The sequence below is a fragment of the Trachypithecus francoisi genome, unplaced genomic scaffold (assembly GCF_009764315.1).
Source record: "Trachypithecus francoisi isolate TF-2019V2 unplaced genomic scaffold, Tfra_2.0 Lachesis_group2, whole genome shotgun sequence".
Classification (NCBI taxonomy): domain Eukaryota; kingdom Metazoa; phylum Chordata; class Mammalia; order Primates; family Cercopithecidae; genus Trachypithecus; species Trachypithecus francoisi.
The window spans coordinates 129,545,431-129,661,720 of NW_022681465.1; the positions used below are offsets into that span (position 1 = coordinate 129,545,431).

The following is a 116,290-nucleotide window of genomic DNA, read 5'->3' on the forward strand; positions in this document are numbered from 1 at the left end:
GCAGTATGTACATTCTTCTCATGAGCACATAGAACATTCTCCAAGGTATACTACATTATAGGCCACAAAACAAGTCTCAATAAATTAAAGAAAATTGAAATAAGATGAAGTATCTTCTTAGACCACAGTGGAATAAAACTGGAAATCAACACCAGAAGAAACCCTCAAAACTACGCAAATACATGAAAATTAAATAATCTGCTCTTGAATGATTTTGGGATTAACCATGAAATCAAGATGGGAATTTTTCACTAGCCATCAGAGAAATGCAAATCAAAACCACAATGAGATACCATCTCACACCAGTTAGAATGGAGATCATTAAAAAGTCAGGAAACAACAGGTGCTGGAGAGGATGTGGAGAAATAGGAACACTTTTACACTGTTAATGGGACTGTAAACTAGTTCAACTATTGTGGAAGACAGTGTGGCAATTCCTCAAGGATCTAGAACTAGAAGTACCATTTGACCCAGCCATCCCATTACTGGGGATATACCCAAAGGATTATAAGTCATGCTGCTATAAAGACACATGCACACATATGTTTATTGCGGCACTATTCACAATAGCAAAGACTTGGAAACAACTCAAATGTCCATCAGTGATAGACTGGATTAAGAATATGTGGTACATATACGCCATGGAATACTATGCAACCATAAAATGGATGAGTTCATGTCCTTTGCAGGGACATGAATGCAGCTGGAAACCATCATTCTCAGCAAACTATCACAAGAACAGAAAACCAAACACTGCATGCTCTCACTCATAGGTGGGAACTGAACAATGAGAACACTTGGACACAGGAAGGGGAACATCACACAGTGGGGCCTGTTGTAGGGTGGGGGGAGGGGGGAGGGATAGCATTAGGAGATATGCCTAATGTAAATGACGAGTTAATGGGTGCAGCACACCAACATGGCACATGCATATATATGTAACAAACCTGCACGTTGTGAACATGTACCCCAGAACATAAAGTGTAATAAAAAAATAAATAAAAATAAAAATAAAAAGATTTTTTTGAAATGAATGATAACAGTGACACAACTTATTAAAATCTCTGGGATACAGGAAAAGTGGTGCTAAGAGGAAAGTTCATAGCATTAAATGTCTACATCAAGAAGTCTGAAAGAACACAAATAGATACATAAACAGAATTAAAAACAGAAATCATATGATCATCTCAATAGATGCAGAAAAAGGATTTGATAAAATCCAGCATCCTTTTATGATGAAAACTCTCAACTAAACAGGCACAGAAGGGACATACCTCAATGTAATAAAAGTCATGGCCAGGCGCGGTGGCTCACACTTGTAATCCCAGCACTTTGGTAGGCCAAGGTGGTTGGATCACGAGGTCAGGAGTTCAAGACCAGCCTGGTCAAGATGGTGAAACACCATCTCTACTAAAAATACAAAAATTAGCCAGTCATGGTAGAGGGTTCTTGTAATCCCAGCTACTCAGGAGGCTGAGGCAAAGAATTGCTTGATCCCGGGAGGTGGAGGTTGCAGTGAGCCAAGATCGCACCATGGTACTCCAGTCTGGGTGACAGAATGAGAATCCATCTCAAAATAAAAACAGTAATAAATTAAAAAAATAAAAGTCATATATGACAAACATACAGCCAGCATCCTACTGAATGGAGAAAAGTTGAAAGCATTCCCCCTGAGAGCTGGTATGAGACAAGAAATGATCACTTTTACCACTTTGATTCAACATAGTACTGGAAGTCCTGGCCAGAGTAATCAGACAAGATAAAGAAATAAAGTGCATCCAAATTGGAAAAGAGGAAGTCAAATTGTCACTGTTCACAGATCATGTGATCATATAACTAGAAAACCCTAAAGACTCATCCAATTCTGATAAACAAATTCAGAAAACTCCCAGGATACAAAATCAGTGTGTACAAATCAGTAGCAGTGCTATACACCAATAACGACCAAGCTGATAATCAGATCAAGAACTCAATCCCTTTTATAACAGCTATGAAAAGAAAAAAGTGCTTAGGAATATAATTTACCAAGGAGGTAAAAAATATCTACACGGAAAATGACAAAACACGACTGTAAGATATTATAGACGACACAGACAAATGCAAACACATCCCATGCTCATGGATGGGTAGAATCAATATTGTGAGAATGACTGTACTGCCCAGAGCAATCCTCAGATTCAATGAAATTCCCATCACAATACCATCGATATTCTTCACAAAACTATTTTTAAAAATCCCCAAATTCATACGGAAGCAAAAAGGAACTTGCATAGCCAAAGCAATACTAAGCAAAAAGAACAAATCTGGAGGCATCAAATTACCCAACTTCAAATTATGCTACAAGACTGTAAGTTACCCAAACAGCATAGTGCTGGAATAAAAATAGGCATGTAGACAATTGGAGTAGAATAGAGAATCCAGAAATAAAGCCAAATACTTATAACCAACTGATCTTTGACAAAGCATACAAAAAGATAAAATGGGGAAAGGATATACTATTCAATAAATGGTGCTGGGATCCTTGGGAAGCCCCATGTAGAAAAATGAACCTGGATCCTCATTTCTCACCTTATACAAAAATCAACTCAAGGTGGATCAAAGACTTAAATCTAAGACCTGAAATCATAAAAATTCTAGAAGATAACTTTGGAAAAACTCTTTTAGACATTGGTTTAGGGAAATAATTCATGACTAAGACCTCAAAAGCAAATGCAAGAAAAACAAAAGTGAATATATGAGACCAAACTAAACTAAAGAGCTTCTACAAAGCAAAATAAATCATCAGAAGAGTAAACAGACAACCTACAAAGTGGGAGAAAATCTTTGCAAACTATGCCTCCAGCAGAGGAATAATATCCAGAATCTACAAGGAACTCAAACAATTCAGCAAGACAAAACAAAAATCCCATTAAAAAATGGGCTAAAGACGTGAATAAACATTTCTCAAAAGAAGATACACAAACAGCCAACAAACATATGAAAAATGCTCAGCATCACTAATTATCAAGGAAATGCAAATCAAAACCATAGTGAGATACCACCTTATTCCTGCAAGAATGGCCATGATTTAAAAGTAATGATAGATGTTGGCACAGATGTGGTGAAAGGGGAACACTTTTATACTGCTATTGGGAATGTAAACTAGTACAGTCACTATGGAAAACAGTATGGAGATTCGTAGAACTGCCATTCGAGCTGGCAATCTCACTACTGGGTATCTACCCAAAGAAAAATAAATAATTTATGAAAAAGACACATACACATGCTCGCCTATAGCAACACAATGTGCAATTGCAAAAGTATGGAACTAACCTAAATGCCCTTCAACCAACAAGTAGATAAAGAAAATGTGGTATATATACACCATGGAATATTACTCAGCCATGAAAAGGAATAAAAGAGTGTCTTTTGTAGCAACTTGGATGGAGCTGGAGGCCATTATTCTAAATGAAGTAACTCAGAAATGGAAAGTGCAAATATTGTATGTTCTCACTCAAAAGTGGGAGCCATGCTATGAGGATACAAAGGCATAAGAATGATGTAATGGAGGCAAAGGAGGGTAGACCAATTAAGCCCAGGATTTTGAGACCAGCCTGGCCAAAATAGTGAAATCCTGTCTCCACTAAAAATACAAAATATTAGCGGCACACGCCTGTAATCTCAGCTACTCAGGAAGTTGAGGCACGGGAATCACTTCAACCTGGGAGGTGGAGGTTGCAGTGGGCCGAGATCATGCCACTGCACTCCAGCCTGAGTGACAGAGCAAGACTCCGTCTCATAATAATAATAATAATAATAATAATAAACATTGCCAACTCAGAAGGTAAGAGTGGCTGAGTGAGGGATAAAAGACTACATATTAGGTATAGTGTATACTGCTCAAGTGACAGATGCTCCAAAATCTCAGAAATCACCACTAAGGAATGTATGCCTATAACCAAAAACGTCTGTACCCCCAAAACTATTGAAATTAAAGTAAAATTTTAAAAAGAAAATAGGCTACAGAATATATTTTACAACTTTCTGATTAACTATAATGGTAAATTTGAGTGAAAGTTATCCACATCTTAGTTAAATACTAAATGGACTTTCTTGATATGGGTGGTAGCATGAAATTTCCAAAAATGTTTAATTGACACTTTAGCAAGGTGATAAAGAGTGATATATGAGTTTTAAGATTATTTATGTTCCATAGAAAAGTAATAAAATGCTTATTTTTATACAGAGATAATTTAGATAGTATTTGGCCACATCTATTTTTTCAACTTGGTTTCCAAGCTACTCATAAAAATAACTTGCTGTTATACTTTTGCCTTTTTTTGTTTTTTTTTGTTTTTTTGTTTTTTTTTTTTTTTGAGACGGAGTCTTGCTCTGTCACCCAGGCTGGAGTGCAGTGGCCAGATCTCAGCTCACTGCAAGCTCCGCCTCCCGGGTTCACGCCATTCTCCTGCCTCAGCCTCCCGAGTAGCTGGGACCACAGGCGCCCGCCACCTCACCCGGCTAATTTTTTTTGTATTTTTAGTAGAGACGGGGTTTCACCGTGTTAGCCAGGATGGTCTCGATCTCCTGACCTCGTGATCCGCCCGTCTCGGCCTCCCAAAGTGCTGGGATTACAGGCTTGAGCCACCGCGCCCGGCCTATACTTTTGCCTTTTAAAGCAGGACAGCTTGGACTGCTGTTCAGGATGTCCTTATTAGTATATAGAGGAGAAAAGATAAATAAAGAAATTTACAGTCTGCTTGATACCTGTCTTTCGAATATCTTTAGAGTTACGTCACCTGGAATATCTTGCAGATTTTCATAGAGAACTCTCTAGATAGAGTATGAAATACTGGCCTGAGCTGAAATGAGCCCATTTGTTTTAAGACAAGATATATAAACTACAAGGAATTTAAAAGAATATTATCTCATGCCAAATCAAATTTTAGTTTTCTTTCTTCCTATTAATATTATATTTTTATTATTATTGTTAGTTTTATGTAAATATCTGTGTTTACCTGGAAAATGTATAGTAGTATCAGAAAAGAAGCAAGTAAAACATTACATAACATGTTTTTTAAATTTTAAAGTTATGAAAATATACAAAAGGTTTATAATTCCTGATAGTTTGATGACATTTGCTTATCTTGAGATATGAGATTGTTTTGTTTTTTGCCAATGCACTTTTGAAAAGAAAAACAATTGGTAAGAAACCCCTAAGGTGCCCCTCAGTGTTTGCTGCCTCTTGTTACACAATCTCCTTTTTCTCAGGATGGGTTGGATTTAGGAATGCTCTTATGCAGTAGCATATGATAAAAGTGGTGGATTTTTACATCCAAGTTTGGGCTACCAAGTACACTTGCAGCTTACACAAGTTTCATATTCGCTGGCTCACCTCCTTGGCATGGGCTACAATCAGCCTGCAGCTGCCTCTTCTGTTCATTCCCCCTTCACCATTTTCCTTCAGCTATTCCAACTATTGTGAAAAATGCATGTTTAACTCCATGATGCAGGGTCTTGGTTTGTCTTACAGGACATCCACATCTGTTAAGGTTAAAGGAGGTGAAAGGCAGAAAGATTGAAATATCTTAGTGCATCCTCATTGGGCCCACCTTCTACTTATGGGTTTCAGCTTATCCTCATTGTTCCTGGTCATACATCAATCTTTCCTTCCTGATTTCCTACTCTGCAATTTAAAGCTCTAGTGCAAGACACAAAGACAGCATCCTTACAGAAACTGTTTAATCAACTCACACAATTGCATAACATCAAATCCAATAATCACACACACACATATACACACACACAAAGCCAACAACTTAAAATAATAGATAATAAGCAAGTTATAGAAATCCTGGGAAGGCCAGGGTGGTGGACTAACATTAAACAAACACATATGTCTAATATGTCTAATGTTTATGCTTTTATGAGTGGACTCTGGCTAATAGAAATGAAAAAAATAATAAATAAATGAAAAATAATCAAAAATAAATTTCATATAGTGAAAAAGAGAAAAACGCTTAAGAAAAATAGAAGCTCAAATAGTTAATGACAAGAATTAAAACAAGACACATTAAAGAAATTGCAGGTTTTAAAAATATAAAATAACAGGACATAATTTATGCACATAAATTTGGAATTTAAAGAATATAGACAAAATATTTTAAAGTATTATTAGCAAACCTTATTCAGAAGAAATATAATAGAAAAAATGAATGAGATCTACTATTTGATAGCACAGCAGGGTGAATATAGTCAATAATAATTTAATCGTACATTTTTAAATACCAGAAGAGCATAATTAGATTGTTTTAACACAAAGAATAAATGCTCACTGGGATGGATGCTCCATTTTCCATGATGTGGTTATTACACATTGCATACTTGAATAAAACATCTCATGTACCTTATAAACATAAGTACCTACAAAAATAAAGCAAAAAAGTAAAAAAAGAAGAAATAGGTAAACCTAAATTATCACATAACCATTAATAAAATTGAGTAAGTAGTGAAATATCTTCCCACAAAGAAAACTCCTGGCTCAAGTGGCTTTACTGGTAGCTTCTATTGAATGTTTAAAAAAATTTTTAAAAATTTCCAGTTAAACAAAAACGCTTCTAGATAATATAAAAAGAAGAAAAAACCTTAGCTTATTTTATAAAGCTAGCATATCTGTGATTCAAACCTCAAAATTGAACAGCATGAAAAAGAAAAATATATATACACACACATATATATGTATGCGTAAGAATACAGATAGATAACTATATATATACTATGTACGTATATATATATATGTATGTGTATGTATTTCTTTCTTTTTCATGCTGCCCTATTTTGAATTTTTGTATCAAGCATATTCTAGTTTCATACATATATTCATTCCAAGTTCCTTTATGAATGTAGCTGTATCCTAAAAAAATCGTAGCAAACTAAAACTACTTTTAAATGGATAACAAGGAAGTTACAGGCATCACAGAAGGCAAGGGCTGTTGTTTAACACTACAAAAATTAATTCATGTAATCCACCAAATTAAGAGATTAAAATAGAAAAATTCCCTGCTGTAACAGATTCAGAACAACAATTTGACAAAATTCAGCATATTTTGTGATTATTTTTTAATAAAGTTGTAAATTAGGAAAGTCCCGATCCAATCTACTTACAAAATTTTCATCAAATTGTTGCTTCCGGGGAGAATGTAATTGCTATAGACCAGAGCTCTTGCTGTATCAGGAAGGTATAGCCAAATATTACACAATGTTTTTAAAGGCACCAGAGGGCAGATGCAATGAACTGAAGATGGGGATGTAATGAGAACAAGTAAAACAAATAAATACTAATTTTTTAAAAAGTAAAAATAAAACAAATAATGTAGGTTATAATAAAAATTAGAAATATAATCAATCTTAAGTCACTTACATAACAATTTCAGATAACTTATAGCTAACAGGAAATTATGTTAGGATTTATGTGAATTCTTAGAATTTTACAGATAAAAACTCGAATTTGTGGTTTTTCAATACTCTGACTTACATTTTCTCTTCCAAAATTACTTTCAAAGAATAACACAAACTGAGAACCATACTGTAATATCACTTAATTATATACTAGAAAAAATAAATATAAAATTAACATTCAGAAGAGGTCGTTTCTAATTGTTATCAGCCTAACTGTGCCTTTTCTAATTAGCCTAAGGTTACTTGGTATTAGCAAGTGTATTAGTCTGTTCAGGCTACCATAACCAAATACCACAGACTGGGTGGCTTAGGCAACAGAATTTTCTTTTCACAGTTATGGAAGCTGGAAGTCCCAGATCAAGATCTGGACACTGACTTTTGTTGAGAGCTCTCTTCTTGGCTGGCAGATGGCCAATCTCACCTCATATGGTAAGAGAGATAAGAGAGCTCTTTGGTGTCTTTTTTTTTTTTTTTTTTCAGATGAAGTCTTGCTCTGTCACCCAGGCTGGAGCGCAGTGGTGTGATTTCAGCTCACTGCAACTTCCACCTCTCAGGTTCAAGAGATTCTTCTGCCTCAGCTTCCTGAGCAGCTGGGATTACAGGTGCATGCCACCAAGCCTGGCTAATTTTTTTCTATTTTTAATAGAGCTAGAGTTTCACCATATTGGTCAGGCTGGTCTCGAACTCCTGACCTCGTGATCCACCGGCCTCAACCTTCCAAAGTGCTGGCATTACAGGCGTGAGCCACTACGCCTGGCCTGGTGTCTCTTTTTGCAGGGACACTAATTCTATCAGATCAAGGTCCCACCTTTATTACCTTATTTAACCTAAGTTAATTCTTAGAGGCCCCATCTGCAAATATTGCCACACTGGGGGTTAAGTCTTCAACCTATGATTTCTATAAGAGACACAACATTCAGTACATAATGGCAAGATATATGTTTTTTCTTTGAGAAAATTAGTACACAAATAAAAGATGAAAACAGTCCTTAAACCAAAGTATTGGTTTGTACTTTATGAATAACTAGATGCTTGTCTGTCTTGAGGGAAGATGAGTGATATTCTTTCTTTGGTTAGAAGTATGCCTGTCTTGTGCTTTTAATACATATATCTCCATAAATGTATTAGGGAGAACGTCCATGGGGATTTAATATACAGTAAAAAAGAAATTGTAATTGGATTTCATTATGGAGTCATAGTTCAAACAATGGGATTGCAGTGCAGTAGAGCGTGCCAGAGTCTCAGATAAGAGGCTTTGGCAATCTGTTCTTCCCATGCACAAATGTAGTGCACCTGTGAGGCTCTTAATCTTCCAGAAAATTGAAGCCGTCCACCTTCAAGTAGAGATTTAAAACCTAAAACAGTAATCAGTGGAAATAAAGTGGGCATTGCTATTGATAAGGCATAGAAGTCACGTAAAGCTTTTGTTCACTCTGTCATATGGAGTCCTAAAATTTCGGTCTCTCTGTGATTAAAATGAATGATCAATGTATGATCTAATTTAGAGCAAGGAGGACTCCTCATTGTTAAATGATCTCAATAGTAGCAGTGAATTCTGAATGTTTTCCTGGGATTTATGTTAATCTTTTATTTTTTAAATTTCCAAGCTTCTTTTTACTGTCCAAGATGAATGAAGAGGAACATTATAAATTTCGGGTAATACTAAAATGGTTTTATTTCATATCTTCTGTGTTTTTTCTTTTCCTGTGGGAGAAAGAGGGGTAGTAGATTGTGACTTTATGATGAAACAAACAGTCGACCCCCTTAGAAAAATCATTTTTCCCCTCCAAACTTTCAACTACTTTGGAATTTCCAATTCAATTTTTAAAATGTGAAATATGCTTTCGGTAATTTCGTTTGAGTCAACAAAACACTGGCTCGCTCTTTCTTTCTTTCTTTCTTTCTTTCTTTCTTTCTTTTCTTTCTTTCTCTCTCTCTCTTTCTTTTCTTTTCTTTCCTTTTGCTTTTCTGTTTTTTTGAGACAGAGTTTCACTCTCGTGGCCCAGGAGGGAGTGCAGTGGTATCATCTTGGCTCACTGCAGCCCTCGCCTCCCAGGTTCAAGAGATTCTCCTGCCTCAGCCTCCCAAGTAGCTGGGATTACAGGCACCCACTACCACGTCCAGCTAACTTTTGTATTTTTAGTACAGACAAGGTTTCACCATGTTTGCCAGGCTGGTCTCGAACTCCTGGCCTCAAGAGATCCACCCACCTTGGCATCCCAAAGTGCTGGGATTATAGGTGTGAGCCACTGCACTGGGCCAACACTGGCATTTTCAAATGATGTTCAGAAGCCTCGATACCTTGTTACTTTAAAAATGAACCATCAGTTTTAGTCTTGTTTTTTTCAGAGCTGCAGTTAAACATGCCATATGTTGACTAATCTGCAAATAATACATCTGTGATCTTTTGTGGAATTTCCCTCCTCCAGACTTCTATTCCAAGCTCCACATGAGTTCAGAAGTGTCTTGTGAGTTATAGTTACTGTGCTTTCCTTCTATGGGCTGAAGATTTTGAAGGCCTCTATGTAGCCACAAGTGATTCACATTTTACATAAAGGAATTAGGTTCAGCAACAGGCAAATATAGCCTTTGTCAAGTATCTACAATCTACTAAATTGCTCTCTTAGGAATAATAAGTAAATATAATACATAATTTTGCCCTCAAGAAATGTGTAATATAAGGGAAGAGACCATGTACATTCAGACACCACACGCAAACACAAGTTATAATAAATAATAGTTGTACAGGAGATAAGTAAGGGTTAGAAGAGTGAAGAGAAGCAAAAAGGCGAGTGTAGTGGCTCATACCTATAGTCTGTACTTTGGGAGGCCAAGGCAGCAGGATCGCTTGAGGCCAAGAGTTAGAGTCCAGATAGGGTAACATAGTGAGACTCCACCTCTACAGGAAAAATATAAATAAATACCACCCCGCTGTGGTAGTGTGGAGCTGTAGTCCCAGCTACTCAGAAGGGAGAGGTAGGAGGATCACTTGAGCCCAGAAGTTCAAGGCTGCAGTGAACTGTGATCATGCCACTGCACTCCAACCTGGGTGACAGAGTAAGATCCTGTCTCAGAGAGAGAGAGAGAGAGTGAGGGGGAGAGAGAGAGAGAGTGAGGGAGAGAGAGAGAGATTGAGAAGAGAGAAGTGCGAGATCACACTTTTGCAGCTCCTTTTTTCTCCTTCTGGCACATTTTTCATTTTCAAGACCCCACGTCCTCCATATATGCTTTCCTGGCCCACCCATTTCCCTCCTCCCGTTACACAGATGGAGAACTTCCTTACTGGTGTTCTCTCAGCACTCAGCACAGATTGCTAGTGCTTTTATGTGCTGAGCCTTTCCCTTCAACCTGGACTGAAAGAGGATGGCAATCTCGCTGAAGCTGTTTCTTTTTCTTCACAACATATAGGAAAATGTTGCCCCTTTTTGGAGGTAAGCCCTTTTGTTCTTAAAAATTCTATAAGAAAGAATGAGGGGAAAAGGACAAGAAGTTATTAAACCAAATTGAGGACAGGATATGTATCTCTCTCCAGGCTTGAAAATTAAAAGGATATATTAGAAAATTTGGTAGGCAGTTAATGATTTGGACCATCTGTAGTGGCCTCCATAACATATAAAAGAATACAATCTCCTTTTCATTAATTTCCCATTGTAAATCGTGCTGCAAAATAGCAACCATCCTTAGAGATTAAATCTTATGAGTCATGGCTTCATAATAATGTGACCCAGGTTTCACAGACATGTAACACTGAAATATTATATTTTTTCCAATACTTTTGAACTAATCTATTTAAATTTGTAGTGAGGGAATATTTTGATATACTAACTAGGGGGCATTTATTTCCCTATCAACTACTACCACTTATTTTACATTGCTATTCACATTAAAATAGATCAGAGTGATCAATTATATGCACAGAACAGAAGTAGAAATAAAAACAAACTTCTTTAAACTTTTTGGAGAGAATTTAAGCATAAAAGCATAAGATTTTGGCTTTTACAAACTTGTTAACTCAGAATTCAAATGGCTAAGCCCCAAAAGGAGAAGCTTATATTAGAAAGAATACATGTGAAAGAAAATAAAAACGGATAAATCTGACTCCGCTACTATAACCTAGAAACAGGTCCCAAACGATTAGAAAGTTTTGTGAGACCCTGGGAAAACACACATACACACAGACACACACACACACACACACACACACACTCACATATAGACTGTCTAGGACCATGATCAGCAATGACTGATTGCCTCAAAGAGTGAGTGGGAGCTATGGCACAATCACAGACGTATCAGTGAGTGCTAACTATGTGGAGGTTATAGTCCATCTTTGGCTGACATTAACAGGTTCAGCAGAAAGGATGTGCCATGTGCCAAGAACATCACTCAACCCTGTTCAAATTTTTGCTTCCAAATAAAATCCCTCTTTTTGCCCATAGTCCAGAACATTAAAACATTAAACAGGTACAATTTTGTCTGCTCCTCTTGGAAACATTTGATAACTTCTGGAGACAATTTTGATTGTCAGACCTTGGAGGGAGGGATGGTGTTGATATCTAGTGTGTAGATGCCAGCATTGCTGCTAAATATCCTACAACGCACCATGCAAATCTCCTACAACAAAATAATTAGCAAGTTTTCTGGCCTAAAATGTCAGTAGTGCTGAGGTTAAAAACTCTGACCTAAAGCATGGCCCATAGTGAAGCAACTTTTGTTATGCCTACTCTATATTAAGACCATGATGCACTAACATAAGGCTTATAAAAAAGATAAATAAGTCTTTTTCTTCATTTTTATCTAGAAATTAAAGTGGAAAGAGGAGTATGCTCTGCAAATAGGAGATAAAATTCCCAGAAATAATTTTCTGTAAATTATTTTTAATAAAAACATTTTTGTTTTTTTTTCTTTTTATATATGTATTTTTAAGAGGAAGGATCTCACTCTCTCATCCAGCCTGGAGTGCAATGATACAATTTTGGCTCACTGCAGCTTTGAATACCTGGGTTCAAGCTGTGTTATTAAAATAAATACCCATGAGGAGATACACCTCTATGTAATACAATTTTTGCTGAATAACAAATTGCTCCAAAGCTTAATGGCTGAAAACAACCGAGATTTATTTTCTCACACTTTCTGTGGTCAGAAATTTGGAAGTGGTTTGCCTGGATTTCTGTGACTCAGAGTCTTTAATGAAGTTTCACATAAGCTGTGAGTGAGAGCTGCAGACATATCAAGACTTAAGTGAGTCCAAAGGATCCACTAAAGTCACGCACGTGATTATTAGGCTTCAGTTTTTTTACTGGCTGCTGAACTGACAGCTTCAGATCTCAACCATGAAGTACGGGCTTCTCCACAGGGCTGCTCAGGATATAGCAGCTGGCTTCTTCATGGCAATGGAGCGAAGGAGAATGAGGGAGGGAGGGAAAGAGAGAAAGAGCGAGAGACAAAGAGTAAGCAAGTGCAAGATGGAAACGATGGTCTTTTGTAACCCAATATCAGAAGTTGAGCTTGTTTAGGTGATTGTTGCTGTAGTTGTTGCTTGTTGTATATTCCTAAACCAAGCTAAAGCTCATTTCTTAGGTTTTGGCTTCTCTGCATATACAAATGTAGATATAAATTAGAACAGAATAGAGACAATAATTTCAATCTATACTCAAGGGGAGGAATACACAAGAGAATGAAGACCAGGAGATAGAGATCAATGTGGGGCCTGCACACCCTATTATATTGAATAAGATACTGAGATTCAATAGATGCAGTAAATTCATACAGATGTGAAAGGTGGATTGCTATTGGAACCTAGGAACCCCAGGACTGAATAATTAGCTCTTTATTCTTACAAATAACTTATGTAAATCATTTGTGTGCTGATTTATGTGTTCATAAATGGTATTACTTTAAATTATTAACAACATTATGATTATTTATTTTTTACCTCCCTGCATTAGTTAGGTTTAGGTTTCTCTGTGTATACAACAAGTAATAACTACAGCAAAGATCACCTAAACAAAGTCAACTTTTTTTTCCATCTCTGGAAAAAGAGAAGTCTGGAGGTAGATAAGCCAAAGCAGGTAAGAAGGCTCCACGCTGTGATTCAGGGCCCCAGGTTCATATCGTTCCGCTCCATCACTCTCTTTAGTGCTTCTATTTTCGAGTTCACTTCATAATCCAAGATGGTTGTGGGAATTCTAAAATATCATTGCATGAAAAGAAAAGATGGAAGATAGAAGAAAAAGGTCCCGTTTTTTTCCAGTCAATTTTAGCTCCAAATGATCCAACTTTCTCAAAATTGTATATAATGTTTCCCTTTACATCTTATTGGCCATAACTAAGTCACATGGCCATATCTAACTGTAAAGCAGATGGGGAAACATGGTTATTTATTCTGTGCAGCAACATGTTCAAGTATTTTTAAAAATTCCAACACTACGATGGAAGAGAGTAGATAGCAAAGTAAGAAAATGGCTGTCTTTGCTTTTCTGTGTTATAAAAGAAATGCTTTCCCACTAAAAACTGTAAACAGTAAAGTAGAAAAATGAGATAAAGTGATACCTATACTCCCATTTTCCCCAAGATAAGCATTTTTTCTTTCTTTTTGTAAAAATTTCTATTTTCAGTTTTTATGGGTTCATAGGAGTTGTATGTATTTATGGAGTAAATGAGATATTTTGATACAGTTATGCAATGTGTAACAATCATATCAGGGTAAATGTGGCATTCATCACCTCAATATTTTGTGTTACAAATCATCCAATTATACTCTTTTCATTATTTTGAAATTCACAATTAAATTATTATTATTGACTATTGTGCTTGCAAATACTAGATCATATTAATTCTATATAACTACATTTTGTACCCATCAACCATCCCCACTTTCCCTCCAAATCTCCAACTAGCTTTCGCAGCCTCTGGTAACCATCGGCTTCTCTCTGTCTCCATGAGTTCAATTGTTTTAGTTTTTAGTTCCCGCAAATCAGTAAGAACACGTGAAGTTTGTCTTTTTGTGCCTGGCTTAAGTTAACATAATTGTCAGAAGTTCCATCCATGTTTTTGTAAATAACAGTATCTCATATATTTTATGGATGAATAGTGCACCATTGTGTACATGTGTCACATTTTCTTTACCCGTTCATTTGTTGATGGACACTTAGGTTGCGTCCAAATCTTGGCTGGTCCAAATCTTGGCTGAACAGAGCTGCAATGAATATGGGAGTGCTGATGTCTCTTCAATATACTGATTTCCTTTCTCTTGGGTCTATACCCAGCAGTGGGATTGCTGGATCGTATGGTTGCTCTTTTTAGTTTTTTGAGGAACCTCAAAACTGTTCTACGTAGTAGTTTTACTAACTTACATTTTCATCAACAGTGTACAAGGGTTCCCTTTTCTCCATATCCTCACCAGCATGTATTATTGTCAGTCTTTTGGATAAAAGCCATTTTAACTGTAGTGAGATGACACCACACTGTAATTCTGATTTGCATTTCCCAGATTATTATATCAATGAAGTTAAACACTTTCTCATATACCTCTTTGCCATTTGTATGTCTTATTTTGAGAAATGTCTATTCAGATATTGGAGAAAGGACAGTCTCTTCAATAAATGGTGCTGGGAAAATGATATCCACATGCAGAAGAATGAAACTAGATGCCTATGTCTTGCCATGTACAAAATAAACTTGAAATGGATTAAAGACTTAAATCTAAGACCTCAGACTGAAACTACAAAAAGGAAACATTTGGAAAGTTTCCCAGGACATTGCTCTGGGAAAAGATTTCTTGAGTAATACCCCACAAGCACAGGCAACCAAAGCAAAAATGGACAGATAGAATCATATCAAATTAAAAAAGCTCTGCTCAGCAAAAGAAGCAATCAACAAAGTGAAGAGACAACCCCCACAGAATGGGAGAAAATATCTGCAAACTGTCCATCTAACAAGGAATTGATAGCCAGAATATATAAAGAGCTCAAACAACTCTAGAGGAAAAAATTTAGCTTGTGAGTTAAAGACAGGTAAAATATCTGAATAGACATTTCTCAAAAGAAAACATACAAATGGCAAACAGGTATAGGAAAAGGTGCTTGACATCACTGATCATCAGATAAATGAAAATCAAAACTACAATAAGGTATCATTTCACTCCAGTTAAAACAACTTTTGTCCAAAACATGAGCAATAGCAAATGTTGGCAAGGATGTTTAGAAAAGGGAATCCTCATTCACTATTAGTGGGAATGTAAATTAGTACAACCACTATGGAAAATAGTTTAGAAGCTCCTCAATAAGCAAAAAATAAAGCTACCATATGAGTCAGCAATCCCATTGCTATGTGTACACCCCAAAAAAAGGCAATCAGTATATTGAAGAGGTATCTGCGCTCCCATGTTTATTGCAGCACTAATCTGAAGTTAAGAACTTTGTAACTTCCCTATGTATTTTCTTCCCACGGTCTCCTCAGTACAAAGCTTGAGGGTTATTTCTTTTTATATTTTGTAGGAGGGGATACTCTGGACTTACAAGAAATGGGAATAAAAAAGTGTGTGGAGCGAAGACAGGAAAGCTACACTCATTTTGAGGATTTATATGAGGACAAAGATGGCCAATTATGTCCTAAAATAAAGGATCTTGAAAGTAAATAGGATTGTTTATTGCAGTCAGCAGGGTGTTTTAGGATCTTTGTAACAATATATACATTATGATATATCCGGGAATTTCATTTGGATGAATAGAATATTCTACAAAAAGAGAAGACTAAAATAAAGTTTGATGACACACTAATGTTGACTATCCAGTCGTGAGATAATGACACCCTAGAGAATGGTGGGTAAAGTGAAATGGAAGGAAAGGATGAAACAAAGTAACTTTGCAAAAGTTGGAAATGATGGGATGTGTGTAAGCTGAATAAATAATTGACTATAAGATTTGTTTTCCTCATTTGAGGGTATGAATAAAATCAAATGATAAGTAGTAAAATAGGGATGAGAGAGATAAGCTCTACATAATATTTAAGGAGATTTGAGGTTCATATAGATGAGAGTCAGGATCCCCACTAGAGATGGGTATGCACTGGAGACATGTTTGTTTGCTTGAGTGGTTTTTGTTTTTGTTTTTGTTTTTGTTTTTGCTCTCAGCTTCAACTTTATTGTTGCTTCAGTACTTGTCTGTGAAAGGACTAGTTCCATGAAGAATATCACTTGAAAATCACTGCAGCAATTTTGGTAGTAAGACAATTGGTGTCAGTTGCTGGTAGGATCCAGGGTGAGAAACTGAGTTGGCAGGTATATTATTTCATCTATGCAGAATACTGGCTTTGTTGTTTGTAATGTTCTTCAGATTCCTAACATTTCTCAAGAGTTATGTGAATAAATTTTTCTTCTCTTGCCAAATGCCAAATGGTCAGTGTCTTATGTGGAATTAAAAATAATTGAGTAAATTACACTCAAATTGTTTTACCCTAGAACTCAGAAGTCATTCTAGGTGTTGTGTTTTTATTTCCCCCTCCGACAATGGATAAACAAATGCTAAAATTTTGTTTTTGTTTCTTGAAACAGAATTTCATCGTGTTGTCCAGGTTGGAGTGCAGGGGCCCAATCTCGGCTCACTTCGACCTGCACTTCTGGGGTTCAAGCCATTCTCACGCCTCAACCCCACGAGCTGGGATTACAGGCGTGTACCACCACCCCCAGCTGATATTTGTATTTTTAATAGAGACTGGATTTCACCATGTTGCCCATGTTAATCTTGAACTCCTGACCTCAGGTGATCTGCCCACCTCAGTCTCCCAAAATGTTGGGATTACAGGCATGAGCCATCATGCCCAACCACAAATGCTGGCGTTTTGCCTGTTCTTGTTAAAACTCCAGAACTCAAATTCATCCTGCAATCAGAATTTGCAAGTTTTCCAAAAGGTCACTAAACAGCTGCCATAGATCTGGTCTTCTTCAATGCTACAGGGGGCAGTGGATCAAGTATGATTATTTCACTATTAGAGATGTAACTCTTTTAAAGTTGTATATTCTAGAAGTCTGAAAAAACTGAGTTTGAGTCCCAATTCTCAAATAGAAAATTATACTGCTGTCTAACACATGGAGCTTTGGAAAGAATTAAAGAAAAACATGTATAAAACTTCTAGCTTGGATCACCAAACTAATAGTGTATAGGGTCAACCAGTAATTCCTAGTAACTATTAAGGGCCAAGTTAGGTATCTTATGCTCACAGTATGTGAATCATAGAACATCCTGAAAAACAGGCTATGCAACCTTCACTCTACAAATCAGAAACTAATGCCTAGTGTGGCAAAGTAAAATTCCATTAGTAACATAGTTAATGGTGGCAGGGAGGGGAAAACTGAGATGCAAATTCAGATTTGTAGAAATTCAAAGTCAGTACTCATTGCAATATGAAACTTATAGTCAACCTGGGTTCTAAACTTTCCTATTATTATCATTAACCTCTAATTTAGCTAAAACAATAAATGTGATTATATAATACTTTATTATTATCATGTCTATTTTTTGGCAAACTCACATATATGGCAGAGTTAATAAGTATTTATTAAGTACCTAGTAGACATATTAGGTTCTGCACTAGTTTAGAAACATAGTAATATGACAAAATTTCCACATTTCTAAGATTCCCCAAATTTAGAAGTATGCTGAATTCAAATATTGGCAGTACTGTAGCAAAAAATGGGTATTCTAATTTAAGATTTCTGGGATTATAAATTGGCAAATTAACCTTGGACAGTAATTAGGTGTTATCTACTATAATGAAAAACATTGAATATCTGATTCCTCTTTAGCTTCATAACCCAGATATCTTTTACATGTGGAAGAAGATATACATATTGATATTCATTGCAAGATTATTTACAATAGAAAAAATATGGTAAAATTCTAAAGTTCAGTGGAAAGGCAAAGGTTAATTATGTTTTCTTAATGCTCTGGAATAGTTTGGAGCAGTTACAAAGATAAGGAAGATTTATACAGAAAAAAATGCTAAGATATTGTTGAGACAAGAAAGTCTCAGAAAAAGTTTCGTGTCAACATTTGTTTGAAAAACAGAATATTATATTTTTAACTTCCCCCTGTTTGCAAAAGAGGAAACATCTGGATAGAGAGGTTAAATAACTTTCCAAGGGTCACACAGATACTTAAATTCAAACTTAGATCTATCTGATGGCTGTAGACCATGCTTCACTGAAAAGCATCAGAGTTATTAGAAATGCAAAGAATATCAGAGATTGTTTAGTTCGGTGGCTTGTTCCCTATACATCTAAGAGCCTGAGAAGGAGTTCCTTTGGTGTTTGCCCTTTCCCCCACCACATCTTTCTACTTTAACTAGAGAAGTTGCAAATGTTTATTGCTTTTTTATTTCAGAGTTTGATGAAATCAAGAGTTTCAAGTGTTCTATTGCTATCTGAAATCCAGTACTTCAGATTAAAAATAAGGGCCTTGAAGCCCAGAGAGTGAAACAAGGTTTCCCAGTTACAAAAAGAGCTAGAAATCAGAACTTTGTCCTCCAAAGCCAGGGTGACTTCTAGTGTACCCTTCTGATGCTATTCACTCTTAGATCTTAGCCTACGTACCTCCGTGAACAGTAAGAAGAAAGTTACGACTAGAAAAACAGTGATATACAGGGAATTATCTTAGGGAGGCATCAGGGACCAAACAAGGGAAAGTTGGGCCTAAAAAGGGAAAACTGAAATGCCAGATGGATAAGAAAGGGTGAGGAGACTTTCTTCAAAACATTTTTGCTTTCAACATCCATTTTCAGTGGTTCTGCTGTTCTCCTGGAGCAGGAATAAATTTTCAGAGGGGACTCATTGCACTCTCTTGGGGGAAAAAAGTAAGTGCTTTGCAGTTTAATAGAATGTGGATAGATTAGTTTCCGCCGATGGTTTATTTGTCTTCTTTTAGTAATGGAGACTCACTGAAAATGAGCAGCCAATGAGCGGAGGAAACCGACTCTTAGATCCTAAGTTGATGGGTGCTTGGAATGTAAACACTGGTCTCATGTCCTCTGTTGCAATTTCAGGACATATCTTTTTTCTTTCATTCATGCCTCATTATTAGTTCCTGTGGCCTTTGCTGACCACCCATATGTTTCAAATTCAGAAATACTTCATTGCAGTGTTGTATGAAAATACTGGACTAGAAAACAGGACACCTGCTTTAAATATGAGGGAAAATCGCTATTAAAGCCACGGCATCTCCACTTTGTCATTTATAATGAGTTCACGAAAAAGTTATTTAAATAATATTTATTTATTAATGTTCAGGAGCTATCACTGCTTTCTCTCTTGAGACACTTCATTCCAGGTGAAAGGAGGTCAGGTAATGTACCTATCGGCTTCTCTCTGCCTCTTGACATACTGACCTTCCAGGACAGCAGAGTGATCTTATCTGATACCAGAAGAATAAACTGGTCAGTCTCAGCGTAGCTCCTTCTTTTTTCATTGTAAGTCACGAATTCTCGTTTTATCCTCTGGCGGCATATTTTTCTGCATCAGGCCTGACCCAGCTGGTATTGACTAAGAGAGGAAGAGAGAGTCAGCCTAATTCTTGTGTTAGGTAGTTGACCTATTTGTTTCTCCTGCTATCCTACAGCCAGTAATGCAGACAATAATTTGACTTATGGGGAAGATGTAAAGATGTGGCTCCTCCAAGACCTTTGCATCACCAATGTATCAGTCATTCTTCTAGATTTGGGGATGCTATGGTGCCATTGACAGATAAGAGCTTTTCAAATAGAGCTTTCCATCTGTGGAAGAGACAAACAACAAAAGCAATAAACAAATCTATAGGATGATTGTTTTAAGATAATGTTAGGGACAGAATCTTTGACTGGACTTACTTCAGATTGAATAGTAATAGGCATTTGAGCTGGTGTCTGAAAAGGGAGAAATAGTCAGGCCTGTGAAAATTTGGGGAAAGAACATTTCAGGCAGTGAAAAGAGCAAGTGAAAAATAATTTGACATGTTCAAGGACCAAAATGAGCAAGGCTAATATGACTGTGACAAAAGTGAGAAAATGTAGGGAAATTGAAACCAAGTGGTAGGCAAAACCTTACTACTCAAATGAAAGAAATGAAAGATAAATTATTTGAGAAAATATTATAGGCATGTTCCTGTCTTTTAGGTGATCAAAGAAAGGGAGGGATGTAGAGACATAGAAAGATAGACTGATAGACAAGCATTCAGATCTTTCCTTAAAGTACTTTGGGAATGTTTAGAAGAACAATGAGTTTTATTACTGAAAGAATGATATCTATTCTTTTTGCTTTTGTTTTATTTATGTTTTATGCTCAACACCAATTTTCCTTTCCATATTTTAATATTTTCATATGATCAAGCACAAATATAAGCAGCATGTCTCTATCAGTTTGTCACCTCCTTGTGTAATACACACACACATATTCAGGGAGAGAGAGAAAGAGTGAGAGAGAGAGAGAGAGAGACTAAAAGAGAGAGAACCTGAGGATCTCTGGGGATTTGAAAGAGATAGACAACTGATAGCTGGAAATCACAACAATGTCTGGGTTGTTTTAGGTACAGCTCTATCATCAATCAGGGATTTGAACAAGCCTTCCTGACCTTAATATTTTTATGAAGTAAAAATCAGAGAAATCTCTGTGATATGGTTTGGCTGTGTCCCTACCCAAATCTCATATTGAATTCCCTGTGTTGTGACAGGGACCCAGTAAGAGATAATTGAATCATTAGGGCAGATCTTTCCCATGCTCTCCTCATGAGAGTGGGTAAGTCTCACAAATCTGATGGTTATTATAAGGGGGAGTTTTCCTGCACCAGCTCGCTTTGCCTGCCACCATCCACGTAAGCTGTGACTTGCTCCTTCTTGCCTTCCACCATGATTGTGAGGCTTCCCCAGCTATGTGGGACCATAAGACCAATTAAACCTTTTTGTCTTGTAAATTGCCCAGTCTCAGGTATGTCTTTATCAGCAGCATGAAAATGGACTAATACAGTAAATTGGTACCAGTAGAGTGGGGTGCTGCTGAAAAGATACTCAAAAATGTGGAAGTGACTTTGGAACTGGGTAACAGGCAGAGGTTGGAGCAGTTTGGAGGACTCAGAAAGACAGGATGGTATGGGAAAGTTTGGAACCTCCTAGATACTTATTGAATGGCTTTGCCCAAAATGCTGATAGCGATTTGGAAAATAAAGTCCAGGCTGAGATGGTCACAGATGGAAATGAGGACGTTGTCGGGAACTGGAGCAAGCATGACTCTTGTAATATTTTAGCAGAGACTGGTGACATTTCCCCTCTGCCCTAGAGATTTATGGAACTTTGAACTTGAGTGAGATGATTTAGGATATCCAGTGGAAGAACTTTCTAAGCAGCAAAGCATTCAAGAGGTGACTTAGGTGCTGTTAAATGCATTCAGTTTTGTAAGGGAATCAGAACATAAACATTCAGAAAATTTGCAGCCTGACAATGTGATAGAAAAGAAAATTCCATTTTCTGAGGAAAAAGTCAAGCTGGCTGCAGAAATTTACATAAATAATGAGGAGCAGAATGTTAATCTCCAAACCAATGGGGAAAATGTCCCCGGGGCATGTCAGAGGTCTTCACAGCAGGCCTCCCATCACAAGCCTGGAGGCCTAGGAGAAAATGGTTTCCCCGACCCAGCCCAGGGTCCCCATGCTGTGTGCATTCTAGGGACTTGGTGTCCTGCATCCCAATCATTCCAGCCATGACTAAAAGGGGCCAAGGTACAGCTTGGGCTGTTGCTTCAGAGGGCGGAAGCTTTAAACTTTGGCAGCTTCCATGTGTTTGTTGAGCCTGTGAGTGCACAGAAGTTAAGAAATGGGGTTTGGTAACCTACATCTGGATTTCACCTGAAAAAGACATACTCGAGACTGGGCAATATGGAAATGCATGGATGCCCAGGTAGAAGTTTGCTGCAGGGGCAGGGCCCTGTGGAGAACATCTGTGAGGGCAGTGTGGGAGGGAAATGTGGGGTGGGAGCCCCAACACAGAGCCCCTACTGGGGCACTGCCTAGTGCAACTGTGAGAAGAGGGCCACAGTCCTCCAGACACCAGAATGGTAGATCCACTGACAGCTTGCACTCTGCTCCTGGAAAAGCCACAGACCTCAATGCCAGCCATGAAAGCAGCCAGGAGAGGGGCCATACACTGCAAAGCCACAGGGAGCTGCCCATGACCATGGGAACCCACCTCTTGCATCACTGTGATGTGGATATGAGACATGGAGTCAAAGGAGATCATTTTGGATCTTTAAGATTTGACTGTCACACTGGATTTCAGACTTGCACAGGGCCTGTAGCCCCTTTGTTTTTGCCAATGTCTCCGGTTTGGAATGGCTGTGTTTATCCAATGCCTATACCTCCGTTGTACCTAGGAAGTAACTAACTTGCTTTTGATTTTGCAGGCTCATAGGCAGAAGGGATTTGCCTTGTCTCAGATGAGACTTTGGACTTGCGGACTTGAGAGTTAATGCTGAAATGAGTTAAGACTTTGGGGGACTGTTGGGAAGGCATGACTGATTTTTAAATGTGAGGACATGAGATTTCAGAGGGGCTGGGGCAGAATGATATGGTTTGGCTGTGTCCCTACTCTAATCTCATCTTGAATTCCCACATTTTGTGGCAGAGACCTGGTGGGAAGTAATTGAATCATATGGGCAAGTCTTTCTCATGTTGTTCTCATAATAGTGAGTAATCTCATGACATCTGATGGTTATTATAAGGGAAGATTTTCCTGCACAAGCTCTTTTTTCCTGCTGACATCCATGTAAGATGGAACTTGCTCCTCCTTGCCTTTCACCATGATTGTGAGGCCTCCTCAGCCATGTGGAACCACAAGTCCAATTAAACTTCTTCTTCTTTTTTTTTTTTTTGTAAATCACCCAGTCTCAGCTGTGTCTTTATCAGTAGTGTGAAAATAGACAAATACACCCTACTATTCCTTTACCTTAACTATCCAAAGGACTTAAATACTTTTGATTTTATCTCTGAAACTTTTTTTTTTCAAATTATTGCCCTCTTTTATCTCCATATTAACTAGATAGAATCTTTCTGATCATCTTTCTATTTTTTTCTATATTATCTGCCTTTTCATCCACTTTACTCCACAGTTTTTGGAGATATAATAACAATGCAGCATAGAAAGTGGAGGACAAAGAAAAATGATCAAGAACAATATTAATGTATGCAGCTCATTTAGCCAACAAACAGCACAATGCTCCTGTGAATTTATTCATTCTCAGAACAGTAGGTTGAGAAAGGTGGAGTAAACATACTTAATTCTGTAGTGTTGACATTGAGTGGGAGCCAAAGTCTTGAGCTATTTGAAATAGCAGGCCATATATGGGTGGTATGAGAAATGTTATTTTTGTGGCCCACAGAGTTGCATTTTGTTTTTTAATAAATTAGATTTTGAGTTTTAAATGTGAGGAAATTTCACACAACCATCAGACAGTCAGTCTCTTTTTTAAAAATGAGAAGATCAGGCATATATGGCCTGAATTTTTGCATGATAACAACTATTTGGCACTGAGTAGAAGCTGTCCTCTTTGGAGAAGATATGCAGACTCGTGACTTTGTTCATCACTACCCTGCTCACTCCATGAATTTATATTATCTTTCTTGCTCTTATAGGACATGGACTTTATGATTTATGACTTAAGAGAATGCTGAATGATTTCAATAAATTGATAAGGTAATTACATTAGGTAGACGTGGCTTTGTATACTTTCCTCTCATTCTATTTGCCCTACAGCCATTCACAAACCCCATATATGCTCCAGTTTCCTCATCTGCAATATGAAGATTATAATATTGACCTAAGTAGTTTAAAGTATTGAAAGCTCACTGGAAAGCAATTTAGAGTTTAATTACTAAGTAGCTATTGCTGAAGAAGATTTGACTGAAATTATTGGAATAGTGCTAGGATTTCTACAATAAGAACTGGTAATCTGGTGTTAAACCTGCTTTTGTCAGTATAATGGGCCTCTGTTTTGGAAGATTCCAGGCAACTATATGACCTTCTTTTGATACAATAGTAATTTTTTCATTGGAGAAGAAACCTTTCCTTCATAAGAAATCACTTGGTTTATTTGTGGTGGTGCTGAATTCACCTCTAGCATTAGGAGTATCAGACTTGAACAATTTAAGGCATTGTAACCCTCTCTCATTTCCCTCCCTCATACACACAGTGTGCTTACTTCGGACATGGTCATGTAGGTATACAAACCAGAACTAATGATGCAGATAACATACTCATGGGTTTTTTGTTGAGATGGTTAAAAAATCATTTGACTCTGATTCCTGTTTATACTTGAGGTAGTGAGGATGGAACTTTGGACTGCCAGGGGCCACCTCATAGAGAAAGCCTGAAAGAAAGTGCATCTAACATAAGTCAGGGAAAGCCAGCTGAATGATGGATGGGTATAAAGAAAAGAGGGATTAAACCCCACAATATTGTTTGAACATGGATTAAGCTGTTTCTGAATTTAGTGCTTACCCTGCACATTCCAGTATCAATCCTTCTCTCCCACTCCCCACTTTGCTTGATGAATATGTTTAAATTTGTTTCTGTGAATTGTAAAGTATAGATTGCAGATTAATCCTTATCTATGCTGATATCTATCTATCTATCTATCTATCTATGCATTTATCTATCCATCTATCTGCAGCATCCAAATTTAGTCATTTCAACATTATCATTTATTAAACTGGGTTACTTGAATAACCCACGTTTTATCTATTTCTGAATATGTTTTATTTCCCCAAAATAAGATGTAGGAATTTTCATGTAATTTTGGTATTCATCTGAACTATTGGAGGAAGGAAGAATTCATAGGTAATAAATAGTCTAGGTCATTCTAGGAACTTTCAATGCCTTTGATTCAGAGAATAACACAAAATGGCACAAATCTTTGAAGACATCTCAGTCTTCATCACCTCAACCTCAGTAAACTTCATCACAAATCAGCCCATTTTCTGAATACTTGAGAAAATTTCAATGAGTTCTGTATTAGATAATATGGAATTATTATTAATATGTTAGACTTGGTAACAGAATGTTGAGTAGAAAATGATTTTGATTCTTAGGCAATGCACACTGAAGCATTTAGAGAAGTATCATGATGTCTGCAAATTATTTTCAAGTTTGTTTGTTTTAAAATACATATATATGTCCTGATGTTAGTACAAAAATTTTGTTTTCGAAAATGACTCCTCCACCATGAAAAATGCTTATGTTCAATTCTTCAGTTCGAGAAGGGCATGGAAGAGACCTGATGATGTACCATTATCTCCTTGTCCACAGTGATTGTTTCAGGATTGGCATGAGACTTGAGATCAGTGAGATACATTTTGACTTTTACTTGCTATACTTTGAACTTGTGAGTCCAGAGGGGCAACAATTTTGCCAGTTTACAATAAGGACCTCCATGAAAATGAAGTTAGCAAAGAAGAAAATGGAATGGAGAAATAGAAAGAAACTGATAACTGATGAAATTGTTTGACTCCCAGGAACCAGCTGAGTCTAAAATTTCCCTGGAATCTTTAATTTATACAAGCGAATATTTTCATGTTTCTGTTTCATCTAGTTTGAGTTGATGTCCTTTGCAGTTGGAGGACTTCTTGCCAATACACTACAACATCAACACTTTTGGTATGGTATTTAGCCTTTGAGTTGACAGTCCATTATGTTGTGTATGAATGACCTGTAGGAATTAGTCTTCTTTCATTCAGTCAAAATACAAATTATTTAAGAACATAGACCATCCATGCCTTAAGTCCTAAAATGTTACCCACTGGCTCTTTATATATTATACAGTAGATATTATATAGATGACACTTGCTAATAAATATTTGTATATTAACAGGGAATAATTGTGGGTGGTTGCACTTTGTTGAATTGTATTTGATGAATGAACTAGTGACACAAGAGGAGAAAACTGGCCTCCACCGCCAACAGACACAAATACCTGCTGTCTGTACCAGTAGTGTTCAGAAGTCCAATTTGTTTATCTTTGTGGTAATCACTAATATTCATAATATTCAATAATAGCTAACAAAAGTTAATGAACACTTTCTATACACCAGGTACTGTGCTGGGTATTTTATGTGTATCATCTCATAACTACCTATGAGATAGTCAAATAACTACCCTTTAATGAAATAACTACCCTAACTAATGTATTATTTTCCTCATTTTGCAGATAAGAAAATGTGAGACTGATTGTGATTAAAGGATTTTCTCAGTAATTTTGAGTGGTGATATTGGGACTCAAATCCAGGTCAAACCCTATATTCCAAAGACTGTGTTTTGAAACAAGTCCATGAATAAGTTTACAATAAACATAAATTCAACCACCAAAGATTTCATACTTCATCAAATAAGATATGCATTTAAGTCAGCCCATTCCAATTGTTCTTCCAAGTTTGGCAAAAATATACCTAATATTTTATGCCTAATCTGGTAACAGAGAAATACTAAAATTTAGCTTTTATTTATGTAGATTTGGTTCTTTAAAAGTCTGAAAATTAAATCTCTCTGGTTTTGGATTCTGTTTTTGTAAGAATTAGAAAGACAGTGTTTATAAAACAGTGTCTTGGTTAAATTATTCGGAGTAACTGATCTTAATTTCTTCAGAGGTCCTCATTAGCTCTAAGTCTCTTATAGTTTATGAAATTATCTAACATGAGAGTTCTTTGTTTTGTAAATAAATTAGAAATATCCATGAGGGTGATAGAATGCTCATCTAGAAAGGACAAAATAAAACTACGTTGATTTTTTTATAAAGGAAAAAGAAGTATCAACAGTCCCAGAAAAACTGATGTATTTATTGATCTAAGAGATGACTTATGTTCACCAAATGCGTTGAATGCTATTTCTTATGTGATATTTAAATTATGGCTCTATGATTGACTTTTTAAACATAAAACAAATATTTTGTTTCATTTATTAACCACTAAATATACATTCTTTTTATGGGAGTTCTAGTTCATTTTCAACTATTAGGCAGTGTGTATCAGCTTTTTGACCTTAACGAATGAATATATATGATGATTACACCGAAACTAAAAATATTTTGAAATATCTGGAGGCAAAAAATATTAAAAGTAAAAATAAATAAAATTTTAAATCCAGGGAAGTTTATTCTGAAATATTTTAAGAGTTAAATCTTATTTTCCATTTTTTAAAGAACAGTTGGTTCCTGAAACAGAGATATAAAAAGATGCCATAAAACCCCTATGAATATTAAAAGGTCAAAATTGATTGTATGAAGTTATTTTTAACCATGGTTTGAAATATCTTTAGCAATCAAGACGACAGGAGATTTATGCTTCTACTTTTATCTCAGCTGATATAAAACCAAAAACTGGCATTAAATTTTTGTTATTAATTATAGTGTAATGTGTATTTATAAAGTTCTTCTGTAAGAATTATCCATAATGAAAAGAATTTCCAGAGACCCCAAAAAAGGAGAAAGTGAAAAATTACAGAAGAAATGGTTCTGTAATCTGTTTAGCTTGTTACCATAAATTGACTTTCCCATTTTAATACCAAAGCAGAGAATTTCTTAACAAAGTTTAGGCAGATTATGGATTCTTTATCTATGTAATTAAACCAATTTCAGAGTCTAAAGTTTGAATGACAAAGCTAGGCTCTAGTACAATGCAAAGTGGCCAACATTTATGTAAAGATAGCGGCCATAGAAAATCCGATTAAAGGAGGTTTTTAAACATTGATTTTAAAACTTTATGGGGCATGAAGCAAATGCCAAAAGAAAATGAGTCCTGTGAGTGTAAGCTTTGGACGAAAAGATTATGACTTACATGTCATCTGTATTTCTAATTGAGTAGGTGTTTACGAACATGATAGAACAATATTATTTCTCTATAGGAATACGGATTACAAAGAGAGCCATGCTCTTTCAAAAGGCCTTGTGAATATCTTCACGAGATGACTAGACCCCAGATTCATTATTTCCGTTGTAAATATAAGAAAACCTAATTCAAAGCAGGACCAAAAAAAGAGAAGGTGGCTGTCAGAGATCCATGCTGAGAATTTGTATTAGTGCAGGTGTAGAAATTGTCCAGAGGCAAACAAGAAAAATCAGTGATTCCGACCAGTGGATCATATGAATCCTGCAGGATTTAAATTACGAAAATTTTAGGTGTACATTTCTTTTATTTAAGATGGATATTTGAAACCTAATATATTTGAAACAAAGAGAGATAAAGTAATAGATGCAAAGCACTTGCTTTATAGAATTATTTGATAGTTAATTTTCCTAATATCACAATATAGACTGCAATTAACACATAAACGTGTATACCAATTTCAAAACCAAGTCTACTTTACTAGCTAATCAAACCTGCTAGTATGGAGCAATTCGTGTGCAAAATGCACTGTTAAGCATGCAACATACAATAAGTAATATAATCATTATCCTCAAGTGGTCGCTATTATTTCCCCAGTTTATAGGTTTAGACACTGGATGATTAACTGTACCACACATTCAGTTCATAAGTGGCAGGAATGAGCTTTGAACTCAAGCATGTTCCAGAGCCTGTGTTCTTTTATGTATTTTATTTTATTTTCATTTTTTGGAAATAGAGTCTCACTTTGTCACCCAGGATGGAGTGCAGTGGTGCGATCTTGGCTCACTGCAAGCTCTGCTTCCCAGGTTCATGCCATTCTCCTGCCTCAACCTCCCGAGTAGCTGGGACTACAGGTGCCCACCACCATGCCCAGCTAATTTTTTTTTTTTTTTTGTATTTTTTAGTAGAGACTGGGTTTCACCATGTTAGCCAGGATGGTCTCGATCTCCTGACCTCGTGATCCACCCACCTCGGCCTCCCAAAGTGCTGGGATTACAGGCATGAGCCACCACACTCGGCCCAGAGCCTGTGTTCTTAACCACGATACTGCACTGCTTTGCTCATAAATGGGAAACACTGTTTTAAAAATAATATCTCACAAGGTTGATTCTGCCTATCTGGTGTTTGCCAGGAACAAAAATGTCATAGTGACACTTGTAGAATTTATATACATTTAGCATCTTTTTAAGATGACTATGAAAAGATCGGCCATTAGAATATTCACTCTAAAACCAAAACTGAGGTGAGGAATTACAGAAAGAATGTAGGCATATAATAAAATTTTTCTGAATATATATATACACACACACGTATATATTCTATACATATATATGTTTTTAGGTGCACATTTCCTCTATTTAAAATGGATATCTGAAATCCTCATTTATTTGAAACAAAGATAAAGAAGTAGATGAAAAGCACTTGTTTTACAGAATTATTTAATAGTTACATCCCACATGTACATGTACGTTTATTGCGGCACTATTCACAATAACAAAGGCTTGGAACCAACCCAAATGCCCATCAATGATAGACTGGATAAAGAAAATGTGGCACATATACACTATGGAATACTATGCAGTCATATAAAAGAATGAATTAATGTCCTTTGCAGGGACATGGATGAAACTGGAAACCATCATTCTCAGCAAACTAACACAAGAATAGAAAACCAAACACTGTATGTTCTCACTCATAAGTAGATGTTGAACAATGATAACACATGGCCACAGGGAGGGGAACATCACACACTGAGGCCTGGCAGGGGATGGGGGGTAGGGTAGGGATAGCATTAGGAAAAATACCTAATGTAGATGACGGGTTGATGGGTGCAGCAAACCGCCATGGCACGTGTATACCTATATAACAAACCTGCATGTTCTGCACATGTATCCTAGAACTTAAAGTACAATTAAAATAAATAAATAAATAAATTGTAATGCTTTTCCTAGAGCTTCTGGGTACTACTTCAAGTTTGGAGCAATTTTGCAACCCTAATCTGACACTACACTTGTCTTGCCTATTCCGTCACTTCACATCAGTTTACCTCAAGGTCACTGCGGTATAATTAAGGCTTACAAAATCTTTTTCAAACGAAGGATTGAAAACAGCAAATTTAAGATAACTTTGAGCCAGGTTTGAATGTTAGTTAATAGTATTGCGTATTTAGGATATAGATCTCCTCATTCTTAGTCCAGGGAAGCTTTTATTATCTCCTATGTACTTTTAATTTTACTGAAACAAAAGTAAAGAAATATTATTAAAACTTTGTCAAGAAGACAGAAAGACCAATGTCTTCAGTAAAAATTATATATTTAGCTAACTAAAAGCTTATACTCACCATGCTTTGAATGCTTACTCTGACATTAATTTAATTTCTCTGTCAATGGCTTTTTGTTAATGCAATGGGCATTTCATTTATCAACAGCTAACAATTCGTATATTTACAGGGGTTTAGTTCATTTCTATTCTAATATATAACAGTTGGGTGGCCTGGAAAAGTAAAGGGTGCCCTAAACCTTAAAAGGTCAAACTTGATGGTAAGAAGTAATTTTTTATCAATGAAAACAAAACAAAACAAAATTAGAGAAAAATTACGTATCTTAAAATGAGATAAATTAATACTTAAAATTAAAAAGTAACATATAATGAACCTAATGGAAAAAAAGTATTGTGAGTAGTTTCAACAAGTGAAACCATGATTCCATTGACTATCAAATATTCAAGTAGTTTCATTAAAATGACCGATTAGAGCAGAATTAAAAGACTTAAATTTGTATAGTTATACATTATAGATAGGTGTTATATGTGTACATATCTTATTATACACATAATAAATGATATTATAAATAATATTTAGGATTTTGGGCCATTCAAATTAGAGGCTTTTAAATATCTACATCAATAAAATTGAATATTTTACTGATATTTTAAAGTTTTTAAAGAGATGCATTCATTCACCATAAAGTGTTAAAATGACACATGGAAGTCACTGAAATAGTTAAGTGTATCTGTCATTTTCATCACCATTGAAATAATATCTTGCTCATTAATTATTGAAGAAACTTTAAAAGATGTAAATACCATGGATTTTTCTAGTCATTTTCTCAGATTTTGTTCCTCCATTTTAAGATTATATCAATTTTAAGTTAGATAGATATATTTTCTTTTTTAAGAAATTGATATTTAATATAATTGAGTAAAAATAATTTGCCTTAATTGTAAAAGGTTAGCAGATTTTTATGAACAAGTACATATAGAAAATTCCATCCAGATGAAGACAAAGATTATTTCTAGCATGATGAAAGCCTTCCTTGTCCCCTATCAAAATCAATACGCCTCATCCACTGCCCCTAAAAGGCAGCACAACTCTGAATTTTTAAATTAAATGTTAATGTCACTGGATTAAAAATTTGCATTAATGATATCATATAAATCTTTTATATCTGCCTATTAATAGTCAATTTTTATCAATTTCCAAAAAGAAAATCTATTTGCCTAATGATTATGATTTTGTTGACTTATATATGAATGTGGTATGTCTCTCCAGTTATTTTGATTTCTTTACATTGTAAGAATAAAAATTCAATATTTTAGATTAAATTTATTTCTACACATTTACTGTTTTGATGTTACTACAACTAAAGCATTTTAATATTTGCTAATATATAGAAATATATACTATTATCCAGGTAAGTATTTGATATTTACTTAGTTCTAAAAGTTTTTCATTAGACTCCTATAGAACTTTCTCCAGCCCCAATATGATATGTGAATAAAAGACAATTTTATTTCTACTTTTCAAATCCTCTACATAGGTATTTTTTTCTTACATTATTGTTTTGGCTAGGACTTCATCATGTTGAATTCAGTAGAAACTGAATACTGAACTCAGTATAAATATTCTCAACAATGTGTCAATGTATACAATGTTTACAATAAGCATTTTATAAATATTCTTTATTAGATAATTTTTGTTTCCTATATTTCCAGTTTTCTGAGTTGTGAGATATTATTTTTTCTATATTTCTGGATTCAATTAGCAAATATTTAGTTTTGCACTCTTAGGTTTGTATTTATAAATGAGATTAACATGTAATTATCTTTTTTTATAATGTCCTGGCCTCACAAAATAACATATATACTTACTGTTTCCATTGTGTGAAAAAAACTTTTAAGATGGTTTCATTTTTCTCTAAAACATTTGAACAACTCACCAGTGAAACCATTTGTGCTTGGAGGTCCCTTTCAAAAAATGCTTTTGATCTTTTGTTAACACTATCGAACTGACAGAATTTTGTTTCTTCCAAGTTTGGTAAATTTTCTTTTTCAAGAAAGGTATGCATTTTAGTTAATAATCAAGTTTTGGGGCTTTAAGTTGTTTATCATATGCTTTTATTATTTTTCTATTTTTCTATTTTGTGTAAGATTTTCATTGTGTAACTCTTTTCATTCCTAATATTGGCATTTGTGCTTTCCCTCTTGATCTTCAGACTTTTAAATCTTTTTTTAATTTGACAGATATAAGGTTATACATTTTTATTAAATATTGCTTTGATTCTCTTCCAAGCGTTTTAATATATAGTATATACATTACGATTTAGATTAAAATATTTTCTAATTTCCCATGTGACTTCTTTAATGCTTGGCTTACATAATTTGGTATTGCATATTTCCCAATCATTTAAGGGAACTTTTTAGTTATCTTTCTGTTGCACATTTTTACCTACATTTCTCTATGGATAGAGAATATACTCTGCACAATTACTGATCATAATTATTTTGAGAATTTGAGAATTATTCATTGTCTAACATACGGTATATTTTATCAAGTATTTTATAGACACTAAAATTGTATTTATTCTGTATTGGGCAAGTACAGCCCTCTATATTTGTCATATAGATCAAGTTTTTAAATCATGTTATTTAGATAATCTATTCTTGCTGCTTTTTTATGCCTCCTTGATTTTTATTTGCTTGTCTCTTAGTTGCTGAGAGAAATGAGTTGACATCTCCAATTGTGACTGTGTATTGATCTATCTTTCATTGTAGTTCTAACGAATTTTACTTCATATATTTTGAAACTACATTGTCAAGTGCTTTGAAACTACATTGTCAGGTGCATAAACATTTTACTTTTTTATATTTCTCTGTTGAATTCAGTCCCATTTTAGTATGAAAAAATTCCTTATGCTTTTAATATTAACTTGTCTTAAATTCTATTTTTAATAATATAATAGTTAAGCAATTTTCCAATTTGCATACATTGAGAATGTTGTTGCACCATTCTCTCTCCTCTGCCTTCCATCTTTTCAGAGTGCCACCATGGTAGTCCCTTTGAAGGTTATATGTCCTTTCCTTTCCCTCTATCTACTTAAAACGTATCTTTCCTTTTAGATCTCAATAATTTTAACATAATATGACCCAGGTCCTTTTTTGTTATTCTTTCTTATATTGTTTTGTTTTTTCACTTAGGGTATTTAGAGATAAATTATGTGGGTTATATCTCACCAATTTTAGAAAATATTTAGCCAGTAGCTCTTCAAATTGTCTGGACTAATGCTGTCTTTTCTCACTTTATGGGATTCCAACATAAATCATGGAATCTTATGCAGTCATGAAAAAGAACAAGGTCATGTCCTTTACATGGACATGTATGGAGCTAGAGACCATAATCCTTAGCAACTAATGCAATAACAGAAAACCAAATGCCACATATTCTCCCTTAGAAGTGGGAGCTAATTGATGAGAACATAAGGATATACAGAGGGCAACAATACACACGGGGAATTTTCTGAGGGTAAAGGGTGGGAGGAGGGAGAGGATCAGGAAAAATAATAATGGGTACTAGGCTTAATACCTGGGTGATGAAATAATCTGTACAACAAACTCTGATACCACAAGTTTACCTATGTAACAAACCTGCACTTGTACTCCCAAACTTAAAATAAAATGTTTTAAAAGCATATGGAATCCATAATTATTTCAAAGTTTAAAAAGTACATGATATATTCTTACCACTTTACAAAACACATTTAATTTATTTCTTTTATTTTCCATTTTTATATTTTTATCTCAGCCTCAATCTGGATACTTTCTATATGCTTAACTTCCAATTTGTTCTTTTTCTGCCATGTCCAAATAACTATTTAATTTCATGATAACTATTCTTTATTGTAAGAATTTTCTTCTATTTTATAGTAGTGGATATTTACCTAGATATTTAACAGTTTGGGCTTCCAAAGCTGCTCATTCTCATAAAGGAAAGTAAAAAATGTTTTATTTTAAGCTATCAGTTCTAAAAACCCAATTATTGAGAAAACTGAATTAACATAAGTAGATTTATGACCATTTCATTATCAACAGAATACATTTCCTTTAAATTCTAGCTGGAATTTTACACAATTCTAGTGTATACATGGATAAAAGGTAAGCTTCTCTTACTGATGAATGTAAGCTCTGGGGTGTAGGGATATCTGTTTTGCTTTTTATGGCTGTATTTTCAGCACCAAGAACAGAGACTGGCACAGACTGTCTCCTTTATTAAATGAATTAAATAAATTAGTGAATCAAGGTGAATGTGAAGAAGCGACTCATTTTTTTTGTATCCTCTCACAACATAATTTTTTTTTTGTATCCTCTCCCAATATATTAATTTCTAGGGCCACTAATCTTATACAAATAGCAACATTTAAAAAATAGTATAATATATGAGTGGTCTTGATTATAAAGTAATATTAATAACGTAATGTTTTCAAGATACATTTTATAATAAAGAACATTACTGGAAATTAAAATGTCATTTCATAATGATAAAAAGAATCGGTTCATCTAAAAGACATAAGGTTGAATATATATACATACTAGAACAGATGAAAAATATATTATTTGAAAACTGAAAAAACTAAAGGAAAGAATAGGAAAATAGGGAATCATAGCTAGAGATTTTAATACAGTTTCTTAGTATTTGATAAAATAAACAATACAAAAATCCAAAAGAATTAAAGATTTGAAAACCACCATCAATGACTTTTTCTGATCCACATTTTAGAACATGACATCCAACAGCTGCTTGATAGGTGTTCTATTTAAAAGCATGGGGTAATATTTATGAATGTAGGCTATATAGTGGGCAATAAAAATGTCTTAATATATTTCAAAGGATTAAAATAGAGTGTATTCTCTTGCCAAAATAATGTTAAATTAGAAATCAATAGCAATTAGATATCTGTAAAAGTCTCCATATATTTAAACATCATGTTTCTGAATAATCTATGGTTATGTGAAGAAATCACAAAGACCATTGATAATTGTTATTTATTTATTGTTGCTCCAGATATTACTGAGCCCTAGTACTGAAGTGCTATCAATGTGGAACTATGTGTGTATGTTCCTTTCAAGTCTTTTACTATTAAGTAAATACAGCAACCTCCCCAGGTACATAATAAAAAAAAATACAGGAAGAAAGATGTGAAGAAAAAAAAAAAAGCATTGCACAGTTTTTTTGTTTTGTTTTGTTTTGTTTTGTTTATAAAGAACCAGGGTGTAACATGAGTAGGATGCAGCCCAAATGAGGAAAGTTGCTGTTTCACTGTCACACATCCTGGCAGAAAGGTGTCATGACTACTCAGTTCCAGCCAAAATACGTTTACCTTTTAGGAAACTTTATTATTATTATTACTTTGAGATGGCGTCTTGCTCTGTTGCCCAGGCTGGAGTGCAGTGGGGCGATCTTGGGATCACTGTTACTCCTCCATCTCCCAGGCTCATGCGATTCTCCTTCCTCAGCCTCCCAAGTAGCTGGGACTACAGGCGTTCACCGCCACACCTTGGTAATTTTTGTATTTTTAGTAGAGACGGGGTTTCATCATGTTGGCCAGGCTGGTCTCGAACTCCTGAGCTCAGGCAATCCGCCTGCCTTTCAAAGTGCTGGGATTACAGGCATGAGCCACAGCGCACGGCCCTTTTAGGAAACTTTGATGAAAACTTTCCAATTGCACTGCTAAGAGTACTGTGGAGAGTAAACCATACACACAGGGTGACTTTTCAGACTGTGATCTGTAATAAAAGCACATCATCACCATTCATCAACACAAAAATTTTCACAAAATGCATTGATAGTAAATAAATCCATTGATATTAAATACCTTTTTTTTTACTTTAATCTCTATTATTGGAAACTTACAAGAGTGCCTTACGGGCTAAAGATATTTTTAACTAAGGTTAATACATAATTATTTTCCAGATGATTAGTTGTTTTTTCCTTCAATTAAATCAGTGGATTTCACTTCTGTCCCACCTGCTTCATTAGCCTGGCCATTGTTTTCTGGTAGTACAAGGTTATTTAAAGTACCACCTTTTTACAAGCCCCTTTCTGATTTCACTGATAGTATTGGTGTTTACTTCTCATACGTTTAATAAATGTTTTTCTCTTATTTACTTCATTTCATTAAATACTAAATACAAATCTCTGTTAAAAACATTAGCTGAATTTTCACTTAATACTCCCAATAACCCACATGACAGGTAGCCTTATAGTATTAGCACTCTTACCTTCCCGAGAAGAAAACGTGAATCACATCAAGATTAGATTACCTCCGAATTTCCAATGAACAATAAGTACCACAGGGAGGATTTCAAACCAGACACCCTGAGTTCAGAGCTGAGGTTCTTGTTCACCCCACATGTACCATCTACTCATCTATAGTTAGAAAAAATATACAAATAGTTACACTAATTATAATATACAACAATTAAAAAGTATATACTTCCTCCTATCACACACACCCATCCAAACTATCTCCAAATTCTCTCTGTGTTTAACATCCAATCCTCTAAACCTCTAATCTTAATATGTATAGGCCAAAATACCATAAGTCTCACCAAGAGAACCTCTGGCAATATTCCCCTAAATGATGCCCTTGCTTTCAGTCTTGCTCACAGATAATCCACACAGTAGCAAGAAAGGATCTTCTGAAATGTAAATTATATCATGTCATCCCAAGTTAAAGAATTTCAATGAGCTTTCCACTGCATGGAGTTTAAGATCTGACCTGGTTTTCCCTTCCAACATCATTCTATGCCATTTTAATCCTCATTGACTATTGTCTTGGAATACCAGTCTCCTTTCTTCCCCTCAAAGTTTCCAAGATCCCCCCGTCCCTTAACTTACTGCTGCTTTTTCCACCTGAAACAGTCTCCCATTCCAACTGACGTACTCCTCTAACTCAGAATCATACCCAAACCCACACAGGATTTTCTTTCTCAGCTTTCAGATCTCAAATCAAATGTCTCTTCGAAGAAACCTTTATTGCTTTTCCCCATCACACTACTCTTCTCCTTTCCTCTCTACAATTTTCTTATTTTACAATTATAAATTTACATGTTTATGTCTGCCTTCTGCATTCATCCACACTTTTATTAAAACAAGTATCCATGTAGTAACATATTGGTAAATGTTTGTAAGTACTGGTAAATGTTTTTCAAAGGGGTGCAAAAATTTTTTTTTGATCTGTGGTGTGTATCAGTCCCATCTTGCATTTCTATAAAAACATACCAGAGACTGGGTAATTTATAAATAAAAGAGATTTAATTGGTTTAGGGTTCTGTAAGCTGTACAGGGAGCATGATGCTGACATATGCGTGGCTTCTGGAGAGGCCTTAGGAAATTTAGAATCATGATGGAAAGCCATGATTTAGAAGACAGCATGTCTTAACTGGCAGGAGCTGGAGCAAGAGAGAGGTGGGGGAGGTGCCACACATTTTTAAACAACCAGATCTCCTGATAACTCACTCACTAGAACAGCACCAAGGAGACCAAGGGGATAGTGTTAAAGTATTCATGAAGGCTCATCCCCAAGATCCAATCACCTCTCACCAGGCTGCATATCCAACACTGGGAATTACAACTGGACATGAGATTTGGGCAGGGACACAGATCCAAACCATATCATGGTGCTTGCCAATTTACATGCTATTAATACTATCATCTTGGCTAAAATGAAGCCACTAGCATGATGTCAGCTGCCTCACAAAATGTTTGAAAAGGTAGTAATGTGTTCTTATTAGCAGACATTAGCTGGCTTTCCACTTGGCCCATGTCTATTCCATTTACCACAGTGGTAGCAGTACTTAGCATGATAATGTATGTTACCTTATACTTAATGGTGAAAAACTGAATGCTTCTGCCCTCAGATTGGGAACATTTAGGGATGCCCACTTTCACCACTGCTATTTAACATAGTACTAGAAGTTCTAGTCCACGTATTCAGATCATAAAAATGAAAGAAAACAGTCCCTAATTCCCAATTGTCTGCATATAGTAACCCAAAAAATCTAAAAACAACAACAGAAAACCCTCTTACAATTAAAAACTCAGTTCAGCAAAGTGGCAGGATACACAATTACTATAGAAAAATCATGTGCTAACAACAAAAATGAGGACATATAGATTATAACTATAATACCATTTAAAGTTACTCAAAATGAAATAATTTGGTGTATATCTAACAGACATATAGAGGATTACATGTTAAAGACTACAAAATGCTGATCAAAAGAACCACAGAAGATATAAATAAAAAATATTCCATGCTCGTTGTTTCAAAGATTCAACATAGCTAAGAAGCAAATACTCCTTACATTGATATATAGATTTATCACAGTTCCTTTCAACATCTCAGGGAAATTTGTATAGATATAGACAAGATTCTTTTAAAATTTATTTGAAATTTAAAAATGACATCACTGAAACATTTCTAATATTAAAGAAAGTCAAATGAATCAGTCTATCCCATTTCCAGACTTCTTATAGAGCTGGAGTAATCAAGACTATATAATATTGCCAGAGATGAACACATTGAACAAAACAACAAAATAGAGAACTCAGAAATAGTTTTACACACATACAACCAACTGAATGTTTTACGAAGTTGCAAAAGCAATTCAATGAAACAATATATTTTCAACAAATGGCGCCTGGCTAATTGTGTATCAATAGGCAAGGAAAAAAAAAAAAATGACGGCGGGGCACAGTGTCTCACGCCTGTAATCCCAGCTCTTTGGGGGCTGAGGTGGGTGGATCACCTGAGGTCAGAAGTTTGAGACCAGCCTGACCAACATGGCGAAACTCCATCTCTACTGAAATTACAAAAATTAGGTAGCCCTTATGGTGTACACCCGTGATCCCAGCTACTCAGGGGCCTGAGGAAGGAGAATTGCTTGAACCCAGGAAGCGGGGGTTTCAGTGAGTCAAGATCAGTCCACTGCACTCCAGCCTGGGCGATAAGAGCGAGACTCCACCTCAAATAAATAAATAATAATAATGAAAATAAAAAACTATAAAACTTTAAAAGATTGCCCTGTAGAAAAACTTTGGGACATAGGGCTTACTTAGGCTTAACTTAGGGACATAGGGTGTAATCATGACACTGAAAACATGATTTCTAAAAAAAAGAAATCAATACATTGGAATTTATCAAAATTAAAACATTTTGCTGTGCAGAAAACAAATTCTAATCACAGGATAAAAACACAAATTACAGATTGAGATAAGATATTTGCAAACCAGATGCCTGGTAAAGGACTAGGAACAAAAGTATATAAAAGACTCTTAAGACTCAGTAATTAAAAAAAATCCAATTACAAAATGAACAAAAGACATGAAAAGGCATTTCACTGAAGAGGATATACAGATGTCAAAAATGCACATAAGTTGTTCAACATCACTAGCCATTAGGATAATGCAAATTAAGAATACAAGGTGGTGGTATTACTGAAAGATACAGAACATCAAAAAATAAAGCATAATGAAAATACCAAAAGTTGGATAAGTTACAAAGAAAATAGATACAACATACATTGCTGTGGGAATGTAAAATGGTACAGTCACTCTAAAAAATAATTTAGGAATTTCTTATAAAAATAAACATACTTACTATAAAACCCAGCAATGGCACTCTTGGGCATTTATCCTAGAAAAATAAAAACTAGGATAAATGCCCTAGAAGATACAAAGAAGATTAAAAAAAAAAAAATTTACATACACTCAAAATTCTGTGGAAGCCTATCATAGCAGCTTTATTTGTAATAGTAAAAATCTGAAAATAACCCAAATGCCTCTCAATGGGCGAATGTTTAAACAAACTTTGATGAATCTGTACTTTGAAAACTGTTGAGCAAGAAAAAAGAACAAACTTGATTCAAACAAGTTGATAGATCTCAGCATCATGCCGATGAAAAAACAAAAAAGGTCACTCTCAAAAAGTCAAATACTCTACAATTTCATTACATAACATTCTCAGAATAACAAAATCATATAGAGGGAAGTTGATTAGCAATTTCCATAATTCAGGGATGGGGTAGCGGGAGGGCTTGAGTGTCTACAAAATGGTAGTACCAGGGACATCTTTGCAGTGATGAAATAGCTTTGTGTCTTGATTGTAGTGATGGCTACACAAATTACAAATGATAAAATAATAAAGTACTGTATATACAAATTGTACTAATGTGAACTTCCTTATTTTTATATGATATAAGATGTATCCATTAGGTGAAACTGGGTGAAAGGTTTGTAAGAATTTTCTGTGCTTTATTTCAATTATTTATGAATCTATAGTTACTTAAATAAAATGTTTAAAAATAATTTGAGTACATATACTAGATGAAAAATGCTGAAACATTTAAAATACAAGTTGAAAATATTTGGGGGTACAGGGTCATGGTGTTATGACTAATGTGATTTTCATAACTAAGAAATACTATGGTGTCTTTTAGCAAAGACTTTCTACCAAAAGCAACCTACAGTTGCTTAAATTTTTCATATATTTCAATCAAACATTCCCTGGGAATGTGAAACATGGGATTCTTTGTAGTTGATATTCATTGATCAATGTTTACACTTTACTAATTTAAGACATCATTAATTTCTTCTAACAATATTTAGTGTTCCTAAAAAACAGCGACCTACAGTTGCTTTTTCCAAAATCGTAGTGGTTGTGTTATATTTACATGTACGAGTAGAAGTGTTGGGATTTGAACACCGTTCTCTTTGCAAATATACTTCAATTTAACAAATTCAAAAGGCCTACATTTTTTCTCCCACATGTTTGATTTTGTAATGAAACCTAGAGGTTCATGTCTATTGAAATTTTAAGTCAATGATACAGTAATCCCCCCCTTATCCATGGTTTCACCTTCCACAGTTTCAGGTTCCTACAGTCACCTGTGGTCCAAAAATAAGTGAGTATGGTTAAGAAGATCTTTTGAGAGAGAGAGAGAAAGACCACATTCACATAACTTTTATCACATTATGTTGTTATAATTGTTCTATTTTGTTGCTATTGTTGTTAATCTCTTGCTTTGCCTAATATATAAACTAAACTTCATCATAGGTACATACGTATCCGACAAAAAAAACAAAAAACAAAAAGCTATGACATTATCTGTCCTTTCAGGCACCCACTGGGGGCCTTGGACTGTATCCTCCATAAATAAGAGGACTACTGTACTTAAAGATCTTCAGTAACACAAACTTGTTAAATTTGAAGTTAACACCACAAGATGCATTTTAAGTTATTGTGTTGTAGTTAAAAGGTCTCATGAAATTTTGGCGAAAAAAAAAAATAAAAGGTGAGAGAAGAAGACAAATTAGGTTATTATCAGATGACGAAAACAAAACCCAATTTAAGTTAAAATCTATTGTACCAGAAAGTAGTTTAACTAATACTAACTTATCTACTGTGTTGTTTTTAGCTCCAAGTAAATTTCCAATGATATGGAACACATTTTTTAATGCACCGTTTTTCTAGTTCAGTAACTCTTCCATGTGTGCTTACATTTGTCACATACTTTGATCAAATCTTCTCTGGGAATTTGAAACATGGGATTCTTTGTACTTGATATTCATTGATGAATCTTTACACTTTACTAACTTAGGACATCATTAGTTTCTTCAAACAATATTTAGTGTGCCTACCAGGCACTGGGGCCAAAATCAGTAAATAAGAAAGATATGGCTCCTGCACTCAAGGGGCTTATAGCCTAATGGGGAAAGAGAGAAGAGTAAAAAGACAGTTGCAATGCAGGATGGCAAGAATGAGGATGGGAAAATATAAACTACAACAGGATCACATAGAAAGTCACATAAAATTTGGCAACAGAAGAAGAAAGGAAATTATACTCGGGCTAATATAAAAAGATAAGTAAAGTTTTCCATCTGAAAGCAATTGCAGAAAGTGTTTCAGGCTGATAGAACACACATGATAGTCCAGAGTGAAAACACTATCAATGGCAAATTGTTGTCGTGTTCTAAAGAAAGCAAAGGGTAATTCACTAAGTTCCCAATTTCAGAACCACGTTAATCAGCTATACACTGAAGTGTAGTATTTTTAACAGACAGTGTTTATTTTACTAGAGGATATTAGGTATGTTGTTTGATTTTCTGATTTTTTTTCTCTTTTGTTTTGTGAATAAAAATGAAACTTTAATTTCATTTTTTCGTTTTAATAGAGATGGGGTTGTGCCATGTTGCCCATGCTGATCTGGAACTCCTGGACTCAAGCAGTCCACCCGCCTCAGCCTCCCAAACCCTGTGATTACAATTGTTAGCCATTGTGCCCAGCCCTAGGGAACTTTAATTTCTACTAATTCCCTGTGCCTCCTAGTTTCCAAGGTATGCCTAGTCCTCCTTCAGAAGCAGTCCTCTCTCAAGACTGTCATTTCTTGTTCTGAACAATTTCAAATCTCTTTCTGTCAATTTCTCTGCAGCCAGTGTTCTGATCCCCCAGGTTTTGGACCAATTATTACATCTTCACTCATGTGAGACTTTTTCTTAGAGGGGTTGCTTTCACCTGTATTCCACCGTCACTGGGCTCCTATTTAGTGTGGGCTCCAGAATGGGTTGGGCCTGGCTTGGGCATTTAACTTTACACATAAATCAAGAGCAGTAGCACCGTGTGTCCTGTCCTGTAATTATCCTATATGCATGGATTTGTGATTTTTGTTTGGATGCCCTCCTTATGAAACTGTATGATTATTAGAAAACAGACTTTAAATGAAGTAGTTGCCATTATTCGATTAACCTGGAAATCAGCAATCAGAAATTTTGAAACTTCACTTAAGCAATCTAAAAATCTGCTCATGGCCAACCTGAGATATCAACAAATAAGACAATATCACTGGATAAAATAGAATTAGATACCTCTTAGTACCAAAAATGAAAGCAGTAGAAATTAGGAACTTTTCCCAATTTCTTTTTGTTTTCTTATTTTATTATTAGAGTAGGAAAGAATGACATGGTATGAGAGGTCTGAGAAAAATATCTTTGTAAACATTTTTGAATAGTAAATATTACTATTCGATAGAAGACAGATTTCTCCCTTTACTAGCTTTGTAACTTTGGAAAGTTAATTAACTTTCTGAGTTTTAGGTACATCATAAATTACATAGAAATAAGTAAATTATGGCAAATTCTTAGAACAATTTCAGTACATGATGAATTTAAAACATGGTATTAATTATTACATTATATGAAAATCGGAACTAAATTTGAAAATATATTTGCATACAATTATTGTAAGTTGTCCCCTGCTTAGCTTGCTTCTTAGATTTCTCCTGTTTCTTTTTAAGCTGTGATTTTCCAACACCATCTCTAACTGCTCTTGAAAAGTAGACTTAGTACTTTGTTGAGCTGAACGTGCTTGAAGGAACCCTCTTAGCATGTTTTCGGAACCAAAAAAGTGTGTAGACTCCGAGATAAACACTTTGCTGTTACATGGAGAGAGAACTGACAGAAAATGTGTGTGTTCTGGGTTTAAAAAATCAGTATGTTTTGCAGCACTGTGAAAATGAGTAGCTTCTAATGCTTGCCAAGTTAAACCCAGCTAGGCCAAATATTGTTAGAGCTCCTCCTAATGGAGGTAAATGATGAAGGAGGGACACATTTGCCAGCATATTCTCCTTCTCTGAGTAGTAAATAGTAGAAACTTACTCTGCCTATTTGCAGTTAGTGCAGTGGTTCAGAGCAAGATAAACATTTCTTTTGTAACATTAGAGAAAACAGTTCCAGTTCTGATGATGAGGAAAATTGCCCTGTTATTTCTCTGGATGTAGAAATACAAATGCTTTTTGTTGGAAGAGCTGACACAATTGAATGCCATGTTAAGATAATCATGGACATTTTTCTCAACTATCTAAATCATCCCATAGCAATTGATGCATAAACTATTCATTTGCAATGTCATAAAAGAAAAAAAAGTGCCTGTATTCAAAAAACATTCAAATCTCATTTACACCATGCATGACTGTCCTATTAAATTCAATATGGGGTTACAATAAAATTTTTGGATTTCCTGTCCTACTTCATCTGCAATGTAGCACATGTGTCTCTACTTGTCTCTATGAAGGGCAAACATAATTTTAAATTGATGAACAATTTCCTTTCCAGACAAATCACACAGACATAATTTACAGTGAATGAAATGGCATATCTAAATCTTCATTTTTGTAGATAATGATTATTTAGCCCTCTAATTCATTCAGATACTTTTGAGTTTCTCCTTTTGAAAAAAAAAAACCATCTTGAAATACTTTCTAAAATAAATTTCTTTACGGAAATGAAAAGAAAGGTTAATTACAATTCTCTAAAATATTCTTAAATGGCTACTACTGTCAGATGAGTTGCAAAAGGATATTTTAAAAAGGCGACACTTATAGATGATGACAACAGGAGTATTTTACCCAGCATATCATATTAACTGCTGTTTTCTTTTATATGCATAAGGAGAAAATGTTGGTTTTAGTGTAGAAACCAAAAGAACATTGTAATTTCGGAACAAGGACTTTATCTAGAAAATTCTATTGAGCAGTTTGTAATGCTAATGCATGCATTTAGCCATACTTCACCTTAGAAAGGACTTATCTGATAGCTTCTAATTGAGAATAAGGTTTTCTTCTAAAGGGAAAAACAACTAACCATACAAAAGAGGACACACGCAATTCATTTCCCCATTAGCCAAGAATTATATCTTTAACTGGTAATAACTCCTGATTTTGGACATAAGGAAGGTCTAACTACTGAGAGTACGTTTTTAAGCATCTATTTGTTAACCTGAAAGAGGGATAATTTTATTAAAAAGTCAATGGATTTAACTTTATATAATCTTTTTTTAAAGAATAATAAATATTATTTAAAGATTAACTGATATCAACCAATAAATACTTTGACTATTGTTAGTTGAATTAAGTATAATTAAGTATTAGGTAAAGTGATCATTTGAATTTTAGATTTACAAATAGTGGAAATAAAATTGTTACTTCAGGGCAGGTGCTTTTTTAAAATTATTATTCTGTGTATTGCTAGTGTTCAAGACACACCCGACACATAATCAATGTTACATAAAGACTTTTTGTTTTGGGTGGGTGGATATATAGATGAGCAGATTCAAGTTAGAGGTGCTCTATTTTTTTCTTTCCTTTTTTTTTTTTTTTTTTAATTCGAAGTCTCAATCTGTCTCCCCAGCTGGAGTGCAGTGGCACGATCTCCGCTTACTGCACCCTCTGCTTCCTGGGTTCCAGTGATTCTCCTGCCTCAGCCTCCCAAGTAGCTAGATCTACAGGTACGTGCCACCATGCCTGGCTAATTTTTGTATTTTTTCATAGAGATGGGATTTCACCGTATTGGACAGGCTGGTCTTGAACTCCTGATCTGTAAGAAAGGCTATCATTATATCCTTTCCTCATTATCAAAAACATGTTAACTGTTATTGTACTTCTTGAATTATTTTTATTTCTTCCCAGCAAACTGGGAATACATCTTCCCATTGTGTATGGCATTCACATCCACCGTCAGGCACTTGGTAAGCCAACATTGACAATTTTTCATAAAATTTAGTTACATTTGAAATGTACTAGGTTTGATACTTCTTAGGGTTTTAAGCAATACATAACATAATTTATCTAGCTTCTGTGATACTTAATATACCCCCAGGCTTTACCTGCCTTCTAAATTAAACTGTAGGAAAAAAAATAGAGAGGCAATAAATCCATAAATCTGTGGATATTGATATAACATGTGAAAGACAGGTTTATGAGGTTATAGGGTGGCTTAGAAACTAAATTATACCTGATAATGTTGATATAAAATTTAGTGAAGTTTAAGATTTTATTTGCATGGTAAGTAATTTACTGTATTTTTTCTCATCAAATTTCAGCTGACTTTTTTGTGGCATTGAATTCATTAAGGAGTCTTAAAATAAGGGAAAAAAGAAAAAGTGACAACAAAATCAGCTGAGAACATCTTATTGCTGAAATCGGCAAATGGTTCATTCATCTGACAGGACATATTGTTATAATTGGAGACTCCAGTTTCTTCTTGAAAAGTAAGCCACATCTCTGAAAGCTATAAGCAGCAGAGACAGGGCATCTCTTAAAATTCCCCTTTAGCTAAAACTAATATCTGAATATCTTAAATCTAAACAATGAAACACAGAAAGAAAAAAACAACAAAACACATACATTAATAATTTAATTTTAAAACTTAATATTCAAATCGATCTATAGCCAGTCAAATGATCAGTTTGCTCATTTAATGCATTCAGGAGTGGTTTTATATTTAAAAAATGGTTTCTTTGATCATACATCTGTGAAAGTGTACATAACCACGATGAATGATTGCAGAGCCTGCCATTCTTCAGGAAGCAGAGCGTAAAACAATATTATAATAGATACCCTTACTGGGCATTATCAATCATTCTAGGCATTCTTCTAAAATATTTTAAAAAGTAACTTATTTATGCATAAAACAACCCTACACAGCAAGTGTTTTACTATTTTTTTTTGTAGATGAAGAAACTGATTCACAGCAGGGCTGAGAAATTTTACAGGGTGGCACAGTTAATAAGCAGAAGAGTTGAGATGTGAACACTGCCAGTCTGGCTTCAGAATGTTCAGAGCTACTTTCTCACAGTTGTAGAACACAGAAGTTGAGGTCCATTATACTTAATGGACCTAGTTAGCATGGGCTTTTAACTGGACCTATTAATCTTGGACATTTAACTGAGTTCCTAAATTTTAGAACTTTCTGTACTTCGTAACGTTGGGCTTTTAATTGAGTTCCTAAATCTTAGAATGGAGATAGTATGTATTTCTTATGGCCTAATGTGATGTTTGAGAGCTGGGATTCTAGAACATGACTGGGTTTCAACCCAGGTTCTACCATTTGCCAGCTGTATCATTTGAATGAGTTAGTAGCATCTTTCTATCTTTGGGCCTTGGTTTTGCCATAATAACACACATACTTTATAGATATTCTGAAGATTAAATGAGTTTCTGTCTCTGTCTCACAAGATAGACTGCTGTTTTATAAGTTCTTAACTATAATAAAAGTGTAAGAATGAAATTAATTTAAATGAAGAATGGCTGTAGTGCCATGTAGAAACTAAATAGAAAGTATGCATTGTTATCTTCAGCAAATTTAGTCATATCTCTATTCTCAAATCTCATCAATCCTATTCGGGGATTCTGTGCTTTATAATAAACTAAGTTACTGTAAAATTCTAGTGTATTTATCAGTGCTTGGTCTTGCTACTTGTTACCAATAACTGAACAATCTTTTCTTCTCTGCATCTTTTCCCTCCTTCCTGATTACTACTATCATCATAATCATAGTCATTATTGTCATCATAACTTAGCTTTTAACTTGGCCCTCACTTTATCTGGGAACCCTTCTCTCAATGCTTTAATCAAAATGGTAGTCCTTACTCTCTGCTTATATAGCACCCTATGCTGACACTGACATAGACTTAACATTATTCTGTATTGCAATTTATTTTCAGTTTGTCTGTCTGTTATTTCTCCTCAGCTAAGCGTATCTTATCAAATTCTCCATCCCTCTAGCACCTATCACAATTCCTGACATAGCAGTTTTTCAGGATGTGTTTTTAGCAAATGGAATGTTTCTTTTTCAGTTGACTGACAACAAAGTCTAGATCAGTAATTTCCAAAAAAATGGTTTATGGAAATATTTTCTTGAGTCAATGAAAAATAAATAAATAGCTTGTCTATCTAAGTTCAAGGTGACAAATATTATAAATAAACAATGATGATGGAATACAATACCAAATGCAAAAAAAGTTTTTGAGTGGTTGAGATAATTTTCCATTTTAAGAAGATAAAATATCAGGTAATAATACAAAGTCTTATGCTGGTTTGCCAAAAGGAAGTAACAGGAACTATAAGTTAATTGTATATTAAAGTAAAGATAGGAAAGAAATAGGAATTTTAGTTCAACATGAGCTAACTGCAGAAAATGCCTAAAAAATTGTTGTGATCTCCTTTTGATTTAATGAATGAAAGGATAGAGTCAGCGCAAAGGAGAATAATGCTTTGCTTTTTGGTAGTATATACCACATTCCAAGAAGGTTTGACGAGCATAATGTACATATAAATGAGTTACTTTATCTGAAAGGAGAGAAGATTCAGATTTCTGTCTATATTTCAAATATTTATTTGATTTGACCATTTCATTCGAGTGAGTGTGTGTGTGTGTGTGCATGTGTTTGTGTACCTGTGTGTGTGTATATTGCCCAAACTTAGAGTTGCTAGAAAGATATCTATGAAAGAAATGTGTTTGTCTTTCTTTGTAAAAATGTTTCAGATTATGTAATGTCAAAGTACAGACTATAGAGACAGTCTATCACAAGCAAAGGAAAGTAGTAATGAAGTCATTTTTTTCTGCAGTTAGAGGTCAGAAGAAAGCAATATTTTATTTCCTCCCAAGGGACTGTTGAAAAATACAATTACTGTTCTAACTTATTTAAACATTGCAAGCTGCAAATTATATGTCTATAATAATAATCTTGCATTTGATTTTTGCATATAAGTAATGTCATAAGTGAAGGTGTGGACCATATTCAGAATACAAGAATTCAGACTTGAATACCTTTTATACATTTCTGCCTTTAAAATGCATTTTGTTCATGATAAGTAAATAAAGCAAATAATAGGGAGGTGAGAAAATGTCTTTATAATGCATGTTTGCATTTTGTTAATGTCAATCAGAAATTTAGTCTGGAGAGTGAAGTGGGGTAGAGTTGGAGTCTGAAATTCATTTGCCATTCTAGATGCTTTCCTTACACCAAATAGTCCTCTTACATCTTGTTCCCACTTATTGTATCAGGCTCATGGGAAGAAACAGGTATACTGGTAAATTTGGAGTTACTGGAAAAGTGGTATCCTCTTAATCTGAATAAGTGGATTTTTCTTTTTTTGTTTTCTTTTACTACTTCTCTTTTATTATGAATGCCAAACTACAATGGTCTAGCCTAAGGGTAATATGTCACCATGATGAATGCTACTCACTTCTCTCAGACAGTGTAGTCTAGTAAAATGAGGGCTCCATTGTGAGCCGTAGTTCTTTTCTGACTTTAACACAGACTGGCTGAATGACCTTGAATAAATTGGGTCATGTCAGCATATTGAAGCTTTTTGGCCACGTCCTTGTCTGTCTCATGTATAATGAATGTATTGCATATGGTAACTTTTCAATATGAATATTCAAAATTATCAATAAGACAGCTTCAATACTGCACTATAACTAGAGTCGCTAATTTCCCACCTTCATCTCAAGGGCTAGTTTCTTTAGCAAGATTATAGAAATGTTTTTCTTTCTGTCTGCATATTATTTACCTTTTCTGTTGTTTTGGTAGAAGTTTTTTGAGACGTTCATCTTAGGAAGTTCTTCTAAATATGATTTTCAGAAATAACTTTTGCTGTTCAGACAGTATAGTTCCCCAAAGGGCTTACATACAAATGTTTTTTAGCCAGATATTCTTTTTCTAAAAAGAATAGCACATTTACTCTGTGTAAAGATAAAAAATTAAAAGTTACAAAAGTACATAAAGTGAAAAAAAGTTTCCTGCACTCTGCCACCAACTCCTCTTCTTAGAGAAATTCTTTTACCATATAATAATATCCAATGTCTCTACAAATGCGTATGTATACTCCTTTATTAATTTCAATGGTATTTTGCTGTGCTGTGGATGTACAACTTGGTTACTATTACTTAATATATGTTTAGATCGTTTCACCTCACAATCATGTAGAGGTATTTTATTCTTTTAATGGCTACATAGTCTGTCATTGTAATTATGTATCACAATTTATTTATTCAATTCCATATTGGTGGACATTCAGATTTTTCCAATATTTTATGATTACAACCTTTGGTGCAAATAATATGCTTGTATATATATTATTTTAAGAAAAATTTCTAGAAGTGGGATTCCTCAATCAATATGTTCTCTGTCCATAGTAATAACCTAAAGCAATATTATATTGTGAAAACTATTGCAAATTATTTTCCAAAGAGATATATAAATTCATCTCTTATCAACAACTTTGAGAAATGCCTGTTTCTCTTACCCTTGCTAATAGATATTAAAGATGCAAATTCAAGACATATGATTTTATCAAAAAAATCTTACTGAGTAATTGTCTCTTCATTTTATTGTACAAAACAAATTTTATTTGAAAAATAAATAATACAGATAATATCAAGGACTGTAAAAATAGTTTAGAACTTTGTTTCAATTATGTTATCTAATATCAAAATTGTGAAGAGAGAATAAAGAATTGAAAATTATATTAGGGTCTTTAGCATTTGAAGGTGAATACATTCCATCAAAAGGGAAATTTAACAGCAGTAGTGGTTTTTTCAGTATTTTGCAAAGCAAAGTAACCACTGTTCTGATGTTGTGACTCTAAATGTAGCTACAAAATAATTAACTGAAATAATTCATTTTTAGATTTTTAAGACCCTCATTGCATTTAGAGAAAAATATGGCAGGAGAAAAGAGTGTTGTATCTGAGTCTAGCTACCCTACAGAATGACAATGAAAGACACTTCCGGGGTTTTTATGTAGTCAGGTGAGAATCCCTGGCCTCTGAGCAATTGGTAGCACTGCCATTATGCCCTGTTGAAGATTAGAAAAGGGGAAAGATATATCGCCTAGTTCATTTCATCATCAATCACCTGTTTACTTATTTATTTATTCATTCATTAACTTTGTCTGCTTGTTTGTTTGCTTCTTTCTCATTTCGTGTCAACATCCTGGACTAACGTCACCAAATATATTTTTGAAATCTCCCCTAAATATATTTTAGAAATATTGAATTAAAAACTTATTATATGTGCATACAAAAATGATTGAGAGTTAGACAATTTATAATTTAAATTTAATATGAGACTCTGACCTCTGGTGTAACTTTTGCCAAATCATTTAACCCTCAGAATCTCTACTTTCTCTTTTGTAAAAATTGACGGGGAGGAACAAATGAGATAATAAACATAAAGTAATTAACACAGTCCTACTACATAGCATCACTAACCCATTTTACAGATGAAGTGAAGGCCGAGGGATATAAAATCGAACTCATTGATAGTAGGGCAGATAGTTTACTAATGTTGACAGGGAAATCTTGTTATAAAATGGAAAAAAAAGAATAGAATTAGTAGCTGAAAGTAAAGTGAAAAATAATTTTAACATTGTGTTGAGCCGGGCACGGTGACTCACGCCTGTAATCCCAGCATTTTGGGAGGCCGAGGCGGGCGGATCACAAGGTCAGGAGATCGAGACCACGGTGAAACCTCGTCTCTACTAAAAATACAAAAAAAATTAGCCGGGCGTGGTGGCGGGCGCCTGTAGTCCCAGCTACTCAGGAGGCTAAGGAAGGAAAATGGCATGATCCTGGGAGGCAGAGCTTGCAGTGAGCCGAGATCGCGCCACTGCACTCTAGCCTGGGCGACAGAGCGAGACTCCGTCTCAAAAAAAAAAAAAACCAAAAAAACAAAAAAAAAGTGTTTATTTCTAAAACGTTTCTGTCTACTTTGTTTTAATTTTTTGGTACTTATTTTGTTGCATAACAGGGACTTAAATTCAGGTCTATTTTACTCTGGATTCCATGCATTTTGTCATTATCCTGTCTGCTATATATCCTGGAAAATAAATATTAAAATTTGGAATATTAGAGAGAAAATTATTTAATAAAACAATTGTCATTCTTCTTCAGAAGTCTAATTAAAATAAAAAGTTGTAAAAGTAAAAAATGGTTATTTTCACAGAATAAAACAAAACACTGTGAGCAATGTTAGAAATTTAAATAGAGCCTTAGAAATAGAATTGGAATTATTTACAAGGCAATAAGGCACAACAGCATGCTTTCAATGAAATAGGTGTACGACAGATTAGATATGACATACAAAAGGCACCAAGCACAATGCATGATAAATAGCATGCGGTAAATGGCAGTATCATTAGTCCTAGAAAAATACACTGGTGATCGAAAATTTTATAATAACCTCTGGAACAACCTGCAAAATGCTGGCTATTTAATTATGCAATAATTTCCTGTAAATTTCTGAAAATAAATGTTGTGTTACACAATAATATGCATACTAAATATTTACTATTTTTTGTTTGTTTGTTTACCATCAGCAGTCATTCTCTCTTCAGTTGGGGTGGTTTTCAGGTAGCTCTGATCCCACACCAATGTGTTAAATCTACTTTATGATTCTGTCCAGTGCAAGCAGGGCATAACGTTCTTTACCCATAGTTATTGGTCTCAAGACAAACACCTGGCCCAGTCAGAGGTAATTCTTGTCTATATTTGCAAGGTCTATTCAAGAAGGAGATATTCTCTTTTCTAAAGTATTTAACCTGTAAGTGTAGATACAATCCTGTAGGCAACTATCTCACTTCCATGGGGAGCCTGGGAATGAAGTCATTCTGTCTGAGCACCTGAATTCAATACGTGAAAAATAAGTCCTCCACTTTTTATTTGCTCAAGTCAATCTTCATTAGCTTTGCTAAATCTTATAGTTTATTTTATAGCTTTTCCTGCAATGTCTACTTCAGATTTTAACAAATCTCTTTACTCAGTTTTTTCTTTGAATTTCTAGGGCACATATATAGCTGAGATCACACACTTTTGGCACTTCCTCCTATTCTACATTAGATTGTTGCAGCTTAACCTTCCTTATGCCCACATCTCATTATTAATGCCAGTACATCCCACCAAAGACAAATACACAAACCACCTCTAATTGAAACTAAATCAATACACGGAATATATAAGTGGATTTCAAAAAGTTCATGGAAAATGTAATTAAAAGATAAAATATAAATATAAACTTTATTTCTCAACATAAGTTCTGTCAAGGTTAATAGCCATTAATCCACCCCTAAAGAACTGAGAGTTCTTTGTCAATGCAAATTTTTAAAAAATATTAACTGAAGAAGATTAGGAAACAAAAAGAAGTCAGAAGTATCCAAATTAGAACTGCAAGGTATATGCCCAATAATTTGCCATCAAAACTTTTGTAAAATTTCCCTTCACTGATGAAGAGAATGAGCAGAAGAATTTTTGTGGTAGAGAAGAATCTTCTGGTAAAGCTTTTCTGGGTATTTTTCTGCTAAATTTTTGGCTAAATTTATTAAAATACTCTCATAATAAGCAGATGTTATTGTTTATCTTTTTTGCCCCCCAGAAAGTCAACAAGGAAGGTGTCTTGAACATGCCTAAAACATGTCATGACCTTTGTCTTAACTGGTCTGCTTTTGCTTTGACTGGGACTATTTGCACCTCTTGGTAGCCATTGTTTTGGTTGTGTTTTGTCTTCAGTATGATACTAGTAAAGTCATGTTTCATATCCCATTACAATTCTTCAAAGAAATGCTTCAGAATCTTTATCCCACTTACTTAAAATTTCCACTGAGCACTCTGCTCTTGTCTACAGCTGTTCTGGGTGCAACAGTTTCGGCAACTGTATGATGGAAAGTTTGCTCAACATTAATTTTTCAGTCAGAATTGTGTAATTCAGAATTCAGACTCTGAATCAATCAAGATGTCTCCGGTGCTGGCTATTGGTTCTGTTGTTAATCCTAAATCCTCTTCAATTAGAGCACAGGAAAGATTAATTTTTTCTTCAAAAATTGATGTGGATAACCTGCACCAGTGGACTTCATCTTCAACATAATCTTATCCCATCTTAAAAAGAGTTATTCCTTTGGAAGCAGTTGATTTCTTTGGGTCATTCTCCTCATAAATTTTTGTAAAGCATTAATGATTTCACCATTCTTCCACCAAAGCTTCACTATAAATTTGATAGGGTTTTATTGGTTCCATTTTAGCAGAATCCACGTTGCTCTGATGAAGACTCTTTTCAAACTGATGTCTTATCCTTCTTAGTGCCTTAAAGTAGATCCTGTTCAGACATCTTATAACAAGTTACTACAAGCTTATTTTGGTGCAAAAACATTTTGAGATCTATGCATAGTGTTTCTCATAATATGTATTTTCCACAAACTTTTTGATTTCCCCTCATACTTGTACAACATTTTATCCCCCATAGGGTCTACACACATTACTTTCACCTACAAGATACCTAGGAAATATTGGTTGGCTAATATTCATTTCTCAAAATTTTTTAAATACAAAAATGGCCAGTGAGTTTGATTTCATTGTGACTTTTGATGTGCTCACAATCTTCATATTTTCATAAGAGAGGCTATGTTCTGACATTAAGTCTAATTTGATTAAAAGAAATGAGAAAGTGTCTTTAGATATGCCAAAAGTGATATCTATAGAGACAGAGAGAAAATCCTCTGAGCAAATGCATATGTTCACCTGAGAAATATCATAAGGAAATACTCTTTGAAATGTATCTGGAGGCAGGGAGAAAACTTAGGGACAGAAAGCCTCTTAGGAATAGTGCCACAATAGTAAATACAAAAGCAACTATAATACTTTCATATTTAATACTTTAAAATTTTGAATCATTAAGTGATTTTTAGACTGAGACTTTCAGAATCAATGAACCTGCAAAATGAAGAGGTAGAGAATGCTGTATTGACATTTGTGTCAAACAAAATACGTGTTGAGATTCTGTGAAAATCAAGTTAAGAATAAAAATGTCATCAGTTCTAAAGATATTTAGGCTTAAATGTACTATGACTACTAGCTATTTGCAAAGATAGTAGCTAGGAAAAAGTATTTTGCGACTGTTATTTTCCCACATCTTTTTTGACCTTCCATCAAATAAGAAATAAGCATTGTTTGGTAATGTTGATTATAGCTGTACCTTGATGTTAAAGATGTTTTTGACGAGATCTGTGCATATCATTGACATCTTCAGGAACTACTCAATTTCAGAGGTTGCATCTGAAGATAACCCTGAAATTTCATCATAATTTCTAAATGATACTCTGCTGCTTTTTATAAATGAACAATCTTAAAAACAAAGCAATTGAAAAGTAAACATCATTTTCTATTGTGTCAAACTTTTAAATAAAAAATACATATACTTTTACATAAATTGCAGATAAAATACATTTAACATTATATATTCCCAAGTCCAATTACTTCAGAAAACAATAGTATTCTTGATATATTTTTTGACACTATTTGTATTCTAAAAGTGCTTTTCACTTGATTTTGAGCATAGTTTATTTTAGATTATATAATAATAATTCCTGAATGGTTTACATATTGTGCATTTGGAAAACTTGAAAATGTAATTTTTCAATATTTCTAATTCAAGTTCAAAAAATGCAGTGATACTTTTTGGTATTAAGTTTATTATTTGATGTGAATCTGAGTAAACATAGCCATGGTTAAGTGTAATTAGACTTAAGTATCTTGGAAAATGTGTAAAAACAAGCAAAACACACACAGAGGAGTAAAGATATCACTTCAAATAGAACAGGTGTTCTGCACACACATCTCTGTAAGATGTCATCTGTTTTTGCACATTGGTCATACTAACACAGATAAAGAAATCATTTCTCATCAATTGTCTTGCACTGGTATAAAAACAGTGCTGAGAGTGGAGTTTATATTTCACTTCATTTGATAACCATTGTCTTCTAGAAGACTCTTTTTTTTCTTAACTGCTTTAAATTGAGTTAATTACCAAAGCCTTTGGAAAATTTTACAAAATATGTCCAAATGGTATTTTATCATTGTACAGATAATTTAGCATTTGCATGGCAATTTTATGTTTCTTTTATAAAGTGTGACTTTAGAATTGTTTTATATTTACCCCCAGTGCTTCAGTTGTTTGGTTGTTAAGCTCCTAGCTGAAACCCACCCCAAGAGAAAGGCCTTGTATGGACTTAAGCATTAATCCTAATTGTATTAAAAATAATGATAATAATAATAACTCAAAATTTCTTACACATGTAGCATGTATTGAATACTAAACTGGTGCTGAATGATTTTAAGAACTATCTCCTTAGCCCACACAGAACCGCAAAAGATATGGTAATATTACTCCCTAAATTTTACATTGAGGAAACCATGAGCTATAAGAATTAAATAACTTAAAAATATCCTGCCACTAAAAAATGGCAGAACCTGGCTTGAGTTGAGGTCTGTCTGGAGTCTTCAATGGCCACAAATGGAAGAAATGTATCAGAAGTATGTTGTATGTTAGGTTTATAACAAGTTATGAGAATGTGATCAGAAAAGGGAATGCAGAGTTTTGATTCCATTAGTTATGGTTTCTTCCTTAAGCTATAAGGGATTCTTATTTTTTAAGCTGTAAAATATGACAAAATTTTACCTAAAAACTTTCAGTCTAGAATAAGTACGATTAGAGGTACAATATATCAGCTTTGTAACTACATGTAACAATATTTAACTATTTATAACTGTTAAATAAAGAAAATTGGAGACCAAATGGATTACATGCATTTGTAACATATGGATTACCAATGGATTACAACATGTTACTTTCAAATTGATGTGAGGGAGAAACCGTTTCTATATGAAATTTTGACTCTATCACTTAGTTTCTGCTTTTTTGACCCAGAATATTTTAACTTCCACTTTATTGGTGAAGATTTTAACTGAATTATGCCAATATGGATGAATTTTTCTCAAAAGGTATTTCGTGATACTAATCCAATTAAGCACATGTAGTCCTTTGATCAATATTATAATTAGGACAGTTTAAGCATTATTGTTGGCAGGAAGAGTTATTTTCTGATACATTTAACAATAAAGATGTGCTTAATTGACCACATTTATTTATTTATTTTAGATTTTGCTTTCTTTCTATTTTGTACTTTCTGTGGTTTTGTTTCTTTCCACTCAATTGTGTCATCAATTCCAAAAGTAAAATTGAAGACAATAGTCTCATAGACCATAGAAAATAGTTTTTCAGATGTGTTTTCTCCATAAGAATAGATTTTTGTTTCAATTTTAGTTAATAACAATTTTACAAATTTTTCTAGTTTTAGATACTCTGTTGATTACTGCCATAGTCAATTTACTGTGTCAATTAGGGTAATGATTAAATGGTATTAGATTAGTTTTCTCATTTATGTCAAATTTTACTTCCTTCAGTGAGAGCTACTCTCTATTTTATTTTAATGTTCTAAATTAGCGATGTGTCCTATTAACTTTATAAAATATTTATGACTTGTAACTTACTTCCTAGATAATTTACAGCATTTTTAAGCAAATTACCTCACAGATTACAGCAGTGAATTGTGACTGAAGAAGGGTAGATGATTACACTAATCCAGTTTTCCTGCATATTTCTGACCACGAAGAATTCTATACTTGAAACTTACACGTTATTTGCAAAGCAAAAAGCAAATGAGTGATGACAGCAATATGTCTTCATGATACATAGGCCCTTTTGACCAAACCAGTGTAGGTAGCAGAAAAGCAAATTCAGAACATTGCTGGAAAAATGCATGCCAAACTGTTCAAAGTGCTTCACCTCCACCTGAGGGGTGCTAATATGGGTAATTTTATTTTCTTCTTTTTGGCAACCTGCTTTCTACATTTTTCTGTAACTAAAATGTATTACTTTTGAAATAAGGAAAATAAATGAAGCAAGAAAGCAAGAAAACAAGCAAAGATAAATGATAAATAGACTTAGAATGGCCTTCTGGGTGATTTGAAAATGGTAGTCAGTATCTCACAGTTGCAGATACAGATTCAGGTTGGTCTTGAATGAACCAATAGCTACAGTACACAAAGTCTTCACAAATGATAATTCTAGTGGCAGAAAGCCCAGATATGGAAGCTATCATAAAATTGTAAGCAAGGAATGACAACGGCTTGAACTAAGCAGGGTTTGGGGATGGGGAAAAGTTAGCAGGTCAACCAACCGCTATGCCAGGAGAAAGACTTTGACCAGTCGAAGAAAAGATAATGCATGTTCAAAAGGAAGGGGTTTCAGCCTGAGGCTTTCAGTCAGTTTTCAAGGTCAAGAAATAAACAAACAACACCAAAACCAACTCCCCCCATCCAAAAAAACAGAGAGATCAATATCCATGATTAAAGAATGCTATAAAAATAGTGTCTCTCGATTCTTCACTGGAGTCATTGAATTTCTCTAAAGAAAGTTTCCAACCCACTATCTGAAGTGGCCTGAAAGTAGGAGTTTAGGGTGCTACTCCATACTGGATGCCAGCCTGGTGGGAAATGAACCTCAGAAAGAGGCTGAGTGTGTCTTATGGTTCAGTACTTTTCCCTCTATGTTATCTGTCTTGTTGTGGGTGGATTTCCCTGGAAAGGAGCATTTTATGGCTTCTCTCCCCACTGCTACCAAATGAATAAGTATATCAAAGGGAACTGAGTATGCTTAGCACCACTCCTTCCTTCCATCCTTTGAGGAGCCAGCTCTAACAGATGCAACCTGAGGTTCTCTATGCCATGCTTTTCCAGTGGAGACGTCTATAGCGGAAGCCTAAAGTTTCACAGTTCTGACTCACGGAGTGGATAGGTCAATGCGATTCTTAGGAGAAATAGAGAGCCTATTTATGTTTGAAATATAAAGGCACATCTTACCAATTAAAATTGACCCTTAAGTTTGAACTTAGCAGATCCCTTTGTACATGGATATTTTATCAATAAATATATTAAAAGCTTTTAGAGATTTGAAAAAACTTTTATATGAACCCAGTGCCCTAGAAACATTGAAAGAATTAAGGGAAAATTAGTTATGTTACAAATGCATAAAATTTATATTGATACTATCTAGTTTATCATTTACTACCATAAAATATGTATACATCTTTATAAACAGTTAAAATTTATCAAAACTTACACAAATACAGACCATACATGGCGCCATTCACAGCCAAGAGAAATGTAAACAAACATAAGGATGCAGTGTTAAATCATAACTGCATAACGTTTACTGTAGTCTATACTGTAGTAGTGTAATAATTTCATAGTTACTTACTGTTGTTATTGCAGTGAACATAAGTGTTGCGAGTGTCCACTTAAAATGATGTAGATTGCTAATCATCTCTGTGTGAACATTTCACCTCTCCAGTATATTGCATAGAGAAGCATAAAGTGATCAGTTGCAGTGCATATTTTTCATCGTATTTTGGGCGATACCATAAGCCTTAAACAACACCGTGGCACCCATGTGAAGTGCCACTAGTGATACTGGTAGCGCTCCCAAGATGCAGAGAAAAGTCATGACATTACAAGAAAAAAGTTGAATTGTTTCATAAGTATCTTGGATTGAGAACTGCAGCTGTGATTGCTCACCATTTCAGACAGGATTCATCTTGTAAACAGGTGAAGTAAACTTATGGTATCAATCAATACGGTATAGTACAGTACTGTTAATGTGTTTTCTTTTCCTTACAATTTCCTTAATAACATTTCCTTTTCCTAGCTTACTTTATTATAACATAAATAATATACAAAACATACAAAATATGTTTTAATCAACTGTATGTTATTATTAAGGCCTCCAGACATCAATAGGTTATTAATAGTTAAGTTTTCAGGGAGTCAAAAGTTATACATGTATTTACAACTTTGTGGAAGGTCAGAACCCCCACCATTATGTTGTTCAAGGATCACCTTGAACATAAGTAGTCTATGCTCATCTGTGCTCATCTTAAAGCTTGTATTTTAATTTCCATCTATCTGTATCTCAGATGGTTCTAAGATCAGATAGGAAAGGCAGTTGGTTTTTATGAGGACTTCTCATATCCCCAAAAGACTGTTGTTAGAATGTCGCCACACCTCCTCTTTGTGCCCTAGCCTGTAGCTTACCAAGTTCAGTTTATCCAGAGAATAAAATTGCTATCTTCCATTTGTTTGGCAAGCTGACTTCCAACTGCACATGCATGAGGATATATTTTATTAAGTAGATTTTCATGAATTTCTAATTTTCATGCTTATTCCTCAAGTCCTACTGTCATAAGTGTATGTATCTCCAATTCATGGAACTTTTGTTCTTTGTGCATACTTGATTGCTTCTTGTAAAAAGTCATAGCATACAAACTCGGCTTTATCTGCTACGTTATGTTAGTTATTATCTGTTCTCTATCTTCCAAAATACTGTTGGCATGGGTAGTCAATAGTTGTCTTCTCTCCCATTCATTTGTCTTTATGAATATGTGCCAATATTATTTGTGGATTGACATTTTAATGAGGGTGTGGAGAGGTAGTAGTGTGGCTAACCCAATGTTGAATCTGCCATATTTTCTGGGCAGTCCCAAAGTGTCATCACCAAGTGGTTAGCTAACTAGAAATTCTTCTATAAATGAACATTAATTAATAATAAATGATGCCAATCAATTGAAGCATTTTATATTTGTAGACCAGTGCTCGTATGAATTACTGGTTATTTACTGCTCTAAAATACATTCTTAGAAGGGCGTTATGATCTGAGACACGTTAAAAAAGGAATCTAAAGATAAATAAGAGAAGTTTTGTGGAAAGAATGCTGACCCTGGGATAAGAATCTCAGATTCCATCCTGGCCTATTCACCGACTATTCGTGTAGCTGTGAAATGTTGGACCATAATTGTGTTGTAATTGTAAAATGAATGTAGCGAGGTGGTGAAAATAAACTGTTTCCACGTTTTCAGTGTTACATTTTTTAGTTTCCCTCCCTTTTAACATTTTAGTAAATGTGCTTAAATAAAACTTTTGAGTGCAAATTACATGCTTGTCAATGAAAAATATAAATAATATAAATGAATATTTACTTAGCAATTACTAACTTCATATTAGTTTACTATGCTTGTTACATTGGTTAATTTATTAGTTCTTATACCAAACCCATGAGGATAAGTAAAAACTTAAAAAATCTCCTATTTGAAGATGAAGAAATTGACACACAGAAAGGCATAGTAATTTGTTTTAGATTACTCCGCTAGGATAGTTGGTACCCAGAAATGCAAATTATAAAACCCATATTCTTAACCACTGTGTCGTACAATTGTGATTGAATATACATTGTAACTATTCAGCAAAATACATTAAATCTGTGTATTTCACATGGAAGTTATCCATGATATATTCTTTATAGACTATAAAAGAACTCTTACTATTTTATTCCCTCCAACAACTGGCAAGTTTTAGAAACTGGAAGGATCCTAGCTCTTGAGTATACCGTAAAAATGGAATCTAATTTTATTCTAAGCTTCATGTTCTTTTAAGATATTAGGTACATTTTAACAATAAAATTTTCCAAGAGTACTGTATGCTATTGTTAAATCTAAAGCTCAAAAATTATAAACCTCACCAATAATACTACCATCTAGAAAAAAATATACTATATATGTGGGTGAAAAGGTACTTTGAAGAAAATAACTTCCGGGTAGCTTAACAACATTCCACCTGAGTTTACAGTGTAGGAAATGTCAATAGATATATTTTCATTTTAAATCTATTAAACAACTATTTGTTCTTATTTCTTGCTGCCTCCATTCTCATTTCAGTGACAGATTTAAATGCTCTGAAGCTCAACTTCATTAAAGACTTTACACTAGAAAAATCTCTTTTTTTGGTAAACGAATATTTTATTAGTTCCAACCTGTTCTCTTTCTCTCTCTCTCAAAACTACTTTTAATTTTGAATTCCCCAGATCATTTAGTCTGACAACTCAATTTACCTTTAAGAAAAATGTTGAAATTACATGATTTTGTCCACTGATTTTTGGAAAATGTTTCAGAAATGATTTATGATATAATGATAACATGCTTTTTCAAAACATTATAACAAATAATGGAATCTGGGACACAAGAATAAGAAGGAAAATACATGGAAATTTGATGAGAATATAAATAATGAGCATAATCAATATTTAAACTCTTAAAAAAGAAGCAACTTATCTCCAGATTCTCGAGTCTAGGCTATTCATCCTTAAACCTGGCTAAAACACTGGGTAATTAAGCAAAACAAAAAAGTCTACAAAAAATAATGAAGGCAAAATTCTTGTAAAATAAATTGATGCTAAATACTATCAAAAAACTAAACATTTTATATTAATGTTTAAGTAATGTAAATTTGGTTTTAATACTCACAGTGGATAAAATAAAAATAAGATATACACATGTATGTAAACTTAGTCTGTTCTTGTGAAATATGCTTTAAACCTATGCTGAAATTGTTTTATTCTTGTAGAGGTGGGGCAATAAATACAAGTAGTTCCAGGGTCAGAAGAGAAAACAACTAAACAAATTAGGACTAGTACAGAAAAACCACACAGTTTATATACTAAATCATTCAAATAAAATGAACACTTTCATTTCATTTCATTCAAATAACATGAACACTTGCGATGCAACACGTGCTTGACAAAATTTAACATGATCCTATTTAATTCAGATATTGTTCAGAGAAAGAAAGCAAAAATAAAATGTTTTATAAAAAGTGGAATCTCCTGTGTAACCTTCCCTGATTAAACCAGGCATTGTATTAAGCACTTTACAGATACTACATATATTAGCTAACCTAGTGCCCATGAGATTGTTATGAAATAGCTTTAATGATTATCCTCAGTTTGCAAATAAAGAAATTAAGGCAAGAGCTTATATGAAGTATAATGAGTATATATGAAGTATACTCATATATACTTGTATGAAGTAAATGAGCAGGGTTTGAACCCAGCAGGTTGACTGCATGTGACCACGTGCATGTGGCTTGTCCAAATCCTATCAGCTATTGCCCACAGCTATTGAACCAATTAACTTCCCCATGAGCCAAGTATGTGAGTTTATGATCTCCACATTCATGTGCAAAATTGCTATTTTCAGACATTTTAATTTTTGCCAATTTGCTTATGGCACACTATTGTATTTTTCTAAATACTGATAATATACTTTGGATATTTGTTCTCTCCAAATCTCATGTTGAAATCTCTCCAACGTTGGAGGTGGAACCCAGTGGGAGGTGTTCAGGTCATGGGGGTGGATCCCTCATGAATGGCTTGGTGCCCTCCCGGCAGTAATGAGTTCACAGGAGATCTGATTGTTAAAAAGACTGGGACCTCCCTCCTCTCTCTGAGCTCTCTCTCTCACCATATGACTAGTTGGCTACTATTCCATTTCTCCATGACTAAAAGTTTCCTGAGGCCTTATCACAAACCGATGCTGGTGCCATGCTTCTTGTGTAGTCTGAAGAACCAAAAGACAAAACAAACCTCATTTCTTATGAATTACCCACTCTCTGGTATTTCTTTTTTTTTTTTTTTTTTTTTTGAGGCGGAGTCTCACTCTGTTACCCAGGCTGGAGTGCAGTGGCCGGATCTCAGCTCACTGCAAGCTCCGCCTCCCGGGTTCACACCATTCTCCTGCCTCAGCCTCCCGAGTAGCTGGGACTACAGGCGCCGCCATCTCGCCCGGCTAGCTTTTGTATTTTTAGTAGAGACGGGGTTTCACCGTGTTAGCCAGGATGGTCTCGATCTCCTGACCTTGTGATCCGCCCGTGTCGGCCTCCCAAAGTGCTGGGATTACAGGCTTGAGCCACCGCGCCCGGCCTGGTATTTCTTTATAACAATGCAAAAACGACTAACACGCTTAGTAAAGTGGAGTATCTTTTCGTATGCCTAATATCTATGTAATGTTTCTTTAGATTTTTCATTATCACATTTTATTTAGCTATATCGTGATATAATTTACAAATAACAAAATTCCCAAACTGTGAGTATATAGTTTCAATGAATTGTGGGAGATTACTGTCTTGTATAACCTCAATAAAGCCCCCCCCCTTTTTTTTTTATCAATCCTTACATTCACAAGCCCAGGCAAATATTGATCTGCTTTCTGGTACTACCAACTAGAATCTCATACAAATGAATCCATAAAGTATGTAGTCTATTCTGCCTGGCTTCTTTCACCCAGGATATTTTTAGTTTCATTTATAAGTTTATATATATGTATGTTTCATTTATAGTTATATATATAATTTTATATATAGAGAGAGAGTTTCTCTATATATAATATCAATAGTTTACTCTGTCTCTATATATAAAATCAATAATTAAACAATAGATTTATCTTACATTGAGGAAATAAAACTTAAAAGGCATTATCAGACAGCTAGCGTTGAAGTAAGATTCATCTAATTCAAACTCTATCTGTATTATCTCTGACATATGAGACCTTAATTAAATAATATAAACTCTGTATGACTTTTCTTCTCACCTGAAAATTAAGGATGCTGTTAACTTCTTTCAGAACTGTTGTGTGGTCTTAGTAAGGTGCTGAATGCAAAGTTCTTATTACAAAAGCAGGCACATAGAAACCAATTCATTAATATTCTTTAACTGTTATTTTTCATATTTATGTAATTGAACTTTATACCCTTAATTGGAGCTTGAGAAATGATGATGAAAGTCAATAAGGCTGTTAGCTAAGTCAGAATATTTCCCCTTTTATTAAAAGAAACTCTTTATTATGATGGAAATTATGGCATTTAATTTAAGCCATCAAAACCACTTGCTTTATTTAGATTTCCCTTTAAAAGAGTAATTATTGTCTGTCAAAATTTCTAGATTCTTGATTTTTGCAGGGCTTGGAAGTCATCACTCCCATGTTACCACCAGAAAAAAATCTAAACACACTGAAAAGGAACAACTATTCTTAGATTCATCAGAGAATTGGAGTGTCAGTGCAAACTGATGACCTGAAAAATTGAAAAAGAAGCAGAAATAGAGAATCACAGCTTGCCAGGAGCAGAAGCCCAATGCCAGAAACAATACAACCATGAATACCTACACCCTAACTGATGAGTTGCTGGAGGCTCACTATGAACTAACTTGAGAGTTTAACACTATGAAGGATATAGTCCTAGGTAGTTCTCACACATTCACAGGTTTTACTATCAGGACCCCCATCAGGTTCTCACTGTGAGTATCTGAGAAAAATCTGATCATACCATTTGTAAGAAGATGGGAAAAGGTAACCATTGTAGCATATGCAAAGAAGGAAAGTCGTCGTTTTGAAATACATCCATAGCATCGTTCTTTTTATTTTTTTATTTATTTTAAATAAAGGCCAACTCTCAAATAACTACCTTTAGAAGGCCATATTTAACCTGGAAAAGATCCATTAGTGAACTTTTATCTCTCCTGTTTTACACAAGGAGAGGAAAAAAAAAACTAAGAAACTATTATGAAAGTCACAGCACAAGAACTGTGTCTCACCAGTAATAAATAAATGGCATAGATTATAGAATGTTTTCCTTTCCTGGTATCTTATCACCACATCAACAGAGCTTCATATACTGAGTAACAGGAAATTACAACTTAGAGAGCTGCCAGACACACGTTCCATTTAAGAAGGAGTTTCTAGGGAAGCCCAAAGTCAACAGTAGAGACAAAACAAGGACACTAGAAGAAATGGAAGCCCTTGACACCTACAGCTGATGCACACATTGAACTAGGCCTAAATTCCATTCAAATACATAAATTTTAAAACCTCACAGTAAAGACCTATGGACTTCAATTTCCTCTTACCCAAAAGGTCATGTCCAGCATTCAAAAAAGTCATGCTAAGAGGCAAGAAAGAAACCACTATCTGAATAAACAAAGTAAATATAAAATTAGACTTGCATATGGCAAAAATATTGGAGTAATCAGATAGAAATTTAAAATAGCTATGATTGACTGGCCATGGGGCCTGAAGCCTGTAATCCCAGCACTTTGGGAGGCCAAGGTGAGCAGATCATTTGAGGCCAGGAGTTTGCGACCAGCCTGGCCAACATGGTTAAACCTGTTCTCTACTAAAAATACAAAAAAAACTGGCCGGGAGTGGTGGTGTGTGTCTGTAATCCCAGCTACTCAGGAGGCTGAGGCACGAGAATTGCTTGAACCCAGGAGAAGGAGGTAGCAGTGAGCCAAGATCACGCCACAGCACTCCAGCCTGGGAGACAGAGCGAGACTCTGTCTCGAAAAAATAAATAAATAAAATAAGATAACTATGATTAATATGCTTAGGTCTGTCATGGAAAAGGTAGACAACATGGGTAATCTAATAAGTGGAAGAAAAACACTAATAAAGAATCAAAGCAAATTGAAAACATAGAAATAATGTATCAAAAATGAAGAATGTTTTTGATCAGCTTACCAGTACATTGTACATGGACAAGGAAAGAATCAGTAAGCTTGCAGATATGTCAATAGAAACATCGCAAACTGAAATATAAAAAGGAAAATAACAAGAGTAAAAAATAACAACAACATAATATCCAAGAACTATGGAACACTTACAAAAGATATAACATGTATAATGGGACTACCAAAGAAGGAGAAAAACAGAAAGAAGTAATAAAGCAATATGAATGAAAATTTCTCTAAATTTATGATAGACTCTATGCCACAGATACAGCAAACTCAGAAAACACCAAGCAGGATAAATACCAAAAAATCCACACTTGAGTACATCATACTCAAAATGTAGAGAATTAAAAAGAAAATTTTGAAAGATTTTAAAGGAAATAACAGATTTTACCTATAGAACATAATAAGAAGAATTACATCAGAATTTTTCATAAAACATTCAAGCAAGGAAAAGGGTGGAATGAAATACTTGTAGTGCTAAAGGAAACAAACAACCAGCCTGCAATTCCATATCCAATAGTCATTCTTTAGACGTGAAAGAAAAGTAAGAATTTTCTCAGACAAATAAAAACTGAGAATTTGTTACCAATAGACCTGCTTTGCAAAAAAATGGTAAGAGAAATTCTTCAGAGAGAAGGAAAATAATATGTGTCATAAACTCAGATTTACATAAAAACAAAAATCATTAGATAAGGTATAAATAAAAGTAAAATAGAACATTTACTTTCTCTTACTCAACAAATTGAATACATAACTGTTCAAAATAGTAATAGCACGATATGTGGGGTAATTACAGCTTATGAGTACATAAAATAAATGGTAGTAATGTTATAAGGAAAACGGTAGAATTGAGGACAGTCTATGTTACTTGTATTATCTGTTAAGTGATATAATGCTATTTGAAAGTGAGCTTAAAACAGTCTTAAATGCATACTTCAAACCTAGGAGAGTCAATAAAGGAAAATAAAAAGGAAACACAATTAGCTGTTAAGAGACAAGTAGGCTGGACAATATAGTAAGACCCTATCTATAAATAATTTTTTGTAATAAAAAATTAGCTGGGTATGGTGGCCTGTAGTCCCAGCTACTTGGGAAGCTGAGGTGCAAGAATCACTTGAGGCTGAGAGTTCAAGACAAGCCTAGGAACATAGTGAGATTATATATATATATATATAAAATATTAATCTAAAATAAAAATAAACATAAAATTGAAACAATATAAATGATAGATAAAAATAAAATGATATAAATGATATATAAAGCTCAATTAAATCCAAAGAAGGCAGAAAGGAGGACAAGATTTAGAAAGTAAGCAAATATCAAGTGCAATCAATTGAAGAGTTACAAATATAGTCGATATTATTCAATTATGTATATATCAATAATCACATTACAAGTGAGTGTTCTAAATACATTAATCATAAGACAGACTGATAGAATGGATAAAAAAAAGAGGACCCAACTTTATATTTTCTGTAAGAAATCTATTTTAAATATAAAGATACAAATTAAAAGAACATTTATGGTGAAGGGTATACCATACTAACACAAAAGTAGAGAAAGCTGGATTAGCTTATTAATTTCAGATACATTGAGTGGCCTCTGTATCTGAAATTTACAGAGAGAAATAGAAAGAATTACAAAGATTTACAAAATACTACAAAGATAATTATCAGGATATAGAGGGGGATTGCGTTAAAGAGTTGATTTTCCAAGTTGACATACTAATCATTAATTTGCATTCATCTGAGATGGGGCATCAAAATACATGAAGGAAAAACTGTTATAATTCCAAAGAGAAGTAAATAAACTCATTTTTGTAGTTGGAGATTTCACTACCTATCAGTAATTGAAAGATTCAACAGGTAGTAAATGAATAAATACATAGTTTAAATAAATAGTATTATCAAACAATGATATCTAATTGATGTATATAAAATACTTGCAGCAACAGACAAAATATATGTTATGCTCAAGCTCAAAACTTCACCAAGACAGATCATATACTTGGCATAAAACTTACCTACAAATTTAAAAGAACAAAAATCATACAAAATATGTTCTGGAACTGCAATAAAATTAATCTAGAAATCAATACCAAAAGATAGTTAGGAATTTCCAAAATACGTAGAGATTAAACCACAAATTCTAATATCAAATGCATCACAACAAAGTCATAAGAGACATTTCTAAAAACTGTACTGAATGAAAATTTAAAAAAGCAATATTTGAAAATGTATGGATACAATGAGAACAGTACTTAGGGAAACATTTGTGGCATTGAATGCATATTATAGAAAATTTTTAAAAATCTGAAATCAATGCTTAAGCTTCTACCACAGGAAACTAGAGAAAGAAAGAATGACATAAACATGGATCAAGTGGGAAAATACATGTTTTAAAGTAGTAGAAATCAATGAAACTGATAACAGAAAAGCAAAAGAGATTTTTTCTTCTTTGAAAACTTTTTTTTGAAAAGATTGATAAAATTGATTAAATGCATACAAGGAGAAAAAGACCATCTAAATAGAACAATATTATTAAAAAATGAATCATTAACTCTTATCATTGCAGAATAGAAACTACTAGGCCCTGTTGTTTTTATTGATGAATTCCACAAACAAGACACAAGTCATATTTCTGCAATCATGTCAAAAAAATAGAAGCAGAGGAAACTTATAACTAACTCTTTCTTCCTAACTCACCTGATGAAGCCAACTTACCATAATACAATAGCAAAACCAGGTAAAAACATTCAAGAAACAAAACTGCAGACCAATATCCCTCATGAGCATAGATGCAACAATTCTCAATAAAACATTAATAAATCAAAAAAAGTATATAAAAAGAATTATACTCCACAACTAAGTGGGATTTATTTCATGGATGCAAGGCTTGTTCAACATTCAAAAATCAAGTAATATAATCCATAACATCAATGCACTAAAGAAGAAAGATTATATTATCATATCAATAGATGCAGAAAAAGCACTTGACAAAATACAGCACCTATTCACAATAAAAATTGTCAGCAATCTAGGAATAGAGAGAAAGTTACTCAACTTCATAAAGAACACTTACATAAAACCTGCCGCTGGCATCATACCTAAAGGTGAGAAACTGAATATTTTCCCTTAAGGTCAGGAACAGGACAAGGAAGTCACCTCTGACCACTCCTATTCACAACATACTGGAAATTGTAGCCAACACTAAGACAACATCAACAAAAAAAAGTAAAATAAAATGTTTAAAAGGGAAAGAAAGATAGATTGGGAAAGTAGAAATAAAACTGTCTTTGTTCACAAATGACATGATGATTGTCTATGTAGAATATCCCAAAGAATCAACAGAAGAAAACTCTTGGATTTAGTAAGTGACTATAGCACGGTCGAAGAATAAAGATTAATATATGAAAATTGGAAGTCCTATCCAGAGCAATCAGGCAAAAGAAAGAAATAAAATGTATCCAAATAGAAAAATAAGTCAAACTAACTTTCTTCACTGACAATATGATTCTACACCTAGAAAACCCTAAAGATTCTGCCGAAGGTTCCTGGAACTGATAAATGACTTCAGTAAAGTTTCAGAACACAAAAGTCAACATACAAAAATAAGTCCTATTTCTATACAATGATAACATTCAAGCTGAGAGCCAAATCAAAAATGCAATCCTATGTAGAGTAGCTAAAAAAAATAAAATACTTAGGAACGCATCTCACAAAGGAGGTGAAAGAGCCTTACAAGGAGAACTACAAAATCCTACTCAAAGATATCAGAGATTACACAAACAAATGAATAAACATTCCATGCTTATAAATTGGAAGAATCATTATCATTAAAATGGCCATACTGCCCAGAGCAATTTACAGATTCAAGGCTATTCTTATCATCTGCCAATGTCTTTTTTCTCAGAACTGAAATAAACCATTCTAAAACTCATATGGAACCAAAAAAAGAGCCAGAATGGCCCAAGCAATTCTAAGGAAAAAGAACAAGCTAGAGGCATCACATGATCTGACTTCAAACTATATTATAATACTACAGTAATGAAAACAGCATGGTACTAGTATGGAAACATAGCATTAACCAATGGAACAGAATAGAGAACCTAGAAATAAAGTCACATACCTATAGCCACTCGATCTTTTACAACATCCACAAATATAAACAATGAGGGAAAGACTCCCTAGTCAACAAATTGTGCTGGAATGGCTGACTAGCGATATGCAGAAGAATGAAACTAGACCACTACCGTTCACCATGAATAAGCATTAACTCAAGATGGAATTAAAGATATAAATGTAAGACTTAATGCTATAAGAATCCTAGAAGAAAACCTAGGAAACACCATTCTGGAGATCGTCCTTGGGAAATATTTTATGACTAAGTCCTCAGAAGAAAACATAAAAAGACAAGTGGGACATAATAAACAAAAGAGCTTACACAGCAAAAGAAACTACCAACAGAGTCAACGGAATATCCTACTTCGGAATGGGAGAAAATATTTGCAAACTATGCATCTGACAAAGGACTAATATCCAGAATCTGTAAGATACATAACAACTGAGCAAGTAAAAAACAAACAACTTCATTTTAATAAAGGGCAAAAGATACCAGAAAGACACATACATATGTTATGTTAATTGCAGCACTATTCACAATGGCAAAGACATGGAGTCAACATAAATGTCTATCAACAGTGGATTGGATAAAGAAACTTTGGTACGTATACACCATGGAATACTACGCCGCTATAAAAAAGAATGAGGTTGTGTCCTTTGCAGCAACATGGATGGAGCTGGAGGCCATTAGACTAAGTGAACTAATGCAGGAGCAGAAAACCAAATACCTTACGTTCTCACTTACAAGTGAGAGCCAAACACTGAGTACACATGGATGCAAAAAAGAGAACAATAGACACCAGGGCCTACTTGAAGAAGGCAGAGGGTGCAAGGAGGCTGAGGACTGAAAAACTACCTTTGAGATACTATGCTTATTACCTGGCAATGAAATAATCTGTACACTAAACCCATGTGTCATGAAATTTACCTATATTACAAACCTGCACAGTACCCCTGAAACTAAAAGTCTTTTTTTTTTTTTTTGAAGTAACATGAATCAGTACTTTATTCCTTTTTGTGGCCAGATAATATTCTATTGTGTGAATGTGCCATATTATTTTATCCATTTATCAGTTGATGGACATTCGGGTTGTTTCCCACTTTTGGTTCTTGTATATAATGCTGCTCTGAACAGCGATGTACAAATATTTGTTTGAGTCCCTCCTTTGAATTCCTTTGGGTATATTCCCAGAAGTAGAATTACTGGGTTATCTTGTAACTATATGTTTAACTGTTTAAGGAACTGCCAGTCTGCTTTCCACAGTGGCTGCACCATTTTACATTCTCACCAAAAATATATGGGGGTTTCAATTGCTCCACACCCTTGATAACACTTGTTATTGTCTAACATTGTGGTTATAGCTATCCTGATGGCAATGAGGTGGTATCTCACTGTGGTTTTGAATTTTTCTTTTCCCTGATGACTAATGATGTTGGGCATCATTTCATGTTCTCGTTAGCCATTTGTGTATCTTCCTTGGGAAAATGTCTATTCAAATTCTTTGTACATTTTTAAATTGTTCTGCTTGTTTTTTTCTTATTGAGTTAATAAGTGTTCTTATATATTCCAGATGCAGTTTCCTTATCAGATATGTGATTTGCAAATATTGATGAGCAAGTACCTTTCAATAAAGGAATTCTAAAGTTTCAAAAAAAAGAGCAAAAGACATGAACAGGTATTTCTCAAAAGAAGATATACAAGTGGCCAAAAAACATGAAAAAAATCTCCACATGACTAATCATCAGAGAAATGCAAATCAAAACGACAATGAGATACCATCTCAAACCAGTTAGAATGGCTATTATTAAATAGTTTTTTTAAAAAAGATGCTGGTGAGGCAGCAGAGAAAAGGGAACATTTATGCACTGTTGATGGGAACATAAATCAGTTCAGCCACAGTAGAAAGCAGTTTGGAGGTTTCTCAAAGAACTTAAAACAGAACAACCATTTGACCTGCAATCCCATTACTGAGTATATATACAAAAGAATATACATTGCTCTATACAGAAAAGACATATCAACTTGTATGTTCATCACAGCATTATTCATGATAGCAAAGACATGGAATCAACATAGGTGCCTATCAATGATATATTAAATAAAGAAAATGTATTTCATACATAGCATGGAATACTACACCACCCTAAAAAAGGATGAAATCATGTCTTTTGCAGCAGCGTGGTTGCAGTTGGAGACTATTATTCTAAGCAAATTAATGTAGGAACAAAAAACCACATACCACATACTCTCACTTATAAGTGGGAGCCAAACATTGGCACTCATGGACATAAAGATGACAACAATAGACACTGGAGACTACTAGACAGGAGAGGTAGGGAAAGGGTGATTCAAGGGTTAAAAACAAACTATTGGGTGCTATGCTTAGTACCTTGCGATCAGATCAATCATACCCTAAACTTCAGCATCATGCAAATATATCCATGTAATAAATCTGCCCATGTGTATCCTGAATCTAAAATAAAAGTTTAAATTATTAAAGAAAACAGCAAACAAACAAAATGTCAGCTGCTTTCCTATATGCTAGCAATGAGCAATTTACATTTGAAATTAAAACACACTACTATTAAATGAAGTCCACCCGGTGCCTTGGAAGGCCAAGGTAACAGGATTGCCTGAGTCCAGGATTTTGAGACCAGCCTGGAAACATAGGAAGACTTCATCTCTAGAAAAAAATTTAAAAAATTAGCCCGGCATGGTGGCACATGGCTGTAGTCCTAGCTAACTGAGGTGAGAGAATCACTTGAGCCCAAGATTTCCAGGTTGCAGTGAACTATAATCATGCCACTGTACTCCAGTCTGGGTGACCAAGCTTGACTTGCCTCTGTAATAGTAATAGTAGTAATAATAATAATAAAGTCCAAAATTGAAGGACTGAGGAAAAAATTTCAAACTGATTTATTTGAGAAAATGCAATATTTATTTGAGAAAATCTACAAAACACCAATGACAAAAATCAAAGAACTAAATAAATGGAGAGGCATTTTATGTTCATTGATAAAGGAAATCTCAATGCCAGATCTTTCCAACCTCATCTATAAATTCAATGCAGTCCTGACCAAATCACAGCAAGTTAATGTATGAATATAGACGAATTGATCCTGAAATTTTCATAGAAAGGCTAAAGTACCAGAAGAGGTGATATAATACTGAAGCAGAGTAAGAAAGTCAGCCCGACACTACCAAACTTCAAGAATCATTATTAACTTAAAATAATTATTATAGTGTGATATTAGATAAAGAATGGAAAAATAAATCATGCATCATGGAATAGAGAGCCTAAAAATAGATCCATACAAATAATAGTTAACTGATCTTTGACAAAGAAGAGGGATATTCAGTGGCAAAAAGATGTTATTTTTAATAAATTTCTTTTGAATAAACAACTAACCATCACATGCCTCCGCTCAAAAAAAAATGTACTCCCTTCAAAAGAAACATTCAGACATTGGCCTTACTCCTTTCTCAAAAATTAACTCAAAATGAATCTAAGACCTAAATTTGAGATATGAGACTCAAAAACTTCTGAAATATAGTATAGGAGAAATTCTAGATGACCTTGGCTTGCTGATGAATTTTAGATGCAAAACTAGAAGCACCACACATGAAAGAAAAAAATGATACTTTTGACCTCTTTAAAATTATTATTATTATTTACTTTGTGAAAGATACTGTTAAGAGATAGAAAAGACAAGCCACAAATTTGGAGAAAATAATATTCTAATGGTGGATACTGACATAATTCATTTTTCAAAACCCACAGACTGTACAAAACAAAAAGTGAATCTTAATGTAAAATATCAGCTTTAGATAATAACAGTGTATCAATATTTGGTCTCTCATCAATTGTTACAAATATACTACATACAATCACACAAGATGTTAATTATATGGGAAACTCTGAGGAAGGGGGAGGAAGTATAGAGGAACTCTGGACCTCAATTTTCAATATGCCTAAAAGTACTCTAAAAATAACATCTATTAATTAATTATTCCAGATAAAAATTTGAAGTTTTTTTTATATACATCAGCATTTTCAATTATATGTGATAGTAGAATCCTATCTAAACTAGTGACTTGGTCATTCATTAGAGGATTCTATTTTAATTCACTGCAGAACATGTTTTTTCAGTTATTTTCTTATTTTTATTTTAATTTATTTTATTTTTGAGACAGGGTCACCCAGGCTGGAGTGCAGTGGGGCAATCACAGCTCACTGCAGCTTTGACCTCCTGGGCTCATGCAATCCGCCCACCTCAGCCTCCCAGGTAGCTGAGACCACAGGTGCACACCACCATGCCTGCCTAATTTTTTCATTGTTTGTAGAGATGGGCTCTTACTATGTTTTACAGACTGGTCTCAAACTCCTGGGCTCAAGCAATCCTTCCACCTTGACCTCCCAAAGTGCTGAGATTACAGCTGTGAGCCACTGTGGTGGGCTTTTTTTTTTTTTTTTTTTTTTGCTTACGTGGGTTGTTTCTTTTTTTTATCCCCACAAGTATTTAAGATCTCTGTATTTACATAATATAAAATGGCAGCTATAGTAGAGTATACCAGGGATTGAAGGCATCTTTAGAGTCTGAGTAATTTTTTTCAGAGCACTCTTAAGAAAAAATGTGTGTGTGTGTGTGTGTTTGTGTGTGTATACATATACATAAGTAAAATAAAGGCATATCTTTGAGATATTGGGGTATGCTTCCAGACCACTGCAATAAAGTGAATATTCCAATAAAGCGAGTAATAATTTTTTGGTTTCCCAGTGCATATAAAATTATGTTTGTGCTATCCTGTAGTCTATTAAGTGTGTTGTACCATTATGTCTAAAACTACAATGTACATACCTTAATTAAAAATACTTTATTGCTAAACAATGTTAACAATCATCTGAGCCTTCAATGAGTCATAATATTGTTGTTGGTGGAAGGTAATGCCTCAATGTTTTTGGAAACTGATCAGGGTGGTGGTTGCTGAAGGCTGAGTTAGCTGTGGCAAATTCTTTAAATAAGACAGCAGTAAAATTTGCTGCATTAATTGACACTTCCACACCCACAAAATATCATTAGCAGGTGATACTGTTTGATAGCATTTTACCCACAGTTGAACATCTTTAAAATGGGAGTCTATTCTCTCAAACCCCTGCTGCTGCTTTATCAACTAAGTTTATGTAATTCTAATTTTTCTTCTTATTTCAACAATGCTCACAGCATCTTCAGCAGGAGTAGATTCCACCTCAAGAAATCACTTTCTATTTTAATCCATAAGAAGCAACTCCTCATTCCTTCAAGTGTTATCATGAGATTGCAGCAATTCAGTTATATCTTCATGGTCCACTTCTCCTTTTAGTTTTCTTGCTGTTTTCACCACATATGTAATGAGTTTCTCCACTGAAGTCTTGGACCCCTGTAAGTCACACATTAGGGTTGAAATGTACTTCTTACAACCTCCTGTTAACATTACTATTTTGACCTCCTCCTATGAATCACAAATGTTCTTAATGGCCTCTAGAATGGTGAATCCTTTCCAGAAGGTTTTCATTTTACTTTTCCTAGATCCATCAGACAATTTACTATCTATGGCAGCTGTAGCCTTGTGAAATGCATTTCTTGAATAATAAAACTTGAAAGTCAAGATCACTACTTGATCTATGGACTGTAGAATGGATGGCATATTAGCAAGCATGTAAACATTAATCTCCTTGTCCATCTCCATCAGAGTTCTTGGGTGACCAGGTGCATTGTCAATGAGCAGTAACATCTAAAAGGGCTTTTTTTGCTTTTCTGAACAGTAAGTCTCAACAGTGGACTGAACATACTCAGCATACTGTGCTGTAAACAGATATGATTTCATTCAAGCTTTGTCGCTGCATTTATACAACACAGGCAGAGTAGATTCAGCATAATTTTTAAGGGCTGTACGACTTTCAGAATAGTAAATAAGCGGGAGCAAGATGGCCGAATAGGAACAGCTCCAGTCTTCAACTCCCAGCGCGAGCGACACAGAAGACCGGTGATTTCTGCATTTTCAACTGAGGTACTGGGGTCATCTCTCTAGGGAGTGCCAGACAATCGGTGCTGGTCAGCTGCTGCAGCCTGACCAGCGTGAGCTGAAGCAGGGCGAGGCATCGCCTCACCTGGAAGCGCAAGGGGGAAGAAAATCCCTTTTCCTAGCGAGGGGAACTGAGACACACAACACCTGGAAAATCGGGTAACTCCCACCCCAATACTGCGCTTTAAGGAAACAGGCACACCAGGAGAATATATCCCACACCTGGCCGGGAGGGTCCCACGCCCACGGAGCCTCCCTCACTGCTAACACAGCCATCTGCGGCGATCTATCCGCAAGGCAGCAGCGAGGCTGGGGGAGGGGCGCCCGCCATTGCTGAGGCTTAAGTAGGTAAACAAAGCCGCTGGGAAGCCCGAACTGGGTGGAGCTCACAGCAGCTCAAGGAAGCCTGCCTGTTTCTGTAGACTCTACCTCTGCGGACAGCGCACAGCTGCAGTCCATTAGGGGAAAGAGCGGGGCCGTGGCAGACGCGAAGACTCTGTCTGACAGCTTTGGGGAGAGCCGTGGATCTCCTAACGCGGAGGTTGAGATCTGAGAACGGACAGACTGCCTGCTCAGGTGGGTCCCTGACCCCTGAGTAGCCTAGCTGGGAGACATCCCCCACTAGGGGCAGTCTGACACCCCACACCTCACAGGGTGGAGTCACCCCTGAGAGGAAACTTCCAAAGAAAGAATCAGACAGGTACAATCGCTGTTCAGCAATATTCTATCTTCGGCAACCTCTGCTGCTGATACCCAGGCAAACAGGGTCTGGAGTGGACCTCAAGCAATCTCCAACAGACCAACAGACAGTCCTTCTGACTGTCAGAAGGAAAACTATCAAACAGGAAGGACACCTATACCAAAACCCCATCAGTACGTCACCATCATCAAAGACCAGAGACAGATAAAACCACAAAGATGGGGAAGAAGCAGGGCAGAAAAGCTGGAAATTCAAAAAATAAGAGCGCATCTCCTCCTGCAAAGGAGCGCAGCCCATCGCCAGCAACGGATCAAAGCTGGTCAGAGAATGACTTTGACGAGATGAGAGAAGAAGGCTTCAGTCCATCAAACCTCTCAGAGCTAAAGGAGGAATTACGTACCCAGCGCAAAGAAACTAAAAATCTTGAAAAAAAAGTGGAAGAATTGACAGCTAGACTAATTAATGCAGAGAAGATCATAAACGAAATGACAGAGATGAAAACCATGACACGAGAAATACGTGACAAATGCACAAGCTTCAGTAACCGACTCGATCAACTGGAAGAAAGAGTATCAGCGATTGAGGATCAAATGAATGAAATGAAGCGAGAAGAGAAACCAAAAGAAAAAGAAGAAAAAGAAATGAACAAAGCCTGCAAGAAGTATGGGATTATGTAAAAAGACCAAATCTACGTCTGATTGGGGTGCCTGAAAATGAGGGGAAAATGGAACCAAGTTGGAAAACACTCTTCAGGATATCATCCAGGAGAACTTCCCCAACCTAGTAGGGCAGGCCAACATTCAAATTCAGGAAATACAGAGAACGCACAAAGATACTCCTCCAGAAGAGCAACTCCAAGACACATAATTGCCAGATTCACCAAAGTTGAAATGAAGGAAAAAATCTTAAGGGCAGCCAGAGAGAAAGGTCGGGTTACCCACAAAGGGAAGCCCATCAGAATAACAGCAGACCTCTCGGCAGAAACTCTACAAGCCAGAAGAGAGTGGGGGCCAATATTCAACGTTCTTAAAGAAAAGAATTTTCAACCCAGAATTTCATATCCAGCCAAACTAAGCTTCATCAGTGAAGGAGAAATAAAATCCTTTACAGATAAGCAAATGCTTAGAGATTTTGTCACCACCAGGCCTGCCTTACAAGAGACCCTGAAGGAAGCCCTAAACATGGAAAGGAACAACCGGTACCAGCCATTGCAAAAACATGCCAAAATGTAAAGACCATCGAGGCTAGGAAGAAATTGCATCAACTAACGAGCAAAATAACCAGTTAATATCATAATGACAGGATCAAGTTCACACATAACAATATTAACCTTAAATGTCAATGGACTAAATGCTCCAATTAAAAGACACAGACTGGCAAACTGGATCAAGAGTCAAGACCCATCAGTCTGCTGTATTCAGGAGACCCATCTCACATGCAGAGACATACATAGGCTCAAAATAAAGGGATGGAGGAAGATCTACCAAGCAAATGGAGAACAAAAAAAAGCAGGGGTTGCAATCCTAGTCTCTGATAAAACAGACTTTAAACCATCAAAGATCAAAAGAGACAAAGAAGGCCATTACATAATGGTAAAGGGATCAATTCAACAGGAAGAGCTAACTCTCCTAAATATCTATGCACCCAATACAGGAGCACCCAGATTCATAAAGCAAGTCCTTAGAGACCTACAAAGAGACTTAGACTCCCATACAATAATAATGGGAGACTTCAACACTCCACTGTCAATATTAGACAGATCAACGAGACAGAAAGTTAACAAGGATATCCAGGAATTGAACTCATCTCTGCACCAAGCGGACCTAATAGACATCTATAGAACTCTCCACCCCAAATCAACAGAATATACATTCTTCTCAGCACCACATCGCACTTATTCCAAAATTGACCACATAATTGGAAGTAAAGCACTCCTCAGCAAATGTACAAGAACAGAAATTATAACAAACTGTCTCTCAGACCACAGTGCAATCAAACTAGAACTCAGGACTAAGAAACTCAATCAAAACCGCTCAACTACATGGAAACTGAACAACCTGCTCCTGAATGACTACTGGGTACATAACGAAATGAAAGCAGAAATAAAGATGTTCTTTGAAACCAATGAGAACAAAGATACAACATACCAGAATCTCTGGGACACATTTAAAGCAGTGTGTAGAGGGAAATTTATAGCACTAAATGCCCACAAGAGAAAGCAGGAGAGATCTAAAATTGACACTCTAACATCACAATTAAAAGAACTAGAGAGGCAAGAGCAAACACATTCCAAAGCTAGCAGAAGGCAAGAAATAACTAAGATCAGAGCAGAACTGAAGGAGATAGAGACACAAAAAAACCTCCAAAAAATCAATGAATCCAGGAGTTGGTTTTTTGAAAAGATCAACAAAATTGACAGACCGCTAGCAAGACTAATAAAGAAGAAAAGAGAGAGGAATCAAATATTCGCAATAAAAAATGATAAAGGGGATATCACCACCGACCCCACAGAAATACAAACAACCATCAGAGAATACTATAAATGCCTCTACGCAAATCAACTAGAAAATCTAGAAGAAATGGATAATTTCCTGGACACTTACACTCTCCCAAGACTAAACCAGGAAGAAGTTGAATCCCTGAATAGACCAATAGCAGGCTCTGAAATTGAGGCAACAATTAATAGCCTACCCACCAAAAAAAGTCCAGGACCAGATGGATTCACAGCTGAATTCTACCAGAGGTACAAGGAGGAGCTGGTACCATTCCTTCTGAAACTATTTCAATCAATAGAAAAAGAGGGAATCCTCCCTAACTCTTTTTATGAGGCCAACATCATCCTGATACCAAAGCCTGGCAGAGACACAACAAAAAAAGAGAATTTTAGACCAATATCCCTGATGAACATCGATGCAAAAATCCTCAATAAAATACTGGCAAACCGGATTCAGCAGCACATCAAAAAGCTTATCCACCATGATCAAGTGGGCTTCATCCCTGGGATGCAAGGCTGGTTCAACATTCGCAAATCAATAAACGTAATCCAGCATATAAACAGAACCAAGACAAGAACCACATGATTATCTCAATAGATGCAGAAAAGGCTTTTGACAAAATTCAACAGCCCTTTATGCTAAAAACGCTCAATAAATTCGGTATTGATGGAACGTACCTCAAAATAATAAGAGCTATTTATGACAAACCACAGCTAATATCATACTGAATGGGCAAAAACTGGAAAAATTCCCTTTGAAAACTGGCACAAGACAGGGATGCCCTCTCTCACCACTCCTATTCAACATAGTGTTGGAAGTTCTGGCTAGGGCAATCAGGCAAGAGAAAGAAATCAAGGGTATCCAGTTAGGAAAAGAAGAAGTCAAATTGTCCCTGTTTGCAGATGACATGATTGTATATTTAGAAAACCCCATTGTCTCAGCCCAAAATCTCCTTAAGCTGATAAGCAACTTCAGCAAAGTCTCAGGATACAAAATTAATGTGCAAAAATCACAAGCATTCTTATACACCAGTAACAGACAAGCAGAGAGCCAATCAGGAATGAACTTCCATTCACAATTGCTTCAAAGAGAATAAAATACCTAGGAATCCAGCTTACAAGGGATGTAAAGGACCTCTTCAAGGAGAACTACAAACCACTGCTCAGTGAAATCAAAGAGGACACAAACAAATGGAAGAACATACCATGCTCATGGATAGGAAGAATCAATATCGTGAAAATGGCCATACTGCCCAAGGTTATTTATAGATTCAATGCCATCCCCATCAAGCTACCAATGAGTTTCTTCACAGAATTGGAAAAAACGGCTTTAAAGTTCATATGGAACCAAAAAAGAGCCCGCATTGCCAAGACAATCCTAAGTCAAAAGGACAAAGCTGGAGGCGTCACGCTACCTGACTTCAAACTATACTACAAGGCTACAGTAACCAAAACAGCATGGTACTGGTACCACAACAGAGATATAGACCAATGGAACAGAACAGAGTCCTCAGAAATAATACCACACATCTACAGCCATCTGATCTTTGACAAACCTGAGAGAAACAAGAAATGGGGAAAGGATTCCCTATTTAATAAATGGTGCTGGGAAAATTGGCTAGCCATAAGTAGAAAGCTGAAACTGGATCCTTTCCTTACCCCTTATACGAAATTAATTCAAGATGGATCAGAGACTTAAATGTTAGACCTAATACCATAAAAACCCTAGAAGAAAATCTAGGTAGTACCATTCAGGACATAGGCATGGGCAAGGACTTCATGTCTAAAACACCAAAAGCAACGGCAGCAAAAGCAAAAATTGACACATGGGATCTAATTAAACTAAAGAGCTTTTGCACAGCTAAAGAAACTACCATCAGAGTGAACAGGCAACCTACAGAATGGGAGAAAATTTTTGCAACCTACTCATCTGACAAAGGGCTAATATCCAGAATCTACAAAGAACTCAAACAAATATACAAGAAAAAAACAAACAACCCCATCAAAAAGTGGGGAAAGGATATGAACAGACATTTCTCAAAAGAAGACATCATACAGCCAACAGACACATGAAAAAATGCTCATCATCACTCGCCATCAGAGAAATGCAAATCAAAACCACAATGAGATACCATCTCACACCAGTTAGAATGGCAATCATTAAGAAGTCAGGAAACAACAGGTGTTGGAGAGGATGTGGAGAAATAGGAACACTTTTACACTGTTGGTGGGATTGTAAACTAGTTCAACCATTATGGAAAACAGTATGGCGATTCCTCAAGGATCTAGAACTAGATGTACCATATGACCCAGCCATCCCACTACTGGGTATATACCCAAAGGATTATAAATTACTCTACTACAAAGACACATGCACACGTATGTTTATTGCGGCACTATTCACAATAGCAAAGACTTGGAATCAACCCAAATGTCCATCTGTGACAGACTGGATTAAGAAAATGTGGCACATATACACCATGGAATACTATGCAGCCATCAAAAAGGATGAGTTTGCGTCCTTTGTAGGGACATGGATGCAGCTGGAAACCATCATTCTTAGCAAACTATCACAAGAAGAGAAAACCAAACACCGCATGTTCTCACTCATAGGTGGGAACTGAACAATGAGATCACTTGGACTCGGGAAGGGGAACATCACACACTGGGGCCTATCATGGGGAGGGGGGAGGAGGGAGGGATTGCATTGGGGAGTTATACATGATATAAACGTCATGCACATGTACCCTAGAACTTAAAGTATAATAAAAAAAAAAAAAAAAAAAAAAAAAAAAAAAAAAAAGAATAGTAAATAAGCATTGGTTTTAACTTAAAGTTACCAGGTGCACTAGCCCCTAATAAGATTGAGTCACTCTGTCCTTTGAAGGGTTGAAGCCAGGAATTAAAGCCTCTCTAGCTTCCGAAGTCCTCATTGCATCTTCTTCCAACAGAAGGCTCTTGTGTCTATTGAAACTCCATTGTGTATTGTAACCACCTACATCAATTAATTTACCTAGATCTTTAGATAACTTGTTGCAGCTTTTCCATCAACACTTGTTGCTTCACCTTGCACTTTTATGTTACGGAGTTGACTTCTTTCATTAAACCTCATGAACAAACTTCTGCTAGCATTACATTTTTCTTCTGCAACTTCCTCCCTCCTCTCAGCCTTCATAGAATTCAAGAGAGTTAGGGTCTTGCTCTGGACTAGGCTTTGGCTTAAGGGAATGTGGTGGCTGGTTTGATCTATCTAGACCATTGAAAGTTTCTCCATATCAGCAGTAAAGATGTTTCACTTTCTTATTATTTATGCTTTCACTGGTGTAGCACTTTTCATTTCTTCAAGATTTTTCCTTTCCATTCACAACCTAACTGGTGCATGAGGTCCAGCTTTTGGCCTGTCTTAGCTTTTGACATGTCTTCTTCACTAAGTGTAATCATTATTAGTTCTTATATAAAGTGAAAAATGTTCAACTGTCTTTCACTTGAACACTTAGAGGCCATTATAGAATTACACATTGGCTTAATTTCAGTATATTTGTGTCTCAGGGAATAGGGAGGCCCAAGGAGAAAAAGAGAGAGGCCAACTAGTGGAGCAATCAGAACGCACATGACATTTATCAATTAAGTTTGTTGTTTTATGTGAGTGTGGTTAGTGGTGTTTCAAAACAATTAAAATAGTAACATCAAAGATCATAGATCATTACAACAGATATAATAATAAAGAAAAACTCTAAAATATTCTGAGAATTACCCTAACGTGACACAGAGATATGACGTGAGTTCATGGTGTTGGATAAATGGTCCCGAAAGACTTGCTTGATATAGGGTTGCCAAAAACCTCCAATTTGTACAAAACACAGCATCTGCAGAGCACAATAAAGCAAAGTGCAAAAAAAACAAGGTACATCATATATTCATATACATGAATAAGATATATATGTGTATTTCATCTATTATGTAGATTCTCCCAAATCACTTAAATATTTGTGTACTAACACCAAGTGAACTTGGGCACTGAACAAGTTCTCAAATTTTGTAATCAGATTGGACATTCCTACTCTCATTTTCTGTTACACATAGATTTTGCATACTACCAACTTTTATCGCAATAACTACCGAAAACCAAGCTTTGCAAAGAAATGACGTCATTGAAGGGATGTAGCAATTTAATATTGACACTATATTCTTCATCAGGCTGATAGTTTGCACACTCACAATTGTGCAAAATTGTATAATAGCTGTGTCTACCTAAAAATTGTGTAATATCCCACAGCACCCATGTAAATTTTCTGTGACACCCGAATGTGTTTCAGTGCACTATTTGGGAACAGCAGGAGTAGAATTGTCATATATTAAATAATATGAAATATTATGGAAATTACATGTACCAAAAATTACATATTGTGCTATTGTTCAGTTCAAAGGATAAAAGTGAAATAAATTTCTGTGTGTGCTCACTACACAGCATAGTAATGGGAAATTACTGGTACGTTGAAGTCCTCTATATGGCTCTTTCTGAATATATTATCCTTTCTCTTTCTCACAGAAGAAACTTGTCAAGTATGCTGCTGGGACAAATATCACTAACACAGGCAGTGATGGTTTAAATTAGACACGTAGAAGCAGAGGACTATGCCGGGCACGGTGGCTCACGCCTATAATCCTAGCACTTTGGGAGGCAGAGGCAGATGTATCACTTGAGGTCAGGAGTTTGAGATCAGCCTGACTAACATGGAGAAAGCGCATCTCTAATATAAATGCAAAATTAGCTGGGCATGGTGGTGCATTCCTGTAATCCCAACTACTCTGGAGGGTGAGGCAGGAGAATTGCTTGAACCTGGGAGGCAGAGGTTGCAGTGAGCCAAGATCATGCCATTGCACTCCAGCCTGGGCAACAAGAGTGAAACCTCATCTCAAAAAAAAAAAAAAAAAGGAAGAAGAAGAAGAAGGAAAGGACTATTAGGATGCATAAGAGTCTCCAGACTTTCACAATCCCAAGGAAATGTAACTGAATGCATAGGTTTTGCTGGCAGAAAGGATTTTTCCTCTATATGTGGAACCCTCTCTGGGCAGGTACATGTGTGACAATACGATCAACTTGTTGCTAAATATTTGGATCTGTTCCCATAGTTAGTCAACACATATAGTCATTCCTTAAGCAATACATAGCTGGGTAGTCCAGGAGCCTGTACAATCATTTGGTCTTTTAACAATGAATCCAGCGTTTATATAAATGTAGGAGCAGCATCTTCTGTGGCCATCACATTGCTGTCAGTTCAGCCCATTTTGCTGAGTGGTCAATACAGCAGGCTGTCAGTCAGTATGATGATGGCACCAGTACCTCACTGGATTTTTCTATCTTAAATTCAGACAATTCCATGCCTTATTTCCAAGGCCATTAAAACAGGAGATGCATTATACAGCACCTGCAGAAGCTTTAAATCCCACATGTAAGAATGATTATTTATTTTTACCATTTTAGTGTGTGGTAATGCTTTAACTGCAGGCCATTGGCAGGCTTTAAGAATTTAGGTAGCTTGCAACAATGTGCTTGAACCCACCAATGTGGGAAACACTTCCAGGGATCAGAGTGAATGAGGTCAAACCAACCAGTAGGCATGCTGGTACTGGGGAAAAATAAACTAAAATATTTGCACTGATTAGGAGTCTGAATAATTACTAGCAATCACACTCCGGTCATAGAAGTCAAAACCTGAATGTATTGGCCATCGGTGACTATGCTGTATTAGAAGCCAAGTTACAGTTCCTAGGGAGATACTCTCAAGACAAATGAAGGTTTGTGTTCACTTACCTCTCCAGTGAACTCACTTCCAAGCTTTTCCTGATTACTCAGTTACACATGTAAAACAGAATTTCATATTTTTAGGTGACCTGTAAAAGGGCAGTTTCTCAAGACAATGAGGATGATATACTTCTGACAAAGAAGCATTTAAATGAATACTTTCTCTTTAAAATCATGTTCAAATGAATGAATGAGTGACCTATATACGTACAGTTGGAATGGAAATATTTTATATCACAGACATATCAAGAATGTGAGAAATATAACAAACTTGCTAAAAAGCCCAAGAATACTAGTAATCATATTTCTTTTTCCTTTATTTTAATAAAAAAATGAAAGAGCAATGCCTTCAGTGAAGGTGCTTTATCTCAGTAATGCAATATTGCACTTGTTTAAGTGTTGCTACTAATTAGTACATATCCTAATCTACCTGCCTAAATACTAGTGGAGTACTAGTAGAAAATGGTTACTGTATTTACCTGCCTAAATACTAGTGGAATACTAGTGGAATATTGTATCTGCCTGCCTAAATACCAGTGGAATACTAGTGGAAAATGGTTACTGTATTAGTCAGGGTTCTCTTAAAGGGACAGAACTAATAAGATATATACATAGTATATACATAGTGTGTGTATATATATATATATATATATATATATATATAGTAGTCCAGGAGCCTGTACACCCATCTGGTCTTTTAACAATGAATCCAACACTTATATAAATATAGGAACAGCATCACATATATATCATATATATACACATGGGAGCTTATGAATTATTAATTTATATGATTACAAAGTCTCACAATAGGCTGTCTGCAAACTGAGGAACAAGGACAGCCATTCTGAGTCCCAAAACTGAAGAACTTGGAGTTCAATGTTAGAGGGCAGGAAGCATCCTGCATGGGAGAGATGTAATCTGGGAAGCTAGGCCTGTCTCTCTCCTTTTTCAGGTTTTTCTGCCTGCTTTACATTTCCTGAAAGCTGATTAGATTGTGCATATCAGATTAAGGGCGGATCTGCCTTCTCCAGGCCACTGACCCAAATGTTAATCTCTTTTGGCAACACCCACACAGACACACCCAGGATTAACACTTTGTATCCCTCAACTCAATCAACTTGACACTCAGTATTAACCATCACATTTATATGTGAAAATATTTTTTTCACTTTTTTAAAGCATAGGGCTATTTTGATTTTTTTAGCTAGAATATTTCTGAAGTAGTTGTATGAGGTACACACAATTATTTACTGTATTATATATACATAAATTGATCTTTTATTATTGACTCATGTATTTTTGAATATATATATCATAATATTAAATTTAGTTCTCTTGTTGCACATTGCATCTTCAGATAGGTTCATCCTACATAATTACAGTTTGTACCTGTTGACCTACCCCTTCCCATTTTCTCCTCCTCACACTGATAACTACTTCTCTACTCTCTCTGTTTCTATGTATTTGTCATTTTTTAGATTCCACATATAAATAAAATCATGCAGTGTTTTTCTTTCTGTGTTTGGTTTATTTCACTTTGCATAATGTCCTCCATGTTCATCTATATTGTCACAAATGGAAGTATCCTCTTATCTTTTAAGTCTGAATAATATGCCTTTGCACCACAATTTCTTTTTTATTGTATGTATCTAGAATGTATGTGACTATATATATGCACATATATATATACACATATGTGTGTGTATTATATGTAATATATATGTTATATAATGTAATATATAAGTTTCAGGATCCTCAAACTTCCCTGGGAGGGTGGAAGAAATAATCATTCTCTAGTGCTTGATGCTCACCAGTTATAAACTCCATGTATACACAAGGCATGTGAGTTCATATTAAAATCCATTTAGGTGTTGTAATTGGAGAATGGTGATTTTTTTATTTATTTATTTTTTGCCTAAATAATTGCAAGTGTACTTTGGAGCATACAACATGATTACATACACTGTTCTTAAAATTATCACTGGAAAACTTATTTTCAATCAATTGTGAATCATTTCTGTTTTAATGTTTTATTCCTCCAAATTCAAATTTTTGATCTTATATTTCCAGTGTTCAAAAAGGCAAGGGGATAGGATAGGAAGGAAAATAAAAGATTGATCAATGATATTCTTTCAAACGAACAGTTCATTTGAATTGCAACACTGTGCCAACTGTGCCCTTAAAATCACATTTCTTTACTCAAGAGTATGTTTCAATTGTGAAAATAGATCATTTGATTTTCCCTTTTGAGGTCAGCTTGTTACAGATGGAACAGCCCGTTGCTGTGTTTATGCTGAAATGGGTTTTTGAGCTGTGCAGGTGCATAGGTGGTAATACACTGCATGATTACATTTAATTTGTATTTCAATTCTAACTCTCCCGAGCCCTGACTCTACTTTCTCATTTTCTTCTTTTGTAACAGTGGTGCATAGGGCGATGACTATAGATTTTCATCGGTAACTCCCAAAACCCTACTAAGGTTGGTATGTGAAAGCAAACTTTTTTTCTACAATGTTTTTCTTTTGGTTTTGTTTCACACATTTTGGTGATCTTTTTTTTTTTTTTCCTTGCTCATCTTACTTTGTTCCAGAAACAAGGAATTATCTAAAATTTGGGCTGCCATTACACAAGCTTAACAACTAAAATGATTTAATTCACACAAATTAGATTACATCAAATCTTATTAACTTCCATATCTTCCAATTAATTACTGTGAAATTCCATGTGCTAAGAAAATTGTTTTGTTTTCTCAAAATGGGTGAAAAATACTTCTGCATTTGTCACAGTTGTAGAAGAGAAAAAAGCTGAAATCTGAGCTTCATAAAGGCTATCATCATCAACAAATGTAAAATTTGGAAGATTTATTAGAGTTACTCTTACATGTCCACCTACCAAGGCTTTCTAGCTTCTTGCATTTTAAGCAACCTGTGCATGTTTGAAACTTTTTATTCTAAATGTTCAATTTAATTCTCACAAAAAGATTCTTCTTCAAATGAAACAATTACATTTTCCCTAAAAATGCAAACATCCTTACTTATAATTAGGCAATACAACTATGAAGATTGAGGGATTAAAGAAATTTGTATGAATTATTTAAAGAAAATAAGAGCAATTTTAAAAAATTCAGGTGTTGTAATACATAGAATGTCTAAAAGTGCCAAAATTTACTAAGCACCTTCTAAGGCATAGTGTTCTGTGTTTATGTCATATCAATAGATATTTGCTGAGTTATTGGTTTGTTCCTGAAAATATGCTAGCTGCTCTAATATATATGGCTTCTTCTTGCCCTTTTCCTTCTACAGGTTAATGTCTCTTGAACCAGTTTTCTTCTCTCTGTTCCTCCTACTACTATCTTGTTCAGATCTCCATCCACAATCTCTCACTTTTATAACTTTAGGCCTTCAGGATGATCCACCTATAATCCATACCTCATTGTGTTTATCTTCAGTGCAGACCTGCTCATGTCATTCTCCTGTATGAATTGCCCAGTGTCACTCTGTTGTCTTCAGTTTAGCATCCACATTTCTCATGATGATGCGGTATGCATGTCTGGAGTCTGTTGCTCTTTGTCCTTTGCAGCTCCTTTTGCCTACATAGTGCACCTATGCATATTTGTTTCAGAAAAAATTACCTCTCCCGTTTCATAATATTCTGTTAGGACTGTCAGCAACAGTGTTGCTCTAGAGAATGAGGACATGAACCAAACAAGATCAATCAATCTTTTCCAAGAATTGAATACATAGTAGAGTGCCAAAAAGGACTAAAGTTGGTCAGAACCAAGTCAATGCAATGCCATGACTGTGCCCTAATGAAGATGTCATGAATCTCTGCTACTGAGATCTCTGGCAACTCCTTTGTTTCTACATTTCTTATGATCTGACTACACAGCTTCTATTTCAATTATGTGGTTTAGCCAGTGTGTTAGTCCATTCCGACGCTGCTAAGAAAGACATACCCAAGACTGGGTAATTTATAAAGAAAGGAAATTTAATTGACTCACAGTTCCATGTGGCTGGGGAGGCCTCACAATCATGGCGGAGGTTGAAGGGGAAGCAAAAAAAGTCTTACATGGTGGCAGGCAAGAGGACATGTGCAGGGGAACTCCCCTTTATAAAACCATCAGATCACATGAGAGTTACTCACAATCACAAGAACAGCATGGGAAAGACCCGCCCCATGACTCAATTACCTCACACTGGCTCCCTCCCACAACACGAGAATTATGGGAGCTACAATTCAAGATGAGATATGGATGGAGACATTGCCAAACCATATCAATCCGCCTCTGGACCTTCTCAAATCTCATGATCTCACATTTAAAAACAAATTATGTCTTCCTAACAGTCCCCCAAAGTCTTGACTCATTTCAACATTAACTCAAGAGTCCACAGTCCAAAGTCTCATCTGAGACAAGGCAAGTCCCTTCCGCCTGTAAGCCTGTAAAATCAGAAGGAAGTTAGTCACTTCCTAGATACAATTAGTGTACAGACATTGGGTAAATATACCCATTCCGAATGGGAGAAACTGGTCAAAACAAAGGGGTACAGGCCCCATGAAAGTCCGAAATCCAGCAGGGCAGTCAAATCTTAGAGCTCCAAAATGATCTCATTTGACCCCATGTCTCACATCCAAGTCACGCTGACGCAAGAGGTGGGTTACCATAGTTTTGGGCAGCTCCACACACGTGGCTTTGCAGGATACAGCCTCCCTTCTGGCTCCTTTCACAGGCTGGTATTGAGTGTCTGCAGCTTTTCCAGGTTCATGGTGCAAGCTGTCAGTGGATCAGCCATTCTGGGATCTGGAGGATGGTGGCCTTCTCTCACAGTTTCACTAGGAGGTGCCCCAGTAGGGACTCTGTGTGGGGACTGCAACTTGACATTTCCCTTCCTCACTGCCCTAGCAGAGGTTTGCCATGAGGAGTGCCGCCCTGCAGCAAACTTCTACCTGGACATCCAGGCATTTCCATATCTCCTCTGAAATCCAGGTGAAGGTTCCCAGACTTCAATTCTTGACTTCTGTGCACCTGCAGGCTCAACACCCTGAAGAAGCTGCCAAGGATTGGGGCTTGCACCCTCTGGAGCCATGGCCTGAGCTGTACCTTGGCACCTTTAAATCACTGCTAGAGCAGCTATGATGCAGAGCACCAAGTCACTAGACTGCACATAGAAAGGGGGGCCTGGGCCCAGCCCACAGTCAAACCACATCAGTCAGTTTAAATTATTTTATTTCTAAAAAGTTATCCATAGTTGATTTTGTTTCCAACAACATTTATTAATAGATCCCTTTATTGTTCTTCAACTTTATCTCTTACCGTTTTTCACGTTGTACCTGAGACTTACTGAATTCTCCCTCCTTCACTAATTTATCATCCTTTCATTTGGCTCTAGACATTTGTTCCTCATGTCCCCTTATCATGGAACCATATTGCTTTCATCTGTATTTCTCAAATTAATACACATCCTCTAGAACTCAACTTCATGTTTTCCAGGAAGACTTCCTTCATGCCTCAGACATTCCTACTCTGTGTTCCTGTAACCTGCTAATTACATTTTACAGTTTTTGCCTATCTACTGTGAAAAAGGAACTTCAACTGTAGAATCTGTGTCTATCATCGTTATATTTTATTTATAGTGCCTAGATCACTGCCTCATTTATAAAAACAAATTAGCTAATATTTGTTGAATAACGAATGAATAAATGTAAGAAAAACTCATTTAACTCTATACATTATATAATCATGCTCCAAATTGAATATAATCAAGGTGCAGGAAGTCCGTCCTCTGGTTACTAAACAAAATGAGAGGTATTAATGTTAGGCTAGATAACTGGAAAGGCTGTAGGAATTACATGGTGCTTGATTTCACTGATGGCAGACAGCATTCAAGGAGTTGTAAAAAAAATAACGAGAGTATTTTGGCCCCAGCATAGCAAACTTTGTATTAAAAATGGTTCTTGTGAAATCTAGAGTTTTTTTTTTTTCTTGCTAACTTTTCATCGCTATGCAGATGTCTTGACAAATAAGTTTTACTTCATCTGTCATTTCTGATTTCACTGGGATAGTCAGTCCTCATCCAGTCTTGGCATGAATGAGTGTGGTGATTGATTTGTAATGCCTGCCTGGGAAAAGCAGTGAGGAAGTGCGAGTAAGAATGGTAGGAATTTTTCATTCTACGATGGGATCATGCATTAACTTCTAGCAGCTTTTTGAATTAAATTGTTTCAGAAATTTCCCAGGAAGATGTAGAAAAGTCCAGCTTGACTGATAAATCTATAGAAAGCTAATATAAAATTATAGAAACATAAAATTTTTAGCATGCCTCAAACATATCTATTCACTTTACAGATGTGGAAGTCAAGGGCTGGAGAGTGTAAAAGAGCTTGTCCAAGATTACCACTAATCAATCAACACTAAAGTTTACATTTTTTTCTGATTTTCTAGACAAGAGCTTTCAGCTTACATAATCCAATTCAAATTTTCCTTTTAAATCAAACACTGAATTAATAAATTACTGATTATTTATGATGACTTGCCTAATTTACTTAATTCTTCTCTTTTTAAATTTGTAAAGTATGGTTGATAATTGGATAACATAGTAACTATATACCTGACACATAGTGAGGAACTAATAAGTGTTATCTCATATTTCCATTGTGACATCTTAGTTCAAGCATAACGTTTAAGCCACTCAACTTTCAAATTACTTGAAAGAATTTTGTGTCAGTTTTGAAGCTTTGGTAAAACCAGCTATGTTTACAGGAGTAGGGCCACATGTTATAAAGGGCCACCCCTTTCATTGTGACTTCTCTAACAAAGCCTTTTCCATTAATAAAATAATCAGTGGTAAGTGGGGCTAGCAAATATAGAATCTGTGTTATAGGCCAGGCACTGAGCTAATTGTTTTGTTAACATTACCTTATTCAATCACCATTGTAATTCCATGAGGAAATGTCCCCATTTCACAAATAAGGAAGATGAGATTTGCACCAGTTAACTTACCTGAAACTATGAAAGTAACAACCGTGTTTAAAATGCAAAGTCTCCCTTTCTCCAAAGCCAATGCTTTTAATCATCATAACAGACTCTATGAAGTCACTTGCCTTCCTTCTTTTTTTCTTGTGATTTTCACGCAGAGAGTAACAACCTCCACCGTCACTACTTGAATCAGTCTTGAACGAATGTCAGGTCCTTGGGAAACTCTCCAACCCTATCTCTTGTCCTGGCCGGGTGTGCTCCAGGTGAACCATTTGGCTAAGTCAATTTGAACTATTTGGGAGACCTTGGTACCTATGATTCCTTCTTCTTGGAAGATCCTTTCTGTTTTGTCAGCTCCTACTTCCGTGTTGTGGAAAACCGATCTAACCTCCTAGTCCTGAATCAGGTATTGCTCCTCAGCACCGCAAACTCTTTGGCCTCAGGTGTTACTCACTCCACTGCATCAGGGTGAGGCCTTTTGTATTTACCTTCAATACATTACATATGATGTGGTATTAAAACTATTGGTTAACTTCTCTCTTTCTTCACAGATGATGAGATGATGAGTCTAGGAACTCAATGTTACTCATACTTCTAGTACTCGTGTCAAACACAGCAAATATAACCAAATAGATGATTCAGAAACATCAGATGATTGAATAATTAATGATATAATTATTGAATACTTCTATATGCAAGATATTTAATTTTTCCATGAATTACCTCATTCAATTTACCCAATCTGTCTAGAAACTAAATAATAAATTCCTATTCTAAAAAGTAGGAAAATAAGGCATAGACATGATATAGGATTTAACCTTGTTCACACAAATAGCTAATGTCAGTGGACGTTTCAAATTTGTCTCTTTAAAGTAGAATTCATACGCCTAAGCACTGCATTTTAGTAGATCTTTTTGTGAATGGGAATAATGCATATATTAAGACATGTGATTTTAGAACACGGTCTTAGCTTCCACAACTGCTCTCCTATTGGAAAAAAATGGCTTAAATGGACCATTTCCTCGTTGTTCTCACAATGTGCCCCAGTAGATTCTAAACTGGCACCTTTGTCTTTTGTTCTCCATCCCAGGATACTCACTACTTCTGGACTGCTTATTCAAGCTTTACCTGTCCATTTGGGGTAGATGGAGGAGCATTTTTTCCTGATTTTCAAGCTCATGAGGATGCATTCACCTCTGAACTCACCAGTGCATTCTGTCCCTTCCATTCACTCCCTTTCTTACGGTTTTAGTAAAATTTTGTTGCTATTAAGAGTATAGTCCTTGGAGTCGATCAGAGCTTGGTTTGTAAGTGACTCAAGGCCATATTAACATTTCCTCTAATGTGATGTTCATTTTATGTTTGATACATATCTCTCTGGTGAACCACTTGACCAGAGAGAGTCTTGAGAGCCAGTGACAGGTGTGGGAAGGGGCAGATAGGACCTAAGACTGTGGGTACCAGGAGAGGCAAATGAAGGCCTGGTTGCCAGTGAAGAAAGTAAGGGGGATAAGGAAAGATAAACCTTCAATTTAATGGAGGTACTAAGAATTAAAAATAAACCTGAAATGGGAATTCTAGAGTTTGCAAAAGACATTGGGGTGACTGACATGTACCCCTAAGGCAGACATTCGGAGGGAGCCGTGTATTAGTCCAGAGACTTGACCTAATTCATGCAGGGAACAATCATCTGAAGTACAGTAAGAGGTTAACATCATACATTCTGTTTGAAGTGCCTTTAGAAATCTTTAGCCTTGTGGCTATTTCTGCCCTTTTCTGTGTCTGATAAACAGATTCTTCTTGTGTTGTTGTTTTGTTTTGTTTTGCTTTTTCTTAGGTTTGTAATTACTTTGTATTCTTATAGATGAATAGAGGATAATTGACTCCTCCTTAAAAGCAAGTCTCCTTTGCCCCCAGATATTTTATATTGAGTGAAGAAGAGCCAAATGGAACAGTTGGGAAGGGAATATTCACTTATTTTTTCTGTATTGTTCTAAGGTGCCCAAACTTCATGCCACCTGGATCATTTAGCAGTCCTGATTAAAGAGCACAGGGCCTGGCAGTCTGTAGAAGTTTGCTCCCTGGTGCTGCCTGGACTGCCTTGGGCTGCTAGCAGCCTTATGGTCTCCAGACAATCTGTCATTTCTGCTGTGTCCCAATAACCTTTGGCAACAGCAAAAGCAAACAGGTACCAAAAGGCTGAGGGATTCTAAGGTAGAGAAACAGTCCTTTATTTTAAAAAATTGTGTCATCTGTACCATAAGAAGTTATTGAGAAGTTTCATTTAAAATCAAGATCACCTACGGGCTTGTAATTTTTCTGCACCAAAGGACGTGGTTGCTGTTTTTGTTATGCTTTTTACTCTGTCTTCACCAGGTTCTGAGTGTAGAAGGGAACATTTAAATATTTGAGGAGATAACTATATAAGTACGTGTGAGTGCATGTTTCTCTTTCTCTCTCTCTCCTGCTATAAGTATTGAGAGAGAGAGAGAGAGAGACAAATACACACACACACACACACACACACACATACATACATACATACTTACATATATGTGTAGTTGTTTCCTCAAGTATAAGAAAGATAAAGAGTCAAATATCCGGATATATGAAGAAGGCACTGCATAAGAAATCCTAGCTGTTTAGTTTCCACTGAGATCTGTCCAGCGTTATAGACTCAGGGGCTCCAAATGCCGGCAAGGTTCAGAAAGATTGTATCAATGAATGAAGCCAGACCTGGGTGCTGCGTGTTGGGGCCCAACAAGGGTGTTGGGAAAGAACCATACAGAACAAGACATTCATGCCCAATCTAGAAGGGGAAGTAGCCAATATTTTATTGCAGAATGTAAGTCTAATGTTGCCAGCTTTTCTTTTGATTCCAAGGAAGCCCACAAACCAGAGTGTATACAATTTCTCCTGAGTTAGAAATAGTTATTCTATTTTGTTTTTAACAAAAACACACCAGAAGGCTGAAGCTTGCCAATGGTTCTTAATAGAGCCTATGCCTTTATGGTCAAATTGTTCAAGTGACTCTAATTCTCTTCCATTTCTTTTCTACAGTAAGTATCTCTAAAATTTTAAAACAGCAATTATTTTTAATATGCCCTCAGTTATTACTTTAGTATAGAGATAGATTAAAACAAGCATAACATTAAAAGATATGAGTGTTTATACATTTTCCCTCAATTCAAGGGTCAATACATTTAGAAAATATATTTTGGAGTGATAATTACTCTCTGTGATGGAAGAATATTTTTTATTCATTGTCTCTTTAAAGTGTGTGTAATAGAGAGTTTACGTATTCATCAACTGCGAATCTGGGTTTTCTCTCTTATAATGCCAAAACCTATTTACTGAGATTTAACTATCTTCTTCATCTGTTATAAACAGAATTTTCCCCTTTTTGGGGGTTCAGCTAAAGCTCCTTGTTAGAAAAAATTGGTATGCCAACTCTCTGACATTCCCCTTACAAAGTTCATTTCATTTTTATGCAATCTCTGTTTTAGGTATTGGAATTTATAGTTTTCAGCCTATCTTGGGGAGTGGGAGAATACTGATACTATTTGTTTAAACTTAAAAAAATATATAGTTGTTTAATATTCCAGCCCAGCATCAGCTTTATCTATTTCCCATTCAATTGGCCCTTTCTAATATTTGGGTTGCAGTTTTTCTTTATATATCCATTACAAGTTTACAGCAAATTCCAAATTTTTACTTGCAATTTTCCACATTTTTTCCATTTCCCCCCAGGCATTAGTCAATCAATAGGAAATGAATAAAACTCACATGTGAATACATACCCAAAGAGAAGATATACTGTTTTGGTTCCCAAAAATGAAATTTCACTTGGTTGACTCACTAGGCTCATTGTTGGATTTTCCAACTTCTCCTACCCTTTAGAGAAATAGGTTTTACCTTCCCTCTTCTAAAAACCACCTAGGATGTACAAATATTTTTGTTCCTACAAAGCAATTCTTGTGTATTTTAAAATCAACTCTAGCTTTTTTCTTTTTTTTTTTTTTTTTTTCTGGCTCTCTTTTGAAACAGTTATGCTGTTACAGTTATTGGCAGAGTTGAAAGAACATGAATTTTTAATTCATGTTTAAAAAGCAGCAGAGCATCCTGGTCACTAGCATTTGATTAACTATAAGGGCTTCTAATAAAACTTAGCATTAAATCCAATCTTTCAGCTGTGGTCTAAAACACCCTCCAGCGTATAGCCCCTGCATATATATCCAGCATCTCCTGCAATTCTCTATCTCAGCCGCAACATTTCAGCTATGTGTACTTTATTTCCCTTCTAGAATTTTAACAAATGTATCTCAACCACAGGTCCTTTGCTCTTACTTTTCTCTCCGGCTCATGTATATTATCAGTTGTTGGCTTTCATATCTCAGAACTTGTGTTGATTTCCCACCGAAATCATCCTTGACCATCATAGGTGCTATTTTTACATAGGTTTATATTATTCGTTGTACTTATCTTAATGATTTAATTACATTTCTATCATTTGTCTAAACCACTGGAATGTAAAGTCTGTGACATCAGGAACCTGTATTGTCTTGTTCACTTTGACATTTCCAGTGCTTAAGACAGTGTCTGACACTTAGAGAAAAATATTATCTTTGTCTCTCTCTCTCATATAAGATACATGAAAACTGATAAAATAATTATACCTGAGTTTCTTTTTCAAAACATTCCTAACAAACCTAAATAATTCTAATTTCATGAAGCTGTAAGAGTTAGTGAGGTCATGCATGTGAAGTACTTACCAGAGTGTGTGGCAGTGCATTAGGTAAGTAAGTAATAGCTGCTGGAGTTATTTTCAACATGCTGCCAAAGATATGAATGAAAGACCTCCAGAAAATTTCTGGTCAATGTCTTTAAAACTTACATAAAACTTATAGGAACATGTAGCAAATTCTAAGGAAGAAAACAGAGTTTCTCATTCTTAGACTTTGGAGACAGTATTCAGCATTTTTCTTTTTCATCTTTTTTTTTTTTTTAGTCTTTTTAGAATTTTATTTTAGATTCAGCGATGTACATGTGCTTGTTTGTTACATGGGCATTAAATGCGTAACTGTGGGAGTTAGACTTCTAGTGTATCCATCACTCAAATACTAGATATTGTACCCAGTGGGTAACTTTTCAACTCTTACCCCCTTTCCATCCTTCCCCCTCTGGAGTCCCCATAGTCTATTTTTGTATTGGGCATGTCTGTAATGCAACATATAATCTAAGTAACTGCTATTTGTTACCTTATACCACTAGTTCTCAAATATTTTATTTTCATGGCCCTTTTGCAGTATAATAAATTATTGAGGACCCCAAAGACTTTTGTATATTTTTTGTACCTATCAGTATTTGCTGTTTTAAAAATTGAAAGATAATTTTGGGAGGCTGAGCTGGGTGATCACCTGAGGTCAGGGATTCAAGATCAGCTTGGCCAACATGGTGAAACCCCATCTCTACTAAAAATACAAAGTAGTCAGGCGTGGTGGCACGCACATGTAATCCCAGCTACTTGGGAGACTGAGGCAGGAGACTCGCTTGAACTCAGGCAGCAGAGGTTGCAGTAAGCTAAGATATCACAACACTGCGCTCCATCCAACCTAGGCAACAGAGTGAGACTCTGTCACTCACACACACACACACACACACACACACACACACTTAAAAGGTAAACATGCATTTTATTTAAACATAAACTGATTAAATACAAAAATAAATAATATTTTAATGAAAATTATTTTTACAAAAAAAAGTAAGAAGAACGATAATGATTTATATTTTTGCAAATTTCCTTAATGTCCAGCTTAATAGAAGAAAGCTAGATTCTTATATCTAATTCTTGTTCATTCTGCTGCAATACATTGTTTTGGTTTGAGTATATGAATAAAAGCTGGTCTCAAATAAATATGTAGTTGAAAGTAGAGAAATAGTTAAATATTATTTTAAGATAATCATGGATATTATCTGATATTATGTAAAAATTTGACAAATGATTGTTTCTTAAAGGATGGTGTTGATATAGAAGCTGAAATTCTATTTATAAAATTTTCTTACTGTGTTACAATAAAATCCAGTTGTCCATCTGAGACATGAATGGATATTTTACCCAAACACATTTAAAAAAATTATTCAGTAGTCATTTAGAAAATGTTGTTTCAGTCACTGAGTTATATAAATCTTTACTTGAAAGCTCAAATCCTATTACTGGCAAAAAATACTATTCATTGTTTTTTCAAAGTGATCAGATGACTTCATTCATTCTGAGAAAATGTCTGGCCAATACCCAAATTTGATAGTGCCAATGGTTTTTTAAGTAAAGATGGTATTCCGTGAAACAAGGCTCCAGATAAGAATTCATACAATTATTTAAGAACTTCTCCTTAAAATAACACAATTATTCAGCTTTCAGCAAAAGTGTTTTATCAATACTTTCCATTTCACCATACAGAACACCAAGGAGTTGTAGACTTAATGGTTGAGATTCAATAAAATCAATAGTTTTACTTTTTTATCGCATATACTGTTAAGTACAACTGACTTTTTTTTGTTTTTGTTTTTGTTTTCCTGTGATGGCTGGGTGGTAAACAACATAATGGTTACTGTAATTTTGGGTTTGAGTGTCTTGGTTTATTCTAACTTTCAAGATGTTTTACCCACAATGCCATTGTCCCATCCATGCAAATGTCAATTGAGTGAAACAAAACAAAAGGTCTTAGTATCATTAGAAAAAAATAGACTTGACCATATGGATCCCCTGTAAAGATCACAAGGATACAAGAGGTCTGTGTAGCACATTACATTATTGCTAAACATTTGAACACATATCCAGACAGACAGCTTAATCCTCAGTTCATTTTTACTCATTCAAACAAAGCTCGATTTCTCACTGGAATACCTAAAATTATAATATGAAAGAGGCAAGAATAAACATATCTGAATTCAGCTTACCTTTCAAATAAAATGTCACTTTATTAATTCAACTGGCCATATTGAAGAAAGTGAACAAGTAGTTCTTCAACACTATCTACCATATTAACTACCTAAAATTTTGAGGTAATAAAGTATCTTGATTCTGGAATGCTGGATGTGAATGTTTAATATTTTATGGCTAAACCTACATTTATGGCTATACTAAGAGGCATTCATGCCACCCATCTCTGCAAAAGGGAACGTTATCTTCTACATAATTCACATGAAAAACAGTGTTCTTGAAACAATTTTTAATCATGTTATGAAACCATAAAAATTTCTTGTCTCAATTTCTCAACTTACAATCAAACTAGTGAAATAAGACCCTTCAGGTAAAGGTAAATGTGAGTGAAGATTGAGTCACTGAATTCGTACAACTTAAAAAAGAAATCTAGGTCACTTGCGCATTGCAAAAATGAATGTAAATCTCAAATATAAATTCTACTGTATGTCAAAATAAATATTCACCTATATATAAAAACATCATTTTAAAATGTTTGAGGTGTATCATAATTGGAGAAAACAGTTTGCCAAAGCAAAAAATCCCAGAGTGCTTGAATCGTGAGAGTCTGAACTATTTAGATAATAAACTGTCTCCTGAATATTGCTATGCAAATAGCAATACTAGGTGGCATTTTCTGTATTGTCTGATTGGACTGGAAAAACCTGCTTTTTTATGATTTTTTTTTCAGGAGTCACTTACACTTAATACTTATTATCTCTGTATTTTCAGCTGTAAACACATCCTGCCCTGATCAAACAAAAGCAAATAATCTTCAATGAGTAACTCCAACGTAATGTAAAATCATGAGGGAGACGCTGAGGCTAGAGAATGAGAGACACCTGGAATAGGTTAGGCATTAGAAAAGGGAGTTAAAAGCATTCATCTGTTAGGTAAGGTTGCCTTTTTGCCTGATTGCCCCAGTAATCTGCTTCTGGACATCTTTTAGAAAGCTTTTGGCTTTACCAAAAATCTTTTACATCAAAATGGCTTAAATAAAAAGGGCATATGTTATCTTACCCAACAAGAAACCCAGGAGAAGAAGAGCTATGCAGTTGATTAATTCAGCAGATCATCTATGTTATTAAGGTCTTAAGGTTCTGTCCCTCACCCCTTTCTACATCTGCATTGTCAGTTTCCTCCTGAGGTGAGTTTCTTATCAGGGACCCAAGATAGCTGCTGCAGTTCTAGGAAACACAGTCTTATACAACCACATCCAAGGAGAAAAGAACCTGCTTTTTCCTCTGTGCCTCTTCAAGGAAATAAGAAATATTTTCCATGGCCCAATAGGAAACCTCACCTTCACCTCATCTTCTAAATTGTGTCACAAGCTCATGACTAACGACTCACTGGCAAAGATAATGGCAGAAGAAAATAAGGTAGGTATTAGTTACATGAGACTTAACTGTTTGCACAGTCTATTTCAAATTATTACCAGAAACCATCCCTTTACCCAAAAGAAAAAAAAAAAGGCATTTATTCTGTTTTAGCTTTGTTAAAGTATAACTGATATACAAAAATTGTACACATTTGGCCGGGCGTGGTGGCTCAGGCCTGTAATCCTAGCACTTTAGGAGGTCAAGGAAGGCAGATCACTTGAGGTCAGGAGTTTGAGACCAGCCTGGCCAACGTGGCGAAACCTTGTCTCTACTAAAAATACAAAAATTAGCCGGACATTGTGGCATGTGCCTGTAATCCCAGTTACTTGGGGGATGGGGGCAGGATAATCCCTTGAACCTGGGAGGCGGAGGTTGCAGTGAGCCAAGATTGCACCAGTGCACTCCAGCCTGGGGGACAAGAGCCAAACTCCATCTCAAAATAAATAAATAAATAAAATTGTACACATTTAACATACACATCTTGATGAATTAGGTCATATGCATATACCAGTGATACCATCACCACAACCAAGATACTAAATATATTCATCAGCTCCAGAATATTTCCATGCATTGTTTTTGTAAGAACACTTCACATGAGATCTATCCTTTAAAGATATATTACAGCGTACAATATTGCGTTGTTATCTATAGGTACTATGTTGTACAGCAGGTCTCTAGAACAAATGTATCTTGCAAAACAGAGACTTTATACCCATTGAGGAGCAATTCTTCATCTCCATCAACCCTCCCCCCAAGTCTCGGGCAACCATCATTCTATCCTGTGCTTCTCTGAGTTTGACTGTTTTCAACACCACACATAAGTAGAATAAGGAAGAGCAATTTATTTCTTTTAATTTAGTCTGTCCATTCCTACCACCTGCTCTAGTAAATTGGCCTTACATGAGGAAAATAGCCTAATCGTGTCTATGGATGAGTGTAATATTTATATTCTAGCAAGTGTAGTTTAAGTATAGTTTGGTTAAATGTTAAGGTTATTGTTAGAATAGTAACTTTTACTTTTGCCAGAGTGCATAAAAGAATTATAAGCCTCTGTACGACTTGAAAAGGCTGTGCAGTTTAAATAAATAATCTCATAATAGCCTGCTGGGCATTAGAGGACTAGGGCTTTTGAGTAGAAATCCTTCTAAAAGCTTTCAATGGGTAGAGGTAGGAATCTAGTAATATCTTAATGCCACCTGTTAGAATATATTACCTATTGAGACAACATATTTTTCAAGCCAACAATAAAATAATTTGTGATCATTAAATCTAAGTTGGGTTACTCTTTGTGTGGGAAGTATAATTATATGAAACTTATTGGTGTTCATACGATAGAATGACCATCTCAAGCTTCTTCTTCTCCCTAATCCAGCGCCTACAAAAAATCCTTCACTTGTCTTGGTAACATTGATAGTAATGCATTCTTTAGATATAAACATGTGAAGAAGGAATCTTGGAAATAGCATTGGCTAGAGAATTGAGATCACATTTCAGACATCACCTTTGCCATAGACTGTGCAAATTGGGTAATTCACTTCTCTGTGATGTAGTGACCTCATCTATGATGTGAAGTTACTTGCCTGGATGTACTTTGCAAGTTCCATAACATGAATTTTCATTCAGAAAATAAGTGATTCTGATTCCTAGTATTTAAATGTTTACAAATGATCCATTTGGGTTCATTTTAAACCTTCATCTTTTTTCCTTTCAAGTAAACAGTACTTTTGTATTTTGGTATTTTTATTTAACACCATTCATGACCTAGTATTTTAGTAGATGCAGGCTTTTTGGATGATGATTACATTACAAAGGTGAGTAGGATGATGACGGTGCTAGTTTGGTCCAAAGATTATATTTTACTCCAGTGAGATGCAGTTTTATAAAGAAAATAGTGCTTTTATTTCTGCTGCACCCTTGTAAAATGTTTAAACTTATAATAAATAATACTTCTTTATGTTTTCAAACTTGTGAGAATTAATTATTTTGTTTCAAATGTGGAAGAGCTGTTGAATACCATTAAATAGATTACTAAACCATTATGTAGTACAGTGGGAAAATCTCAGAAATATACCATGTTTTATAGTCACAGACTTTAGCATTTCAAGACTCAGAGCCTCTTATTTAATAAATAAGATAATTAGTAAATTTCTTAAATTCAAAGTTGTTTTATTTTTATTTATTTATTTATTTTGAGATGGAGTCTCACTCTGTTGCCCAGGCTGGAGTGCAGTGGCGTGATCTTGGCTCACTGCAACCTTCTCCACCCAGGTTCAAGCGATTCTTATGCCTCCCTCCCAAGTAGCTGGGATTACAGGTGCCTGCCACCACACCTGGCTAATTTTGGATTTTAGTAGAGGCGGGATTTCACCATGTTGGCAAGGCTGGTCTTGAACTCCTGACCTCAAGTGATCCACCCACCTCCGCCTCCCAAAGTGCTGGGATTACAGGCATGAGCCACAACGCCAGATCCAAAGTTTTAAATCTTAATTGCTTATTGTAGGAAACTTCCTTGATACAGACATTTAACATAAATACCTGTTGCTATTTAGGTCACTGCCACATTAGAGGAAGCTTAATGACAGATCTATTTCAAAAATTGTTGCTTAGAACACCTTTTCTTCTAGGGCTAGGAAAATCCATATATGTTCCTATATTTGTTTTTAGGGCTGTCATATCAAATTATCACAACTTCCTGGCTTAAAACAACAGAAATTTATTTTCTCAATTTTCTGGGGGCCAATGGTCAAAAGTTAAGGTGTTGGTCAAAAGTTAAGCCTCCTTCAGTTAAGCCTCCCTCTGAAGTCTCCATGGGGAGGGTCTTTGCTTGTTTCTTCCATCTTCCAGTGGAATCAGAAATCTCCTGTGGCTGTATCACTCCACTCTTCAGGGCCTTCTCCTCTGTGTGTGTTGTCTCCGGTCTGTGTTATCTTTCTCTTCCTTCTGATAATGACTTTTAAGGGTTTGGCATTTAATTAGGGCCAGATAATTCAGGATGATCTCATCTCAAAATCCTCAACTTCATTACATCTGCAAACATCCTTTTTACAAATAAGGTCACATTTGCAGGTTACGAGGTTAGAACATGGACATATATTTGAACATGGGCTACCGTTCAACCCACTATAGTTGTGCTCATATGTGTCCCAAAGAACCTTCTTTGGTCTATTATGCTACCTGTGTTTTCTTAAGGGGAGAGGTATTCTGAGAGACAGAGTCCAAATTATAATCATATTTGTATTCCTAGTGTCTAGAACATTTCCTGACACATAAGCAATTCATAACATGTATCTATTCAGTGAATTAATTTATTGTAGTACCTATAGCCTGAAAAGTTACATCTTGGGTTAAATCTCTCTCTCTTTCCCCCCCACCGCCCTGTTCCTCTCTCTGTCTGTAAAGTATAATAGTTAAGACAGCACAGTGAAAAGTTTAATGTAAAGGAACAAATTCATATTTTTATTTCTTGTTAGAATTTGAGAAACGTGTATTAGTGTATTATAATCCTGAATCTGCCTTTAGCTGGGGGGCTTATCTGTTGTGGCTTCTTATTTTATTTATAAAATAAAAGAATTAATCTAGATAACCTTTTCAATCCATTTAAGCTCATAAAAAATGACCTAGTTTCAATTCTGTTTCTAAGCCTGGTTTGACACTTTATATCTACATAACAATGGGCAAGTTTTATAACCTTTTTAAGCCTCAGTTTTCTCATCCATAAAATGGAGATTGTCATCCCTACTTTATAGGAATGTAAGAATTAAATAATATATATATATATAAAATATGTAGCGTAATTCCTGACACTAAGAAAGCAACACATTATTGTGAGCTTTTAATAGTGATTGTTATCCCTGTCATACAATAGTTTATTTTCTGATAGAAAGTTATATTTAGGATACACGGAGTTCAGAGATATAATTGTGAATCAATATTTAACTTCTTTCTGGTCATTAGCTAAAATTTGTTAAGGAGATAAAGACCCCTTTTTTGGAGCACACATCAAAACTTTATTTAAATTAATTTTGAAATATCTAATTGAAAAAATAGAGATTGTATAGATTTAAGGTATGCAATGTGATTTGATATACTTTGTGTAATGATGCATATCAAATTAATTACCTACGGTGTTCGTTAGATCCCCTGAATGTGTTCATCTTATACTTAAAGATTGTTCCCTTTGACCAACATCTCCCCATTTTCCTCAACCCCCAATCTTACCTTTATATAGTGCCCTCTTCAAGAAAATAGCTTTTGAATCAAAGTACATTCTTGATTCTTTAATGAGTATTACCTAAGGTTTGATACAAGAAAAAATTCGTCTGAGCTAAATTTAAAGGAGTTTAATTGAGAAATGAATGATCTGTGAATCGGGCAGCCCCCAGAATCACAGCAGATTCACAGAGACTCCAGCACAGTCACATGGTGGAAGATTTATAGACAAAGGAAATGAAGTACAGAAATCAGCAGTGAGGTACAGAAACAGGTGGATTGGTTACAGGTTGGCATTTGTCTTATTTGAACACAATTTGAACACCTAACAGTCTGTGAATAGTTAACTACGGCCGTTGGGATTGCCCAAAACTCAGGTATTGTTACAGATACCTATTCCTAAATTTGGTTTTCAATCTTGTCTGTTAAGCTAGGTTACAGTTCATCCACAAGGACTCAAATATAGAAGAACGGAGTCCTTCTCATGCCATATTTAGCTTTATTTAACAGTTTGAATTGGAAAACAGTTCTGGTATATTATGTTTTATTATTTCTATTTTTGCAGGGGCCATAAAGGGAATTGATGAGGACAACTGGCCTCCCAACATGTGGATTCGGTTTCCATATGTCAATTTACCAACTCCCACTGGTAGTCTGAAGAGATATGGCTACTGGAGAACAGAAAATCACCATTATTAATAAAAAGCAATTTTAAGTGTTTACCTTTTTGTATTTGAATAGCTTTGTTAAAGAGACGTACTCAAGAATACTATGAAGAGACTCTTATTATACTCCTTACCTGGAGATAATTGTGATGCCAGAAATTCAAATTTATATTCAACAATATGGTTTTTCAACTTTGAATATTATAAACATCTAGGCAGTATTTATTGTTTGCACATTTGCCATCCTCTTAAATGAGATTATTCTAAGCATAAATTATACTCTTCATCATTCAAGATTATAAACATTTATAATGATCATACTATTCACGGACATTTCCCTGCTCTCAAATCACTAGAGCTAATAGACAAAGTAGATACAGCTACAAACAGTGGGAGCAAATGTTTCTGGCTGACCTACAAATAGCTATGCAATAATGTAGAGAGGAAAATATAGTCTCACTTATAGTGTCTGAAATTGAGTTTCCTCTTTAAAGGACAAAGTAATTTTCAAAAACATTTGAATATTATTCTGTGTAAAAAAGCCTCTGTTTTAACTGGCTTATTGAATTGTATTTCTTTATTGTGTTTGTATTCACTTTTCCATTTGTGGGTGGAATTTATTATAATTACCAATTTTATACTGAATGAAACAAAAATCTCATAGATTTATTTTAATAAAACTTGAAATTCCTTGTCATTACTAATAAAATGTATATACTTTCTCTAATAAGGCCATACTTTATTGTTTAAAAATTGTTTTTCCTCTTTGCTCAAGCACATGGATTGTTAATTTAAATTCTAAAATAAAACCAATTAATCAATAATCATGGACTGTGAGTAATGTTGATATTACGTGTAAATTTCTCAGTGTGTATTTCGTGGACCCAATAGCATCAGCATTAGCTGGGGACTTTCGAGGTGGCATGTGCCTGTAGTCCCAGCTACTCAGGAGGCTGGGCGGGAGAATCGCTTGAACCTGGGAGGTGGAGGTTGGAGTGACCAAGATTGTGCCACTGCACTCCAGCCTGGGCAATAGAGCAAGACTCTGTCTTAAAAAAATAATAAAAATAATATAAAATAAAATTTGCAAATTTATGGGAACCACCCCACCCCAGGCCTATTGAAACAAAGAGTCTATAGGTACGGTTTAGCAATTTGTCTTTCAACAAGCCATTCTGGGCAACTCTAATGTATGCTAAAGTTTGAGAACCACTGGTCTGTGGCTTTCCAGGATACTCGGGTGCTGTATTATCTTATTCCCTACAGGGAATATCTTTGTTCAGGTGTGGAAGTATGCACACAGTGTGTAAAGAAGTGGGTTGAATCTTTCTACAAATGTTTTAAATAAGTCACCTGCCTCATATATTTGGGTTAGATTATTTAGATATTTGGATCCATACTGACCCTTAACCCTACCTCTGATTTACAGATAAGAAATCCCTACCCTATTTTATTATGTGTGGTGTTTGGCCCATTGGTGATTTTTTTCTCAGACTCAATTTTAATTATTTGTTGCAATCTAAAAATGGGGGCCTTGTCTTAATAGTTAATCTAATTTTTCAAGATATACTACAGGATAGGAAGTATGCCTGATTCTTTTACATAAATTTGGTATCAGTGAGGCCTCAAAACAGTTCTTCACATTAACTATCATTATTTTTGTAGCTTTAATGCATTAAAACTTACTCAGTATAAAAGCCACCTACTTAAAATGTACAACTCAAAAATTTTCAGTAAATTAATAAAGTTGTGAAGCCATGACCACAGTGCAATTTTAACACATTTCCATTGTGCCAAAAAGATCCCTCATGCTCAATTCCAACCAGTTCCCACTGCCACCCCCAGTATCAGACATGACAATCTGCTGTCTCTACATTTCAGGACATTTAATGTAAATACAATTATATAATATGTGGTCTTTGTGTCTGGCTTCTTTCACTTATTATGTTTTTTGACATTTATCCATGTAGCTTGTATCAAGCTTTTGTTCCTTCTAATTTTGTTGAATAACATTTTGTTTATCCATTAATTAATGTATGGACATTAGGGATATTTTCAGTTTTAGGTTCTTATGAATAATGTATCTATGAATATTTGCATGCAATTCTGTAAGAATACATATTTTAAATTTTTTTGAGTAGTAGAACTATTGCAATATATGGTAAGTTTATGTCTAACTTCATAAGAAACTGCCAAACCATTTTCCAAGGTGGCTATACATTCTCACCAGCAATGTATACATGTTTCAATTTCTTCACATGGTCTTCAACACATTTATAGTCTATCATTTGATTATAGCCATTCTGTGGATATACAGTTATCACGGTGGCATTAATTTGCATTTTCCTAATGATTAATGGTAATTAACATTTCATAGGCTCATTAGTCATTTGCCTATACCTACTTAAATATTTAGCCCATTTTTAGAATTGGTTGTTGATTATCTTATTATATAGTTCTATAAGTTATTTATATAGTCTGAATAAATGTTCATTATCAGACATAATTTTTACAAATATTTTCTATCAGATTGTGTTATTTTTAATGTTCCAATGTGGTCGTTAGAAGCACCAGTGTTTTTAATTTTGCTGAAGTATAATTTAACCATGACCATTCTTTTATAGATTTTGATTTTAGTGTGTCCAGAAACTGTTGGCTAACCTCAAATCACGAAGATTTCCCCTCATGTTTTCTTCTGGAAAGTTTGTAGTTTGGGTGCTTACATTTACATCTATGATTTAATTTGACTTATTTTTGTATATGCTACAAGGTGACAGTCTATTCGCTTTCTATTTGTCTAATTCTTTTGTAGTCTTCTAGTCTTGTTTTATTATTTCTTGTGGGTTAAGTAGAATTTTTCTAGTGTACTGCTTTTAATTCCTTTGATGTTTTCTTGTTTCATTGTTTTTATTTGTTTTGTGTTTAATATTTTAAGTTATAACCTTTTTAAAAATTATGTTTAATAGAAATAAAATTGTATATACTTATGTACAGTATGTTGTTTTTTGAAATATATATATTATGGATATGTATACAATGGCTAAATTGAGCTAATTAACATAGGTGTTACCTCACATATCATTTTTTTGCAGTAAGAATATTTAAAACTCCTCTCTTATCATTTTTTCAAGAATACAATACACTGTTAATTAACTGTTGTCACCACATTGTACAATAAATCTCTTGAATTTATTTTTTGTAACTAACTGAAAGTTTATATTCACTTGGCCAACATCTCCCCAACCACATCCACCCCCGAGTTCCTGGTAACCATCATTTACCCTCTACTTCGATGAGTTCAACTTTTGTAGGTTTCACATACAAGTGAGATCATGTGGTATTTGTCTTTCTGTGCCTGGCTTATTTCATGTAACACAATGTTCCTGGGATTGTTGATGTTTTCATAAAGGAAAAAATTTCCTTCTAAGAAAAAATAAAATAGTATTCTGACGTTGTATTTACGTCACATTTTCTTTATCAATTCACTTTTTGCTGTACACCTAAGTTGGTTAACATTATCTTTTAATAAAGGATCTATTTCTTATCACCAGCTGCCATCTCCATCACCAAAGTGTCTGATAATTGTCTAACCATCCTTCAAATCCTAGCTTGAAGCATGGTAAGGCAGACTTTATTCAGCACTATCACGACAGTTGTAGGGACCACTGTCTTGGAGTCTTGCAGTGGGAGTGAGAGGCTGGGCTCAACTCTAAACATAGCATGGATCAATGAGGGTTTGCAGCCAAGAAGCTGGATGGGGTCAGAGGATGGAAATTGCTAAAAGGAAGTATTGGGAGAAAGGGGAAGTCTTGCTAAGCCAACCGAACTGGATTATTGCTGAATATAGGCCAGGGTGATCAGACATGGGAGACAGTGGAGATTTACAAACCTGATAAGATATGTCAAGGGTTAGAGTTCTTTAAATTTACTTAGCAGTGTTCTTTGTTAATAAACTGATTTCGCAGTGTTCTTTGTTAAATCTAGTTCTTACAAGGAAGTGCACTGATGGGCCTAGAGGAAGGCTCATGAACCTGATGACAATTTAGTCAAGCAAAGAATCTCTGTCAGCCCCCATCCTTCTTCAAGGAAAGAAGATACATTCTTATTTCCTTTGAAAAATGTAAGTCTATGTTCTTGTTGGGTTGTCTTTTGTGTATAAAGAACCAGTTGAGTCATCTGCTGGAACTTGATAGTAGAGTACTTTAATGGAAAATAAAATAAAATTTAAATTTAAAAAATTTTTTAAAAATTAAAAACATTTTGCTGAAGGAAACGGGACATCTCAGTGATAAATATCTCAATGTATTACTGAGAATAAGACTGATTTTGTGGGAAAATTAAGCAAGCTGTTCCATTTTTTAAAATCTGGATCTGAGATCTATGTTGAAAATTCTGTTTCTGGATCTAGTTTGAGGCACCAAGGATAGCATCAATTGTGCTAAAATTGAAGCAAGAACAAACATCAGATTTATGGTGAAGCTTGTGTGGAAGAATGGTGAAATCACTGATACATTACAGAAATTTTATGGGGACAATATCCCAAAGAAATCAGTAGCACTTTACAAATGGATAACTATTTTTTAAAATTATTATTATACTTTAAGTTCTAGGGTACATGTGCACAATGTGCAGGTTTGTTACATAGGTATACATGTGCCTTGGTGGTTTGCTGCACCCATCAATTCATCATTTACATTAGGTATTTCTCCTAATGCTATCCCTCCTCCAGCCCCCCACCCCCTGACAGGCCCCAGTGTGTGATGTTCACCGCCCTGTGCCCTAGTGTACTCATTGTTCAGTTCCCACCTATGAGTGAGAACATGCAGTGCTTGGTTTTCTGTCCTTGTGATAGTTCGCTAAGAATGATGGTTTCCAGCTTCATCCATGTTCCTGCACAGGACATGAACTCATCCTATTTTATGGCTGCATAGTATGCCATGGTGTATATGTGCCACATTTTCTTAATCCGGTCTAACACTGATGGACATTTCGGTTGGTTTCAAGTCTTTGCTATTGTGAATAGTGCCACAGTAAACATACATGTGCATGTGTCTTTATAGATGCATGATTTAAAATCCCTTGGGTATATAACCAGTAATGGGATCATGGGGAAAATGGTATTTCTGGTTCTAGATCCTTGAGGAATCACCACACTGTCTTCCACAATGGTTGAACTAATTTACACTCCCACCAACAGTGTAAAAGCATTCCTATTTCCCCACATCCTCTTCAGCATCTGTTGTTTCCTGACTTTTTAATGATCGCCATTCTATCGAGCAAGAGATGGTATCTCATCGTGGTTTTGATTTGCATTTCTCCGATAAGCATCTTTTCATGTGTCTGTTTTCTGCATAAATGCAGAAATAAAGATGTTCTTTGAAACCAATGCAAACAAAGACACGACGTACCAGAATATCTGGGACACATTCAAAGCAGTGTGTAGAAGGAAATTTATAGCACTAAATGCCTACAAGAGAAAGCAGGAAAGATCTAAAATCAACACCTTAACATCACAATTAAAATAATTAGAGAAGCAAGAGCAAACTAATTCAAAAGCTAACAGAAGACAAGAAATAAATAAGACCAAAGCAGAACTGAAGGAGATAGACACACACACACACACACACACACACACACAACGCTTCAAAAAAAATCAATGAATCCAGGAGCTGGTTTTTTGAAAAGATTAACAAAATTGATAGACCGCTAGCAAGACTAATAAAGAAGAAAAGAGAGAAGAATCAAATCTAGAAGAAATGGATACATTCCTGGACACATAAACACCCCCAAGACTAAACCAGGAAAAAGTCCGATCTCTGAATAGGCCAATAACAGGCTCTGAAATTGAGGCAATAATTAATAGCCTACCAACGAAAAAAAGTCCAGGATCAGACAGATTCACAGCCTAATTCGAACAGAGGTACAAAGAGGAGCTGGTACCAATCCTTCTGAAACTATTGCAATTAATAGAAAAAGAGAGACTTCTCCCTAACTCATTTTATGAGGCCAGCATAATCCTGATACCAAAGCCTGGCAGAGACACAACAGAAAAAGAAAATTTTAGACCAATATCCCTGATGAACATAGATGCAAAAATCCTCAGTAAAATACTGGCAAACCGAATCCAGCAGCACACCAAAAAGCTTATCCACCACGATCAATTCGGGTTCATCCCTGGGATGCAAGGCTGGTTCAATATACACAAATCAATAAATGTAATCCATCACATAAAGAGAACCAAGGACAAAAGCCACATGATTGTCTCAATAGATGCAGAAAAGGCCTTAGACAAAATTCAACAGCCCTTCGTTCTAAAAACTCTCAATAAACTAGGTATTGATGGAATGTATCTCAAAATAATAAGAGCTACTTACGACAAACCCACATCCAATGTCACACTGAATGGGCAAAAACTGGAAGCATTCCCTTTGAAAACCAGCACAAGTCAAGGATGCCCTCTCTCACTACTATTCAACATAGTGTTGGAAGTTCTGGCCAGGGAAATCAGGCAAGAGAAAGAAATAAAGGGTATTAAGTTAGGAAAAGAGGAAGTCAAATTGTCTCTGTTCGCAGATGACATGATTGTATATTTAGAAAATCCCATCGTCTCAGCCCAAAATCTTCTTAAGCTGATAAGCAACTTCAGCAAAGTATCAAAATACAAAATCAGTGTGCAAAAATCACAAGCATTTCTATACACCAATAACAGACAGAGGGCCCAATCATGAGTGAACTCCCATTCACAATTGCTACAAAGAGAATAAAATACCTAGGAATTCAACATACAAGGGATGTGAAGGACCTCTTCAAGGAGAACTACAAACCTCTGCTCAACAAAATAAAAGAGGACTTAAACAAATGGAAGAATATTCCATGCTCATGGATAGGAAGAATCAATATTGTGAAAATGGCCATACTGCCCAAGGTAATTTGTAGATTCAATGCCATCCCCATCAAGCTACCAATGACTTTCTTCACAGAATAGGAAAAAAAAGACTTTAAAGTTCATATGGAACCAAAAAAGAGCCTGCATAGCCAAGACAGTCCTAAGCAAAAAGAACAAAGCTGGAGGCATCACACTACCTGACTTCAGACTATAAAATAAGGCTACAGTAACCAAAATAGCATGGTACTGGTACCAAAACAGGTATATAGACCAATGGAACAGAACAGAGGCCTCAGAAATAACACCACACGTCTACAACCATCTGATCTTTGATAAATCTGACAAAAACAACCAATGTGGAAAGGATTCCCTATTTAATAAATGGTGCTGGGAAAACTGGCTAGCCATCTGTAGAAAACTGAAACTGGATCCCTTCCTTACACTTTATACAAACATCAACTCAAGATGGATTAAAGACTTAACATAAGATGTAAAACCATAAAAACTAAAGAAAACCTAGGCAATACCATTCAGGACATAGGCATGGGCAAAGACTTCATGACTAAAACACCAAAAGCAATGGCAACAAAAGCCAAAACAGACCAACGGGATCTAATTAAAATAAATAGCTTCTGCACAGCAAAAGAAACTACCATCAGCGTGAACAGGTAACATACAGAATGGGAAAAAATTTTTGCAATCTACCCATCTGACAAAGGGCTAATATCCAGAATCTACAAAGAACTTAAACAAATTTACAAGAAAAAAACACACAAGCCCATCAAAAAGTGGGCAAAGGATATGAACAGACACTTCACAAATGGATCACTATTTTAAAGAAGGGCCAAGATAATGTTGAAGATGAAGCTCATAGCAGCAGACCATCTCCATCAATTTGCAAATATAAAATTTTTAATCTTGTTCATGCTCTAACTGAAGACAACTAACAATCAACAGCAGAACAAAGAGCCAACACCATAGACATTTCTACTGATTCAACTTACACAATTTTACCAAAAATTAAAGTTGAGCAAAGTTTCCACTTAATGGGTACCAAAACTATTATGCGCAGATCAGTTGCAGACAAGAGCAAACCTTTCAGAGGAAATTTAAATAAATGTGACCAAGATCCTGAAGCATTTCTTCTAGGAATTGTAACAGAAGATGGAATGGACTCTACCAGTACAATCCTGAAAACAATGCTACCAAGATATCGAAGTGGTCCAATCAAAGCAAAAGTGGACTGGTCAAGGGCAAAGGTCATGACAACAATTTTTTGCAACACTCAAAGCAATGTGTTTGTTGATTTTCTGGAAGGTCGAAGAATGACAACATCTGCTTATATGGGAGTATTTTGAAAAAGTTAGCCAAGACTTTTGCAGAAAAATGCCAGGAAATCTTCACCAGAGAGTCCTTCTCCACCCCAACAATGCTGCTCGGGTCTCTCATCAAATTAGGGCAATTTTGCAAGAGTTGTGATCGGAAATCATTACAGTCCTGATTTGTCTTTCTGACATTTTTTGTTTTCTGGTCTTAACAATTTTTAAAGGACACTCATTGTCTTCAACTAATGTAAAAAACACTGCATTTACATGGTTACATTCCCAGGAGCCTCAGTTATTTAGGGATGGACTGAATGGCTGGTATCATTGCTTACAGAGGTGTCTTAAATTGAAGGAGCTTGTATTGAAAAAACAAAGTTTATATTGCTAAAGCAAAACAAAAGCTAGCTGGACTAACACTTTCATTTAAAGTCTTCCCTCATACTACTCCCCAGGTAAGTCTCCTATACTTGCACATTTTTCAGTAATTATATGTAATACAGGAAGTGTTCTAATTTTAGATTCATTCTGAATCTCTATGAACTTTTGAGCTTTCCAAGATTATATTGTCATCTTCATCTCTGCCAAACTCAGTATCTATCCCAGTAGCTAGAGGGATCTTAGAGGTTTCAAATGTTTAGTTTGTGGTTTAATGGCTAACGACTCACAAAATTGGCATTAGATCCAAAGTCCACTCATTCATAGTCCAGGTACAGGATGGTTTCAATTTCTCTTATACTTCAAGTTTCAACTTGAACATCATTAGTTTCTACAAATCCAGTTTGCTAGCCTTATGAAAAGTGGCAAGGCACTTCTTTTACATACTGGTTAGCATCCTCTACTTTATCATAATACTTATTTTATTATCTTTGATTGTTTTCCTTCCCCAACATAACCATTATTTTTGCAAGGAAAATGACCATATTTACATCTACATCCCCATCATCAAGTACAGTATTTAGTCTAGGGAAAATACTCAGCAAATGTTAGTAGAATTTAGTTAAATTAAATTCAATCAACGTTTGAAGTTAAACTATTTTGCTGAATTGTGAGTATAATATAGTCAAGTTAGATGTTTATTATTGCTGGTCATAAGAGCTGGATAGATATCAGTAAACTCCAACAGAAGGTTATAACTAACTGGTACAATGAATTTCAAACAGATGGTCAGCAATAATGCCAAGCCCTTTCTTATTGTGATTTCTTTGATAATTATGTGGTGAGCCTTGACATGAATTTGGTTTGATAGCCAAAATAGTCATCATTCACTGCATTCTTTTTTATGAGAACCCAGAAATCAACAAATATGATGGTTCAGTTAGTTTATGTTGACAGTTTTATTTGAATAAATCATTCTGTTGGAGGATTTTTAATTGTGAGTTTTTATAAAGTTGTGAGTCATTACTAGGGAATATGTAGGTTTTATTTGTTAAGATACAATTTATGTTGTTCTGGCAAGACCATCACCTAAAACAGAAATTTTGTCTCATGTGATCTGGTGTATAGAAACCAATTATGGTTTTATGCCTATCATGGAAATGATTTTTCTATTGTCTTTTGTGTGATTGTAAGTATTTCTTTACCTTGATGTGACTGATTATGGAAACCTTAAGGAATTTTAGTTAAAATGAAAAGTAGTAATGATGTAACAACTTTGGCTACTTACTGAGAGTCACCAGGACAGCTCATAAAATGACAATGATCAGATGCAACCTCAAAACAATTAAATCAGTGTCTCAGGATACAATGGAAAATGGATTTCCTATACTATCAATACATATTAGCAAATTCCATTATCATTTCAGCATTTTCATTCTCTTATGTTTATATTTCATAAATTTCAAAGTGCTACCAGTAATACCAGAAACCTGGTGTTTAATTCATTTTTATATTATAAATAATTTTTCTTTTTTTCTTTTTAATATTTTTATTTAAGATTAGAGATAGAGAAAACGTACTGCCTCCTCATGCA

General features: G+C 35.2%; 1 long non-coding RNA gene across 1 annotated transcript; it reads left to right on the top strand.

Annotated features, from left to right (window-relative positions):
• The first annotated feature begins 10,791 nt into the window (after positions 1–10,791).
• On the top strand, positions 10,792–106,383 carry LOC117064558. The gene is made up of 3 exons (XR_004429530.1): positions 10,792–10,868; positions 93,031–93,278; positions 106,011–106,383. It is a non-coding gene; the product is annotated as an uncharacterized LOC117064558 (long non-coding RNA).
• Positions 106,384–116,290: the final 9,907 nt, after the last annotated feature.